Raw genomic sequence first — 116066 nt, forward strand, 5'->3', positions numbered from 1 at the left:
ATAACTGTTATACTGCACTCTAACTGCAATCTTTTTTCATAAGGGACAGTGGGTATAGGGCGTATACCTGCATAAAGCCTCCACTACATCACTGGCCCTTTGTGTTTTACAAAACTGCACTCTCCTACATGAGTGCACTGGTTTTATGGTTGCTGTCCTTTCAGCATCACGAGCCTGTCACACACTGAAGGCCTAGGTGTCCAATAGGTTCGCCACTGCGCAAACATGTCTACTATAGATATAAAGACCATTAGAATTTCCCCGTCTCCACTTACTAATAGTAAGCATGCAACTTTCCAACAATTTACCCCACTCAAGGAAATTCAGACAAACTTTGAGGATATTTTTCAATGAAAGTAAAGGACAGTAATGTTACAAGTAAGGTAGGAATCCCAGGTTTCAATAGGTGACAAGATATTGTTTCAAGAAAGGAGTATATATATTTGGCCTGGCAAAGCGCTTTTATGCGCTGACTGAATGAATGGAAGCTGATAATGATGGGCTTTTTACTCAGCTGGTCTGAAACTACGAGTCCTCACTGTCCAAGACCGAGAAAAAATGTATCTAACACCGAGACAAGACCGAGACACTCAATGTGTTGTACTACAACACTGATATAAACCCTGGATTGATGATTCTATGTGTTGTCCAATGAGAGGCTTTGAAGCCACCGGTCGGCCATATTGGCGCTCCCAGAAGGAGCAGTCCTCCATAGGAATGAATGGAACTCTACAGTATTTCAATTAAATGTTTCAAAGACAAAATTACATGTATACTGAACAAAAATATAAACGCAACATGCAACAATTTTAAAGATTTTACTGAGTTACAGTTCATATGAGGAAATCAATCAATTGAAATAAATTAATTAGGCCCTAATCTATAGATTTCACATGACTAGGAATACAGATATGCATCTGTTGGTCACAGATACCTTGCAATTGTGTTCGTTGTCCGTAGCTTATGCCTGCCCATACCATAACCCCACCACCACCACCACCATGGGACAGTCTGTTCACAACGTTGACATCAGCAAACCCGCTCGTCCACACGACGCCATAAACATGGTCTGTGGTTGTGAATCAGGTTGGAGGTACTGCCAAATTCTCTAAAACAACGTTGGAGGCAGCTTATGGTAGAGAAATTAACAGTACATTCTCTGGCAACAGCTCTGGTGGACATTCCTGCAGTCAGCATGCCAATTGCATGCTCCCTCAAAACTTGAGACATCTGTGGCATTGGGTTGTGTGACAAAACTGCACATTTTAGTGGCCTTTGATTGTCCCCAGCACAAGGTGCACCTGTGTATTTCTGGGATATTTTATTTCAGCTTATGAAACCAACACTTTACATGTTGCGTTTATATTTTTGTTCAGTGTATTTATGTATTTTGTTGTTGTTGTAGTGGGGACATTAACATTAGTAATCTCTTTAAATATTTATGTTTAGCTCACATAATATAATTTAAAATTATGCATTAATGTGTCTGTAATAGAATAAACGTGGCGAAAACAAATGTAGACATTAATAAATGCATTTCTGTAGCTTCCAAAATATGTTTTACAATGGCGAGGAAGTGCCAAGATGGAGGCACGCACGTTGGCTTCAACACAGCGCCCCCAATCAGTCTTCTAGTGTATATATATAAATAATTGGATAAGACTGGTTCTGGCTTCAAGTGGGCTAGTTGTGAAAACGCACTTTCTCCACGTCTTGCAGAGAGAGGGCGGGGTCTTCTAACAACATCCAAATTGCGTGGAATTACGCGGAAAAGTAGTAAAGGTGTAAACACTACTATTATCGCGTGTCTACTTAATTGACTAATATGACAGAAAGCCATAACCGTTGTCTATTTGTCATAATGTCGCTTAGCTAAATGTTTATAAACTGCTAGTAAAATAGTTTATTCTCGACTCACCGCATCGTCAATTGACCTTGTTTTGATCAGCTGGAAGATACCAGTCTGTTGACTTGTTAGTTGCTGGCTAGCTAGATTGCAAAAAAGTCCACAAGAGAGGCATGGACCGTAAACAAAACTGACCAAATCCGCATGACGAAACCTCCTTTCAAAGTTGATTGTTATTGTTTACAGAGAGTGGTTAGCTATCAAATTCCAGCATTTCTGAAGGCATGAACACTCCGGAAACGATACAGTTTCGTGAGTGGACACCACGCAGAGAGGAAGAGGAAGAGAGGCCCAACTCGGCAGAAAATCAGTCTCCCTCCAGCAGGTGTCGATGTTTCACCCACCAAGCTAGGAGTTTTTGTGTGGAGTGTCGAATTTGGTCAACACAAAAAAGTATGTCTTAGGTTTATTTGATCGAATAGAAGTTAGTAATGCTTAAGTTGTTACGAGTGTACTGATATAAATAGGACACGTGACATCCCGGCAACTGAGAAAAAACACTATTTCGGAGTTATCTCGAGATGGCTATGCATATTCATGACATGAGGCTATTAGCGTAGGATCTCTCTCTATTGAATACAGGCGGTTGACGCGAATATTCAAAAAATAGTTTACAATAATGAGATGTATCCACCAATCCTAAGAAAGGATAGGCGGGAGCCAACCCTCTGTGCCCCGTTGTGGACAACGTCTCCCAATGTTAGGGCGGAGAGACATCTTGTCAGTATATCCAGAATCTTTGCTGGACCTTCTTCTTCTTTGGTATCATGGCGTTCGCACATTTTGTTTGCGCATGCCGCCACCTACTATGCGGTTGTGTGTGGTCGATCACATTACATTTTGTGATACAACAATTTAAAAGGAAGGGGGAAAGGTACAAATTTCACCATCAACTAACCCTATGCCTAAATACCACTATATTTAATAAATAATACAAATTAAAAACACCACCCCATTCCACTACATTGACCCTAACTGATCCTACACAAGGACCGGACTCTTTCATTCAAAACACCTTGTAACTCTTCCACAGTAAAACCTAGTAAACTCAGCAAAAAAAAGAAACGTCCCTTTTTCAGGACCCTGTCTTTCAAAGATAATTCGTAAAATTCCAAATAACTTCACAGATCTTCATTGTAAAGGGTTTAAACACTGTTTCCCATGCTTGTTCAATGAACCATAAACAATTAATGAACATGCACCTGTGGTCATTAAGACACTAACATCTTACAGACAGTAGGCAATTAAGGTCACAGTTATGAAAACTTAGGACACTAAAGAGGCCTTTCTACTGACTCTGAAAAACACCAAAAGAAAGATGCCCAGGGTCCCTGCTCATCTGCATGAACGTGCCTTAGGCATGCTGCAAGGAGGCATGAGGACTGCAGATGTGGCCAGGGCAATAAATTGCAATGTCTGTACTGTGAGACGCCTAAGACAGTGTTACAGGGAGACAGGACGGACAGCTGATCGTCCTCGCAGTGGCAGACCACGTGTAACAACACCTGCACAGGATCGGTACATCCGAACATCACACCTGCGGGACAGGTACAGGATGGCAACAACAACTGCCCGAGTTACACCAGGAACGCACAATCCCTCCATCAGTGCTCAGACTGTCCGCAATAGGCTGAGAGAGGCTGGACTGAGGGCTTGTAGGCCTGTTGTAAGGCAGGTCCTCACCAGACATCACCGGCAACAACGTCGCCTATGGGCACAAACCCACCGTCGCTGGACCAGACAGGACTGGCAAAAAGTGCTCTTCACTGACGAGTCACGGTTTTGTCTCACCAGGGGTTATGGTCGAATTCGCGTTTATCGTCGAAGGAATGAGCGTTACACCGAGGCCTGTACTCTGGAGCGGGATCGATTTGGAGGTGGAGGGTCCGTCATGGTCTGGGGCGATGTGTCACAGCATCATCGGACTGAGCTTGTTGTCATTGCAGGCAATCTCAACTCTGTGCGTTATAGGGAAGACATCCTCCTCCCTCATGTGGTACACTTCCTGCAGGCTCATCCTGACATGACCCTCCAGCATGACAATGCCACCAGCCATACTGCTCGTTCTGTGCGTGATTTCCTGCAAGACAGTAATGTCAGTGTTCTGCCATGGCCAGTGAAGAGCCCGGATCTCAATCCCATTGAGCACGTCTGGGACCTGTTGGATCGGAGGGTGAGGGCTAGGGCCATTCCCCCCAGAAATGTCAGGGAACTTGCAGGTGCCTTGGTGGAAGAGTGGGGTAACATCTCACACCAATAACTGGCCAATCTGGTGCAGTCCATGAGGAGGAGATGCACTGCAGTACTTAATGCAGCTGGTGGCCACACCAGATACTGACTGTTACTTTTGATTTTGACCCCCCCCCCCCCCTTTGTTCAGGGACACATTACTCAATTTCTGTTAGTCACGTGTCTGTGGAACTTGTTCAGTTTATGTCTTAGTTGATGAATCTTGTCATGTTCATACAAATATTTACACGTTAAGTTTGCTGAAAATAAACGCAGTTGACAGTGAGAGGACGTTTCTTTTTACATCCAAGTACTTCTCTGCAGCAGCCTCCAGAACCAGTGGCAACCCGTCATTCAGCGGCATTAATATGTGTCACATATCATTTTGCAAACAATCTAAAAAAAACATTGAGTTAATAAAGCCGCATACAAACATGGTCTCTTTTTTGCTTTTTTTGAGTAAGGCAGCTCCAAAATGCAGGTGTTTCAGCCTAGCTCAGTGCTTTCTGTGGTGGTGGGGCAGCCAGCGAAAATATGACGTGTAGGTGTTGGTAATGTTCTCTAGTTGCACCGTGATTGGCTCAGTGTTCTGTCACTCATGGAGACACTACATCACCGCAAAATCTACGGGGAAAGCTCGAAAATTCAAGCCCCTTGGGTGCTGCCGTAGAGTTACATTAGAAGTGCCCATTCAAGAAGGCTCAAGGTCATTGGCCACAGATAAAATGACGTCAAATCACGTTATATATACCGTAGCTTTGATTGGACTGATCATGTCAACATCATACTTCCAAAATCTTAGCTAGCAAGCTAGCAGTCATCATCATGAATCAAGTCGACAATCTCCTGGCAAATCCTTTTCAATCCTTGTGAATGAAGAGAAATTATAGATAAAACATATCGATGCTCATAAACATTACACAACAAGTTGGAAATTGCAAATTCAACAATGAGTGGTTTGGAAGGAATCAGTGGCTAACTGCAAGCATTGCAAAGCAATCACTAGCCTGCTATTCAGTGGAGTGGGTGTGTGGTCCAAGTCTGGGTTTAAGGGTCTCTTTTCCAAGCTTAAAAGGATAAACGTTCAACATTGGCCATGCTGTCAATCCAGCATGACTTCTGCCGTGTTCAAATCAACTGGACTCTCGGAACTGGGAAATCTCAGACTTCAGTGAGTTCAAGACAACTGGGAACTCTGAAAAAAACTAGCCCCGACTGGGAAAATAGATTTTGAACGGTCATCCAACTCGGAATTGCAAGTCGGGAACTCAGGCCTCTTTTTAGAGCTCCGACCTGAAGATCACTGACGTCATGATTCGACCTTGTTTCTTCCCCAGTTGTCTTGAAAGCACCATAAATCCAGAGAATGACAGACTTTGATGACAAGGTTTGATGACAAAATTTGCCCACAAGGACCGCCACGCCACCTTCCTGTTCAGGTGAGCACAACACAACAAGGTGAGTCCAAAAAATGTATTGTATGCTGCTGCATAAATTATGTAATTTGCCAGGGAGATATGTATACTGTAGCTAAGAAAGTAATACTAAGTGTATGTTGTGTAGTAAGCTGTTAGTAGCCCATGTGCCTCACCCTAATAATTTGGTCCCTTTTCCCCTCATAACTTAGCCTACTGTTCTGTCTTGGTGGTGCACATGTAGCCTGTAGCCTGTTTTAGAGAAATGTCATAATCGAATATTGTAAGAGCTTTCATTATCTGCTTATATGCCCCTTTATCCTACGGTTCTGACTTGGTGTACAGGGAGAATACTGTAAGAACGGCCCATGTTCTGAATTCTGTTGCTGTACATTTCAAAAGTGCAGAACAAATAGCGAAATTGACTACTTCTGTTCTAACTCGCTCATTAATGTCTTAATCGAAATTACGGATTGCCTCATCCGCTTGTCGTCCCCTTATGCCATAGTTTGTACATCTCAATTGTCAGTAGAAACCACATTTGTTTAAGCAAGTCAGCCATATCAGCTATGCTTTTGAGGCTGAATGAATGAGGCTGAATGAGGTTGAATGAACTGTTTCGCTGCCAGACAAGGCTCCTCTGATAGCCAGGTGTAGCAGTGGTAAGGTGTTGGGACTGCTGTTGGGACTCTGCTGTTGGGACAGCTTTATGTAGGCCTTAACAGTTTGTGAGCACTGTTTGTCACCGTTATAGTGCAATTAATGTATTGTTTAGTGTAGTGGCTTTGCTGGCCTGCATCTAAAAAAAATTGGGGAGTTTGCCCCACCAAGATTTACATGCTAAAATCGGTACTGACCACAACAACTATTTTCAGTTATTTATGTTCTATTTCTGTGGTACATTTGATAACCATGGCAATGAATTCTAAGAAGCCAACCTACTGAAGCACAAATTCATATCACTACTACTTCTCACCCTTGACCCATCATCCTCAACTCTCTTCACTCCCTCAGCATACCACACCTTCTGTTCTACTCTGACTTTGTTAGGTAAAGACTGCTTCAAAACTCAAAAGGACAGACAGTGTCTTCTCAGTTTCACCATGTTCGCCACCAGGTCTGCGTCACACCAAACGGCGGGCGTTACAGACACAGGGAATCTTCCATTTTAGTTGCTCCACCTCATCTCTTAACGCCACCCCAGTAATCACTCCTTTCAAAAGTGCCCTGCTCTGGAGAGAAAAGCAAGTCACAGGTCTTGTCCCGAGACACGTGACACGAAGCGGTGGAAGAAACACAGAAAATCATCACAAGTCCACTTAGAGATTACCTTCACTGATTTAACAGTACCAAAATTATTTTCTACCCAGCCTGAGACTACATATGGGTCACACTGGGCCAGAATCATCCTTTGCATGACCATCGGTGCAAGGCTCGGACTCGGTCTTCACCACACCTGCCAGGTAATTCATCCTCACTCTCGTCGGGTTCAGTTTCTGAGCCATCAGAGACAGCAGAGGATGGTTTGTACTTGGCGCCATTCTTCCTCAACACACATCTTCCCTCTGCACTCTGCTCTTTTTCTTCCTCTCTGTCCATAACCACGTCTCTCCGTTCCCCACGCTCATGCCACGCCTTCATCCGCTGTATTGTTTACAGAACACGCACTGATGGCCTTTCTCCAATACCCGATATATGTTCCTCAGCCCATTTTACTAGTCTGGCTATCTCTGGCCTTTCCATGCTCGTAAAACCTGTGCTTCCCAAACTTTTCTTGTGCGATGCGAAAGCTGCTGTACCTGAGTTTTCATCTACGCTATATATACAAAAGTATGTGGACACCCCTTCAAATATGTGGATTTGGCTATTTCAGCCACACCTGTTCCCAACAGCTGTATAAAATCGAGCACACATACATGCAATCTCCATAGACAAACATTGGCAGTAGAATGGCCTTACTGAAGAGCACAGTGACTTTGAACGTGGCACTGTCATAAGAGTCACTTCGTCAAATTTCTGCCGTGCTAGAGCTGCCAACTGAGCGGTCAACTGTAAGTGCTGTTATTGTGAAGTGGAAACGTCTAGGAGCAACAACGGCTCAGCCGCAAAGTGGTAGGCCACACAGAACAGGACCGCCGAGTGCTGAAGCGCGTAGCTCGTAAAAATGTGTCTGTCCTCGGTTGCAACACACACTACCGAGTTCCGAACTGTTCTGGAAGCAACATCAGCACAAAAACTGTTCTTCAGGAGCTTCATGAAATTGGTTTCCATAGCCGAGCAGCCGCACATAAGCCTAAGATCACCATGTGCAATGCCAAGTGTCGGCTGGAGTGGTGTAAAGCTCGCTGCCATTGCACTATGGAGCAGTGGAAACGTGTTATCTGGAGTGATGCATCACGCTTCACCATCTGGCAGTCCGACGGACAAATCTGGGTTTGGTGGATGCCAGGAGAACGCTACCAGCCCGAATGCATATTGCCAATTGTAAAGTTTGTTGGAGGAGGAATAATGGTCTGGGGCTGTTTTTCATGGTTCGGGCTAGGCCCCTTAATTCCAGTGAAGAGAAATCTTAACGCTACAGCATACAATGACATTCTAGACGATCTGTGCTTCCAACTTTGTGGCAACAGTTTGGGGAAGGCCCTTTCCTGTTTCAGCATGACAATGCCCCTGTGCACAAAGCGAGGTCCATACAGAAATGGTTTGTCGAGATCGGTGTGGAAGAACTTGACTGGCCTGCACAGAGCCCTGACCTCAACCCCATCAAACACTTTTGGGATAAATTGGAACGCTGACTGCGAGGCAGGCCTAATCGCCCAACATCAGTGCCCGACCTCACTAATGCTCTTTTGGCTGAATGGAAGCAAGTCCCCGCAGCAATATTACAACATCTAGTGGAAAGCCTTCCCAGAAGAGTGGAATCTGTTATAGCAGCAAAAGGGGGACCAACTCCATATTAATGCCCATGATTTTGGAATGCGATGTTCGACGAGCAGGTGTACACATACTTTGGGTCATGTAGTGTATGTTCATATATGTGTGACACATATATGTTTATTACATATACACTACCGTTCAAAAGTTTGGGGTCACTTAGAAATGTCCTTGTTTTCGAAAGAAAATCACTTTTTCTGTCCATTAAAATAACATCAAATTGATCAAAAATACAGTGTAGACATTGTTAATGTTGTAAATGGCTATTGTAGCTGGAAACGGCTGATTTTTTATGGAATATCTACATAGGCGTACAGAGGCCCATTATCAGCAACCTTCAGTCCTGTGTTCCAATGGCACGTTGTGTTTGCTAATCCAAGTTTATCATTTTAAAAGGCTAATTGATCATTAGAAAACTATTTTGCAATTATGTTAGCACAGCTGAAAACTGTTGTGCTGATTAAAGAAGCAATACAACTGGCCTTCTTGAGACTAGTTGAGTATCTGGAGCATCAGCAATTGTGGGTTCGATTACAGGCTCAAAATGTCCAGAAACAAATAACTTTCTTCTAAAACTCATCAGTCTATTCTTGTTCTGAGAAATGTAGGCTATTCCATGCGAGAAATTGCCAAGAAACTGAATATCTCGTACAACACTGTGTAATACTCCCTTCACAGAACAGCGCAAACTGTCTCTAACCAGAATAAAAAGAGGAGTGGGAGGCCCCGGTGCACAACTGAGCAAGAGGACAAATACATTAGAGTGTCTAGTTTGAGAAACAGTCGCCTCACAGGTCCTCAACTGGCAGCTTCATTAAATAGTACCAGCAAAACACCAGTCTCAACGTCAACAGTGAAGAGGCGACTCCGGCATGCTGACCTTCTAGGCAGAGTTGCAAAGAAAAAGCCATATCTCAGACTGGCCAATAAAAAGAAAATATTAAGATGGACAAAAGAACACAGACACTGGACAGAGGAAGATTGGAAAAAAGTGTTATGGACAGACAAATCAAAGTTTGAGGTGTTCGGATCGCAAAGAAGAGCATTTGTGAGACGCAGACCAAATGAAAAGATGCTGGAGGAGTGCTTGATGTCATCTGTCAAGCATGGTGGAGGCAATGTGATGGTCTGGGGGTGCTTGGTGGTGGTAAAGTGGGAGATTTGTACAGGGTAAAAGGGATCTTGAAGAAGGAAGGCTATCACTCCATTTTGCAACGCCATGCCATACCCTGTGGACGGAGCTTGATTGGAGCCAATTTCCTCCTACACTGGACAATGACCCAAAGCACAGCTCCAAACTATGCAATAACTATTTAGGGAAGAAGCAGTCAGCTGGTATTCTGTCTATAATGGAGTGGCCAGCACAGTCACCGGATCTCAACCCTATTGAGCTGTTGTGGGAGCAGCTTGACCGTACGTAAGAAGTGCCCATCAAGCCAATCCAACTTGTGGGAGGTGCTTCAGGAAGCATGGGATGAAATCTCTTCAGATTACCTCAACAAATTGACAACTAGAATGGCAAATGTCTGCAAGGCTGTAATTGCTGCAAATGGAGGATTCTTTTACGAAAGCAAAGTTTGAAGGACACAATTATTATTTATATAAAAAATCATTATTTCTAACCTTGTCAATGACTACATTTCCTATGTATTTAGCTATATTTCCTATTCAAACTAATTTCATGTATGTTTTCATGGGAAACAAGGACATTTCTAAGTGACCCCAGACTTTTGAAAGGTAGTGTATGTCCCTTATATGTCATAATATATGTTACCTTATATGTTTATATATCTGTGAGGATTACTTTATACTATTCCAGGTATTCCTTAAAGAGGTAGGGTTTCAAGTGTCTCCGGAAGGTGGTCAGTGACTCCGCTGTCCTGGCGTCATGGGGGAGCTTGTTCCACCATCGGGGTGCCAGAGCAGCGAATAGCTTTGACTGGGCTGAGCGGGAACTGTGCTTCCGTAGAGGTAGGGGAGCTAGCAGGCCAGAGGTGGATGAACGTAGTGCCCTCGTTTGGGTGTAGGATCACAGCCTGAAGGTAAGGAGGTGCCGTTCCCCTCACAGCTCCGTAGGCAAGCACCATGGTCTTGTAGTAGATGCGAGCCTCAACTGGAAGCCAGTGGAGTGTGCGGAGGAGTGGGGTGACATGAGAGAACTTGGGAAGGTTGAACACCAGACGGGCTGCAGCGTTCTGGATAAGTTGTAGGGGTTTTAATGGCACAGGCAGGGAGCCCAGCCAACAGCGAGTTGCAGTAATCCAGACGGGAGATGACAAGTGCCTGGATTAGGACCTGTGCCGCTTTCTGTGTAAGGTAGGGTCGTACTCTGCGAATGTTGTAGAGCATGAACCTGCAGGATCGGGTCACCACTTTGATGTTAGCGGAGAACAACAGGGTGTTGTCCAGGGTCACACCAAGGTTCTTTGCACTCTGGGAGGAGGACACAATGGAGTTGTCAACCGTGATGGCGAGATCATGGAGCGGGCAGAGAGAATAGGAAAGGGCCTAGAACTGAGCCCTGGGGGACACCAGTGGTGAGAGTACGTGGTGCGGAGACAGATTCTCGCCACGCCACCTGGTAGGAGCGACCTATGAGGTAGGACGCAATCCAAGAGTGAGCAGCACCGGAGATGCCCAACTCGGAGAGGGTGGAGAGGAGGATCTGATGGTTCACAGTATCAAAGGTAGCGGATAGGTCTAGAAGGATAAGAGCAGAGGAGAGAGAGTTAGCTTTAGCAGTGCGGAGTGCCTCCGTGACACAGAGAAGAGCAGTCTCAGTTGAATGACCAGTCTTGAAACCTGACTGGTTTGGATCAAGAAGGTCATTCTGAGAGAGATAGCAGGAGAGATGGCTAGAGACGGCACGCTCAAGAGTTTTGGAGAGAGTTTTGGAGAGAGAAATGCCCTATTTGCAATGATTGAATTTGTAAATTCAATTAAGGGATAGCTCACTTTTTTACACCTTCAAGTCAGTCAATTGGTGCCTTACCCTGAATGTAGTCCATGGGCCAGGAGAAACTGTAATCCATGATTTAAAGTTGTTAAATTACAACTATTAACTTGAGGGGATATGGCCACAAACATTGAACTTTGACTAATTGCCACCATCACCCCCATAGTTTTTTTGTTCGCCATTTGACTATAAGGTGTAAAAAAGTGAACCATCCTTTTAACATCCTTCAATTTATTGGATTGAAATTGACCCCAACCCTGTCATGGTATTACTTTTTAACGGGATACTGCGAGATTTCGAGATTTAGGTCATTTTTTTACTTACCCAGAGTCAGATGAACTCATTTATACTATTTGTACTACTCTGCATGCAGTTTGGAGATTATTGAGTTAGCATATCGTTAGATTAGCACAATTGCTGGAAGTCTCCCGGTATAGTAGCCAGCAGATCACAACATTTTATCTGTCTCAAGGGCGCTGCCCATACGCTCACAGATGCCATAATGAGACAGATACGTAACAGCCTTCTTCTACAATGGATTAAATAAATAAAAATCCCTCATCAATCTACACACAATGCCCTATAATGTCAAAGCAAAAACAGGTTTTTATACATTTTTGCTAATTTAATTTTAAAAAACAGAAATACCTTATCTACATACATATTCATACCCTTTGCTATGAGACTCGAAATTGAGCTCAGGTGCATCCTGTTTCCATTGATCATCCTTGAGATGTTTCTACAAGTTGATTGGAGTCCACCTGTGTTAAATTCAATTGATTGGACATGATTTGGAAAGGCACACACCTGTCTATATAAGGTCCCACAGTTGACAGTGCATGTCAGAGCAAAAACCAAGCCATGAGGTCGAAGGAATTGTCCGTAGAGCGCAGAGACTGGATTGTTTCGAGGCACAGATCTGGGGAAGGGTACCAAAACATTTCTGCAGCATTGAAGGTCCCCAAGAACATTGTGTCCTCCATCATTCTTAAATGGAAGAAGTTTGGAACCACCAAGACTCTTCCTAGAGCTGGCCGCCCGGCCAAACTGAACAATCGTGGGAGAAGGGCCTTGGTCAGGGAGGTGACCAAGAACCCGATCGCCACTCTGTGGAAATGGGAGAACCTTCCAGAAGGACTCATAACTCTTATCCTCCTGATTCCTGCTTATAAGCAAAAACTAAAGCAGGAAGCACCAGTGACTCAGTTAATATAAAAGTGGTCAGATGATGCAGATGCTAAGCTACAAGACTGTTTTGCTAGCACAGACTGGAACATGTTCCGGGATTCTTCAGATAGCATTGAGGAGTACACCACATCAGTCACTGGCTTCATCAATAAGTGCATCGATGACGTCATCCCCACAGTGACCGTACGTACATACCCCAGAACGTACATACATTGCCAGAATCCATGGATTACAGGCAACATCCGCACTGAGCTAAAGGGTAGCGCTGCCGCTTTCAAGGAGCGTGACTCTAACCCGGACGCATATCAAAAATCCCGCTATGCCCTCCAACAAACCATCAAACAGGCAAAGAGTCGATACAGGACTAAGATTGAATCTTACTATACCGGCTCTGACACTCGTCGGATGTGGCAGGGCTTGAAAACTATTACAGACTACAAAGGGAAGCACAGCCGCAAGCTGTCCAGTGACACAAGACTTCCAGACAAGCTAAACCACTTCTATGCTCGCTTCGAGGCAAGCAACATTGAAGCATGCATGAGAGCACCAGCTGTTCCAGATGACTATGTGATCACGCTCTCCGTAGCCAATGTGAGTAAGACTTTTAAGAAGGTCAACATTCAACAACAACAAAAAAAGTGTTGAGAAAAAAAGAGCAGAAGTCAAATAAAATAACAGTAGGGAGGCTATATATACAGGGGGGTACTGGTGCAGAGTCAATGTGCGGGGGCACCGGCTAGTCAAGGTAGTTGAAGTAATATGTACATGTGGGCAGAGTTAAAGTGACTATGCATAAATAATTAACAGAGTAGCAGCAGCGTAAAAGGATGGGGTGGGGGGGCAGTGCAAATAGTCCGGGTAGCCATGATTAGCTGTTCAGGAGTCTTATGGCTTGGGGGTAGAAGCTGTTGAGAAGTCTTTTGGACCTAGACTTGGCACTCCGGTACCGCTTGCCGTGCGGTAGCAGAGAGAACAGTCTATGACTAGGGTGGCTGGATTCTTTGACAATTTTGAGGGCTTTCCTCTGACACCGCCTGGTATAGAGGTCCTGGATGGCCAAATCTTTTCAGTCTCCTGAGGGGGAATAGGCTTTGTCGTGCCCTCTTCACGACTGTCTTGGTGTGTTTGGACCATGATAGTTCGTTGGTGATGTGGACACCAAGGAACTTGAGGTCTCAACCTGTTCCACTACAGCCCCGTCGATGAGAATGGGGGCGTGCTCAGTCCTCTTTTTTTTCCTGTAGTCCACAATCATCTCCTTTGTCTTGGTCACGTTGAGGGAGAGGTTGTTGTCCTGGCACCACACGGCCAGGTCTCTGACCTCCTCCCTATAGGCTGTCTCATCGTTGTCGGTGATCAGGCCTACCACTGTTGTGTCGTCGGCAAACTTAATGATGGTGTTGGAGTCGGTGCCTGGCCATGCAGTCATGGGTGAACAGGGAGTACAGGAGGGGACTGAGCACGCACCCTGAGGGGCCCCCGTGTTGAGGATCAGTGTGGCAGATGTGTTGTTACCTACCCTTACCACTTGGGGGCGGCCCGTCAGGAAGTCCAGGATCCAGTTGCAGAGGGAGGTGTTTAGTCCCAGGATCCTTAGCTTAGTGATGAGCTTTGAGGGCACTATGGTGTTGAATGCTGAGCTGTAGTCAATGAATAGCATTCTCACGTAGGTGTTCCTCTTGTCCAGGTGGGAAAGGGCAGTGTGGAGTGCAATAGAGATTGCATCATCTGTGGATCTGTTGGGGCGGTATGCAAATTGGAGTGGGTCTAGGGTTTCTGGGATAATGCTGTTGATGTGAGCCATGACCAGCCTTTCAAAGCACTTCATGGCTACAGACGTCAGTGCTACAGGTCGGTAGTCATTTAGGCAGGTTATCTTAGAGTCCTTGGGCACGGGGACTATGGTGGTCTGCTTGAAACATGTTGGTATTACAGACTCAGTCAGGGACATGTTGAAAATGTCAGTGAAGACACTTGCCAGTTGGTCAGCACATGCTCGGAGTACACGTCCTGGTAATCCGTCTGGCCCTGCGGCCTTGTGAATGTTGACCGGCTTAAAAGTCTTACTCACATCGGCTACGGAGAGCGTGATCACATAGTCATCCGGAACAGCTGGTGCTCTCATGCATGCTTCAGTGTTGCTTGCCTCGAAGCGAGCATATAAGTGGTTTAGCTTGTCTGGAAGTCTTGTGTCACTGGGCAGCTCGCGGCTGTGCTTTCCTTTGTAGTCTGTAATAGTTTTCAAGCCCTGCCACATCCGACGAGCGTCAGAGCCAGTGTAGTACGATTCAATCTTAGTCCTGTATTGACTCTTTGCCTGTTTGATGGTTCGTCGGAGGGCATAGCAGGATTTCTTATAAGCGTCCGGGTTAGAGTCCCGCTCCTTGAAAGCGGCAGCTCTACCCTTTAGCTCAGTGCGGATGTTTCCTGTAATCCATGGCTTCTGGTTGCGTTATGTACGTACGATCACTGTGGGGACGACATCATCGATGCACTTATTGATGAAGCCAGTGACTGATGTGGTGTACTCCTCAATGCTATCTGAAGAATCCCGGAACATGTTCCAGTCTGTGCTAGCAAAACAGTCCTGTAGCTTAGCATCTGTGTCATCTGACCACTTTTTTATTATCCGAGTCACTGGTGCTTCCTGATTTAGTTTTTGCTTAAAAGCAGGAATCAGGAGGATAGAGTTATGGTCAGATTTGCCAAATGGAGGGCGAGGGAGAGCTTTGTATGCGTCTCTGTGTGTGGAGTAAAGGTGGTCTAGAGTTTTTTTCCCTCTGGTTGCACATTTAACATGCTGGTAGAACGGATTTAAGTTTCCCTGCATTAAAGTCCCCGGCCACTAGGAGCGCTGCATCTGGATGAGTGTTTTCCTGTTGATTTATGGCCTTATACAGCTCATTCAGTGCAATCTTAATGCCAGCATTGGTTTGTGGTGGTAAATAGACAGCTATGAAAAATATAGATGAAAACTCTCTTGGTAAATAGTGTGGTCTACAGCTTATCATAAGATACTCTACCTCAGGCGAGCAAAACCTCGAGACTTCCTTAGTATTTGATTTTGTGCACCAGCTGTTGTTTACAAATATACACAGACCGCCACCCCTTGTCTTACCGGAGTCAGCCGTTCTATCCTGCCGATGTAGCGTATAGCCCGCTAGCTGTATGTTATCCATGTCGAATCGTTCAGCCACGACTCGGTGAAACATAATATATTACAGTTTTTAATGTCCCGTTGGTAGGATAACCGTAATCTTAGGTCATCCAATTTGTTCTCCAATGATTGAAGATTGGCTAATAGTATTGATGGGAGCGGCAGTTTACTCGCTCGCCGTCGGATCCTTACAAGGCACCCTGACCTACGTCCACGATATCTCCGTCTCTTCCTCATGCGAATGACGGGGATTTGGGCCTTGTCGGGTGTCTGTAGGATATCCTTCGCGGCCGCCTCGTTGAATAAAAAATATTCGTCCAATACGAGGTGAGTAATCGCTGTCCTGATATCCAGAAGCTCTTTTTGGTTATAAGAGACAATGGCAGAAACATTATGTACAAAATAAATTACAAATAATGCGGAAAAACACACATAATAGTACAATTGGTTAGAGGGCTGTAAAACGGCAGCCACCTTCTCCGGCGCTGTTCTATCAGGATCAGTCAGGATCAAGGCAAAGATGAACGGAGCAAAGTACAGATATCCTTGATGACAACCTGCTCCAGAGTACTCAGGACCTCAAACTGGGGCGAAGGTTCACCTTCCAACAGGACAACGACTCTAAGCACACAACCAAGACAATGCAGGAGTCACGTCAGGACAAGTCTCTGAATGTCCTTGAGTGGCCCAGCCAGAGCCCGGACTTGAACCCGATCTAACATCTCTTGAGAGACCTGAAAATAGCTGTGCAGCGACGCTCCCCATCCAACCTGACAGGGCTTGAGAGGATCTGCAGAGAAGAATGAGAGAAACTCCCCAAATACAGGTGTACAAAGCTTGTAGCGTAATACCCAAGAAGACTCAAGACTGTAATCGCTGCCAAAGTTACTTCAACAAAGTACTGAGTAAAGGGTCTGAATACTTATGTACATTTGATATTTCAGTTTTTTATTTTTAATACATTTGCAAAAATGTCTAAAAACCTGTTTTTGCTTTGTCATTATGGGTTATTGTGTGTAGATTGATGAGGGGAAAAAACGATTTAATCAATTTTAGAATAAGGCTGTAATGCAACAAAATGTTGAAAAATTCAAGGGGTCTGAATACTTTCCGAATGCACTGTATAAGAGTAACAGGTGTTGGGTTGGAGATACATTGCCTGAGAAAGTGATTGGATCTTCGTCGAACGTAGAGACAAAATTCTATTGAGCCTGAGAAAGCTACTCCCTCAACCCCAAGGCCGAGCCCCTCCTAGCTATGATCTCGACAAAACGGCGCTGCTCTTCCTCCCGGGGAAGGCCTGCCAGCGCCAAGACCTCTCCATCACGGTTAACTCTGCCCTCCAGACATTCTTTGGGACAGTAACATTTGAGCATGTGTGAATTTCGATCTGCAAAACATAAATAATTCACTCAGAAGCTGTAAAAGACTAGAAAGTACTGTAAGTACAGTAACAATGCATCATCTATTTAAAATAGTTATATTAGCTAATACATTGACTTGTATTGAAAATATACCTTCTCATGATTTATCTAAACCTCATATGACATACAAGTTAACAATCATGTACTATGTTTTAATAAAAAGGAATACACATATAAAGAAGCCTGTTTTAACAATTAAGTAACTAAATTATCCATAAACCAATAATGGTAAGCCAGTTAACGGTAGCAGCTAATCTAAGTAATAGCAACCCTATAGGCTTGACAGGCTTGTGTTAGTGCAGTTAGCTTAGTGTTAGCATATAGTTTTTCAAAAAAAATACAACTCTGTAACATATAACGCTTGGGTGGTGTTGGGATTTGTTTTCTAATAATTGGATTGAAGTGATGAATAGCTTAGAAGGAATGCATTAATGAGGAGCATAGGTTTGTACTATACTGATATAAATTGTTTCACATAACAGGCTGTGATTCATGTGTGGAACGTTAGGGGAAGGACAGATAAGACTTGTATTTCTTATAGATACGAACACTGCCTCTTTGTTGTCTGTGAACCGTTGTCTGTGAACCGTCCTTGGATGTAGGAACGTACAGTCTTTTGGGTGCTGACTCTACAGGTTATTATGATAGCAACTTATGCCTGGGAACGGTGGAGCGCCAAGGGGTGGGACTAACCCGTGCACCAACGGATTGGCTGAGTAAAGTCTAAACCACACTCAGTCCTTTACTCTGATTGGCCAACAGAAGAGGTGGGAACTCTCTGTCAGAGTATTTGAGAAAGTACCTGTAAGCAATGGTTTAGTTCTCTGAGTGCCCTGCGAGGTATTTTAGTGGACCCGTATATACGAACCTTCATACTTATCATACATACATTTTACATATAATAAATTAAGCTTGGATTGAAGATCTCTTGATTCTTATTCCAATACCAGATTTGAATTACGCAATTTCTAACAATTGGTGACCTCCGACTGTGATCTGGTAGCGGAACTTCGCTGGAATTCACCCAGCCTATTGGACATCACTGTCGTCGAACTGTGTGTTTCACAATGTGCCCGGGCTTCTAAAAACACAGGTAAGCAGACACCTATTGTTTATATAACTAAAGTTCTGCATATTGGCTTTATCCAAATTAATTTTGTGAAGCACCTGTTTGATGTAAGTGAACCCTATTCTACTATAAATAACAATTACAGTATACTACTTCGGTTTCATAATGTACTATGCAAATGTTTGATAATTGTGATGGTTAAACCCATGGGAAATAGAAGCGGCTGTGTGCCCATAGAAGCGGCTGTGTGCCCATAGAAGCGGCTGTGTGCCCATAGAAGCGGCTGTGTGCCCAAATAGAGGAGGCTGTGTGCCCAAATAGAGGAGGCTGTGTGCCCAAATAGAGGAGGCTGTGTGCCCAAATAGAGGAGTCTGTGTGCCCAAATAGAGGAGGCTGTGTGCCCAAAGAGAGGAGGCTGTGTGCCCAAATAGATTGTGTGTCGATTGTAAGTGTGTCATTTATGACTGTGTGACATATTTGACTGTGTGATAGGATTATGACTGTGTATTGTGAGTGAGTGTGATAACTGTGTACTATTTTTGCTGTGTGATAACTGTATACTACGTTTAACTGTGTAATAACTGTGTACCATTTTGGCTGAGAATACAAACAATATTTTAAAACGGTAAATAATGAGAATTACAATTAGGAAATAAAGTTTAAATTGTGCAAGCGTTAACAAAAGACACCCATAGGAGGTACTTTAAATAAATAGGCAGTGCGACGCTATGGCACATATCAGTTCAGACTAGATATGACTAGGTTCAAAGGAGACACTTAAAATTCTTTAAGACAGGGGTGACGTGTGAATGATAAACCTGTATACCTTGATAGAAAACTAATTGGGAATCAAAGATGTCTGTGCCTGTCCAAACTGTATAATTTGGGGATAACTGTTGGGTTTGTGGTTGCTTAAACCATATAACCCGTTAATAACAATTAGGAACATAAAGCTAAAGTGATGAATTGTGTGACTGAACTGAAACGTTTGAGCTGATATGATTAAACTGTAACGTTTGATGTTTGACCCTGCAAAATACTGGTTAAACAATTAGACTGAAATAATTTGGTTTATCGTTTAAATATAAACATGCACCAACTTTAACTAATTAGGTGGGAATCATTTGATTTAAATAAATAGATTAAAATACTTTAAATAACGACAGAATATTGGAAACACTAAAACGAGAAATAGCTCCTCAAAGCCCACTTTGAGGAGAGAGAGAGTTGCGAGGGGAGGGGCTGGAGAGAGCGAAAGTGTGGCTTTTGGAGCCAGGAAAGACTGGGAGTTGGCTGGGAACACCACGGGGTGATTATTTGAGAGGTGCCTGTGGGTTTCTGACGATGGATATTCTGAACTTGCTCACCCGTTCGTCATGGGTGGGAAAGTGGAGAATATTTACATTTGCATTTTTTGTAATTTGGCAGACACTCTTGTCCAGAGCGACTTGCAGGAGCGATTGGGGTTGAGTGCCTTGTTCGAGGGCACATTGGCAGATTTTTCGCCTGGTCGGCTCGGGGATTGGAAACGGCGACCTCTCGGTTGTTGGCGCGGCGCTATTGATCACTAAGCTGCCTGCCGCCCCATATGAGTTTAAGGTTGTGACGTTGTTTGATCATGTGATAAGGTTTAATGGCTAATCGGACCATAACTAATGTGGTTATGGAAGTAATGTATCAATAGTGGAGAACCAATAGGGGGCTCCATTGAACTATTATGGTTTATTTGGCATTTCGGTGGCATGAGGCGAAGTCAACGGCTGGTGTGGGTGGGGACCAGATGCTACTGAGTATTTAGTTTGGTAATGTTGAATGGACTATTTGTAGCGTGTTTTGGGGTTAAATAGAAAAACTAACTTATTCAATAGGGAATGGGTGAAGGGAGAGAGAGTTTTTTGCTGAGGTGAAAGCTACTGCGATTTTCATTTGGTGATGTCACTTGCTCTATGAACTGGGAGTAGTTACTTTGAGAGCATCGCAGATGGAGTGGAGTGCCTGGCGATGTATGTAAAGGGTTCCTGGTTCGAACACAGGTAGGGACAGTAGACAAAGCTTTCGCAGTGGGGCTATATACCTAGATTACTATGTGGATTGAGAAATGTGAAAGGTTGAATTAGATAGCTTAAATAGAAGTATTCTAGAAAGGTCTATGAAAATATGTTATAAGGTTACCATGCGCTTTCCCCGAAGGAGCAAGGGGAGGGTGAGAGACTGTACAGTTCAGATGGTAGGAACACCATTAAATGTATGCTTATCAACGATAGCAAGTATTTGTTTTATTAATTAGGGCATAATCAGAGAGAACAGTTAAATAAATTGAATAGCGAACTGAAATGGGTTAGCGGGAAAATATAAATTTTTGGTACATTTTAGAACGATAATGTATTTTGGTTACGTGGATGCAAGTGACATTGGCTGTTGTGATGGGGGAATAGCGCCAGCCTGTGGTGGGTTCTGGAATTGTTACATAAAACAAACGTATATTTTAAACTAAAGTGATGGAGTAGGCTACAATTATAACATTATCAGAAAAAGGCACAATTTAATGTGAAATAGTTTGATCCAGCAATGATATAAGGATAGTAGAGGAAGGCAGGGGATTTAATCTAATTTAGGGAAGTTATATTAGGAAGAAAATACCATTAAATGAGGGAACATTGGATGTAACCGTGATTGTATTGGCTAAAAACTCAAATATGACATTTACAGGGGGGACAGGAACAATAGAAGGGGAGACAGATTTTCCTAGGGGGTTGAACAAATAATTGATAATGGATCATTTGAGATGAGATCACATGTAGCAGAGTTAGGGTAATCAATTAAATAATCATTGTATACTCGAGGAATTTTGAGTGGTTTTATGGATTAGTTATGAGGAATTAGATTGATACAAACAATTATTGATGGGTTAAGACTGGGGATATCTGTATCATGTTTTGTGTGTACTACCATCTTTAGATTATAACCAGGAGAAAGAGATTAGCTCATCTCAGTTAGGCAGTATTTAGGTCATAAAAGTGAGCTACCCAATTAACTGAGGCCTGGCTATTTGTGGTTGTTATTTTTCAAATTGGGTTTTTCAAACAAAAAACAACACACCTAGTATGATGTTTATAAAGCCTTGTTGTTTCAATTTTTGGGGGTTTTCAGCAGGTCAAGGGTGATAGGTAGGATTAAATAATAACTATATATGAAGGAGAGGACAAAATACTTTAAAAAAAAGATTAGAAATTGAAAGCTGAACATGTATGTGTGAAGATAATTTATTAACCACACCTGTATGTCAGAGGTTTTGTGCCCCACAGGTGAACTAAAGGAGAAGGTGACCCACTCTATCTAACCAGGAGACTGAAGCAGGCCTGGCGGGAAGGGCCCTACCAAGTACTGCCTTTGCCAGCAGAATAGCTGAGAGATCCATCTGGGTGCATGTCACTCACTGCAAAAAGGTAAACCCAGCTACACCTGACGAACAAACACAGAGTTAGGAGAAAGAACCGATCACCACTAGGGCTCGGGGATGGCTCCTTAACGAAGATTCCCTTACCCTGTCTGATCATCCCTGTGTGAGTTCGATAGAAGGTGAAGCAATGGGTTGGCCTCTGGCGTCTGACATGTTCTCAGGGCGAGGGTGGGGATTCACAGGTCTCCCGACGGTAGGTAGCTGTCTGATTGTGGGGGCCATATTCCTAACACACAGACCCTCCTGATCAGCCAGAAGTAGTAGGGAAAGGGGAAGTACTAGGGACTTTAGGGAAGGACATCACCATATGTATGTCACCATGTACATCCTGGGACTATGTAGTTGCTTATACCAAGCGGGGGGGTATGTCAATCTCCATACACAGTTTAGGGACAGGTGTAGTATTGTGAAAGTAGGGAATTATCAGAAATGGCAGTGCGACCCATATAAGGGTAGGTACTGTATGAAAGTCTGAATTATGCTAAAACAGATTACAGACCTGACAAGTGAGATATCCTCTTCAACTGGGGCACCCTATAGAGTAAACCTCTCTGAGGGAGGTAGTGAGACAGTGCAAACTATAGACCTGAAGAAAGTAGTACAGATGGAGACGGAGTAAATAGATTTTAACCTGTGGTTGGAATGGATTCAGTATACGGTCTATAGAGGACTGTTATGCCTGTAGGACAGCCAAACCAGGGTTGACAACTACTCCGTTCCCCTTGACAGGCTTTAACTCTCTGTCAGGTTTATCCTCCATGCAAGCCACCTGGGAATGTGGTGAAAGAGTCTTATGGTAACTTGCACTATCTGTTTCCCCCGATAACAAAGTCATCCCGACCTGGGTTGCCTCAGTTTGAAGTCACAGGGGATTCTTATTGTTTTTCTAGGACTAATAAGATAGGATACAGGGTAAGGCATCTTAGCTCCTGCTCCCACACAGAGAATGTCACAACTAAAAGAGACCATGACTAATCTCTCCTCTTTGTTGCAGCCAGAGGATTTTAGGAACCAAAACCAGGCCCGTGCTGACATCTGATGGTTGTGTGGTGATAACTGATTGTGAACTCACCTACATACGCAAACAATCAAACGTGTCAGAGACTGGTGAGTTGTCACGTAGAAAGTAGGACCTCCTCCCGGGATCCTTTGATGAAAGGATATATATTGATGGGATCCACAATCAGATCGCAGCTGGGTTTGAATCAAGTATTTTCTGGTGGTCAACAATTAATAAAAATTTAGATTGGATAAATTATATTTAATATAACCAGCAAAAGATTTATAAACCACACTCGTGATGCAATAAAGGGATTAGCTGAGCAGACAGCGGCAACTAGCTTAATGACATGGCAGAATAGAATAGCTTTAGATATGCTTTTGGCTGAGCGGGACGGGGTTTGTGTTCTGTTTGGATATATGTGCTGTACTTTCATCTCCAACAACACAGCACCGGACGGGTCCGTGACCAAAGCGCTTCAGGGACTCACCACGCTGGCGAACGAACTGGCTGAGAACTCTGGTATTGATAGCTCCATAAACGGTTGGTTTGATAACATATTTGGTGAATGGAAAACTATTGTTGTAAATATTCTGGGTGAAGTTATAGCTTCTATGGGTATACTTGTTCTTTGTGGATGTTGTCTTATTTCCTGTGTCTGAGGGTTGGTGAGAAAAGGAGATGGAGAAGGTGGTTTCCAAACAGATGGTGAGATACGGCCCAATCCCGGACTCCGACCTAAGGAATGAAGGATATGACCTACCAGACTTGGAGGAGTGACACCCTAGAGGGTGTCTAAAGGGGGCCAAAATGTACTTCCCTGTTGGTGTTTTATGTTTTAATAATCTTATGTTTTGTGTTCTATTAATCCTGTGTTTTATGCTTTATTAATCAAGTTAACCATTGGGAATGTTTGTCTTTCCTTATGTGAAGGTTTGAAGTGCCTGGGTGACTGGAAGGACTGAAGGCCTTTTATTATCAAATTGTCTATTAATAAAAGTGTGATTCTTTTTGTTTGTATTGTATTTTAATGAGTGACACCCTAGAGGGTGTCAAAAGGGGGATGGTTGGGATTTGTTTTCTAATAATTGGATTGAAGTGATGAATAGCTTAGAAGGAATGCATTAATGAGGAGCATAGGTTTGTACTATACTGATATAAATTGTTTCACATAACAGGCTGTGATTCATGTGTGGAACGTTAGGGGAAGGACAGATAAGACTTGTATTTCTTACAGATACGAACACTGCCTCTTTGTTGTCTGTGAACCGTTGTCTGTGAACCGTCCTTGGATGTAGGAACGCACAGTCTTTTGGGTGCTGACTCTACAGGTTATTATGATAGAAACTTATGCCTGGGAACGGTGGAGCGCCAAGGGGTGGGACTAACCCCGTGCGCCAACGGATTGGCTGAGTAAAGTCTAAACCACACTCAGTCCTTTACTCTGATTGGCCAACAGAAGAGGTGGGAACTCTCTGTCAGAGTATTTGAGAAAGTACCTGTAAACAATGGTTTAGTTCTCCGAGTGCCCTGCGAGGTATTTCAGTGGACCCGTATATACGAACCTTCATACTTATCATACATACATTTTGCATATAATAAATTAAGCTTGGATTGAAGATCTCTTGATTCTTATTCCAATACCAGATTTGAATTACGCAATTTCTAACAGTGGGGAGATGTCAGGGCCTAGACCATGTAAATGGAGTAGAAAAGAAACCACAATATTACCTCAGAGGAGCTATAAATCAACAAATTCAAACCATAATTTTATCTGGCGCCATTATTTCTTATGTTATTCTATGCGCTAGCCTTGCGCTAGCCTTGTATAGCTGCAAACCCAATTATCTCTATATCAAGATCGCTAACTGTTTTCACTCGATCAACATTTAAACTTTACAATTTCAACATAAAAGATAAGTATCACTCAACCATTTCGACTGTAACATTTTATATAGATAATGTGCAAGTGTACATACCTGTTTACGAGAACAAAGAAAAAAGAGACAGGAGAACAAACAGTTATAGTTGTCACAGGCGTCGTCTTCGAGTGTTGTTGAGGGGAGACGCAAACCGCTGTGCTTCTGCGCCCCCTGCTGGTGGCAACAGGCATCAGGAATTCCCAATTGAAATTCTTGGAAGACTCAGCCCAAAATAATAGCGGATTACAACCATATACAATAATTGATTTACAACAACAATATCTAAACCATGTTTTATAAATACAATGTGATTCAATAACCTTATGGGCAGCCACAACTATAGTGTACGAAAATAAACATTCATATTTAGATAGGTTTCTGTGCGTTTTCAAACCTACAATAGTCTACGCCATCTCAATCTAATCTCAAAATGAGATGGCAAGTATCATCTAGAGTAGATACAAGAAACAACAAAATAGACATAAGGTTGCCTAACACTAAATGCAATTAGAAAATATTTAATCCCCATTTGTGAGATGTATGCATTGAACAAAAAAAAACGAATGTTCTGATGAAAATACATATCCATATGATTTTGTTTTGTATGGGGTTGCAAGATTTATATATGTTATTGAAATATATGATCATACATTTTAAAATGTATGTCACGTTTATATATGTGTTTTAAATATATGATAATATATTTTCAAATATATGTCACGGTCTTTGATATATATATATATAAGGCAATATATGGCCATATACAGTTGAAGTCGGAAGTTTACATACACTTTAGCCAAATACATTTAAACTCAGTTTTTCACAATTCCTGACATTTAATCCTAGTAAAACTTCCCTGTTTTAGGTCACTTAGGATCACCACTTTATTTTAAGAATGTGAAATGTCAGAATAATAGTAGAGAGAATTATTTATTTCAGATTTTATTTATTTCATCACATTCCCAGTGAGTCATAAGTTTACATACACTCAATTAGTATTTGGTAGCATTGCCTTTAAATTGTTTAACTTCGGTCAAACATTTTGTGTAGCCTTCCACAAGCTTCCCACAATAAGTTGGGTGAATTTTGGCCCATTCCTCCTGACAGAGCTGGTGTAGCTGAGTCAGGTTTGTAGGCCTCCTTGCTCGCACACACTTTTTCAGTTCTGCCCACATATTTTCTATAGGATTGAGGTCAGGGCTTTGTGATGGCCACTCCAATACTTTTACTTTGTTGTCCTTAAGCCATTTTGCCACAACTTTGGAAGTATGTTTGAGGTCATTGTCCATTTGGAAGACCCATTTGCGACCAAGCTTTAACTTCCTGACTGATGTCTTGAGATGTTGCTTCAATATATCCACATAATTTTCCTTCCTCATGATGCCATCTATTTTGTGAAGTGCACCATTCCCTCCTGCAGCAAAGCACCCCCACAGAATGATGCTGCCAACCCTGTGCTTCACGGATGGGATGGTGTTCTTCGGCTAGCAAGCATCCCCCTTTTTCCTCCAAATATAACGATGGTCATTATGGCCAAACAGTTCTATTTTTGTTTCATCAGACCAGAGGACATTGCTCCAAAAAGTACGATCTTTGTCCCCATGTGCAGTGGCTTTTTTTATGGCGGTTTTGGAGTAGTGGCTTCTTCCTTGCTGAGCGGCCTTTCAGGTTATGTTAATATAGAACTCGTTTTACTGTGGATATAGATACTTTTGTTTCCTCCAGCATCTTCACAAGGTCCTTTGCTGTTGTTCTGGGTTTGATTTGCACTTTTCGCACCAAAGTACATTCATCTCTAGGAGACAGAACGCCTCTCCTTCCTGAGCGGTATGATGGCTGCGTAGTCCCATGGTGTTTATACTTGTGTATTATTGTTTGTACAGATGAACGTGGTACCTTCAGGCATTTGGAAATTGCTCCCAAGGATGAACCAGACTTGTGGAGGTCTACAATATTTTTTCTGAGGTCTTGGCTTATTTCTTTTGATTTTCCCATGATGTCAAGCAAAGAGGCACTGAGTTTGAAGGTAGGCCTTGAAATACATCCACAGGTACACCTCCAATTGACTCAAATGATGTCAATTAGCCTATCAGAAGCTTCTAAAGCCATGTCATCATTTTCTGGAAATTTCCAAGCTGTTTAAAGGCACAGTCAACTTAGTGTATGTAAACTTCTGACCCACTGGAATTGTGATACAGTGAATTATAAGTGAAATAATCTGTCTGTAAACAATTGTTGGAAAAATTACTTGTGTCATGCACAAAGTAGATGTCCTAACCGACTTGCCAAAACTATAGTTTGTTAACAAGACATTTGTGGAGTGGTTGAAAAACGAGTTTTAATGACTCCAACCTAAGTGTATGTAAACTTCTGACTTCGACTGTATTACTTTTCGATATGGGAGGATTGAGGATTTGGAAATGATCTGCAGTGCTCAGCTCTGACTTAATCTCAAAATGTTTTCATTGATATATTTCATGTTTTTTTGTTCCATATTCTCCTATCAGTATGTGTATTTTGATTACCTTTTCATCAACATTGACTAATCTGTACTTATTTTCATGTTATGACCTGTTATATAACTTTTATTCATACAGTGTCATCTTGGTCATGAGAGTCATCGGTCACAATGCAAAGACAACGTTTTGAAATCCAGATTTTCATTTTTATTGAAAAGTTGGCCAGGATTCTGTACAGCAGAGAGGGTGTGCGATACACAGGGTTAGGAAGTGCGGGGTGGATATTGAAACTCCTTTTCCCATGGTGCATCATACCCTGAGCCGAGAATCATGTGTAAAACAGCAAGATATTTCTCGTTCCCTCTTTGGTGCTGCAATGGACTGCAGGTGTAAGGAATGGGGGATGAAAAAGGGTGGTGGGGGGGAGGGGTGTAGGAGGGAAAAGCCAAGGTCAGACCACAGGAGAGAAAGAGAAGAGGAGAGAGAGAGTGATGGAGGGGTTGTCTGATTTTCAGGTGTTCTTTAGCCAGGCGGTCCTTCAATTCACGTTTCAAAGAGTGGGGGATATTTAACGTCACCCCTCTCCCTTGCTGTTTCAGATGGTAAGCTTCAGCCAGGGCGTTCGGCAAGGCCTCAGACATCTCTCCCCCTCTCTCTCTTCCTCCGCCCCTCTCCCTCTCTTCCGCTCTTTCTCTTTCTCTCCTTCTCTGAGCCTCACTTGCTGGCCATGGTGTAGCATCCCTGCTGGTGCCACTGCATGTCGCGGATACGCCTCACGGACTGGAACTGGGGGTGACGGGCGCCAAATTCGTTGAAGTGTTTGAAGTCGCCCTTCTCCAGCAGGTACTGGGAGCCACGGTATCCGGGGAACTGGTAGCCCACCCAGCTGAGGGGAAAAAGGAGAATAACAAATTATGTCACTCGGCAAGTCCCTACGGAGGTCACTAAAATAACAGCTCTCCTACAATCTTTTCATTCTAGCTCTATGTGTTCTTAGTTGTGAGTTTAAACTCTGTCGATTGCTTTTGCCATCTCCATAGCAACACTTACGTTCCGCAGCTGACCATGATGCTGCCGACCCTGTCGGTGAAGCCATAGGAGAACAGAGAAGGAACGTCATCGTCCATGATCTCCATTTTACGGCCCTTGAATTCCCCAACCTCGTACAAGCAGATCTTGTGCTTCTCGGGGTCCTGGGAGAGAGGGGAACGGAGATGTGTGAGAATGAGGGAGGTGTTCAGAAGGAGAGAAATGTACAGGAGAGAGACAAAAATGGAGAGAGAGTAAAGAGAGATGGAGTGAGAGGTCAGGGGGTAGCAAGTCACAAAGAGAGAGGATGTGTATAAGAGAGAAACATGAGAGAACAGAATTGACAGATGAGAGAGAGAGATGGTGAAAGGCGAGAGGAGTGTACCCACCATGCGGACGGGCCTGAAGGACAGCAGGTAGTCGTTCTTCTGGCAGTTACTCCAAGAGTCCCAACGGGGGAATTCTCCCTTCTCCAGGATGTAGTGCTCACCACAGAAGTTCATCTGTTCGAAGCCCACAAATCTATACAGGATAGAAAGACAGTGTTACCTTATTATACAGCTGTGTTGACATATCTTATTATGATTTTTTTTTTTATGTATATACTGCTACGTCTACTATTATCACACAAAGCTACAGGGATAGCAGGCCATTAATAGCAACTAATATACAACATAGTTAAAAAAACTGGAGAGGTTGACTTACGGTCCACACTCAACGCGGAGGGAGCGGACGCGGTCCATGCCCATCTCACACACGTTCATGCACTCATTGCTGATCTCAACCATGCGACCCTGGAAGTTCTCCTGGTCGAACACAAACATCTGAGGGGGAACAGAGAAAGAGAAACAGACATAAGTACATCCTAAACACAGATGATGTCTGGCTGTATCAGTGATCCAATGATATTCCATTAGATTGGAGCCAGGAGAAGTCCTGTTAGTTGGGGACTACTTGCCTTGTAGGACATCATGCCCATCTCAGACTTCTTGCTCTGGGCAGCCTTCCCGTCGGTCTGGGAAGCTGTCTTGGACTTATCACTGGACATGATGACTGGAAGGAGAGAGAGAGGGATGAGCATGAAACAGTCTCAAAACAGTCAAGAAGACACATCCAATGTGCTGGGAATACAACAATGTATGGAATAGGCCATAAGGGATGAAGATGGAGTGAATGGATGGTATCAGGGGAGAGGGATATTTGGGGTTGGGGATGCAGTCTATGTGTTTAATATAGTGATGCATAATATCAATGTAACATGTATTATTATAACGACTTCTAATTACTGATTTCAAAGTGAAACTGCTGCTGAACAGCTGCCACTCCTCTTCCTCCCCCTACTCCCTTTACCCGTGTATGCAGGTGCCAGCATGTGTATCGTGTGTGTCTGCTGCTCTTACCTGTGTGTGTGATCTGCCTCACTCAGAGAGTGTGTGTGGCTCGGAGCGTGCCCCGCCCTTTTATACGCTGGCGCCCAGAGGAGGAGGATTAGACACAGAGAAACAAACCTGCTGAGGTCAGAACCAGGAGACAATAGAACCACCACATCATCAGAGAGGGACAGTCAGAGAGGAGGGGCCACCCACAGGGACCAATGAGATCCATAGTTCATTGAGAAGGATTGGAGGGGGGTTGATAGTGGAATACTGTACATGATGATAGGGTCTAACCACAAACAGATACAGTATCTGAGAGATAGAGACATAACACAGTACCAGTATCTGTGATAAGCAACTGATAACGTTTTTCGCACCCTGGTATAATCTGTGACGAAGACCTGTACATATATTGTGTTCATGATCATAATATAATCAGTCATATTTAATTTTGAGGAGCACATTTCCCACGGTCAATGTGCATAAGGTAGAAAATAAAATAAAAACAGCAACAATACATCAAAAAGTAGAAAAAAATATCACAATACATAAAACCATTACCTACTAATGAAAAATATATAGTTTTTAAGTGATCAAACATTAAAAGCTAACTTGAATAGGTAGGATGATATTTACTGAATAGGCTCACTATTTACAAGATGAGAGGGCGTGAATTGTATCATCTGCTCATAATCAGTACCAACTTCTGTTAGAAACAGAACATTTCTGTTCATGTCTTCTCCCTGAGACTCATCTCATCGCCATTGGTTTTGAAACAGTTAAATGGGAGCTCAAGCCTGAAGTAGTCATTAACACATACTGTTTAATTGATGCATTATTGGACCTCACATTATCAAAATACAGGGTTTTGATTAAGAGAGTGTCAAGTCTATAAGGTGTCAGTATGATTTAGGTGGGGTGTGAGGAGTGAAGACTTGGCTGTGCTTAAGGGGCCATTGTACCATGTATATGACTCAAGGATGGATGTATGGCATGATTCAGGTGTGTGTGTGTGTGTGTGTGTGTGTGTCGTGTTTGTGTGTGTGACCAATGTAATCTGTGTAGCCCCCCCTGAAAAGTGGGCAAAACATCTCTGTGTTTGTGTTTTCCTATGTGTTTGGTGACTGAGGGGATACTATTAAATAGATGTCAAACACTTTCTCATTCTCAAACGTTTCTAACCTGTCCATATTCTATTATATGCATATTTGTATACTGACTTTTTATCTCTACCCAAACGGTGCCTGTGCCCCTTTAATCTCCACATTCTCCACATCTATCCCGGCCTTTGTGACTGCCACACACCAAACTGCTGACCAGCACAAACTGACCGGGCCGCTATTGTTCCTCTCCCATTCAGGGCAAACCCCTATCGCTGTGCACAGAAAGGACTGGCGTTACATAGTATGTGCTGAGCTAGCGTGATCGAATGACCAGAAAGAACAGGAGCGCGCCGTTGGCCAGTGTTCCAGGTGGGGAAAATGTATTGTGCGCGTACCAAAGCCCTGCGCCATGGACGCGCTCCAAGAGGCGCGCTTCTCGTCAGTCCATATAAAACTGAAGCGCCAGGATCGCTCAAAGCTCTACGCGAGATAGCGTTAGGCGCGTGCCACTCCCGAGCTCATCACGAATAAGTGCCAAACTAGGTAAGGTGCCAACTTCGTAACGCATTTAATGCAAATTATAGGTACAGTCAGTCAGATATGTTATAACAGGCTTATTCAAGACGCCATTACACATTCATTTAAAACTCACCAAAAAGCACTAACCCTGTAATAACACGTTAACCTGCAGTGCACATTGCACAGATTGGCTACATAATGTATAGACTCGTTTAACTGATCCCTGCCTCCATATTGCGCTATTCGGGTGTAGCCTAAAAACTTGGATGGACAATAAACGATGTGCTGTTTTACCGTTAGGTCACAATAATCTCGATTTGTTGCGTATTATTTGTTTTATACGATTGGCCATAACAGGGAGCGAGTTTGTTAGATAAAATACCGTGTTGCTTTATCGTAGATTAATTGATCGGCATTAGTATCAATTCAGCTCATCTGAGACTGTGCAGTGACATTTGTTCGAAATAGTGCATAGTGGATAGGAGAAGTGTTAAAGGGGAAACATTTTGGAGATGTTGTTACTTAGGCATGTTCACTTGAATACCAGTGAGGTTGTTACTTAGGCATGTTCCCTTGAATACCAATGTGAAGCCTTGATTATAGAATAACATAGAATAGAATAATACATAATATAATGTTACTCTGTGTGGATTGTTGGCGTTGATGTGACAGATAGTGTGTAGGAGAGTTGGTGAGATTGTGTAACTGAAAGTTTGACCCCTGCCTCAGGTGTAAAGATGTACAGAACCACTAGATCCCCAATGATGCAACCCCTGGTCAACTCGGGAATGGGCGTGGCTCCTTTCTTCAAGGTAACACACCTTAGATGAGACACATACAGGAGCACACACCTTTGCATAAGTGGGATGGGCACTGTCCCTCTCTTTTCTCATCTTCCCTCTCTCCCCCTCCCCTATCTCGCTCTCTGTAGGTGACTGTGTTCGAGCAGGAGCACTTCCAGGGCAAGTGCCAGGAGTTCACCTCTGAGTGCTGCAACATCCACGAATGTGGTCTGGACATTATCCGCTCCATCAGAGTGGAAAGTGGAGCGTGAGTTTCACACTGTGTGTTTACTCCATCTGTTTAGTGTGTATGTTTATTTATAGAAAGAGGAATCCAGGTGTGTAATCTGTCTGTCTGTGTGTGTGTGGACGAGTTAATTATTTTGTTTATAGTGGCTGGTTCAATGTGGGTGTATAAGACGGTAGTGCAATGTGAAACTATCTCTCTCTCCCCCGTAGCTGGGTGGGCTTTGAGCACCATGACTTCCAGGGCCAGCAGTTTATCCTGGAGAGGGGAGAGTACCCCCACTGGGACGCATACAGCGGCTCCCTGTCCTACCATGTGGAGCGCCTCATGTCCCTGCGTCCCATCTACTGTGCTGTGAGTACCACAGTGTGTGAGATAGAGAGAGAAGATGACAAAGAGAAAGATAATCAATGCAGTTTTTTTTATGTCTGCCAAACGGATACATTCTATTAGGGCCTTCCTTGAGAAAACCCCTAATTCTTGGAATATGATCATATTTATGCGTGTGTATGTGTAACCTTCCTCTCTCTCCCTCAGTCCCACATGAGCAGTCGTATGATGATCTTTGAGAGAGAGAACTTCATGGGCCGCAGTGTTGAGCTGTGTGACGACTACCCCTCCCTGCAGGCCATGGGCTGGTCCATGCCCGAGGTCGGCTCCATGCACGTGCAGTGTGGCGCGTAAGTTAACCTCTATTATTCACTACAAACACACATGCTACGTGTTAGCAAACAGCTGTGGAAGCTGTGGTTTAATACTTTGCAGACCTCAGATACACCAAACCTCAGTGAATATCCCCTATCTCTATCCCCCAGCTTTGTGTGCTACCAGTACCCCGGCTACAGGGGTCAGCAGTACATCATGGAGTGTGAAAGACACAGTGGAGACTACCAGCACTGGAAGAACTGGGGCTCCCACTGCCAGACCCCCCAGATCCAGTCTATCCGCCGTATCCAGCATTAAGAGGGGCTAGAAGCTGAGAGGCCCACGGACAGCAACCCCCAGCCCAGACGCTGCTCTACCCCTTACCCCCCTGCCTTACCCTGACGGGAAGACCAGCCGCCCCTAACTACCGACTCACCACATAGCACTGACACACAGCCGCTCCGAGGTACGATAAGAGACTATATCGCACCGGTAAAGCACAGGAACACACATACACACACTGACATGACTGACACTCCTATACTGATATAACAGTTTATTTTTATCAGGTTAGAGCACCCGCACACAGACACACACCTGTGCTGTACTACCTGAACCCCGAACCCCTCTGTCCAGGTCACCTGGGCTGAGCGGGGAGCCAAGCCACACACCCTGCTCGAACCAGCGGAGGTCAACGCATCAGCAGACACCAGTTTCAAGATGGCCGCCACTGTAGTGCAGCTCTAATGTGATGTTGTGTGTAGGAGGTTGAACCAAAGGTTAACTAATAAACTCATGTTCACTTCAGTCGCTCAGGCCTGTCCTATCATTGTGCGTGTGTGTTGGATAATTTAAAATAAATGCCATATGGGATCCAACATTGTAATAATCAGCATCTCATGATGTGCTATTTGGGTCTAATGTAATACTATCCAAGGGCTTGTATACTGCATGTCAAACCCTCTGATAAACATAGATTTAACTGAAAAACTACCTCAAATGAACCTGTTGCTTAAAAAAAAAAAACAACAGCCTTGCTGTATCCACTCAGATTATTGGTACCACCTAGTGACCACTTAAAGACACTACAACACCATGATAACCATCTGAGCTATTTAGGCTGCACTTAAAATAGATTCACACAAGGACACACAGGTGTTAAGAACATCTTTAATCTGGTTATAAAACTGAAAACAGTCAAAAGTCTGGGGAAAACGGTAATAATGACAAACAACATGACGACAAGAACCATGATGTGATTCCATTCTAGAACAATCCGAAGCAGAATCGGAAGATGTAGACCTGTGATGATTGACACTCAACCAATGAAAGTCCTCAATTCCTGTGAAACTGAACTAACAGCAGTGTAAAACCTGATTTGTTGGCAACTCACAATGAAACATTTGCTATATGAATGAACCCAAACTCCTCTCCACAAGAAGCAAATAAAGCTGGTGTTTTTCTACACACGTCATTGAAAACTTTAACACAATGATGTCGTAAAGGTCTGGGCAGTGAGATGTAGACTTAAACAGAGCACAACTGACTCCGAGTGTAAAACACATTCATAATTGACGATCTAAGTGCTGAAAACTAGAACTCAAGCACAAAGCTCTAAAGACAGGGTGAGGTAGAAAAAAGGTACAACAACATAACAAATACTTCCTGATTTTTTAAACATCCATTTGTCCTCTTTTGTTTAACAATTGGTAATTTGGAGGAACTCAACCACCCAACGTTTCCAAACCCCCTCTTACATACACATTCATGCTTCTCCATTAAGCAGAAATCTGTACATTCCTTGTCGTTATGCCACGGCTGTCTATGTGGCAGCCCTCATTGATTCTGTACTGTGAGATGGTCCACACACAGCAGTTTGTCCATACCCCAGTCGCCTAGCAGGGGGAGGCAGACGTTTCCTGTGGAAGGTGTTGGTCACTCTAAGGAAACAGGGATGGAAGGGACATGGTTATAGTTAGTGTAAAAGCAAAGAAAACTCAGATTAGAGTTGAGTGTGATAATTTGACTGTTCAGTCTTGATCATGTAGGCTACCGTGTGTATGCACTCAACTCAGTCAGAGCAGAGATGACAGATATCCAATAAAAGGGGCGTGGTCCAACTCTCCAATGACATTGATCTCTTCTTCCTCAGAACTAAGCCCCCCCAGGAGCCAGGTAGCATGACAGGATGGACAGGGGAGGGGCTAAAGCCCCCCAACACGTCCACTTCCTCCTCCTCCCAGCTTCCTGTTGACCCATCGATGTCCACCTCTCGGATGGAATGTGAAGGATGGGAGACTGGAGGCTTTACTATCCCAGAATGCATCTGAACTGGGACCTTCCATTCTCTGATTTGGATAGGTGGGTTGTGGAGTTCTGTCTGTTTTTCTGCTCTGTCTGTCATCCATTCTTCTCCATCTCCAACTACATCAATACTTCCATCAGAATCCTCTTCTATCGCTCTGATGTCTTCCACATCTATTTCGTCCAGCCGTGTCTCCCTCTCTTCTTTCTGATCGGTCTTTCGTGGTTTGAACTTGGCCCATCCCGTTTCCTCTCTTTCTCCCTCTCGTTCCCCCTCTCCATCCTTCACTCTGCACTGTGTCTGCAGGACCTCCCTGATCTTCTGGGGTGTACCTGCTCTCCACAGGCTGGGGCTTCTGGAACTGAGATGGGAGGGTGAGCTTCTGAGAGCATCTGGGCTGGCAGGACTAGTTCTGCTTCTGGACATGCCCTCTTTGTCTCTCTCTCCTCCTCCACTCTGCTCCTTGCTGGCTCTGATCCTTTCCCAAGTTGAGGCTTCTTCCCTCCTCCTCTTCTTCTGTCTCTCTTTGTCTGTTCCCCCTCTCGGCTGGTCTGTTCTGCAGAGAGGCTGGGCTGTAGTCCCTCTTGGCTGGCCTGTTCTGCAGGGAGGCTGGGCTGTTCTCCCTCTCGGCTGGTCTGTTCTGCAGGGAGGCTGGTCTGTTCCCCTCTCGGCTGGGCTGTTCTGCAGGGAGGCTGGACTGTTCTGCAGGGAGGCTGGTCTGTTCTGCAGGGAGGTTGGTCTGTTCTCCTTCTCGGCTGGGCTGTTCTGCAGGGAGGCTGGTCTGTTCCCCCTCTCGGCTGGTCTGTTCTCCCTCTCGGCTGGGCTGTTCTCCCTCTCGGCTGGGCTGTTCTCCCTCTCGGCTGGGCTGTTCTCCCTCTCGGCTGGGCTGTTCTGCAGGGAGGTTGGTCTGTTCTCCTTCTCGGCTGGGCTGTTCTGCAGGGAGGCTGGTCTGTTCCCCCTCTCGGCTGGTCTGTTCTCCCTCTCGGCTGGTCTGTTCTCCCTCTCGGCTGGGCTGTTCTGCAGGGAGGCTGGTCTGTTCTGCATTGAGGTGGTTCTGTTCAGGTGGAACTGGAGCAGATGTAACCTTTGCACACACACCAATGACTTTTCTCCTCTTTCTGGGTGGTCTGCCTCTCCCTCTCTTCACAATAGCCACTGCCCCGGACACTCCCCTCACACCCTCCTCGCTCTGTCTGATTGGCTGGGCACTCTGACCTCTGAGCTTCTCAGGGGTTCTGAATGGGCTGATTGGGGGATTGGGTAGGGGTGGGGATTTCTGGGTAGTGTCAGACTCTGCTGCTGACCGGGCCTTGGTCTGAGAGATGACAACAACACTGACTATAATTAGATCACTCAGCCATAACACCTCTATACAAATTATACACTGCTAACAACTGACTGAAGAATGAATAAAGTATACTGAGTAAATAGTAGTAGATGTTTCATAACAGCAAATGTTGAGGAAAGTCACTCACCTGAGATTTGATCTTCTCAGCCGACCTGATTGGGCGGTTGACTGGGGGTGGGCATTTCCCTGTGAGAGACTCCGCCCCTGGTAACACAGTCTTCTCCATTCTGACAACACACACTGCAGGCTGGCATGGAATCTTGTTTGTTTGTGCACACACACCTGGCAACGCATCAGCGACCTGATTGACTATAGGTTGGATGTTGATCTCGCCTCGCAACTGTCTTCTGGTCATCACCCTCCCCTCTTCCCCTGGGCTGGGTGGCAAACTGGTAGGAGGTAGAGCTGAGGTGGGTTGGACACTGTTAGTAGGAGTTGAGTGTAGAAGAGGTGATGTGTGATTGAGAGGGAGGTGTGTGTGTGCGGGGTGTGTGACTGTGCTACACTGCTCTACCTGGGCCAGGTGTGTGTTACTCTGCCCAGTGTTAGAGGTGTGTGTATGGGCTGTGTGAGTGTAGCTCTGCTCTTCTCTGACTTGAGTGCTCGGAGTTCTGTGTTCAGCTGTGCTGGTCACCATCTGGGCTCCACTATAGTTCCTGAGGGCAGTGTAAGGCTCCGAGAGGCTGGCTGTGCTCCGAGCCCCCTCTCCCTGTCCCTCTGCCACTGGGTTGGATGCTGCCACCTGCTGCTCAAACGACCTGAGGAAGTGATCCAGGATGTCCCTCAGCTCGCCCTCCGCATGCTTCTGCTGCGGCCCCACTTCTGAGGAAGACTTGGCACTTCCAGAACGGTCACCCGCACCGGTCATCTCAGTAACAGTGTCCATGGCGCTAGGAGCTGCTACGGCAACACCCCTGCCGGCGTCCTGGCGACCACCACAGGCGAAGTCTAGGCCCATCATGATGTCCTCCAGCAGGGGGTCAAACTGCTCGGCAGAGTCCTCCTGGGGAGGGGGGGCCAAAGGGGGGAGGGGGGCAGTGTGGAGGAGGGCTGGGGCAGGGTCCAGGTAACGGGCAGGGGAGGGGCGGGGAGATGAGGACGGAGTTGGGGGGTTGGATGGTGATGATGTTTCGTAGGTCAGAGCCTGGTAGAGTTGCATGGGTAGGGCAGGGAAGGGGAGGGGCTTGACCTGACCTCACTGGGAAGCCATCCTGAGGGAGAGGACTTTACTGTAACAAAATGTAACTTACCAAACAATATACTATCATTACACTTTACAGCATGGGCAAGTGAAGAATGCACAAACACATAGTTATAAAATCCATACAGTGAGGGAAAAAAGTATTTGATCCTCTGCTGATTTTGTACGTTTGCCCACTGACAAAGACATGATCAGTCTATCATTTTAATGGTAGGTTTATTTGAACAGTGAGAGACAGAACAACAAAAAAATCCAGAAAAACGCATGTCAACAATGTTATAAATTGATTTGCATTTTAATGAGGGAAATAAGTATTTGACCCCTCTGCAAAACATGACTTAGTACTTGGTGGCAAAACCCTTGTTGGCAATCACAGAGGTCAGACGTTTCTTGTAGTTGGCCACTAGGTTTGCACACATCTCAGGAGGGATTTTGTCCCACTCCTCTTTGCAGATCTTCTCCAAGTCATTAAGGTTTCGAAGCTGAAGTTTGGCAACTCGAACCTTCAGCTCCCTCCACAGATGTTCTATGGGATTAAGGTATGGAGACTGGCTAGGCCACTCCAGGACCTTAATGTGCTTCTTCTTGAGCCACTCCTTTGTTGCCTTGGCCGTGTGTTTTGGGTCATTGTCATGCTGGAATACCCATCCACGACCCATTTTCAATGCCCTGGCTGAGGGAAGGAGGTTCTCACCCAAGATTTGACGGTACATGGCGCCGTCCATCGTCCCTTTGATGCGGTGAAGTTGTAATGTTTCCACCTCCATGTTTGACGGTGGGGATGGTGTTCTTGGGGTCATAGGCAGCATTCCTCCTCCTCCAAACACGGCGAGTTGAGTTGATGCCATTTTGGTCTCATCTGACCACAACACTTTCACCCAGTTCTCCTCTGAATCATTCAGATGTTCATTGGCAAACTTCAGATGGGCCTGTATATGTGCTTTCGTGAGCAGGGGGACCTTGCGGGCGCTGCAGGATTTCAGTCCTTCACGGCATAGTGTGTTACCAATTGTTTTTTTGGTGACTATGGTCCCAGCTGACTTGAGATCATTGACAAGATACTTCCGTGTAGTTCTCGGCTGATTCCTCACCGTTCTCATGATCAATGCAACTCCACAAGGTGAGATCTTGCATGGAGCCCCAGGCCGAGGGAGATTGACAGTTATTTTGTGTTTCTTCCATTTGCAAATAATCGCACCAACTGTTGTCACCTTCTCACCAAGCTGCTTCGCGATAGTCTTGTAGCCCATTCCAGCCTTGTGTAGGTCTACAATCTTGTCCCTGACATCCTTGGAGAGCTCTTCGGTCTTGGCCATGATGGAGAGTTTGGAATCGGATTAATTGATTGCTTCTGTGGACAGGTGTCTTTTATACAGGTAACAACCTAAGATTAGGAGCACTTCCTTTAAGAGTGTGCTCCTAATCTCAGCTCGTTACCTGTATAAAAGACACCTGGGAGCCAGAAATCTTTCTGATTGAGAGGGGGTCAAATACTTATTTCCCTCATTAAAATGCAAATATATTGATAACATTTTTGACATGCGTTTTTCTGGATTTTTTTGTTGTTATTCTGTCTCTCACTGTTCAAATAAACCTACCATTAAAATTATAGACTGATCATTTCTTTGTCAGTGGGCAAACGTACAAAATAAGCAGGGGATCAAATACTTTTTTCCCTCACTGTCAGAGCATATGAGCGGAGTGGAGCGGGAGCGAGCGTGGAGCGTGAGCGGATGGATTTTGAACAGAGCGCAGAGCGGCATTTTTAAAAGGACGGAGCGTCGCCCTATGTCCCGCTCCAATTTCGCTCGCTCACACCACGAGTCTGAAGCATGCTCAAGCCTGACCCAGAATCCATCTGTTTAATTTAATTTGTGTCGTCCATGAATTTGTATTTTATAGAGCGAGAGGAGCAGCAGCAGCAACAAGAGAAAAGGGTTGAGGAATTCAAAAGTTTATTCACTGAACGCAAAGGCCCAACCATAACAAGGGAGAGAAAAAGAGAGCTGGATGTAGCATTTTTTGAAATGATTTTCATGGACTATGAACCGCTGAGTAAAGGAGAACGCGAAGGGATGCAACACTTCGCCAGCGCAGCTCAACCGGGCTACACCCCCCAAGAAACTATGATAAATCAGTACTTTACTTTGTCAAATTTACATCTGAGATGCCCCATTCACATGCTTCAGCTGGCGATCAAAACGCCCGTTAACAAGCACGACAACATTAATAGGCTGTTAGTGAAAGTCGGGCACCTGGTGAAAAGTGTACGCAAGAGCACAGAGGAAACCGACCAATTAGGTGTCCGCCCCACAAATGCCTGCGCCATTCGATGGAGCAGCCAGCTGTGGATGATTCAGTCGTTCATCCGGTTGTTCCAAAAAGACCCGTTATGGTAAAACAAACTCAAGTCTAATGTTGCTAACATCACCCTGAATCAAGTACGGCAGCTGACGCACCTTGTCAGTGTGCTGACACCACTAGCAGACCTCACAGACAAAATGCAGAAGGAGCTGGGGAACCTGGGGATGATCCTCCCTGCTGTCACAGAAATCAAATCCCTGCTCACCGATTACACTCACGCTGCACTTCCAATGGGCATCGCTGCTTTTGCAGAAACATTGGCAAACAACGTGTCAATTCGCTATGGAATATACTATACGGATTAACATCTCATTTTAGCGTCAGTGTTAGATCCCCGTTTCAAGACAGAATGGATAATCCGAGATGAGTCTGTATGCAACAAATTCGGGGAGATAAAGTAAGGCTGTGGTTTAAGCTAAAAGTGAAATACATGCAGATTTTGTTCCTTTTTTGGAGTGAGCGGGGGCGATTTGGAGTGGAGCGCGATGCAAACTGCGTTGAGCGCTGAGCGATAATAAGCGGACTGGCCTGATGTGGCTTTGAGCGGGGGGAGCGGAAGGGTGAACAGCTCCGTGAGCGAGGAGCTGAGATTCTCACCGCTCCACTCTGCTCATATGCTCTGCTCACTGTATGTCATGACAGAGGTGTGCGTGACTATGTGAAGGCAGACAGATGTCACTCACCGGGACAAGCTGCTGCCCTACATTCTGTTGGCCCCTCCCTCTCTTTCTGCCCCGCCGCGAGGCTCCACCGCTCTCCTCTTCCACACCAGTGATCTCCCAGTCCTTGCTCTGCCCTCGCCTCTTCAGACGGATCTTGATTGGCTGCATCAGCTCCCTGGGCTTCAGGTAGAGTTTACTGCCGACCATGCCCCCACCCCTCCCCATCCTGCAGGCTCGGACCCCCCAACTCCACAGTCTTGTTCTCTGGGACACCTCCATCACTGCCTGCTCAACCTCAGACCCCTTCTTCTTCACTGTTCCTCTCACTCCACCACCACCTCCTCTCGGGCTCCTGGCTCTCCTCTCAGTTCCTCCCCTCTTGGATCCTCCCGTCCGCCTCCTCCGGCCCCGCCTCCCTCTCAGGTTCTCCTCCTGTGGTTGGGCGGGATCCAGGAAGTAACTGATGAATCCAGCGATGTTTCCCTCGAAGCGCTCAAACCCTTCTGCCTCTCCCTCCCCCCTGGTCCAAGTCCTCCTCCTTCTGGTAGCCCCATCCCCCATGTCTGGGGTGGGTCAGAGGTGAAGGGTTGGCGCCCCTCGTTCACATGCTCTCGGCCAGACGCAGACAGGGCCACGGACGAGATGGATAGAGGGATGAGGGAGGAGAGGGATTGGGGGAGGAAATAAATGGGTGCAGATTCCCCAGAAGGCATGAAGATGGTAGGATGGGGATTGTTAGGGGTGTGATTCTCAGTTGGGGGACAGTATAGCAGGTGAGACAGGGGAATGTAGGGGACATTAGTGGGGAGCGGAACGGAGAGGGGAAGAGGGACAACAAAACCAGAGGCCTCTGTTCCCTGGATAGGGATGACATCATCAACATGGGACGCACTGTGAAAAAATGGCCCAGCTGAACCAGTGAGTGAGGTCACGAGGTCAGAGTCCACAGTGGAACAGATGGGCCCAGTGGAAAAGCCACCGTTGGAGTCACCGGTGTCTGTCTCACTCCACTTCAACTCACAGGCCTGAGTCCCTGAGTCTTTTTCACATGGAGTCGGTTTCATCCTCTCTCTGAACCTCATGGTGAGAGCTTCTCCTCCTCTCTTCTCTCTCCTCCGTCTTTCTCCTCCCATCTTTCTCTCTGTCTGAGCTTCACTGCTCTGCAGGGCGTCCGTTTGCACCCCCACGTCCCTTTGTGATACCCATTCCATCCGTCTCTTCTCCTCCGCCAAGCTTGGACCCGCTATACTCCTTGACTGCTGTACCACATCTTCCACCTCCCTTTCTTTCTTGTCATCCCTCTTTCCAACCTCCACCAGTCCTTGGATCCCTAGCCTGGTAGCAGCAGAGATCACCTCCTGCCTCTCTGCCTCCCCCTCTCCCACCATCTCCCTAGAGTACATCAGACCCACCAGCCTCACCAGGTTGCAGGCCCCAAAAGCCTGGAAATCCAGTAGGTGGCTCTGCCCAGAGGGAGGTGCCGGTAAGGTGGACAGGGCACATGACAGCTGGGGGCTTAGGGCGGATAGGATGCAACTGTGGGCCGGTACTGACACCCCTGGTAGAGGGAGAGAGAGATGGATGGATGAGCCGGATGGTGTGCATGTTTACATTATAAGTGTGTGTGTGTCTCTATACCCTGTGCTCGGAGCACCGTGTCACAGAACTGTCTGCACCTCTGCTGCCTCTGAAGCTCTGCCAGGAGTAAGGCCTCGAACCCTGGCCTCTGATACCGCCACATTCCCACATCCACTAACAGAGAGAGAGGACGGAGGGAGGGAGAGAGAGGAGTCGATGGAAGGATGAATGGAAGAAGGGAGGAATATAGGTTGTGAGATGAAAGGATGATGTACTACAATAGGCCTATTCAATTGAATCTGTTAATTAGGCTACATCAGATGACACATTGGCCAATCAGCTGTAAAAAGCATTTCTCTGAGTTTAAACTTAAAACATGAATTAATAAAATTACAAATTTAGGCCACAATCACAATCTGTTATGGGAAAATATTAACCCCATTAATTGTCAGCTGAATTGCAATCTACTTAATTGGTCGCACACCGTCGCAGACATTGCTGACACCTGCGGTGAGTTGACAGATAGCTGGCTAACTAGTTACATAATCACAGCCAAATTAGAACGTAAGCTAGCTGGTTGTGCGACGGGCACCAGCTACCAACACTCTACTCAAGCAATGAGTATATAGATATTATTTCAAGTGGTGAAAATAGTTTGTTGAAGTGCATTCTCTATTAGCATGATAGAAATAACGTATTTGTTTAACCGTGTGATTAGCTAGCTAGTAAACGTAACTTAAAAGACAACATATTGCAACAGCTGCTAACGTTAGCTGGCAGAAATAAAATCATGCATCACTTTACTCACCTTTATCCAGTCATTCGGTATGTCATTTTTCTCAAATGAAAGAAAATGAAATTTCAAAGCATCCATAATGCTAAGTGCATAGAAGTTTAAAACAATGTATTTATATTTTTTATGTATTTAACTCTTAAGTGACCGAAGGCTAGACTCCTTGTCACGCCCAATTTGCAGCGGCCGCCATAGCATTTCTCTTGTTTTATTATCTATTAATTTCACTGTGACCTGCTACTGACTGTGAGGCTGTTGCAGAATGATTGAGTGGAAGGAGCTTCATACAGTCATCGGAAGGGCCGGAGGGAGGGGTATGTGTGTGGTACTGTTGAGAGAGCGCTTCTGCTGCAGCCAGTGATGCCAATTTAGCAATTTTGTTGCTAGATTTAGCAACTTTTCAGACTACCCTGGAAACTTTTTTTTCAAACAGCACCTAGCAACAAATGTAGCTACTTTTAAAAATGTATTTGGCACTTTTAGCAACTTTTGAAAAGTGACTCAAACGCTAAAATGCACGCATTTTCCCTCTAAATGACACAAAAACGATTTTCTGTGAGTGACGTCAGCAGCAGGCGCTCAGCTCGTGCAAAGGCAGCAGCAGGCCAAGCAGCACAACTACCTGGAGAGAGATGCCTAGCGCACACATCATTATTTTAATTAAGTTGCTTGTTCAATAAGATAGCGTATATACCTTGTTATTAGCTTGTACCTATAATTGTTGATGAGTTAGGTAGCATGTTAACTAACTACCAATACACTGTTTAAAACGATAATTGTTCAGAATGTGTAGGTTTACTAGTTAATAAGAAAATAAATAAAATGTAATTGTTCAATAATTCAACATGTTGTGTTTAAAAATAAATAAAAACTTTTAGCAACAAATCGACCTGCCTCTAGCAACTTCCACCGAAAATTAGTTGGCAACACTGGCTGCAGCAACAGCTCAGCGGAGTCTCGAGTCTCAGGAGAACAGCACGCGCGCACATCATGACAAGTGATGTGAGATTCAACAATGAACAGCAGCACTAGCTAGCTAGTTACATACTTCTCCCACAAAATTATAATTTGCTTGGTTCTTTGTATCCTGATCCTACCAATAATTACAGCCAACACAGCAAGGGAGAGAAACTGAGAGAGGATCGAACAGTGTGCTTTCTCTCTGGGTATGTAGCTACCTAGCTAACATTGGCCTGAACGTTGAAGTCAGAGAGAGGGGAGCAACGTGCCGATTTGACACGCTAGTTTACTGGCTAGACACGATTCTGCTGTCAGAATGCCAGGTAAATGGGCAAAATATGGCCGAAAATGTTGCAAAGACTGTGAAAAAGAACGGGGTATACTGGAATGGATTAAGAGCATCGTTGGAGATGACAGAAAATCTTACTGTATGTATTGCAAATCAGAAATGCGAGCCCACCACGCCGATCTTATTTCTCATGCACTAACGGAGAAACACAAGAGAAATGCTGCTCCATTTTCTAATGGAACTACACACGTAAGAGAGAATAACACAGTTAAACGATCAGCGTTACAGATGGCTGCACATATTGCATGCCGCTCCAGCATTGCAACTGTAGATCACCTGGGATGTGTTGTTGAAGACATTGCAAAGAAAGGTATCAATATCCACAGAACAAAATGCACAGCGCTCATAAATGCAGTTAAAGGGCCTACAGTGCATGAGGAACTAATAAAGGACATTGGCAATGAGTCATATTCATTGATTATTGTTGAAAGTACTGACATCACAACCAATAAGCTACTGTGTGTGGCGATAAGATACCACAGCAAGAAACTCTCAAATCACAGGAAAAACACAAAAGCAGGGTGAGTAACTTTTACGTTATTTTTGAGTCTACACACACACTTCCTTCAGTCATCTGTCTGTAAAGTCTCATTCCCCCAGTTTCTCTAACCCATCCCTCATATCTCTGTCTGTTCCTCTACTCTCCATCTCTGTTAGGTGGTGATGGTGAATAACAGCAGCACCAACTTGCATGGGGATCACCAGCATATACCTCTTTTGGCCCCTCACTGGCTGGAACCCTGTTGCTGAGTGTTCCCTAAAGTCCAAGAAATGGCTTCAATCTGGTAGTGGGGCTCCTGGTTGGCCTAACCTAGCACTTTGGGGGTGAGCAGAAAACACACACACACACACTTCCTTCAGTCATCTGTATGCAAAGTCTCATTCCCCCTGTTTATCCAACTATTCCCTCATTATATCTCTGTCCCTCTACTCTGTAGAGCAACATATGGCAGCAGCAGCAGCAGCACCAACTTGTGTGGGGATCACCCCATCCTCTAGATGGAGGGCTACTACCAAACTAGCACTACTGTTTTGGTGAGTACTTATCTCTACACATTAATTGACATTTATTATGAAATAAAAGAAGCCAAAAAGCAAACTTGGGGCTTTTAGGTTTTTATACTCAGTTTAAAGGAATACAATTATTTTAGAGCAATGTTACTTGTATTAACACTATTTCACAATGATTAACATTGTGTTAACACCATTTCACAAGAAGGGTTTCTGAAAAAAAACATACCTCTTAACCATTTACTATCAGTCACTTCTATAGTTCAGATTAAATCATTTAATGTGATGAATCAATAACAAAGGGAGAAATGCAGAGAAGCAATTTGACCATAAGTATTTAGATTGTCATTATATTGGATAAATGTGTGAATATTGGGGTAGTTTTCAGGCCTTTTGGGCAGGTTTTGAGTGGTCATTGCACTACAAATTATAGCTTGACCTGGCAACACGACTAAATGGGTTGCCATGCGTGTACCTGTAGAGAAAATCCATATGGTCTATGAAAATTTGCTATTTGTTTAGTATGTACTGGACTGTAAACTGTACAGACTTACATTTTTTAAAACCAAAACTTTATTCTCCATCAATTTGCATTTTTCTCCCTAATTACGATATTGTATTAATCTAAAACAATTAACTGTGTAGATCTAGGCCAGACCTACTGGAATTTAAATCGTTAAATAAATCCACTGTCACTGACAGGCAGTTATACAGGGCTAATAAATCTAGATTAAGACATTAGAGCATTGTAGTCTAATTATAGCCTAGTAATGGTCCAGACTCCAGGTTCTCATAATCTGCACATTATATATACATAGCCCAACGGGCTGTTGAATAGAACAGACATAGGGACACCATTTTGAGTCAAAGACAGAACCCTCTGGGAGTCACGTGCAGATCTAATCATGATTTGATTAAGAACTTCACCCCAAATTCCACAGGGAGATTATAAAAACCTTTGATCCACCTTCAAATAGAATCCAATGGCACAGGCAGAATTCATCCGAATTTCACGACTCAAGTTCAAAGGGTTCCATTCCCTCTGTATTCCAAAGGGTCAGTGAAAGGGACTGGGGTTGAAGGTACAGGATCCTTGTGCGGGTTGGGCCTAGGCCAACGTTCCTCAAATTTCTCAAAGAAGAGTGGATCGGTGAATGGCCCAGAGTAGATAATGTGCTGGATTAGGTAGATGATTGCCACGACCATTGCACTGATCAGAAAGAACGGTATGAGCGGCCGCAGGTGAGCCCACACGACCCCCACCTCATATACCAACGATCCCAACCCACCTTGGTTACCAGTGTGAGAGGTGCGGCGAGACGAGTCTGGGAACGTGGTGGGAGAACCATCCCGCGTGTTGGAAGACTGGGGAGAGAGGTGATCCATACTGGAGTAGTAGAATGAACAGTGATGCAAAACTTTTTCACTTAGTTATTTTATAGCCTGTGCTGTCTCCAGTTAGGCTAATAATCCATGGAAAAAAATAAATGCAAAGAACATTCTGTACTTCTGTAGTTCCAGTCTCCTGTCACTAATCTCGTGCACTAGACACTTCCTGTGCGCAGTAGCTGTTGCTCTCTCACACAGACACTAGTTACCTCCAGTTCTTGTCAATAGTCCATGGCTGGTAGAGTTATGCCCTCTGCTCCAAGTTTAACCTGAAGACTTGAATCTTCATGGGTCTGGGGTCAACATGTTTAAATCCTCACTAACATGCCATCTGGAGCAGGTGGTGTTCCCTCTTTCTCAATCTGTTCTTTAGTTTTCCTTCTCCTGCCCTGCTGTGTGGATTCTTGAGAAACATGACACTGCGCATGATTGAGAGAGCAAATGAAGGAGAGTGGTATCTTTAAATAGATGTAGTACCAAGTGACATGAGAGAGAGCGCGTGCAACGGGGAGGAAGGAGAGAGAATCTGCTGTATTAGGTGCCCTCAAGTTTAGGGAGAGAGACATAGGCTGGATGCATACCATACACACACTAACACTTACTTATTCTCTCTCATACACCCATACAGGGGCAGACTTAGTGATTTGGAGGCCACGGGCAGAGGAATTTTAGGACCCTTGTAGGTATATACAAAGAATATTTGATAAAACATTGAATTTGGCCTTACTGCTAGTCAATTTGATCAAAAATATAGGACAGACACTTCAAAACATATGAGAGATATAAGCTCAGAAAAAGAAAAACAAAGTTTTACAGTGGAATTACTTGTATACCTTTCGGGGAAATGCCCTATACACTTCCATTCATTTTTCAGCCCGGTACCGGGTTACCTTCAGACGAGTCCTGTGACACTTGTGGGGGTCGTAGAGCAAAACGGAGAACACCATAGTGTTTGTGAGTCTCAATTTATAGGACAAACTGTTCAGACTCTACAGACGTTTTCGTGAAAAGACAGATTTTTGTGATGTCTCCTGGTCTGACAAACATTGCTGTAGCTCTGCCACCTTCCACCGCAGATGCAGAAGGCCGACGTTGGATTGAGACGCAGTCCATGCAAAAAATTATCTAACTTAAAACAGATTGAGAATGTATTTGTTATGCCTCGAGCTGATAAATTATTCATAATTTTTTTAAATGCCCAGCTCATGAGGCCCGTTGATTTGAGGTCTGAGGCAATTGCCTCTTCCGCCTAATGGTAAGTCTGCCAGTGCACTCATACACACCCACTCAAGAGGCCTTGTGATCCATCCTACAGCTGTAGTTTAATTGCATAAGCTATAAGGCAAAGAGATGGCAGAAATACTGATAAGGGTTTACAAGGGGACATTGACATACTTTAAAGCACTCATGTTCATCGGTCACACCCACCCTGGTATCTTCTCACAGGGTGAGACACGAGTCAAAGGCTGAGCACATTCACACTCAAATTTCATCTGTGGTCAAAATGTTCCCCAGGGTCACGTTAGCCTGTTAGAACACTTAACCTTCCTTCAGAGTCCACGCAATAGCAATGTCTATGACTTACTGGCAAAGGTGTGGACTCAAAAGCAAATTCAGAGGGCTATAAACACACCTTTTAGGCATCTCAAATGTAGTAGATGCATACTTTAACTGTGAGTGGGGCACAAGACTGAGCAGACCGCTCAAAGCTTCATGTATATTAAGGTGTGAATGTGTGTTTGAAGAGAGAGGGAGTCTGGTTACCCAGACGAACTAAGCAGTACCCCTTTAATTAGATGTGTTTATCCCCAAGTACACATCTCCAGCTGTCGCACATAAATCTTAACATCAAATCTTGTCTGAGAAACAATCTTTATTTTATAAAACAGTATTGCCAGTTACATATTCTTACTGAAAAAAAGAACTTTTCAGAGCCAAGGCAGGTATGACATGTTCATCATAATTGTACATGAATAGGCAATAATGCTAACGTTAAACGATGCATGTGGAAATGACAAAACACAACGATTGGTCTCTTGCCATTCAAAGAAAGTGGTAAAAGCAGAATAAAAAGTATAACAGTTTGCATATGCTTCACCCACCACTCCCAACAACCATTCCCAAATCAGAAAACAATATTAAAAAACACAGACACAAAATTAAAAAGTCAAAGTACAAAGAAGAAAAAACAAATAGATCTTATATACCAAAATGTGCTTTTAGTGTTTCGCCTTAGTCTATAGTCTGGTCCCTCTGTCTACACCCGAGTCACCTTTGAGGAAACCAATTCTTGCAATACATAACAAGTGTCATTTATAGAGAAGACCAACCCCGTTCTCCTTTTCAACCAATGCCATTGCAATGGGTCCATATGAGCAGCACATTGCTCGGTCTGGTGTAACAGTAAGTACTGACTGAACTATAGTGTGATTAGTGGTGTAAGGGGTTCAGAGCAATGCAGATAGTGTATTTTATTAAAACAGACACTAATAATGTCTAACATGCAAAATAAAGAATCTTGTGAGTTCTATGCAATACATTTCTATCAGCCACCGTAACAACCCATCCTAGTGAATAAGCCCCAGGTCTATAGTGGGGTTCTGTATAGTAGTGTGGGGAATGCGTTCCTAGTGTTGTAGTTTAGTGTTGGAATGTTATCTAGTGTATGAGCAATGTATGACTAACAGTTGTGGTGCTTTTTAACAGTGTGTGAACTGTAGTATTCCAGCTACCTGCACAGCAGAAGCAAATTCCACACTCACATAGATGTAGGAGATCACACAGCCATAGTTAACCACATTTCAGGAGGGTAAGACACAGCAGTCTAACGGTCATATCTTTACATTAGGGGAAACAGACAGGTAAAAAAAAAAAATGGGTATCACTCGACAACATAAGACGCAGTTGGTACATTTGTAAAAGCCACAATTGAAAAGAACAGACAAATAAAATAAATTATATTTGCCACAGGAGTAGAAAAACAAAGCACAAAATGAAATCCTTTCAAATAAACAGGGTCATATGGGTTTTGTTCGTTAACAAAGCTCACACACAGATCTCCTGTATGACACTCACACACCGGCCTCAAACTCTCTCCCAACTAACCCAAAACCAACCAGACGAAGATAACTAGATTAAAATAACTCCTATACAAACATTCTGAATCTATGAGGGCCGAGCCCCATTGGTCCACCAGCCACTCATGACCTTTCCACTCACAAATCCCAATCTGGGCACTATTTAAATTAAAATCAACCTTAAAAAAGGCAGACACCTCCCTCCCCCAATCAAACATGTCCTCTTTTTATATACATACCCTACAGATATTTAAAAATAAATTCTTCTCAGGATGTAGGTGATGGCAGCAATCTGATTCACGACAATGACAAAACAAAATTTTTAAAAATGGATGCGTATGAGGAAGATGAATCTAACGAACGACAAGGAACGCTCATTGAGCCAAATGTTGGATGTAAGTAACCATAGAAACAGAAATAAACAATGATTGTCAAACAAAGATGATTGCCTTGAAAAAGGGAATATCAATAAAATGTAAATGAGAATATATTTCTGATGCTACTATGATCCGTGTGTGTCTCAGTGTGTGTTAGATTTCACCCTCTGATTGCAACAACTGCTTTCTTTGGATGCCAACCCTCATCTTCAAAACCACAGTCTTGTGATGGAAGGAGAGAAAGAGGGGGATGAGAGAGAGCAAGTCTGTGGGTCTCTAGTGTTCTCTCCTCAGTAGCAGTGGTAGGGCAGGGGCAGCTCACTCTGGGTGATGCACACCATCAGTTTTTCTGGAGGAAGAAGAGAAGATGATAGACGATACATTTGATTAGTGCATGTGTTAATACTTCAAAGAATAAAACACAAACAGTACACTCAAGCGGATACTGTGGTGCAAGTATGTCAGGCTATACACAATATGCCAAAATAAAAGTGCCTAAGGTATATGATACAGTGTAATACACCAGTCCACACAGTATACTATACCAGTGTGAAAGCCTCTTGGGTATTCAGTGTTATCCCTGTATTAATTTAGCAGTGGCTCACCGCCGCTGTCAAATTATTGCCGCCATACCAAATACGATACACTGAGTGTACAAAACATTAAGAACACCTTCCTAATATGGAGTTGCACCTCCCCCCTTTTGCCCTCAGAACAGCGTCAATACGTTGGGGCATGGAATCTACAAGGTGTCAAAAGCGGTCCACAAGGATAGTGGCCCATGTTGACTCCAATGCTTCCCACAGTTGTCAAGTTGGCTGGATGTCCTTTGGGTGGTGGACCATTCTTGATACTGTGACGACCCTCCCACTCTGTCTGCCGTATTCTCTCTTTGTTCTTGTTTCCTTGTTAGGATGCCGGTGGGCGGAGTTGGGAGGGTCGTCAGCTACATGGGAAACACCTGGGCCGGGTGTGTCCCAGGATAAATGGACCTCTTCCACATTCATTAGAGAGACTCTCTCCAGGCAGTTACTTTGATCTTGTTTGTGATATTTTTGAGGCCTTTTTGGGTTGTTTGTTTTGGCACTTTTCAACACTTTTCCATATTACATTTATGCATGCAAACACTCACGTACACTACTGATTACTGATTACACACACCATTGTTATTTGATTTAGTTTACTTTAATTAATAAATATATACTTTGAGTACTCCTTGTCTCCACGTGTCTCCCTTTTGTTACGAACTTGAGCCGGTTCGTGACAAGTGGGGGCCTCGTCTGGGATTTTGAACTGGTTGTGTTTGGGAGAACGTGGAGTTAATGTCCAATTCTGTAGGGTTTTTCTTTGTAAATTTTGTTAGTTTGTTTGAGTTTGATAGGGCAGTATTGGTTGCCTTTGGGTTTTGTACTGCGTTGGAGAGAGTACATTGGTTAGTTTCCAGTCCCTGCCCAGCCTGGAAACTCTTGCTCTACTCGCTGTTGGGACATCGGGCTGAGGTGAGTACAATCGGCTGTGTACCTCAGTGGGAGATTGGGTAGGGTAGTGACATTTGCTACCCGGAGCTATAGCTTTTTTCCCCTGATAGGCTTAGTGACGTGTTTTGTTTTGGGATACGTTGGGCATGGTTAAATGTTTGTTATTTTTGTGTGGTGTCAGTGGACTGAGCAGTTGTCTCGGGGGCACATCCGTGGCTTGGGGAAATCTACCAGCGTGCTGGGGGGTTTAATTCCTTGCCAGCGGGCTACAGTGCGTAATTACCCACCGCAAATCTGCACGAAGACTAGGGTTGAGTTATTGTAGGTTTTGGGGAAGCTCCATATCCCAGCTCTTTTCTGTGGTGCTCGGTGTGATTGTATTTCTCTTGTGTCTGGTGTGCTCAGCAGAGGGGTTGAGAAAGATTATTATGATATATATATATTTAATTTTTTTCCCCTGATTATGGCGTCTAATGTAGACGGAGTTCATTCGCTTTCCATCAGAAGAACTGTTAGAATTATGTACTAAAGAACAGCTGTTGAAGGTTGCTGAACACTACAAGGTTGAAATTAGTGATAAACGTCTAAAAAATTCTATTAGGTTAATATTGAAGGCCAATTTGATGGAGAGTGGTATTCTGGATGTTACCACTGGGGCAGCCTCTGCTGAGGACACGTTGTCTCCCGATATGTTACAATGACCGCTCCATCGGTTAGTCATAGTGGTCTTCTTTTTGAACAGCAGAAAGAACTGCTTCTGTTACAGCTAGAGCATGAACAAAATGGACAAAGAGCTAAAATGGAGCATGAACAAGCTAAAATGGAGCATGAACAAGCTAAAATGGAGCATGAACGAAATGGACAAAGAGCTAAAATGGAGCATGATCGTGTAAAATATGAAAGGGAATTGGAATTTAAACAGGATATGGAGCGTGCTAAAATCAAGCTGCAACAAGAGCGACTAGAGTTGGTTAGGGAAGGAAAGCTCTCAGGGGAGAGTTTGCTCTGGGAAGGGGATCCAGAGTTACCTAGGGGTCGTTCCTCTTTTGGTCGTAGTCCAGACACATTTGATATTGTTGGGAATTTACGGTTGTTGCCCCAGTTTAATGAAAAGGACCCGGAGACATTCTTTTCGTTGTTTGAGCGTGTTGCTGACGCTAGGAGTTGGCCTGATTCTGATCGCACTTTGATGTTGCAGTGTGTGCTGACTGGTAAAGCGCAAGAAGCATATTCAGCTCTTAGTGTAGCAGACAGTGTTAGTTATGAGAAGGTTAAAACGGCTGTGTTACAGAGTTATGAATTGGTCCCTGAGGCTTACCGCCAACGATTTAGAACTTTAAAAAGGGATGATCAGCAGACTCATGTTGAGTTTGCGCGAATATTATCTTCACAGTTCAATCGCTGGTGTTCCGCCTCTGCAGTTATGACTTTCCAAGGGCTGTGTGATCTGATTATGTTAGAACAATTTAAGGACACAATCCCTGATCGTATAGCGACGTACATTAACGAACGAAAAATAAAGACTGTCGCTGAAGCTGCGGTTTTGGCAGATGAGTATGTGTTGACTCACACAAATTTTTTTGCAGAACCCCGTATTCGGAGTGAGTGGGGGTGTTTGCAGAGATTTGGGCCTCGCTCGCCGAGATACTTCGGTTCCCGGGCAGAGTTTCATTCAACTGGGGTTGAGCCTGATACCCGTGGTAAAACTGACTTTGGTCAAGAGTGTCACTACTGTCGAGAATTAGGTCATTGGAAAAATGAATGTCCGATTCTTAGGTCTAGGGGGTAAATTCAGTACAGGTGCTTATGGTAAATCGAGGCCTATAGCGTTAGCAGCGCCTGTTCCACATCAGTTCACTCCTGACGCATTGTCTCATGCCCAGAGCCATGTGAAGGGCTATATTGATCCCAGTATTTACCTTTTGTTACGGAGGGTTTTGTGTCTATGGTAGGAAGTAAGAACCTAGTGCCAGTAAAGATCCTAAGAGATACAGGTGCCTCTGAATCATTTGTGTTGGAATCTGTGTTACCCTTCTCTGCGGAGACTGATTCGGGGAATAGTGTTCTAATTAGGGGAATAGGTTTGAACACTCTGTCAGTTCCATTGCATAAACTGATGTTGGATTGTGGACTGGTGAAAGGTGAGGTTGTTGTGGGGGTGCGTCCTTCATTGCCTATTGAGGGTGTTGACATGATCCTTGGAAATAACTTGGCTGGGGAGCGTGTGTGGCCTATCGTGTTTCCATCTTTAGCGGTTTCTACTAAGCCTTCAATTGTAGGGATTCCTGATGAGAGTGCGCAGAATTTCCCAGAGGTGTTTTCTGCGTGTGCAGTGACGCGTTCTATGATCCCTGATGACTTGGTCACGGAACTGGCTAACGAGAATACCATAAAGAAGTCTGTTACTGTTTTCCCTGTTATCCCGTTATCCGTATCCCGCTCCGATTTAATCGAGGCGCAACGGGCTGACCCTACATTAGAAGAGTTGCGGGACCAAATTGTGTCTGTGGAACAGTTGGGAGATGTCGCACAGGGCTATTTTCTCCAAGAGGAGGTCCTGATGAGGAAGTGGATGTCTCATGGTAGTTGTTTTCTGGGGGAGGCGATTAGTCAGGTTGTGGTACCAGTTAGGCTTCGTGAGTTGGTGCTGACAACTTCTCACAACGACGTTGCTGGGCATATGGGTGTGAGAAAAACCTACAATCGCATATTACGACATTTTTTTTGGCCAAGATTAAAGAGGGATGTTTCTGATTTCATCAAAACTTGTCACACCTGTCAATTAACTGGTAAACCTAATCAAGCTATTAAGCCGGTACCACTGTTCCCTATTCCTGTACTCAGTAAACCTTTTGAGTATTTGATTATTGACTGTGTTGGTCCTCTGCCTCGTTCTAGAAAGGGTAGTAATTATTTGTTGACTGTGATGTGTCAGACCACTAGGTTTCCTGTTGCCTACCCTCTCCGGTCTATCACGACTAAGGCTGTGTTAAAAGCTTTGACTCAGTTTTTCTCACTGTTTGGAATCCCTAAGGTCATTCAAAGTGATCAAGGATCTAATTTCACCTCTAATCTCTTTGGACAGGTTCTCCAACAACTCCATATTAAACACAACTTGTCTAGCGCTTATCATGCCCAAAGTCAAGGAGCACTGGAACGTTTCCATCAAACACTTAAGTCTTTGTTGAGAGCTTATTGTACTGAGATGGATAAGGATTGGGAGGAGGGGTTGCCTTGGTTACTGTTAGCTGCTAGGGGAGGTTTCACAGGAGAGCACGGGTTTTAGCCCAAATGACCTAGTGTTTGGACATCGGGTGCGTGGGCTTTTATCTGTTCTCCAGGATGACTGGAAGTCTCCCGAGCCTCCTCAGTCCCTGTTATCATATGTGGGTGATTTTCGGCGACGCTTGTATGCCGCTGGTGAAATGGCTAAAGAGGAGCTATCATCTTCACAGGACAGGATGAAGAGCATATATGATCGCCGAGCTGAGCCTCATCACTTTAGTCCAGGTGATCAGGTTCTGGCTCTGCTGCCAATGGTTGGTTCTCCTTTTCAAGCCAAGTTTCAAGGTTCATATACAGTGGTGCGCCAGTACACTGAGCAAAATTATCTAGTTGCCACTCCAGAACGGAGGAAAGCACACCAACTGTGCCATGTAAATTTGTTAAAACCCTATTATGCACGTTCCTCTGAGACTGAACAGGGGGAGTCTACAGAGGACGGTAAGGCTGTTCTTTTGGCTGATATTGTTTATTCCCTGAGTTCTGGTCATGCTAGGTCTGTGCAGGAGCAGGAGGATGTTTCTGGTCCTGACGATTGCATACTGCAGGGTAGATTGAAAAATTCAGAGACACTGGAGATTGTAGATAGCCTTCTTACTCATCTACCTGTTGATGAGCGGAAAGAGAGGGTTGGTTTGATTCGGAGATTTCCAGGGTTGGTTTCGGATACACCTACACGTACAAACTTAATAGAACATGATATTGACATTGGAGATGCTGACCCCATTCGTCAACGGTTCTATAGAGTTTCTTCAGAGAAACTGCGTTGTCTGGATGCTGAGGTCAGGTACATGCTGGAGAGTAAAATAGCAGATCCTTCTTTCTCCAGTTGGGCTTCTCCCTGTATCTTGGGCAGTAAATCGGATGGAACAAATAGATTTTGTACGGACTACCGTAAGGTAAACGATGTCACTGGGCCGGATTCATTTCCTCTTCCTCGGATGGAGGACTGCGTTGGTCAAGTCGGGCGCAGCTACGTTTGTGAGCAAATTTGACCTGTTAAAGGGGTATTGGCAGGTGCCACTGATGAGTAGGGCACGTGAAATCTCTGCCTTTATTACACCTTTTGGTCTGTACTCGTATTCGGTTATGAGTTTCGGACTGCGTAATGCGCCTGCCACTTTTCAGCGATTTATGAACAGGGTTGTCTCTGGTCTGGCCGGTTGCGCTGTTTATCTGGACGATGTAGTGATATATGCAGATGCTTGGGAGGAGCATCTGTCCCGTATTCAGGCCTTGTTCGGACGTCTGGCTGCGGGTCGCCTCACGATGAATTTGGCTGAATGTGAGTTTGCTCAGGCGACTGTTGTATACCTTGGAAAGGTGGTTGGGCAGGGTGACGTGCGCCCTGTTCATGAATATTGATGTGACCGACCATTGTTTGATTTTGTCATGTTCTATCTTTCCTGTTTGTCCCCTCCTAGTCTTGTGTTCTTCTTTCCTCTTAAAGGTTGCTTCCTGTGTAAAGGTTGCTGAGGTCTGGAGAGGAGGATGATGGGTGGGGCAAGTGGAGGTGTGAACATGTACAATTTGTCGGTTTGGGACGCAGGGGCTGGTACGTTGGTCCGGGGTCCTTGTTGGTCCCCGGTCTTATGGGGGGGGGGTGTGACGACCCTCCCACTCTGTCTGCCGTATTCTCTCTTTGTTCTTGTTTCCTTGTTAGGATGCCGGTGGGCGGAGTTGGGAGGGTCGTCAGCTACATGGGAAACACCTGGGCCGGGTGTGTCCCAGGATAAATGGACCTCTTCCACATTCATTAGAGAGACTCTCTCCAGGCAGTTACTTTGATCTTGTTTGTGATATTTTTGAGGCCTTTTTGGGTTGTTTGTTTTGGCACTTTTCAACACTTTTCCATATTACATTTATGCATGCAAACACTCACGTACACTACTGATTACTGATTACACACACCATTGTTATTTGATTTAGTTTACTTTAATTAATAAATATATACTTTGAGTACTCCTTGTCTCCACGTGTCTCCCTTTTGTTACGAACTTGAGCCGGTTCGTGACAATACACGGGAAACTGTTGAGCATGAAAAACCCAGCTGTGTTGCAGTTCTTGACACTCAAACCAGTGTGCACGAAACCTACTATCATACCCCGTTCAAAGGCACTTAAATCTTTTGTCTTGCCCATTCACCCTCTGAATGGCACTAATACACAATCCATGTCTCAAGGCTTAAATATCCTTCTTTAACCAGTCTCCTCCAATTCATCTACACTGGTTGAAGTGGATTTACAGGTGACATCAAAAGGATCATACCTTTCACCTGGTCAGTCTGTCATGAAAGAGCAGGTTTTCCTAATGTTTTGTACATTCAGTGTGATATATATATATATATATATATATATACACATACACACACACACACATACATAGACACACCAGTCAAAAGTTTGGACACCTACTCATTTAAGGGTTTCTTTATTTTTACTATTTTCTACATTGTATAATAATAGTGAAGACATCAAAACTATGAAATAACACATATGGAATCATGTAGTAAACAAAAAGTGTTAAAACAAATCAAAATAAATAATAATATGCCATTTAGCAGACGCTTTTATCCAAAGCGACTTAGTCATGCGTGCATACATTTTTGTGTATGGGTGGTCCCGGGGATCGAACCCACTACCTTGGCATTACAAGCGCCGTGCTCTACCAGCTGAGCTACAGAGGACCACTTTATGAGATTCTTCAAAGTAGCCACCCTTTGCCTTTGACAGCTTTGCACTCTTGGCATTCTCTCAACCAGCTTCTGGAATGCTTTTCCAACAGTATTGAAGGAGTTCCCACATATGCTGAGCACTTGTTGGCTGCTTTTCCTTCACTCTGCGGTCCAACTCATCCCAAACCATATCAATTGGGTTGAGGTCGGGTCATTGTGGAGGCCAGGTCTCTGATGCAGCACTCAATCACTTTCCTTCTTGGTAAAATAGCCCTTACACAGCCTGGAGGTGTGTTGGGTCATTGTCCTGTTGAAAACAAATGATAGTGGGACTAAGTGCAAACTAGATGGGATGGCGTATCGCTGCAGAATGCTGTGGTAGCCATGCTGTTTAAGTGTACCTTGAATTCTAAATACATCACAGACAGTGTCACCAGCAAAGCACCCCCGCACCATCACACCACCTCCTCCATGCTTCACGGTGGGAACCACACATGCAGAGCTCATCCGTTCACCTACTCTGCGTCTCACAAAGACACGGCGGTTGGAACAAAAAATCTCAAATTTGGACTCATCAGACCAAAGGACACATTTCCACTGGTGTAATGTCCATTGCTTGTGTTTCTTGGCCCAAGCAGGTCTCTTCTTATTATTGGTGTCCTTTAGTAGTGGTTTCTTTGCAGCAATTCGACCATGAAGAACTGATTCAAGCAGTCTCCTCTGAACAGTTGATGTTGAGATGTCTGTTACTTGAACTCTGTGAAGCATTTATTTGGGCTGCAATCTGAGGCTGGTAACTCGAAATGAACCTCTGCAGCAGAGATAACTCTGGGTCTTCCTTTCCTTGCCGGTCCTCATGAGAGCCAGTTGAATCATAGCGCTTGATGGTTTTTGCGACTGCACTTGAAGAAACGCTCAAAGTTCTTGAAGTTTTCCGGATTTACTGACTTTCATGTCTTAAAGTAATGATGGGACTGTCGTTTCTATTTGCTTATTTGAGCTGTTCTTGCCATAATATGGACTTGGTATTTTACCAAACAGGGCTATCTTCTGTATACCACCCATACCTTGTCACAACACAACTGATTGGCTCAAACGCATTAAGAAAACAAATTCCACAAATTAAACTTTTAAGAAGGCACACCTGTTAATTGAAATGCATTCCAGGTAACTACCTCATGAAGCTGGTTGAGAGAATGCCAAGAGTTTGCAAAGCTGTCATCAAGGCAAATGGTGGCTATTTGAATAATCTCAAATAAAATATAATTTTGAGTTGTTTAACACTTTTTTGGTTACGACATGATTCCATATGTGTTATTTCATATTTTTGATGTCTTCACTATTCTTCTACAATGTAGAAAGTATTTTTTTTATTTTTTTAACAACCTTGAATGAGTAGGTGTGACAACTTTTGACTGGTACTGTGTGTGTGTGAATATACAGTCGTGGTCAAAAGGATTTGTCTTCACAAAGTTCGCTGCTTCAGTGTTATGAGATATTTTTCTCAGATGTTACTATGGTATACTGAAGTATAATTACAAGCATTCCATAAGTGTCAAAGGCTTTTATTGACAATTACATTAAGTTTATGCAAAGAGTCAATATTTGCAGTGTTGACCCTTCTTTTTCAAGACCTCTGCAATCCGCCCTGGCACGCTGTCAATTAACTTCTGGGCCACATCCTGACTGATGGCAGCCCATTCTTGCATAATCAATGCTTGGAGTGTCAGAATTTGTGGGTTTTTGTTTGTCCACCTGCCTCTTGAGGATCGACCACAAATTCTCAATGGAATTAAGGTCTGGGGAGTTTCCTGGCCATGGACCCAAAGTGTCGATGTTTTGTTCCCAGAGCCACTTAGTTATCACTTTTGCCTTATGGCAAGGTGCTCCATTATGCTGGAAAAGGCATTGGTCGTCACCAAACTGTTCTTGGATGGTTGGGAGAAGTTGCTCTCGGAGGATGTGTTGGTACCATTCTTTATTCATGGCTGTGTTCTTAGGCAAAATTGTGAGTGAGCCCACTCCCTTGGCTGAGAAGCAACCCCACACATGAATGGTCTCAGGATGCTTTACTGTTGGCATGACACAGGACTGATGGTAGCGCTCACCTTGTCTTCTCCGGACCAGGTGTTTTCCGGATGCCCCAAACAATCGGAAAGGGGATTCATCAGAGAAAATGACTTCACCCCAGTCCTCAGCAGTCCAATCCCTGTACCTTTTGCAGAATATCAGTCTGTCCCTGATGTTTTTCCTGGAGAGAAGTGGCTTCTTTGCTGCCCTTCTTGACACCAGGCCATCCTCCAAAAGTCTTTGCCTCACTGTGCATGCAGATGCACTCACACCTGCCTGCTGCCATTCCTGAGCAAGTTCTGCACTGGTGGTGCCCCGATCCCGCAGCTGAATCAACTTTAGGAGACGGTCCTGGCACTTGCTGGACTTTCTTGGGCACCCTGACTCCTTCTTCACAACAATTGAACCTCTCTCCTTGAAGTTCTTGATGATCCGATAAATGGTTGATTTAGGTGCAATCTTACTAGCAGCAATATCCTTGCCTGTGAAGCCCTTTTTGTGCAAAGCAATGATGACGGCACGTGTTTCCTTGCAGGTAACCATGGTTAACAGAGCAATGATTTCAAGCACCACCCTCCTTTTAAAGCTTCCAGTCTGTTATTCTAACTCAATCAGCATGACAGAGTGATCTCCAGCCTTGTCCTCGTCAACACTCTCACCTGTGTTAACGAGAGAATCACTGACATGATGGCAGCTGGTCCTTTTGTGGCAGGGCTGAAATGCAGTTGAAATGTTTTTTGGGGATTAAGTTCATCTTCATGGCAAAGAGGGACTTTGCAATTAATCTAATCACTCTTCATGACATTCTGGAGTAAAATAATAATAATATGCCATTTAGCAGATGCTTTTATCCAAAGCGACTTAGTCATGCGTGCATACATTTTTTTGTGTATGGGTGGTCCCGGGGATTGAACCCACTACCTTGGCGTTACAAGCGCCGTGCTCTACCAGCTGAGCTACAGAGGACCACAAGTATATGCAAATTGCCATCTTCAAAACTGAGGCAGCAGACTTTGTGAAAATTAGTATGTGTGTTATTCTCAAAACTTTTGACCACGACTGTACACACACTCACACAGTGAGGGAAAAAGTATTTGATCCCCTGCTGATTTTGTACGTTTGCCCACTGACAAAGACATGATCAGTCTAATTTTAATGGTACGTTTATTTGAACAGTGAGAGACAGAATAACAACAAAAAAATCCAGAAAAACGCATGTCAAAAATGTTATCAATAGATTTGCATTTTAATGAGGGAAATAAGTATTTGACCCCCTCTCAATCAGAAAGATTTCTGGCTCCCAGGTGTGTTTTATACAGGTAACGAGCTGAGATTAGGAGCACACTCTTAAAGGGAGTGCTCCTAATCTCAGCTTGTTACCTGTATAAAAGACACCTGTCCACAGAAGCAATCAATCAGATTCCAAACTCTCCACCATGGCCAAGACCAACGAGCTCTCCAAGGATGTCAGGGACAAGATTGTAGACCTACACAAGGCTGGAATGGGCTACAAGACCATCGCCAAGCAGCTTGGTGAGAAGGTGACAACAGTCGGTGCGATTATTTGCGATTTGGAAGAAACACAAAATAACTGTCAATCTCCCTCGGCCTGGGGCTCCATGCAAGATCTCACCTCGTGGAGCTGCAATGATCATGAGAACGGTGAGGAATCAGCCCAGAACTACATGGGAGTATCTTGTCAATGATCTCAAGGCAGCTGGGACCATAGTCACCAAGAAAACAATTGGTAACACACTACGCCGTGAAGGACTGAAATCCTGCAGCGCCCGCAAGGTCCCCCTGCTCAAAAAAGCACATATACATGCCCGTCTGAAGTTTGCCAATGAACATCTGAATGATTCAGTGGAGAACTGGGTGAAAGTGTTGTGGTCAGATGAGACCAAAATGGAGCTCTTTGGCATCAACTCAACTCGCCGTGTTTGGAGGAGGAGGAATGCTGCCTATGACCCCAAGAACACCATCCCCACCGTCAAACATGGAGGTGGAAACAATTATACTTTGGGGGTGTTTTTCTGCTAAGGGGACAGGACAACTTCACTGCATCAAAGGGACGATGGACAGGGCCATGTACCATCAAATCTTGGGTGAGAACCTCCTTCCCTCAGCCAGGGCATTGAAAATGGGTCGTGGATTGATATTCCAGCATGACAATGACCCAAAACACACGGCCAAGGCAACAAAGGAGTGGCTCAAGAAGAAGCACATTAAGGTTCTGGAGTGGCCTAGTCAGTCTCCAGACCTTAATCCCATAGAAAGTCTGTGGAGGGAGCTGAAGGTTCAAGTTGCCAAACGTCAGCCTCGAAACCTTAATGACTTGGAGAAGATCTGCAAAGTGGAGTGGGACAAAATCCCTCCTGAGATGTGTGCAAACCTGGTGGCCAACTACAAGAAGCGTCTGACCTCTGTGATTGCCAACAAGGGTTTTGCCACCAAGTACTAAGTCATGTTTTGCAGAGGGTTCAAATACTTATTTCCCTCATTAAAATGCAAACCAATTTATAAAATGTTTGACATGCGTTTTTCTGGATTTTGTTGTTGTTATTCTGTCTGTCACTGTTCAAATAAACCTACCATTAAAATTTTAGACTGATCATTTATTTGTCAGTTGGCAAACGTACAAAATCAGCAGGGGATCAAATACTTTTTTCCCCATCACTGTATATACAAACATATATACACACATTATATATACAGTGGGGAGAACAAGTATTTGATACACTGCCGATTTTGCAGGTTTTCCTACTTACAAAGCATGTAGAGGTCTGTAATTTTTATCATAGGTACACTTCAACTGTGAGAGACGGAATCTAAAACAAAAATCCAGAAAATCACATTGTATGATTTTTAAGTAATTAATTTGCATTTTATTGCATGACATAAGTATTTGATCACCTACCAACCAGTAAGAATTCCGGCTCTCACAGACCTGTTAGTTTTTCTTTAAGAAGCCCTCCTGTTCTCCACTCATTACCTGTATTAACTGCACCTGTTTGAACTCATTACCTGTATAAGACACCTGTCCACACACTCAAAGACTCTAACCTATCCACAATGGCCAAGACCAGAGAGCTGTGTAAGGACATCAGGGATAAAATTGTAGACCTGCACAAGGCTGGGATGGGCTACAGGACAATAGGCAAGCAGCTTGGTGAGAAGGCAACAACTTTTGCCGCAATAATTAGGAAATGGAAGAAGTTCAAGATGACGGTCAATCACCCTCAGTCTGGGACTCCATGCAAGATCTCACCTCGTGGGGCATCAATGATCATGAGGAAGGTGAGGGATCAGCCCAGAACTACACGGCAGGACCTGGTCAATGACCTGAAGAGAGCTGGGACCACAGTCTCAAAGAAAACCATTAGTAACACACTACGCCGTCATGGATTAAAATCCTGCAGCGCACGCAAGGTCCCCCTGCTCAAGCCAGCGCATGTCCAGGCCCATCTGAAGTTTGCCAATGACCATCTGGATGATCCAGAGGAGGAATGGGAGAAGATCTTTGTGGTCTGATGAGACAAACAGAGCTTTTTGGTCTAAACTCCACTCGCCGTGTTTGGAGGAAGAAGAAGGATGAGTACAACCCCAAGAACACCATCCCAACCGTGAAGTATGGAGGTGGAAACATCATTCTCTGGGGATGCTTTTCTGCAAAGGGGACAGGACGACTGCACCGTATTGAGGGGAGGATGGATGGGGCCATGTATCGCGAGATCTTGGCCAACAACCTCTTTCCCTCAGTAAGAGCATTGAAGATGGGTCGTGGCTGGGTCTTCCAGCATGACAACGACCCGAAACACACAGCCAGGGCAACTAAGGAGTGGCTCCGTAAGAAGCATCTCAAGGTCCTGGAGTGGCCTAGCCAGTCTCCAGACCTGAACCCAATAGAACATCTTTGGAGGGAGCTGAAAGTCCGTATTGCCCAGCGACAGCCCCGAAACCTGAAGGATCTGGAGAAGGTCTGTATGGAGGAGTGGGCCAAAATCCCTGCTGCAGTGTGTGCAAACCTGGTCAAGACCTACAGGAAACGTATGATCTCTGTAATTGCAAACAAAGGTTTCTGTACCAAATATTAAGTTCTGCTTTTCTGATGTATCAAATACTTATGTCATGCAATAAAATGCAAATTAATTACTTAAAAATCATACAATGTGATTTTCTGGATTTTTGTTTTAGATTCCGTCTCTCACAGTTGAAGTGTACCTATGATAAAAATTACAGACCTCTACATGCTTTGTAAGTAGGAAAACCTGCAAAATTGGCAGTGTATCAAATACTTGTTCTCCCCACTGTGTGTGTGTGTGTGTGTGTGTGTGTTATGTATATATATATATATATATATATATATATATATATATATATATATATATATATATATATATCACACACACACATATACATACACACATACATATATATAGCTCTGGTGGACATTCTTGCAGTCAGCATGCCAATTGCATGCTCCCTCAACTTGAGACATTTGTGGCATTGTGTTGTGTGACAACACCACACATTTTAGAGTGGCCTTTTATTGTCCCCAGCACAAGTTGCACCTGTGTAATGATTATGCTGTTTAATCAGCTTCTTGATATGCCATACCTGTCAGGTGGTATGGTCCTCTGTAGCTCAATTGGTAGAGCATGGTGCTTGTAACGCCAGGGTACTGGGTTCGATCCCCGGGACCACCCATATGTAAAAATGTATGCGCACATGACTAAGTTGCTTTGGATAAAAGCGTCTGCTAAATGGCATATTATTATTATATTATTATCATGGCAAAGGAGAAATGCTCACTAACAGGGAAGAAAACAAATTTGTGCACCAATTGAGAGAAATAAGCTTTTTGTGTGTATGGAACATTTCTGGGATCTTGTATTTCAGCTCATGAAACATGGGACCAACACTTAATTATGTTACGTTCATATTTTTGTTCAGTGTGTGTAATATATACATTTATTACACACAACCCATGACCAAAAGTATGTGGACACCTGGTTGTCGAACATCTCATTCCAAAATCATGGCCATTAATATGGAGTTGCTATAACAGCTATAACTTCTGGGAAGGCTTTCCACTAGACGTTGGAACATTGCTGCAGGGACTTGCTTCCATTCAGCCACAAGAGCATTAGTGAGATCAGGGACTGATGTTGGGCGATTAGGCCTGGATTGCAGTCGGCGTTCCAATTCATCCCAAAGGTGTTCATGGGGTTGAGGTCAGGGCTATTTTTTGCCATTGCTGGATTACTGACAGGGCACATGGCCAAGGGCCCCGATTGGGGTGCCCATTGGTTTTGTTATAATGTTTGAACATAAGAACACAAATGGCCATGGCAAACTGCATAGAATTGTAGGAAATTCACTTTTGCTCTTTGCCATGGAAAAATGTATACAATTATAGTCAATAAAAAACTAGTGGAAACACTGACTATTGTATACTACTACAGTATTCGTACCCTGAACTTCAATCAGTTTTCACTGCACACTATACTATGTACAAAATCAAGGTACTGAAATAACACAATATTGACAGTGTTACAGCAGAGATAGGCAATAGGTATCAAAGAGAAAGGATGGAGATATAGAGTCCATGCAGGACAAGAGGTGAAACGTACCATGCTGTTACATGCAGAGGGAGAGAGGGGAGGGGGGCTAACCATCGTAGGAGTCCAACAGAGGCAGTGAACCCTTTCTGCCTCCATACACCCCACGCTGAGACGGAACGAGAAAGAGAGAAAGAGTGAGAGATTGTGAAAGTGAGAAAGATACCGTGAGTAGAGATGGTGGTCGTCAACCAAAAGGCAAAATAGAGAGACGTTTTAAAAAGGTGTGAATGAAAGAGAACGGGTTAAAGGCAAGTGTGTTTAAGTGAAAGAAACAACGTGTACAGGGCAGGGGTGTGTTACCTGTAAAGTGTCTGTGGCGTTGAGGGAGTTGTCCAGAGTGTGTCTCCTCTCCCTCTGGTCCAGTGTAGAGTAGGCTTCTAAGATGTAGGGAGGAAGAGCATGAATCATTGATAGAAAAATAAACTAATAGCTGGGCTTGGCTTTGTCAGTGTTCCTATGGATACGCACCAGGCCCTAGGTCATTCAGTGGAATCATGTCCCTCTTCTCCCCTGTTGAAAAAACAAAAACCATTACATTCTGTTTGCTTCCCTAAAATTCCTACATTTTACGTCTAGCTTTCACTTGCTGTTAAGAAGCAAGTCTGACGCAAATACAACTCTATTCCAAGAGTCACCTCTGTCTAGCAGTGGCATGGTAGTGTCCTCATATGTCCCATTGGTGCGTGTAGAGGGGCCGTTGGCGGGGGGGTTGTGGTTCACCATGAAGTCGGTCTTCTTCCAGCCGTCCTTCTCCAGGGGGCGCCGCAGATCCTTGTGCCCCCAGACCAGCTGTAACACCTGGCCTGCCCCACGTACCTCCCGCTCAGAGCGCTTACTGCAGGACCAATAGACAGACACTCCGTTAGACATGTACTGTATGGACACTGACCTATCCGTCTCAAACAAACGCACACATAAACGCCAAGAATATACACTTGTTAATGAGCGTCAGTTCCACGCACAAACACTCTCTCTCCCTCTCTTACCCGTCCTTGTTGATGAGCACCAGTCTCTCGATGCCTTGGGAGGCCCTGAGGGTCTTGGCGGCCTCCAGGCTGTTGCCCAGCACCTCAGTGAGCGTGCTCAGTACAGACACCACCGTCTCCTCAGACAGAGGTCGTGCCGACTGGCTCTGGCCACCCGGAAGGTCTGCCACCAGGTGGGGCACAGCGTGCTTACCTATGGGAGGACAGGACGGACAGATACAACAATACATACACTAAAGAGTGGATCTGAAACAATCCAGAAAGGAATTACATTTTTTCTATATAATGATGAAAAACGTATTTCCTCATGTGAAGTTGTGATAACTAACATGCGATATCTGATACACACACCAACTTACCGAGTAGCTCGCGGTTGCGGTTGTCGATGGCCAGGTTCCTCAGGGCTCCGGACATGGCTCTGACCACACGATCGTTCCCATGAGCCAGCAGCTCTGCCATCATGGGCAGGCCCTTCTCCAGACGCACCGTGGCCCGGATATAGCGACCATACTGAGGGACAGAGAGGGAGGGAGAGGGAGTAAGCTGCGATCAACATCATTGGGGTGATGCTATGGATCAGAAAAAGATCCGTAAGACAAGGAGGAAAAGGTGCGAGGTCAGAAGCCGTCCACTCACAGTCCAGCGTCCGGCACACAGGTTCTGTATGGCCCCGGCTGCGGCCTCCAGCACTGAGGGGTTCTGGCTCTCTCTCAGCAGGGACGTGTACACACGCACCACCTCTGGCTGGAACAACAGCTCATAGCCTGGTAGGAAGAGGGATTTCAGTAACTGATTCTGTGTTTGCTGTGTTTTCGTATGGTGTTTTGACTCACCTTTGGCAGGCATCGTCCTCTTTGGAATATCAACCTGGTCCGCACTCCCGTCATCCGCATCCTTCTTACCTAGAGAGAGAGAGGATGATGAGTGGGGATGAAGAGAGGACAAAACGATCTAGAGATCATTCCGATCGAAGTAGATGTAAAAATAAATATTAGGTGCATTTGAATCTGTTCCACCTCAGCCCTTTTTAACAGATGCAGATTCTCCTCAGAATGACATCATGGTATCATGCACTAGTTGAACAGCATGCACTCCGTTTGTCAAGTCCCATTTACAAATCTACAGACTAAGTAAAGGCAATGTTAAGACCAGCCAGCGTTAGGAAAAGCCCTTATTCAGCCACAGTACAAAACGCCACCAAGAAGGCTGCGTTTACAGCGGCAGCCCAATTCTGATATATCTTTTCAACTAATTGGTATTTTGACCAATCACATCAGATCTTTTTCAAAGCTAATCTGATTGGTCAAAAGACCAATTAGTGAAAAACAAGATCAGAATTGGGCAGCCTGCATAAACGCAGCTGAAGAGAATCTTACCTTTGGAAAACCACTCATCTAAACAGGACAGGAACACAAGAAGAGGATGGGTGGAGGACAGAGGGAGGGAGAGACAGTGGAGAGTGTGAAAAACTGAAATAGTATCCCAGCTACCAACAAGCACAAACCCATCAGAACCACAGGAGCAAAATCCAGCCCCTGGCACCCAAACATCACACACAGAGTAGGATTATGTTGCCACTAACCACAGCTTTAGTCCCGTTTAATGAGTCAGAACTGGGGAGAGGGTAATCTGATCCTAGATCTGGGGTTAAGGGAAACTTTCTACCTCTAGCCATAGAGAACACAGGCTGAACTATGACCTTTAACCAATAAGAGACTAAGCTGGGGGGTGTGGGGGGGGGGTTCTACTAACTATAAAAATCTGGAAAAATTATTTTATATTCTCTCAACCAGCTTCTTGAGGTAGTCACCTGGAATGCATTTCAATTAACAGGTGTGCCTTGAAACAAAGTTAATTTGTGGAATTTCTTTCCTTCTTAATGCATTTGAGCCAATCAGTTGTGTTGTGACAAGGTAGGGGGGGTATACAGAAGATAGCCCTATTTAGTAAAATACCAAGTCCATATTATGGCAAGAACAGCTCAAATAAGCAAAACAAATTTTCTTATGCTAATTTGATTTAAACGGAGGCGCAGACATCAACCTTTGGGGATTTACACGCCAGTTACTGACCTTTGCCCTTCCGTGAGCCGAAGCAGCCGGCCTTGTTGGAGCCGGGGGTGGGGCCCTGGTTTAGGGGCGCAGCCTCCAGGTAGCGCTCGCAGCCGGGAACCTCTCGGTGAACCTGATAGGACAGATTCCTCAGCAGACAAACACTGTTCTCCACCAACTGCAAAGAGACAGGGAAGGTTTTAAAGGGTCTTTATTCAAGTATGTAATTGTGAAAGAAAATGTGCATAAGCAATGGATTAGAAGCTACGGGTTGGGTTTAACACCTTGTTGTCCACATCTTTGCGGTTGATCTGTGATTGGACAATGTACATCAATGAATCCACCAATCCTGCACACTCTCTCAGCTTTCGCCTGGCCTCACTACGTTCTGAGCTCACGTTTCTGAACAAGAAAAAATATATAGATACAACGTTAATGGTTAATCTTCCCCGGAATTGACCAATACATATTTCCTTGTTCCATTCCCTCCTCCATTAATCTCCTGCCGTCCATTTCCTCTCCCTCCACGCACCTCAGACAGCCAGCTGTGTTGGTGAGGGCTGTCTCCCACTCCAGGTGTCGTGGTTTGAGGCTCTCCTCCCCTCCGTCACTCCCTCTCTCCCAGCCAGAGTGCGGCACCATCACCTCGTCTGAGAGGGCGTGTAACGCGTGGTCCACGATCTCCATCTTCACCGAGTCGTGAGACGAAAGGTTCCACAATGTGCCTGAGGAAGAAGAGGGAGATGCGTTCTTGGTCATCTCCATGACACTATTCTCTGATTGGGTCCAATAATAAGGAATTATAGTAGAGGTTATAAAGCTGAAGTATAGTAGGAATACTACATGGTAATACTGGTGTTTTACTGTCCCATAAATAGTACGGTAATAGTAATGCAAGTATTACAGAGTAGTTAGAACAGTCAGTCCCTCCAGGACTCTGTGATAATTTATTTGGTGGCAAAATCAGCACAATTACCACATATGGTTCAATCAAGCCACACGTCAACAAACTTTCTCCCTCGTCAGTGCATTTCGCGACAAATTGGTCAAAATCATTGCATATTTGCCAGCAAACAGCACAGAAAATCCCTTTGAAATCCTGGAGGGACTGAACAGTAGTATTACCTGTAATGGTGTCAGTGAGGTCTTGGTCTCTGGCCTTCCTCAGTAGCCGGACTAAGGCAGGGATGCCGTCACAGTTCTTGATGGCGATCTTGTTGTCGTGGTCTGGTCCGTACGAGATGTTCTTGAGCGCCCCGCAGGCCGAGTGGTGTACGTCCTTCTTGGGGTTGTCCAGCAACGAGACCAGAGAAGGGATCCCCTTTAGACGACGCACCTCCGATTTCACCTACACAACCAACATGGTCACACACCAAACCTATCCTAAAAACGCTGACAGCAGTACTTTAACACTTGTAATATCCATAATTTCAATACATTTCTGTGTGTTTGCAGGTATAAAAGGTTTGTGTGTGTTACCTTGTCATTCTTGAATGTGAGGTGCTGGAGGAAGGCAGCAGCGTTGGTTTTGACCGGGTCCAGCCTGTAGTTCAACATGGCGATGACCTCCGGAAGCTCCGGCTGTCTCCAGGAAGTGGGCGGGCCCTTCCTCAGGGTGCTGTCCAATGACGCCATACTTCCCCTCTCCATGTTGACGCCCCAGGTGTAGGGGTCGACTCCTCCCACGTCCCCTTCCAAAGTGTCCTCACAACTCCTAAGAGACAATCAGACACGAGTGAATTGGTGTGTGTGTAGCCTATTAGTGAGAGTGTGTGTGTTGTATCGGAGTATGGTGTACATACATATCAGAGTGGTGTGTGTGTACCTGAGCCTGCGTCTGTCCAGTCCTCCAGGGCCTGGGCCTAGTCGTGGCATAGTTCCGTATCCTGGATGCATGGTGGGAGGAGCCATACTGTACTCCACGTCATCATATCCCAGACTCCTCTGGTCATCCTCCATGCCATAGCGGCCCTGGTGGGCGTAGCGCATGCCCCCCAACTCCAGGGCACTGCCCATGCCCCTCACCCCTCGCCCCACCTGAGGCTGGGCTGCGTAGGGGTCCAGCTGCTGTCTGCTGGGGGCGCGGTACCCAGAGTCCAGGGTCCTGTACCCATCCGCAGGTCTGGAGAGAGACAGAAGATCAATTATCCCAAAGATACGGGAATCTTCACAAAGGAATACTAGAATTTATTTCTTTACAGTGCTCTTTAGCGTTTTCAGAAACTTTAACGACAGTGGTCTGACCTGTAGCGGTCGTCCATGTGTATGCCCCTGCTCAGGCTGGTGTAGGCCTCAGAGGGCGGGGCGCTCCTGTAGTCGTCGTACCCCCCCGCGGGGCCGTAGTGGTAGTTCCTAGGGACCGTGGCTGTGGGGTAGTCCCCCCCTCCACCCTGCCTGTAGGAACGGTCCAGAGTGGCACTGTAACCGCCCATGACCGAGACGGACACTCCCCCGTCGATGGACATCGAATCAGAGGGCAGGACGGTACGTGAGGTGATCATCTTCTTCATCTGAAGAAGAGGAAGTACATCACCATGAGACAGGAAGTTGTAGAGAATCGTTTGTCCTCCATGGAGAAAATTATTTTCAGTTACAGTACAAAGTGTGCGTGTTCGTACCGCGTTCCCTGCCTGCCGTCCATTGGTTCCATCGTCTGAGAAGACTGAGTGTACTTCCAGGGAATCACCTTCTGGTGTGTAGCTCTCGTCTAGAGCGCCATGCGCTGGGTCCACCATCCTGTACTGTAAACACAATGTTACACATAGGGCATCACACACGGGTCATCCCACACACACACGGGGCATCCCACACACACACACGCACGGGGCATCCCACACACACACACGCACGGGGCATCCCACACACACACACGGGGCATCCCACACACACACACACACACACACACACACGGGCATCCCACACACACACAGGGCATCCCACACACACACAAGGGCATCCCACACACACACACAGGGCATCCCACACACACACACACCACACACACACACACACACACAGGGCATCCCACACACACACACACACACACACACAGGGCATCCCACACACACACACAGGGCATCCCACACACACACAGGGCATCCCACACACACACAGGGCATCCCACACACACACACAGGGCATCCCACACACACACACACACACAGGGCATCCCACACACACACACACACAGGGCATCCCACACACACACAGGGCATCCCACACACACACAGGGCATCACACACACTACCAGCACACACCTGTGTCCCGTTAATGTATCCCTCACTCAGTTTCAGTCGTTCTATGTCTGCATCCCCCAGACGCCCGTTCTGAGGAGGAGAGAAACCGTCAACCAAGAGAACACACTGATATCCACAGACGTCTTTAGAGACATTACAGAGGATCCAACTGGGTTGTATCCTAGGCTACAACATCTCCCTACAACCACCCGAACACTGCTGGCGTCATGACACATTAAGCAAGCTGACCTTGTTCTCTCAATACCTCAGTCATCGGCCACATTTTAATACTTTGAAAATGCATCCTTCCTTTCCTTCTCCCTTTGAGGTAATCAATGACCCAACCATTGCTTTTCTTTCACCACTCATTTCATGTTAGATCACTTCAATGAAGGATGGATGGAAGTAGGACACATTAAAAAAAGGTGGCTCCATGGCTGCAGTGCAGACTCACAATTTTTTTATAACTGACCCCAGTCTGTTGTTTCCAATGGGAGCAAATGAATCAGTGTCCAAACGTGGAATTATACTTAAGTCAAAATAGACAAACAAGAACACCTGAACCGGGAGAGGCAACACCCACCCAGTGACAGTCATGAAACATTGCTTAACACGCTGACACTAAGCATGGTAGAGGAGAATGACTGGACAACCTTAAACCAATTAGCCCTGCTAACATGATGACAACAAAGGCAACCCCTTCACCTTCCCCATCCGCCGATGTTTACTCAGTAAAACAGAGGAATTCTCCATGTCTCTTCACGGCTCTAACTGCATGGTAAAGCATAGTGACTTCACTGCTGTGGAGAAACACATGATCACATAACATAGGAGGCCATAATCATATTAGTAGTTCCTCTTAGTTGACATTGTGCATCGTTTAAAATTATGATCTTAGTGGTAGAATGAGGCTGCATGCGTGAAAACTGACTGCAGCATTCCAGGTGCAGTTTTAACCACAACATGCTGGGGCAAAGATGAGAATAGCTGTAATTACATGACAGAGGCCTGCAAAGGTATGTAAGGGTGGTATGAAGGTTTTGTGTGCATGGTGTATGGGAGTGCAGTAAGTGTGGTGGTGCGAGATGGAGTTATGCAGAGGTACGTGACGTATAACGCATGGCATGTTAAAGCTGTAGAGATATGTAAACACACACAGTAGTGTGTTAAAGGATAAGGGTTGAAATACAACGCACAGGTACCACACACAATCCAGGGCGCCAGTGGAGGAACGGAGGGATGGATTATGGGGTTGGATGCGATGGATGGAGGGTGATAACAGTAATCACTGGATGATGGAGGGATGGATAGAAGGAAAGATTAGGTTATGACTGGTCTTTTCGCCTGCATCTAGAAACGACCCTAGGAAATCTCCCCTGGGGAGACGTGGGGCTGGGGTGTTACCTGTGTGTGGGGGAGGGGGCGGGACGGGGGGCTGGGGAGGCCCACTCTCCTCCTCTCCTCCTCCAGCGCTCTGGTCAGCTGTTCAAACTGCACCTCCTGCTCCCTTACCGACTCCAGGAGAGTCGCAGCGCTCTCACACTGCTCCATACACTCTACAGAGAGAGCCGTTACACACACACACTCTACAGAGAGAGCCGTTACACACACACACTCTACAGAGAGAGCAGTCACACACACACACTCTACAGAGAGAGCAGTCACACACACACACAGCTCCATACACTCTATTAGGCTTGGGCGGTATACCGGGGTATTTGGCAATAGCCACGGGATGGTTTTTCAATACCGTCAAAACTATTTCTTTAAAGTTTTTCAATAAATGTTTATATTTGTAGCTACTTAAGTAAATACCTGCAGTCAACTTGTGCAATACGTTAGGAGATAAAGCAGAATGCGTTCTTCATTTCACCGGTCACATTATGAAGCTCACTGTAGTTCCCCAGAACAGTTGAGACAGTCACGTTTGTTTGTAAATAGCAAAGGAAGAAAGCGGGAGCAGGTGAGTCCAGCTGTGTATTGACAGGGGTCACGTTTTATATTGAAAGTCAGTGTTTTGCTTCAAGAGTGATCAGGGACGTGCAACACATTCATTTTTCAATATAAAACGTGAACAGAAGTGCAACGCTATTTGGTTGGCAGCCACACAAGTAAATGAGCTTACAATGAAAAAGCAAGGTATTTTTAGTCAAAAACAATGCATGGCCATCATATTTCTAATGTTTATCATAGAAAGAATGTAGCCAGCTACATTTCCTAAATGTTTTGCTTAAAGTTAATCTTGCATTTTACTGGAGAAAAGTACTGGAGAAAAGTAGCTAAACATCAGTCAGAGAATGTCTGCTGACAGAAGTGCAACTGAAGGGCAAAATGAGTGATGCTGAGCTGAAATTACAAAAAGGAGTATTTTAGCTCTGCGTTTACAAGATATTTCTTATGCGAAAAACGCAAAATTCTGCGTTAACTAGCAAGTTAAACTTAGGAGTCAGGTTATCTAATTAAGTGGATGAATTAATAAGGTGACGTGTCATCATATTGTGCTAGCTTTCTGACATGTTTGAGAAGTCAAAGCCCTTTGGATGAGTTATTTGTATATCTGCCACTGACATCTTGATTTTCTTTAGTTTTTTCTTATTTCCATTCTCAGCCCATCTGCTCCTCCCCCCTCTTCTCTGAGCAGAGCAGGCAGGCCCGTTGCCCTAGCGACTCCAGACAGACACAGTGTGTACATATGCTGCTCAAGAGCCGGTACTGTTGGTACTGTTCTGCCTTCAGATAAGCATGCTTCAAAACTTTTTTATTTGCACAATGTCTCTCGTTCACATTCGCTTGTAACTGTCCAAACTCCCCAAAAATGACATTTGGTAGCGCCTACCTATATATGTATAACTTTAGTCAGCTGGCTTAACTATCTGCAATTAGTTTATTTTCACTTGCACTCATAAGCATATTTAGCTAGTAGCCTCCATGGAAATTCGCTATTACCTGTGGTAATTTTGTTAGCATTCTGGTAATAGACGCCCAATGGCATTGTGTTTTTTGGCGCCCCCTTGAGTACTAAGCCAGTAATACCGTAAATCCCGGGATGAGAGGACGGTATGACGATAGGAAAATCTGGATACCGCCCAAACCTACACTCTACAGAGAGCGAGCCACGTTACACACACACACGGCATACACTATAAAGAGAACCACACACACCTCCATAGCAGTATGAACCGCACTAAAGCAAAGAGCAGGAAGCCTCAAATCTCATCATGAAATCCCTAAGAGGTTTGACCAGCTGTCAAAGATAGAAGTACACTACCGGTCAAAAGTTTTAGAACACCTACTCATTCAAGGGTCTTTTTCTTTTTTACTATTTTCTACATTTTGAATTCGACATCAGGTTTATTATCACTATACGCGATACAATCACTATCCTTAATACCAAAGCAATAACACACAAAAAAGAATGCGTGTGAGCCAGTCACAGAATGGCTCGATCCAGACAGATAAACTCAGCTACTGCTCTGTTAAATCGTTGAGCACCTTTTGAGTTAAATATCATTACATTTGAAAAACGTTATGTCAATAGTTTAGAGACAGCCATGTATGCATTAATGATCAATTATACAATCATAATGACTGTTTTTACCAATCTAACTACAAAACAACAAAAGGTAATAATTTATTTGAATGGTAAATCTCTGATAAACTGGGTAAATCAAGATGTAGCCTAGGTCTATTCACAACACAGTTGATTGCATATTATTCAACAGGAGTGTGTGCATGCATCGAGTTGAACTTGTTTTAGCTGATTTCATGGGGCTACAGATGAAACAATTTTATATGCATCTGATCAACAACATTTGCATAGAATACACAATTATTTTATAAAAGTGTGCGCTGTTTCTTTAAGAAAGTAATGATGTAATTTGTGAGGCAGAATCTGACTGTGAATCTGGTGGAACCCAGACAGGAAGCGAGGGAGACCAAGTGAAGTAATGTTTTTGGTGACAATCAGCTTTTAAAAAATCTCCATATGTTGCATTATTGTTTGCATATTATCACAAACAAAGTATTAGGGTAGTGAATTGACGTTTGCGTCAGCAGTAAGCTAGCAAGGCAAGTTAGTCTAGTACAATTAAAGAAGGAAGCTACCGGTATCATCTTATAATAATATAATATGCTATTTAGCAGACGCTTTTATCCAAAGCGACTTACAGTCATGTGTGCACACATTTTTACGTATGGGTGGTCCCGGGGATCGAACCCACTACCCTGGCGTTACAAGCGCCATGCTCTACCAATTGAGCTACAGAGGACCACAATCTTGCATTGTAAAAGTGTTCTAGCCTGTGTGGACATGGTATTGCGAACAGTTAGGAACATTTTCAACATTTCGTGTTGCATTATTCAAGTGTGTTAACTTCTGTGCAGCATACAATGCTAACAATGCAGCCCAGACAGAATGAGTAAGTGGAGAAGGTACTTTGCTCTTCGTGCTATAAAGAGGCTGCGCTGATAAACAGACTCACATGAAACACATGACAGAAGTACCGAACTAAACAAATTCTAGTACCGAACAGGGGTTTTTTTGTATCGGAAAAGTACAGAAGTTTCGGTATAGAGCAAAAGAGCAGAGATATACAGACCTTCACCAAGGGGCGTGGCTTTGGAGAAGAGGTGAGAGGTCAGGCCAAGGTCAAAGGCTGAGCCCTAGTTGCAGGGGCTCATGGGTAGAGTAGATATAGGCCCAAAGAGGAGGAGGATGGACAGGGCAAAATAAACTACAGAGGGGGACAGAGAGAAACAAAGAGAAGGAAAGAGTGAAAATACATATTTAGAAGTTTAAGAATGCAGTAAGATGATCGCTAAACAACACTTGAGTATGTAGAGCTGAACAAGTGCTGCTGAGAAAACCCCCCGAATGTAACCATGTATAGATGCATCTGTTCATATGGCGAAACAGCCCAGTGGCTATCCCGCCAGACACAATACAATGGACACACCTATATTACACTAGCTTTATCAGTACAGTAGCTGTGGCTCAGCTGAGACTGCAGCTCTTTTCTGGGCCAGACGAAACACACCATTAGCAGAGAGACAAGAACACCAACTCCTAGGAACAATCTCTCCTCTCTTTCTTTAAAGCCCTCCAGTACTGTCCGTCCATCTCTCCCCCAGACTATTTCTCGCTCACACTCTCCCCCTCAGCCCTTTCGCACCTTTTTTCTCTATACCAATCTCTCCCCCTCTGTCAAAGTCCCCTCTTTCATCCCGCTCCCTCACGGTTTCTTTCAGTTCCAGCCTCTTCAGAGCACACAATAGAACGCACTAGATACCATACAGTATAATTGGAGCCAGACAAATAAAGGCTCAGGCAGACAGTAGTAATTACTTGCTTATCTGCTGATAAACCAGGAACCAGGGGTGCATGAGATGTTTTAAAAGGTTACTATAACAAGGTGCCACACACGAACAAGCATGGACACATACACCTGTCAAACCGGTTTGGCTAGGGAGGGGCATGGGGAGAGACCGAAGAGACACACACACAGGACTCGCACAACTGCTTCTGAAAATCAACTCGTACTCTCTGATTGGCTCAAAGTCAAGTTCTCGGCCACTGACGAGCACTGCGATTCTACAAGTAGAAACGGCAGGGGTGTAATCATTATGCCGATTCTGTTGCAAAACATTTGACAACAAACAATTTATTCCAAACAGAAAACACAAACAAGAGTTTGTATTGGACGAATTCAGCTAGGTCCCTCCCTATTTTGTTCCATTTGCTTCTGTTTGGTTCTTAAACTGTTTCCCTAATGAATACACCACAGGTTTGTCGGTATCAGGTCGGTACAAAGCAGGGAAATGTTTTGTCCTTGCAAGAGAAGGTAATGGCCTCCTACTGTGATAAGTACCTATCGGCAGTCAGATTTCTTGGTGGGCCTGTTACCATTAGGACTTTTACCATTAGGCAACAAACAAGGAGCTGCACTCACACTTCTTGCAGTAGGTGTGTGTGTGAGAGAAAGAGCGAGAGGTGTTGACAAGGGGTAATAAGGTGAAAGGAGGAACAGAGGTGTATTGTGAAATGGGAAGGGGGGGCTGACTCACAGTTTCACCTGTGGGGGACTGAGTGTGAGAGAACGAGAAAGCAGAACAAGAGAGAGAGTGTGAGAGAACGTGTCAGAGACCAAGCTACAGCGAGGATAGAGATGGCCAGGATGGAATGACATCACTGAGTAGTACCTCTAGCTGCCTCGTCTGCTCCTGTATGTCTGGTGACTCACCACACACGCGTCCCGTTTCATGTCTAGTGCAGGCCGATTCCCGCTCCCTTGTTGCTTTTTGCTCTGCTACTCCAGAAGAGCAGTGGATGTGGGTGTGAGAAAAAAGGAGGTAGGAAGGATGAGACACAGGAGCAGAAGAGGCAGCTAGAGATACAATTTCTATTGTTTAAAAAGGGAGAAATATTTCTCAAGAGGGTTGCTTTATTTAGGAATAGAGGGGATCAGGAATCAGATGAGTGTGAAGTAGTGATGAGGATGGATGACATTTTAACACACACACACACACACACACACACACACAGCCAAAGGCCACTGCCCACCTGCACAAACTCCTGTCTAGTAACACATGCCCTTATATGGGCAGACTCAGGACAGCAGCACAGAACTGTTATCTACCCTACAGGCAGGAGCGAAAGAGAGGGGAGGAGTAGGGAGAAGATAAGGAGTGTTGAATAAAAGAAAAGCGGAGCTTACATTCCTCAGACTGTGTCAGGTCAAATCGCTACAAAAGTCCCTAGTTGAGACACAACAAACCGTAGTAGAGAACTGTGGGTCCAGTATGGAGACAACAACATCTCAAGGCAAGCCTCGGTCACAGTGACCCCATTCACAAAGCCAGCTAAACCCAGTCTGCCATTCCACACATTCATTTAGTGAAACCCATCATTACCACAACTCCAAACACATTTTTGTTATCATTTACAAATAAGGAATCTGCGTGTGATTGAGCAAGTTTTTTTGGTCATTGGTGTGTGGGTCTGATTGTAAACCACAGAGAGTGGGGAATTCGCAGCTGTTAGTTTGGGAGGCCACTGGAACAATGAGAAGTTTGTGTGAGTGAGCACAAGCGTGAAGGCATTGGAGTGCGGTTGAGACTGTGTGTGTTTAAGGGGGGCTGAAATTACTGATTTTGCTTCAGCGTCAATCATCCATCATGTTTCACACCTTTTAGTTCTCATTAAATGCTTTCAATATTTGTATATGAATTTCTACAATTTATGGTTGGTTTGAAGTTGTCATTGACATTTTGTGCTATTGAAATTTGTCAATATTGTCCCTTGTAGAGATGCCAGATTTAGATATAGCTACATAAACTTGGTGTTGAAGAAGATTGGGAGCGTGAAGAAACGCACCCAGTAAGCTACGAGCTGAGAGGGGAGCTGCGCAGCACAGTGGAGAAAGTTTGCGTGTCACTTTCGCAAGTCAGAGGTCAGTGATGAAAAACTACAGGGGTAGGCTACGTAAAGTAAGAGTTCGGGAAGGAGCTCAAGATGAAATTGGACTGCAGCACACGGTGGAACAGTCTGGCAGATAGTGTGTAGCACAATGCTGTTTGCAATGGTATGGTAGGAGAACCCATCAATCGCAGCCATTTCTGCTAGAATTTCATCCAGTGCTTGTGTCGGCTTGAGGTAAGACTATCGTTCCAGGAGGTTTGCTGCTAAAGCCCCCCCCACTTGCTGAAGCCCCTTCTCTGCATTTGCCTCGCAAGTGTTGGGGGTGTAGGCTTGCCTGTTCGATCAATCTACTTGTTGAACCCCCTGTAGGCTACATTTTATTCTGCCCTTGCAGATTTTGCATTCTGCCTCTGTGGCATTACAATAAAAGCCTACCCTACCGGTAGCTCAAACATTGGAGCCAATTTTGTTACTGTATGCCTACTAACTGCATTTCAAGGTCGCGTGTACAGTTTCAGCATAAGCAATAGGATAGGCTATTACAGACACACTGAGCGTTGATGATTGATCATAGAGAAGGCCATGAGAAGACAGATTTAGACATTGCATATAACAGTTCCATTTCCCATCCTGCTGTTCATAGTAATACATGTATTACAATATACTGGTTTCTCTGTTATTTATCACGGGAAACGTGGAGTGAGTTTAGGCGAGAAATCACAGTACATTTCGGCAACCTGGTTCACGCTATTAAACCCTAGTGTGTTGGGCATTACAATCGGATCGCGTGCAGCTTCCCTCCAAATTGATGATTGAGTGGGTGCTGCCAGCTGTGGGCAGGATTGAAATAAACCCAAACTCAAGGAAAACTGTTACGTACCCTTCATTTCAGTGACATACCTTTTTACCCCTAATAATCTCCCAAATCTCTGTTTTGGACGAGACCGACTTTGACCAAAATGATCCTATTTACACTTTGTAGTCGTTTCAACCAGATATATATATATATTTTTTAAAATCAGTCGCTTTAAGCAGATTCCTAGTTGACCTATTGCTGCAGCTCACCCTTTTCAAGTAAGTTGTAAGATATTTTATCCTTGAAGCCTATCGGAAGTCAGCTGTGAGTATCGTTGAACAATGCAAACATAGCTGCCTCCCTCCCCCCACCCTTCCTTTCACAGGCCCTTCCTAAGAAACAGGATGTTATGGATTCTCCTTTGGGGATGAGTGAAGACACGACTACACCACCACACTATGGTAAACCACTAGAAACCATTTCCTCTACAGCAGAGGTCTTTACTGAAGATAAGCAGCAGGGTGTGCACAAGCCCTTTGTTCCACACCCGATTCAGCGCTTCAAGCTCAGTTCTCTTAGTTCATGGACCTTGGTTGGACTATGGGGTACAGCAACAGTTCAAAGTTGCCACTAATCTCGCTGCCACTTCCTGCGGTCACTGTTCTTCCGCTTCCATCTATGACTGAGGCTTCTACCTTCACCCCTAACCTCCCTCCCACTCTTGTGTTGAGGAAGTAAACTAATCAATAAAACCTGTAAGAGGAAGAAGAAGCGGATGCTACCGCAACAACCAACCATTACTTAAACCGCGCTGTGACGTCAATTTCTCCAGGTCACCATGTCAGCAGATAAAAGCAGAGTGCCTTAGGGTCAATGATACAGAATACATGAGCACTCATACATGCACGCATGACTGATGCAGCACTGACACACCACGAGTCATATCGTCCTGTCTGATTCTGCAGCAGTCAGTTTGACTCACCCTAGCCTGGAGATATCTGAATACAGCGTCGCTTTCATGCATTATAGTGCTGAGCGATGGGGTTTTAAACAACTAATTGACCGACGTCTGTTTAATTATTTGAATCCATTTTGTTCATGTTTTTTCTGTGAGCTCAATGCACGGTTTCTGTAGAGATAAATCAGATCAAGCCTGAAATGTGAGATGTATTAAGAAGAGGACCGAGCATGACCCCATTCTCATCAACGGAGCTGTAGTGGAGCAGATTGAGAGCTTCAAGTTCCTTGGTGTCCACATCACCAACAAACTAACATGGTCCAAGCACACCAAGACAGTCGTGAAGAGGGCACGACAAAACCCATTCCCCCTAAGGAGACTGAAAAGACTTGGCATGGGTCCTCAGATCCTCAAAAAGGTTATATATTTGCACCATCGAGAGCATCCTGACTGGTTGAATCACAGCCTGGTATGGCAACTGCTGGGCCTCCGACCGCAAGGCACTACAGAGGGTAGTGGGTACGGCCCAGTACATCACTGGGGCCAAGCTTCCTGCCATCCAGGACCTCTATACCAGGCGATGTCAGAGGAAGGCCCTAAAAATTCCACATTGTTTAGTGCAGAAAACGTGGTAATTAACTACAATGACCATAATCCATTGCGTGCCTGCCTACTTGTCCTATCTGTGTTGAGCACGGAGCTATAATAATAGGTGTGTAATAGAGACGAGAGAACGTGCGATCGAGAGGGCTAGAAAGCAGTTGCTTCGCGAGGTATCTCTACCTGAAAAAAACATGGCCTACATTGCCTTCAGAAAGTACTCATACCCCTTGACTTACTCCACATTTTGTTGTGTTACAGCCCGAATTCAAAATTTATTAAATAAATTTTTTCCCCCTCACCCATCTACACACAATACCCAATAATGACAAAGTGAAAACATGTTTAGACATTTTCGCAAATTTATCGAAATACAGAAATCTCATTTACATAAGTATTCACACCCGAGTCAATACTTTGTAGAAGCACCTTTGGCAGTGATTACAGCTGTGAGTCTTTCTGGGTAAGTCTAAGATTTCCACAACTGGATTGTGCAACATTTGCCCATTATTCTTTTCAAAATTCTTAAAGCACTGTCAAATTTGTTTTTGATCATTGCTAGACAACCATTTTCAGGTCTTTCCATAGATTTTCAAGTAGATTAAAGTCAAAACTAACTTGGCCACTCAGGAACATTCACTGTCTTGGTAAGCAACTACAGTGTAGATTTGGCCTTGTGTTTTAGGTTATTGTCCTACTGAAAGGTGAATACATCTCCCAGTGTATGGTGGAAAGCAGACAACCAGGTTTTCCTCTAGGGTTTTGCCTGGGCTTAGCTCCATTCCGTTTCTTTTTTTATCCTAAAGAATTCCTAAGTCTAACGATTACAAGCATACCCGTAACTTCATGCAGCCACCACTACAGTGCATTCGGAAAGTATTCAGACACCTTCCCTTTTCCCAAATGTTGTTACATTACAGCCTTATTCTCAAATGAATTAAAACATTTCTCAATCTACACACAATACCCCATATTGAGAAAGCAAAAACAGGGCTAGAAATTTTTGCAGATGTATTACAAATAAAAACAGAAATACTTAAGTATTCATACCCTTTGCTAAGAGACTCGAAATTGAGCTAAGGTGCATCCTGTTTCCATTGATCATCCTGGAGATGTTTCTACAAATTGGAGTCCACCTGTGGTAAATTAAATTGATTGGACATTACTTGGAAAGACACACACCTGTCTATTTAAGGTCCCACAAAACCAAGCCATGAGGTCGAAGGAATTGTCCGTAAAGCTCCGAGACAGGATTGTGTCGAGGTACAGATCTGGGGAAGGGTACCAAAACATTTCTGCAGCATTGAAGGTCCCCAAGAACACAGTGGCCTCCGTCATTCTTCAATGGAAGAAGTTTGGAACTACAAAAACTCCTCTTAGCGCTGGCCGCCCGGCCAAACTGAGCAATCGGGGAGAGGGGTCTTGGTCAGGGATGTGACAAAGAACCTGATGGTCACTCTGACAGAGCTCCTCTATGGAGATGGGAGAACCTTCCAGAAGGACAACCATCACTGCAGCACTCCACCAATCAGGTCTTTATGATAGAGTGGCCAGACGGAAGCCACTCCTCAGTAAAAGGCACATGACAGCCCGCTTGGAGTTTGCCAAAAGGCACCTAAAGGACTCTCAGACCATGAGAAACAAGATTCTCTGGTCTGATGAAACCAAGATTGAACTCTTTGGCCTGAATGCCAAGCGTCACGCCTGGAGGAATACTGGCACCATCCCGATGATGAAGCATGGTGGTGGCAGCATCATGCTGTGGGGATGTTTTCCAGGGACTGGGAGACTAGTCAGGATCGAGGGAAAGAGATCCTTGATGAAAACCTGCTCCAGAGCACTCAGGACCTCAGACTGGGGTGAAGGTTAATCTTCCAACAGGACAACGACCCTCAGCACACAGCCAAGACAATGCAGGAGTTGCTTCGGGACAAGTCTCTGAATGTCCTTGACTGGCCCAGCCAGAGCCCGAACTTGAACCCGATTGAACATCTCTGGAGAGACCTGAAAATAGCTGTGTAGCAACGCTCCCCATCCAACCGGACAGCTTGAGAGGATCTGCAGAGTAGGGGATTAACTCCACAAATACAGGTGTGCCAAGCTTGTAGCATCATACCCAAGAAGACTCAAGGCTGTAATCGCTGCCAAAGGTGCTTCAAAGTACTGAGTAAAAGGTCTGAATACTTATGTATCCATCCAGGCTCTGTTGTAGCCGGCCGCGACCGGGAGACCCATGGGGCGGCGCACAATTGGCCCAGCGTCGTCCAGGGTAGGGGAGGGAATGGCCGGCAGGGATGGCGTTTGCAATGCCAGGGTTGTGGGTTCGATTCCCATGGGGGGCCAGTATTAAAAAAAAAAATTATGTATGCACTCACTAACTGTAAGTCGCTCTGGATAAGTGCGTCTACTAAATTACTAAAATGTAAAATGTAATGTAAATATGATCCGTTTTTAATTTTTTATGATTTTGCAAACATTTCTAATAGCCTGTTTTTGCTTTGTCATTATGGGGTATTGCGTGTACATTGAGGTGGAAAAACGATTTAATACATTTTAGAATAAGGCTGTAACGTAACAATATGAGGAAAAAGTCAAGTGGTCTGAATCCTTTCCGAATGCACTGTATGCTTGGAAATATGGAGTTGTAATCAGTAATGTGTTGTATTAGATTTGCCCCAAACATAAGACTTTGTATTCAGGTCAAAAAGTTAATTCCTTTGCCACATGTTTTGCAGTTTTACTTTAGTGCTTAGTTGCAAACAGGGCGCATGTTGTTGAATATTTTTTTCCCTGTACCGGCTTCCTTCTTTTCACTGTAAATTAGGTTAGTATTGTAGAGTAACTACAATATAGTTGATCCATGCTCAGTTTTCTACTATCACAGCCATTAAACTCTGTAACTGTTTTAAAATCACCATTGTCCTCATGGTGAAATCCCTGAGCGGTTTCCTTCCTGTCCGGCAACTGAGTTAAGAAGGAAGGACGCCTGTATCTTTACAGTGACTGGGTGTATTGATACACCATCCAAAGTGTAATTAACTTCACCATGCTCAAAGGGATATTCAATCTCTGCTTTTTTTTTTACCCATCTAATCAATTAGATGCCCTTCTTTTCAAATAACATAATTTCACCTTGACATTATGGGGTAGTGTGTGTGTAATAGGCCAGTGACCAAGAAAATCTCAATTTAATCCATTCTAATTTCAGGATGGAACAAAATGTGGAAAAAGTCAAGGGGTGTGAATACTTTGAGGGCACTGTAAGTGATTGTTGGTATTCAGCAAACAAAAGTATGCCTTATTTACTTTGAAGAACTACTAAAACAGTGATTTTGTCAGACAGCATAGGCAGCAGCTCTATAGCAGCGAAGTGGTAGGCCACAGAAGCTCACAGAACTGGACCGCCAAGTGCTGAAGCGCAGAGCGCGTAAAAATTGTCTGTCCTCGGTTGCAACACTCACTACCGAGTTCCAAACTGCCTCTGGAATCAACGTCAGCACAAGACCTGTTTGTCGTGAGCTTCATGAAATGGGTTTCCATGGCCGAGCAGCCGCACACAAGCCTAGGATCACCATGCGCAATGCCAAGTGTCGGCTGGAGTGGTGGGCTGGAGCCACCATTGGACACTGGAGCAGTGGAAAAGTGTTCTCTGGAGTGATGAACTCTTCACCATCTGGCAGTCCGACGGACGAATCTGGGTTTGGCGGATGCCAGGAGAATGCTGCCTGCCCCAATGCATAGTACCAACTGTAAAGTTTGGTGGAGGAGGAATAATGGTCTGGGGCAGTTTTTCATGGTTCGGGCTAGGCCCCTTAGTTCCAGTGAAGGGAAATCTTAATGCTACAGCATTCAATGACATTCTAGACGATTCTGTGCTTCCAACTTTGTGGCAAGAGTTTAGGGAAGGCCCTTTCCTGTTTCAGCATGACAATGCCCCCATGCACAAAGCGAGGTCCATACAGAAATGGTTTGTCGAGATCGGTGTGTAAGAACTTGATTTGCATGCAGAGCCCTGACCTCAACCCCATCGAATACCTTTGGGATTAATTGGAACGCCGACTGCAAGCCAGGCCTAATCGCCCAACATCAGTGCCTGACCTCACTAATGCTCTTGTGGCTGAATGGAAGCAAGTCCCTGCAGCAATGTTCCAACATCTAGTGGAAAGCCTTCCCAGAAGAGTAGAGGCTGTTATAGCAGCAAAGGGGGGCCAAACTCCATATTAATGCCCATGATTTTGGAACAAGAGCAGTTGTCCACATAATTTTAGCAATGTAGTGGATATCTCTGCTGCACCTGCAACAGCAGCAAGTGACCAGGAAGAAAGTGATTGAGTAGTAGGACATTATGGGAAAACAAAGTCTGAAAGTCCGTCATTTGCGCTAGTGTTTGACGATAAATTAGATTACGGTCACTTGTGTCAATTTAATTGTGCGTGGCTGGTAATAAGATTGAAGCATTAGACTGCTAATCCACTTACCTCCCCTAACACACACACCAACAAAGATGCACCCGCTGAACCTCCCAAACACTGTGCAGTGTACACACACAAACTTAGCCTATGACTCATGAGGAGAATAGTGATGGCACTGCAGTGGATAGCTGCAGTCTTACAGGCTCCTGACCAATTCTGCTATTTTGTGTCGGTTCTTAAGCTGATCTTAATTTGTTTTGTGCATAATGTTTCTGCCACATCCTATGACCGAAATCAGCTTCTGGACATCAGAACAGCGATCACTAACCTCGATTTGGATGAAGATTTCTACTTCAAAGAGTCAGCATCTCAAAGTTATGCTTACCCCGGACCAGTCCTGATCGCTGGGACTTGAAAGAGAAGGCGGCGAAAAAGGCAAGCAAGGTGGCGTTATTATTAGAGTAGGTCAGCGAGCATCTAGACCGCCATTGCCCTCTGTTTTGTTGGCGAATGTAACTGAACTGTAATAGCCTATGTTTCTCGGAGTCGTTGCTGAACAAGGACAATATACACCTCATTGTCTTTTCCATGCATCGTTACGATCGGACGGCAGCCTCGGGTAAGATGAGAGGGGTCTCTCTTTGTTAACAACAGCTGGTGCACAATCTCTAATGTTAAGGAAGTCTCAAGTTCTTGCTCGCCTCAGAATACCTCATGATAAGCTGCAGACCAGACTATTTAACAAAAGAGTTATCTATATTTTTCGTAGCCGTCTATTTACCACCACAAACCGATGCTGGCACTAAGACCACACTCAACGAGCTGTATAGGGCTGTCTGTATAGGGCCATAAGCAAACAAGAAAATGCACATCCAGAGGCAGCGTTTCTCGTGGCCAGTGATTTTAATGTAAGGAAACAAATCAGTTTGACCTCGTTTTTACCAGCATGTCACCTTTGCAACTAGAAGCAAAGAAACTCTACATCACCTTTACTCCACACACAAAAACCCATACAAGGCTCTCCCTCGCCCTCCCTTTGGCAAATCTGACCATAATTCTATCCTCGTGATTCCTGTTTACAAGCAAAATAACTAAAAACAGGAAGTACCAGTGACACGCTCAATACAGAAGTGGTCCAATGAAGTGGATGCTAAGATACAGGACTGTTTCGCTAGCAGACTGGAATATGTTTACATGATTCACCCGATAACACTGAGGAGTTTACAACATCAGTCACCGGATTCATTAATAAGTGCATCAACAACATCATCCCCACAGTGAATGTATGCACATATCCCAACCAGAAGCTATGGAGGCAACATCCACACTGAGCTAAAGGCTAGAGCTGCCACTTTCAAGGAGCAGGACACTAATCCTGACGCGTATAAGAAACCCCGCTATGACCTCTGAAGAGCAATCAAACAGACAAAGCGTCAATACAGGACTAAGATCGAATCCTACCATGCTGGCTCTGACGCTCGAAAGTGGCAGGGCTTGCAAACTACCACAGATTACAAAAGGGAAACCCAGCCTCGAGCTGCCCTGTGACTCAAGCCTACCAGACGAGCTAAATGGCTTCTATGCTCGCTTCGAGGCAAGCGACACTGAACCACGCATGAGAGCACCAGCAGTTCTTGACGACTGATCTCGCTCTCCGTAGCCAATGTGAATAAGACCTTTAACCTTTTCACGCGTGAGTACCCAAATATCTTTAACGGTCGCCCCAGCGTGAGGTTTCTTTATGCGCGTGATGTGAGAATGCACTCACTGTTCCAAAATGTGATTGTTACACAACAAGACCGTTAACCCACGCTTCCCTCAAACCAAGGCACACTGTCTGCTAATTATCTATAGGCTGTTTCAACATGTCGATGTCAAATTATTTTCTAACCAGTTTTATTTTCTACCAACAGTTTGAATTGAGGTGTGTTCCGCCTCATTAATTCACAGAAGTTACCGATTTCACTGTTGCAGACAATTTACGTTTGAGGCATTCCTGAGTCTGACAAAGTTCTCTCTTCGACGAGAGCCCAAAAACTAAATTTTCCTCCCTGGCACATTTTTCGGCTGGCGCCCGCATTGCCTTCACTACTGATAACTTTGGACATGTGTGAGTTCCTATCAAAGTGCCTTATTACGTTATCATTATAGTTTCTGTATATGTGTTGTAATTTCTACTGTAGCACACCGTATGCATGTATCCGTGTTTTATTCACGTTTTCAAGTACTGGTGACAAATCATGCATTCCGATTCTTGCATAGATTGTAATGGACACATATGATGTGTGTAAAATACTTTTTTGAAGGTTGTACTGATTATGATGAGCTAATGCTAAGCTAATTGCAGCTATGTGTGGCGCCATGTTTGTTGATATCATACAATGCATTCTGGTTGTCACGTAAACGTCTGTCAGACCAAAGATGGAATTATGGTAGATCACAGACCCCCTTGCGTGTCAAAACAGATACATGTCAAATAACACCAAGCGCCACCATTACTGTCAAAGCTGTACAATACTGCGTTGGTAATAAGGCACTATTTGTTCGACCGAATGGGAAAACATCTGTGAGCATTTGAAATTAGATCAGGATCAAACAAGCAGGATCCAAAATGTTGGCAATTATCTTTGATACAGATGTTATCAGCAACCTCTGGGGTAGCTAGCTAGCTTTAGTTTGGTACCTAGCTAGCACCAATGCAACCAGCCTGAAAACAATGACCAGTAGAAACTGCAGTCATTTTCTATATTCTTAGCAATGATTTAGGAATCCATGTGAATAAGTATTAGCTAGGTAGCCACTTGTTGTTCTCCTATTGAAATAACTAGCTAGCCAGCTACTTAACCCCGTTGCCCAAAACTAACGTTATAAGCAGCCAGCTAGCTTCATCTGGCTAGTATGGCTTGACCGGACCAGGTTGTGTTGTGAAGCTAGTCACAATAAGGATTAGCCAGCCACAATAGTGGAATTTGCATTTCACCTTCAAAATAAAAGTCCCTCTGAAAGTGATGCCGATGGTTACAATTGTTGTTATAAATAAATATCACCTGGGAGCATGAGCAGCGTTTTCCTTTCTGTTTTCCATGAGTTTGCCTACAACTCCAACACCTGCAGAAACTACCTGGATGTGCGTATGTTCTTCAGCTTTTGCAATTGGAATCATGCCATATTTAGACTAGATAATGTTAAACAAGGTTGGAATGTGGAGCAATGAAATGGGGTATCAGTCTACTAGGTGACACCCACAGAACACAACTGTGAAGAGTTTACGCAAATACTAGCATCGTAGCTCCTATTGCGGGACTTTGACTGTGGGAAATCACCTCCCCAGTCAGCCTATTGTGCGTATTAACATTCATATTGCACTGTACAGCCTTACCTAAGGAGTGGGGATCAATGAAATGGGGTATAAGTCTACTCAGTACCCAAGTGTTTTTTTCCCAACGTCGTCCTCAGAGTTATCAGGTTACAAAACATCCACGTTGTATTGTTTCCCCTCTGGAATAGTGTTCAATACACATAGTAGGTTAGCTAGCTAACTATAGCTACTGAAACAGATTGTCATTTTGCTATGTTTTTGGGGAAGAACATTGTTTGCATACATCAGCTAGCTAGCTTTTTTATGACCAGTCCAGCGCTTGGGGAAGTTTGCCTGCGATCGTGCAGCAGCGGCAGGTCTGCGAGACAAAACTTTACCAGCATCATAGCATACGTATCGGTGAATCGTTGTGACATATGAAATACGAGTGACTGTAATCAATGTGTAATAACGTACAAAAATGCATTAACGTTCATTGTGTATTCATTCTTTGTGTTATTATTTTTCTATATTTCTCTCTGCATTTTTGAGAAGGGCTCGGAAGTAACCATTTCACTGTTAGTCTACACCTGTTGTTTACGAAGCATGTGACAAATAAAATGTGATTTATCCTCTTAAGGATCGGACCCTTTTTTTCCATTTTCACCCTAAAATGACATACCCAAATCTAACTGCCTGTAGCAAGGATATGCATATTCTTGATACCATTCGAAACACTTTGAAGTTTGTGGAAATGTGAAATTAATGTAGGAGATAACACATTAGATCTGGTAATAGATCATACAAACAAAAAAACATGCGTTTTCAAATTTAATTTTTTGTTCCATCATCTTTGAAATGCAAGAGAAAGGCCACAATATAATATTGCAGTTTAGGCACAATTTAGGTTTTGCCCACTAGATGGCAGCAGTGTGTGTGCTAAGTTTCAGATTGATCCAGTGAAGCATTGCAATACTGGACTATTTTGTATCAAGTCTGCCCAAATGTGCCGAATTGGTCCATTGATACATTTTCAAGTACATAACTATAGAGAACATACAAAAGTTTACACACTCCCAGGAATGTCATACATGATGGATCATTAGCTTATACACTAACTTTCACACATCTAGATGGCCGGGCAGGGTGGGTGTGGAGTCAGAGACAGCAGGGGTTCAAACTGTACAACCAGGTTCCTACATTTGAATATAAAAATGGATTTTATCAAACAAACCTATGCTACATTTTATCTCTGGGACCCTTAGGATGACAAATCAGAGCAAGATCACTGAATTTAAGTACATTATTTACCTTCAGAGGTGAATGTATCAAACCAGTTGCCGTGATACGTTTTTTTTGTTGTGCACTCTCAAACAATAGCATGGTGTTTTTTCACTGTAATAGCTACTGTAAATTGGACAGTGCAGTTAGATTAACAAGAATTTAAGCTTTCTGCCCATATAAGACATGTCTATGTCCTGGAAAGTTTGCTGTTACTTACAACAGTCATGCTAATCACATTGCGCACATTAGCTCAACCGTCCCATATACGGGACACCGATAGGTTAACAACTATAACCTCCAGACAACTCATCTGGTCACACAAACATCGCCTGTAGCATCTCAACAATCTCAGCTACTTCACACCAACTAAAACATGGTCTGTTAGTGTACACAGACACACTCACGTGCCATCCACACATACAGTGGGGGAAAAAAGTATTTAGTCAGCCACCAATTGTGCAAGTTCTCCCACTTAAAAAGATGAGAGAGGCCTGTAATTTTCATCATAGGTACACGTCAACTATGACAGACAAATTGAGGAAAAAAATCCAGAAAATCACATTGTAGGATTTTTAATGAATTTATTTGCAAATTATGGTGGAAAATAAGTATTTGGTCACCTACAAACAAGCAAGATTTCTGGCTCTCACAGACCTGTAACTTCTTCTTTAAGAGGCTCCTCTGTCCTCCACTCGTTACCTGTATTAATGGCACCTGTTTGAACTTGTTATCAGTATAAAAGACACCTGTCCACAACCTCAAACAGTCACACTCCAAACTCCACTATGGCCAAGACCAAAGAGCTGTCAAAGGACACCAGAAACAAAATTTTAGACCTGCACCAGGCTGGGAAGACTGAATCTGCAATAGGTAAGCAGCTTGGTTTGAAGAAATCAACTGTGGGAGCAATTATTAGGAAATGGAAGACATACAAGACCACTGATAATCTCCCTCGATCTGGGGCTCCACGCAAGATCTCACCCCGTGGGGTCAAAATGATCACAAGAACGGTGAGCAAAAATCCCAGAACCACACGGGGGGACCTAGTGAATGACCTGCAGAGAGCTGGGACCAAAGTAACAAAGCCTACCATCAGTAACACACTACGTCGCCAGGCACTCAAATCCTGCAGTGCCAGACGTGTCCCCCTGCTTAAGCCAGTACATGTCCAGGCCCGTCTGAAGTTTGCTAGAGTGCATTTGGATGATCCAGAAGAGGATTGGGAGAATGTCATATGGTCATTGTAAAGTGGTTATCCCACTGGCTATAAGGTGAATGCACCAATTTGTAAGTCGCTCTGGATAAGAGCGTCTGCTAAATGACGTAAATGTAATGTAAAATGTAAAAACTCAACTCGTCGTGTTTGGAGGACAAAGAATGCTGAGTTGCATCCAAAGAACACCATACCTACTGTGAAGCATGGGGGTGGAAACATCATGCTTTGGGGCTGTTTTTCTGCAAATGGACCAGGACGACTGATCCGTGTAAAGGAAATAATGAATGGGGCCATGTATCGTGAGATTTTGAGTGAAAACCTCCTTCCATCAGCAAGGGCATTGAAGATGAAACGTGGCTGGGTCTTTCAGCATGACAATGATCCCAAACACACCGCCCTGGAAACGAAGGAGTGGCTTCGTAAGAAGCATTTCAAGGTCCTGGAGTGGCCTAGCCAGTCTCCAGATCTCAACCCCATAGAAAATCTTTGGAGGGAGTTGAAAGTCCGTGTTGCCCAGCGACAGCCCCAAAACATCACTGCTCTAGAGGAGATCTGCATGGAGGAATGGGCCAAAATACCAGCAACAGTGTGTGAAAACCTTGTGAAGACTTACAGAAAACATTTGACCTGTATCATTGCCAACAAAGGGTATATAACAAAGTATTGAGAAACTTTTGTTATTGACCAAATACTTATTTTCCACCATAATTTGCAAATAAATTCATTAAAAATCCTACAATGTGATTTTCTGGAATTTATTTTCTCATTTTGTCTGTCATAGTTGACGAGTACCTATGATGAAAATTACAGGCCTCTCATCTTTTTAAGTGGGAGAACTTGAACAATTGGTGGCTGACTAAATACTTTTTTCCCCCACTGTAAGCTGTGTTTATCACAGGGTTAGAGGCAGCACCTGTTCCACCTGCAATGCATCACAGTGAAGGTCTCAGGGAGATCCCTTGTTGACTGTTATCATCAGACTAAGGAACACCTGCACAGGCACCACACACACGACTGATATACCCAAATGAATTCCAACATCCCCTCACATGAACAAGCAACAAACAGTGACTTAACTGGCTTCCTCAGCTAGACATTAAATACAAATGCCAATAATTACAACCCAAAATAGCAGGTTCAAAGCACATGGTGACAGTTAATCCCGCCCAACCTTTTCCCTAATGAAACAAGTTCCCTCAGGAACCACCAGAACAGGTTAGCTGACAGGGGAAAAACACCCGTGGGGGGAATTCAACTTGAAGACCACCCCACCCACTACCACAGTCACATGCAACCATACACTCATTGTGTAACTGGTAAGGACAAAAACAACAAAAGGTAATAGCAAACACCTCTAATTACATATGGTGGAGGGAGAACTTGTTCTTAGTTCAGGCCTTGGTTTATTTTATAGTCCTTCACATGGGTAGAAAACATAGGACAACTCAACCACCCTTACCTGTGTCGGGTGTGGTCAGCACTGTATGCTTGCTTGACCCTCGTTTGAAGTGGGGCTGTTGTCACCACACTTCAGATACTATAACAACAAGAACATAGAAGTTACCAGTCAATACGAAGGTGTAACATTGAAAAATGTAATTGAAACACTTCAGTCTTGCATAGTGACTAGTCAAATTAATGAGTTGCCCGGGAAGCAGACACCAAAAAGTTAGGTTAATTTGATCAACCAGCCGTACTAACACGAAAAACACTTAGCTAACTAGCTAGCTATTATTTTTAGTCAGCAAGGACATTCACATGGCAATCGGGCCAAAATAAGTGTTAAGATTTTTTTGTATCTATAAAATGTTATTTTGCTTAAATTGTTAGGTTGAAGTTGAATGAGGTCAATTGAGGCCAGGATAATGTAAAATTCAAACAAAAGATCAGTCGGTGCATGTGGTTATTCAGGGAACGATGGCTAGTTAGTTACGCCATCTGGATTTTCTAATGGGTTTTCATCCAAACATATCTAGCTAACAGTGACTAGCTACGTTTAGCTAACAAAACAATGGAAAAACGTCAGCTAGCTAGTTATGAATGACAAGAATGCAGCAAGTTCCTATTTCTAAAACGCTCGGGCTAGTTCGGTTGGTTGACCAGTTAGCTACTGTTAGCTAACAAGAGGATTAGTTAACCAAGTTATCGTTAGCTAGCTAGCTTGTTTGTTTGACTAGTTAACCAGTGAACTAACCATCCATGGCTAGATTAGAACAAGTTAGCTGGCACGCTAACGTTAGTTGCTAACACAGCGAGCAGCCTTGTTTAAATTTAAACTAACCTTCCGTGCTGGTTAAAATGTTTGGTAGCTAGATATCAGGTCCTCCGCCTCCACTTGTGGTGGACACAATGGCCTACTAGACAGGCTTCAAGCTGGCTATCCGTGCTGAGCGGAATTTGGGCGTTTTAACCCCAATCACCGTCATTGGAAAAGTCGTGCTGATCTGTGCCCAGTGACCACTCCTTGACGACGCTGCGGTTTGCGAACTAAGTAAAACACTACCAACCGATCCATTCAATCCACTTGTATCTTTTATTTTACTTACATATCCGTCTCGTATTCTCGCTCTTCCCAACGCAACGTATGTCTTTTATTCACTTATCCCCTTTTCTTCTTTCCTGCTTTCTCCGTCGGAGCAAAGCAACGGGACGAATAGATGGGCAGGGGTAGGGGGCGGGCATAACATATATTTTTAATTTATTTTTTACCGTAAATACAGATAACAGTTGGCCGAACAAGATTCCGCCCTAGTAATGGTGTCACCAGTTGCAGAATGAACAGTCAGGAGCACACAGCACACTAGAAAATTAACTTATCCACAAATATCCAACTGAATGGACATAAACTAAAATAAAGATTTATTCAATTAGGTTGGGTTCAATGGTTGATGTTGAAGTTGTAGAATGTCCCGCTTGGATAGTTCCATCTGAGCCACTGGCTTAATCACATTCTTTAACTTTTATTTTTGGTTGAGTTGGAGAAACTGTCTGACTATGTGGTCAAAATTGTCCGTTATATCCTTCTGACGTTTTATGATGATCATTTACATCAAACAGCTGGAAATGTTTGCCTCATGCTCTGCTAGCTATTTGCCTTAAAAGCACTGTGGAAGCTTTAGTAAAGTAAACTGTCCAGAAAAACTATAGAAAATGGCGGGATGTGTGTGTGTGTGTGTGTGTGTGGTGGGGTTTGTGTGTGTGTGTGTGTGTGTGTGTGTGTGTGGTGGGGGTGTGTGTGTGGGGGGGTGGAACAATGTAAGGAATGTCCCAATTTCCTGAAGATTCCTGAAGAGACCCCCATGATGGTGAAGAATCTCTAGGTTAAAAACCACTGTACAAGATTTCTAAGAGGAGGCAATGCTGCACTCTAGAGGTAAAAACTATAAACAACTGTACTATTATATACAGTACCTTCGGAAAGTATTCAGACCCCTTGACTTTTTCCACATTTTGTTACGTTACAGCCTTTTTCTAAAATGGATTAAAAAAAAGAAAAAATCCTCAGCAATCTACAAACAGTGCCCCATAATGACAAAGCGAAAATACGTTTTTAGAATGTTTTGCAAATGTATTAAAAATAAAAAACAGAAATACCTTATTTACATAAGTATTCAGACCCTTTGCTACAAGACTCAAAATTGAGCTCAGGTGCATCCTGTTTCCATTGATCATCCTTGAGATGTTTCTATAACTTGATTGGAGTCCACCTGTGGTAAATTCAATTGATTGGACATGATTTGGAAAGGCACACACCTGTCTATATAAGGTCCCACAGTTGACAGTGCATGTCAGATCAAAAACCAAGCCATGAGGTCGAAGGAATTGTCGGTAGAGCTCCGAGAAGATTGTGTCGAGGCACAGTTCTGGGGAAGGGTACCAAAAAATTTATGCAGCATTGTAGATCCCCAAGAGCACAGTGGCCTCCATCATTCTTAAATGGAAGAAGTTTGGAACTACCAAGACTCTTCCCTAGAGCTGGCCGCCCAGTCAAACTGAGCAATCGGGGGAGAAGGGCCTTGGTCAGGGAGGTGATCAAGAACCTGATGGTCACTCTGACAGAGCTCTAGAGTTCCCCTGTGGAGATGGGAGAACCTTCCAGAAGGACAACCATCTCTGCAGCACTCCACCAATCAGGCCTTTATTGTAGAGTGTCCAGACGGAAGTCACTCCTCAGTAAAAGGCACATGACAGCCCGCTTGGAGTTTGCCAAAAGGCACCTAAAGACTCTCAGACCATGAGAAACAAGATTCTCTGGTCTGATGAAACCAAGATTGAACTCTTTGGCCTGAATGTCAAGCGTCACGTCTGGAGGAATTCTGGCACCATCCCTACGGTTAAGCATGGTGGTGGCAGCATCATGCTGTGGGGATGTTTTTCAGTGGCAGGGAGACGAGTCAGGATCGAGGGAAAGATGAACGGAGCAAAGTACAGAGATCCTTGATGAAAGCCTGCTCCAGAGTGCTCAGGACCTCCGACTGGGGTGAAGGTTCACCTTCCAACAGGACAACGACCCTAAGCACACAGCCAAGACAACACAGGAGTGACTCCGGGACAAGTCTCTGAATGTCTTTGAGTGGCCCAGCCAGAGCCTGGACTTGAACCCGATCGAACATCTCTGAAGAGACCTGAAAATAGCTGTGCAGCTGTCCCTCCCCATCCAACCTGACAGAGCTTGAGGATCTGCAGAGCAGAATGGGAGAAACTCCCCAAATACAGGTATGCCAAGTGTCATACCCAAGAAGACTCAATCCTGTAATCGCTACCCACGGTGCTTCAAGAAAGTACTGAGTATAAGGTCTGAATACTTATGTAAATGTGATATTTCCGGGGGTTTTTTTTTGTTATACATTTGCAAACATTTCTAAACCTGTTTTTGCTTCATCATTATGGGGTATTGTGTGTAGATTGATGAGGGGGGGGGGAACTATTTAATCAATTTTAGAATAAGGCTGCAACATAATGTGGAAAAAGTCAAGGGGTCTGAATACTTTCCGAAGGCACTGTATATATGAGTTTTGGCTTAGTGGTGCAGCCACTGAGTCAGAAAAAAAAAACATTTGTTAATTAATTCCTTCATATCAAAACAAATGTTTATTCATTTGGGCCAGAGTAGGCTACATACTAAAACTAGTCATACAGTAACTTTATGTAGTATGTGCATCTAGACAACAGAGAGAGGGTAAATCGGGGAGAGAAAGAGAGAAGAGACAGGGACAGAGGTGGGTTCCAGTCTGGGGCTGGAAGTGCGAGAGAAAGACAGACTGAGAGAGAATGTATAATAATGTATAATTGTTTTTGTTGATATACACAGAATAAAAATATAAACACAACATGTAAAGTGTTGGTCCCATGTTTCATGAGCTGAAATAAAAGATCCCAGAAACTTTCCATATGCACAAAATGCTTATTTGTCTCAAATTTTGTACACAAATTTGTTTGCATCCCCATTAGTCAGCATTTCTCCTTTGCCAAAGTAATCCATCCACCTGACAGGTGTGGCATATCAAGAAGCTGATTAAACAGCAAGATCTGGGGACAATAAAAGGCCACTCTAAAATGTGCAGTTTTGTCACACAACACATTTCTCTACCATAAGCTGCCTCCAACGTCGTTTTAGAGAATTTGGCAGTACGTCCAACCGGCCTCACAACCACAGACCACATGTAACCACGCCAGCACAGGACCTCCACATCCGGCTTCTTCACCTGTGGCATGGTCTGAGAACAGCCACCCGGACAGCTGATGAAACTGTGGGTTTGCACAACCGAATAATTTCTGCACAAACTGTCAGTAACAGTCTCAGGGAAGCTCGTCGTCCTCACCAGAGTCTTGACCTGACTGCAATTCGGTGTTGTAACCGACTTCAGTGGGCAAATGCTCACCTTCGCTGGCCACTGGCACACTGGAGAAGTGTGCTCTTCCCGGATGAATCCTGGTTTCAACTGTACCGGGCAGATGGCAGACAGCGTGTATGGCGTCGTGTGGGCGAGCGGTTTGCTGATGTCAATGTTGTGAACAGAGTGCCCCATGGTGCCGGTGGGGTTATGGTATGGGCAGGCATAAGCTACGGACAAAGAACACAATTGCATTTTATCGATGGCAATTTGAATGCACAGAGATATCGTGACGAGATCCTGGAGGCCCATTGTCGTGCCATTCATCCACCGTCATCACTTTATGTTTCAGCATGATAATGCACGGCCCCATGTCGCAAGGATCTGAACACAATTCCTGGAAGCCGAAAATGTCCCAGTTCTTCCATGGCCTGCATAATCACCAGACATGTCACCCATTGAGCATGTTTGGGATGCTCTGGATCAACGTGTACGACAGCGTGTTCCAGTTTCCACCAATATGCAGCAACTTCGCACAGAAGAGGAGTGGGACAACATTCCACAGGCCACAATCAACAGCCTGATCAACTCTATGCGAAGGAGATGTGTCGCGCTGCATGAGGCAAATGGTGGTCACACCAGATACTGACTGGTTTTCTGATCCATGCCCCTACTTTTTTTTAAAGGTATCTGTGACCAACAGATGCATATCTGTATTCCCAGTCATGTGAAATCCATACATTAGGGCCTAATTAATTTATTTCAATTGACTGATTTACTTATATGAACTGTAACTCAGTAAATTCGTTGAAATTGTTGCATGTTGCGTTTATATTTTTGTTCAGTGTATATGATTATTGTTGCTCAAACATATTGTTCATTTATGTAATACTTCATATACATTGCTTTGGCCACAGTGGCAACAACCCATTTATGCCAATAAAGCATATATTGAATTGAATTGAGAGAGAGAGAGCGAGCGAGAGAGAACAAGAATGAGAGAATGCTGAAGAAAAATAAAGAGCCTAAAGCTCCACTGGCCACCGGTGAGGTTGTGTGTGTCAGAGTGTCAGTGTCCCTGCCTGCTCTGGGTGTGTGACCATGTGTCTGCGCAGGTTGCTGGGGTTGTTGAACGAGGCTCCACAGTGGGAGCAGCTGTAGGGTTTCTCCCCAGAGTGGGTCCTCAGGTGGATGGTCAGGCTGCCATTCTGGGTGAAGCCCTTCCCACACAAGGAGCACATGTACGGTTTCTCCCCCGTGTGGATACGCATGTGGACCCTCAGTGTCGTCTTGTTGACAAACGAATTCCCGCACAGGTTGCATATGACAGGCTTCTCTCCTGTGTGGACCACCCGGTGGCGGATCAAGTCAAGCCGGCGAGAGAAGCGCTTCCCACAGTCGCTACAGAACAATGGCTTGGTACCGTGGGGGACGTGGTGGCGCTGGAACTGGTTTACATGACTAGGGCGCCTCACAGTCACACCCCCTGTTGCCAAGGTTGTTGTTGGGGTGGTTTCTAGGGAAGCTAGCTGTACGATTTTCAGACCCCGTCCTCCTGTATCCCCTCTCGGCAGACCCCCTCTGTCACTTTGCACGCCCCTCATTGGGGGGTTGCCTGGCAGAGGTTCCCCAATAGAATTAGTATTCAGCTGCATCTGATGGTTGACTGTGTGGTCAGGCAGCAGACCAGAGTGTGAGGGCAAACTCTGGGGCAGTTCTGGGGCTCTGAAGAAAGGGTAGTTCTCAGTACTGGTCACGCTGCACAGCGCTCCTTCACCTCGACCATGAGCATGAGGGTTGTTCATGCTGTACAGTCCCTCATCGTGACCTAGTCTCTGGGTGGCATGTTCCGGCTGTGGCGTCACCATGGCAACATTCTCACCACAAATACCATCATGACCTACGGGAAACAAAACGATAATATTATCTGGTAGTTATCTGGCTGTCAATTGTCTATATACCATCCCATCATCCTCTTCCTTCTATTCTTCTTCTTCCTCTACACACCTGCATCTGGCCCACATCCTCCAAAGTCATCCTCAGGCCCCTCCTCATCTTTTATCAAGATGACATCTGGACTCTCCACATCTGCACACTGAACCATAAAACAAACACATGTAGTTTGTAGAGTAGTAGTAGCCTATGTCAGCAATGTGTGATGAGCTGTTATTATTGCCACTCACCTCTGTTTTGACTGTGGATGGTATCTCCTCTTCCCCTATTGTAATAGGAGCATCATCCCTGCTGTAAACGGCTGTCTGGTGCTCGGGTGTCTTATCTATGAGGGAGAGCAAAGGTCAAAAACCATTCCACTTCCAACATATTATGTTGAATTGACTGGCTTGTATTCATTAGTCGGATTCAGTTGCAAAACGTTTTGTCCTAGAGAAAACCGTTTACTCTAGGAACCAAATGGAAGCAAACAGAGCAAACAGAACAACGAGGAGGTTTGGCCAATAGAAACTCTTGTTTATGTTGCAAAATGTTTTTCGTTTTGATTAAACCGAATCCAACGGAATCCACCCAGAGATGATGAGGTGAAGCAAGAGGGATAACTGGGCCCAAAATCTGTATTTTCCAGCAGGTTGCGATTTCGTTTTTTTTTTCTCACAGCAAGCTAAGTCTTTGTATGGAGGTCAATGAGGGTGTCGAATTTGGTTAACAAAAGATGTAATGGCTTATTTGCTATGTGTAGCTTATTTGATCGAATAGAAGTGTCTTAATGGTTAGGTTGTTAGGAGTGTACTGATAGAAGTAGGACACGTGACATCCCGGCAACTTTGAGAAAAAACACTTTATATCAGAGTTGTGCCTGGTCGTCACTAGTTACCTCAGACACAGTCATAAACCCCGCCCATTTCTACCATTTATCTTATTAAAATGTGATTTTAAACCAAACCCTAACCACACTGCTAAACTTATGCCTAACCCTAACCTTAAATTAAGACCAAAAAGCAAATGTTTGTTTTCATTATTTTTTACGATATAGATTTTGTGACTGTAGAAACTAATGGAAACCGTTGTGCCTGTTGTTCACAAACGTATCTGCCCTCTCATTGGCTAGAAAGGTCCCACCTGATAGTGCCTCCTCCCAGCTGTCTTCCATTTTTAAAGACATTTTGTTCGAGCGGCCACTAGAGTATCTGGTCAATATAATGGATAATCTGTGATACCCCGATGTCTCCCAGATAGCAGTTTGAGAACCTCAACCAACCTGTGAGTTTCCCCCGAGGCCTGCATAAAGTTCTGCTGAAAGAAAAGCGACTGCCGCGCGGTGTACTCGCCCTTTGTAGCCGCAGGGAGAAAAGCTCGCTCTTCATCACCTTCATCCTCATTTTCAGAGCGTCGTTTTCTTTGTAGCTGCGAGAAATCTCCAAGTGCAAATCAGCCGAGCTCTCGGAAAAGAGTTGACTGATCTCGTCAACGGCCGCTCTAGCAAGCACGTCCATTATCGAAGCAAGTTGTGTCTGTAAAGACAGATGAGCCTGCATGTTTGTTGACATCGATAGCTGGCGACATAAAAGATAGAGGGAGAAATTGGAAAACAGATCAGACAAGCTGTGACGCGTCTGTCTGTGTACAATTCTTCTTCTTCGATAAGGTTTAACGGCTGTTGGCATCCAATAAATGTTGCATTACTGCCACCTACTAGACTGGAGTATAACTCCCTTATACTTTGCTTTACAAAATACAACCAATACCCTACCATCTAACACTACACTCACAAAAAATATAAAAATAATAATAACTACCATACTCCACTATTTAAATATATTTATTCCTACTTCAGGCCAACAGCCTGAAAGGATGGGACATCACCACTTAACACACCCTGTAACTCTTCTGATGTCAAGTCTCGCACACCCAAATACCTCTCTGCAGCTGCCACCACAACCTCTATTTTCTGCAACTTATGTTCCATCCCTGCAGTACAGTTGATAACCATTGCTATAAATGCCAAAAATCCAATCTTACTGAAACATATATCACTTGTTGGTTTATCCATCTGTATTGGTACAGATCTACTACTCACACCATTCCTCTCAGGATCCCTCCCCCTTGACCCATCTTCCTCTACATTCCTTTGTCTCATGCCCTTCTGCACACTTCTCACATCTAGGAACCTCCCTCCTACACACTGCTGCCACATGCCCATAAGCTTGACACCTGTAACAACGTAATGTATTTGGCACAAACGCTCATACCGGATAAGTTATATATCCTAACAAAGACTCAACATCAAAACTCAGAAGAACAGACAATGACTCTTCTGTTTCTCCCTCACGCCACCCTGTCTGCGTCGCACCAATCGACGAGCATCACAAACACCGGGAATCTTCCCCTTCAGTTGGTCAGCTTTCACATTTACTGCTACCCCAGTAATCACACCTTTCAATGGTGCCCTTTTCTTGAGAGCAAACACTTCACATCTCTTGCCACCATTCGTTTAACACGGAGCGCCTGCTCCCTCTGACCAGCAGAAACACAAACAATTATCACTAGACCACTTCTGGTTACCCTCACCGATTCCACAGCACCCAACTCTGTTTTCACCCACCCTGAAACCACAAATGGATCAGCCAAAAGGCAAGGATCCACTTCTTTCAAAAACGTCACTCCTACTGTCACAGACTCATTATTATCCTGACCCTCGGTGCAAACCTCGGGCTCCGAGAACTTCACCACACCTACCACCTCCGATACTTCGCCCTCATTCACTTCCATTTCTCCTCCTGTCTTCAACTCACTCTGCTTACACTTTCTTCCATTCTTCTCTAACAAACTATCTCCATTTTTCCTGCCATTTTTAACTGACTCAAGCTCACCCTCTTCCTCCCTCTCTCTCTTAGACCTCCTCTGCCTCTCTTTTTCCCTCCATTCCTCCTCCGTATTCCAAGTATAACTCTCCTTACGATAGTACTGCACTTCTCCTGACATACATCTAGTTCTTGCCTTGTCTAGGGACACCATTTAACCGTCTGTCACAATCTCAGTACATTCAGCATGAACCCAAAGGATGTAGCGCTCATCAATGCATCCCACTTGTAAAGCAGCCCCTGGCCAAGGCCCAAGTTTCTGTCTGTGTACACAAAACGACTTCCGGTGAATAATGCAGCTGACCGTAATTATACGAAGACGTCCGCTGACTTTTTTGGGAGTAGCAAATATGGTGTACTAAGTCGCCACAGAATCTTTGGAATGAATTATCATTGATTAGTGACAGTGGTGGAAAAAGTGCTCAGTTGTCATATTTGAGTAAAAGTAAAGATAACTTAATAGAAAATGACTCGAGTAAAAGTGAGTCACCCAGTAAAATACTACTTGAGCCTAAAAGTATCTGGTTTTAAATGTACTCTGGTGGAAAAAGTACTCAATTGACATACTTGAGTAAAAGTAAAAAGTAAATGCTATACAACAAATTCCTTATCTTAAGCAAACCAGACGGCACGATTTGCTTGTTTTTTAAATTTACGGACAGCCAGGGGCACACTCCAACAATCAGACATAATTTACAAACACAGCATTTGTGTTTAGTGAGTCCGCCAGATCAGAGGCAGTAGGGATGACAACGTATTATATTGACAGGTGTGATTTTAAACCAAACCCTAACCACACTGCTAACCTTATGCCTAACCCTAACCTTAAATGAAGACCAAAAAGCTAATTTTTGTTTTCATGAATTTTTTCGATATATCCATTTTGACCTTTTGCCGTGACAACTGTACATGAGTGGTCTGGATAACAGAACAGCTAGTTGGTTAGATATTAATAAGACTTCTTCTTTGGGTTTTATGGCGAACTACACGCAAAAGGTGTATTGTTGCCACCAACTGGACAGGGGTGAAAAAAAAGAAAAGTAAATTCCATATGGGAAGGGAAAATTAACATTAATCCTCACAAACTGTACTAGGGCCTCCTGTAGCTCAGTTGGTAGAGCATGGCGCTTGCAACGCCAGGGTTGTGGGTTCGATTCCCATGGGGCCAATATGAAAAATGGATGCACTCACTAACTGTAAGTCGCTCTGGATAAGTGCGTCTGCTAAATGACAAAAAATGTAGACTACATTTTTAAAAATAATAATTAACAAAAATATATACATTCCCACTCCTTCAGTCATTCGAAAACTCAAATGAGACAACACGAGACAGTATTCCATGTAGTTCCTTGGATGTGAAATCTTTTAGACCCAGAAATAGTTTAGTTGCATAAACAATGATGTTGATCTTTCTTGACTTCTTTTCAACTTGTGATGTGCCATTTACCACCATCACTATAAAAGACACAAAGTCCACTTTCTTTACATTAATAATTTATATGTCCTGCTGGTGATACGCAGGCTAAAGTAAATGTATGTTGCAGTGTAGATCTACTGGCATTCACTACCATCGGACCTTCTGGACTTTCTACGCTTTTTACCACCTCGGCATAGGAAACAGACTGAACTTCCCTGATTTTGGCAACCTCCATTTCTTTCACCGTATTTGGGCATCCAAGGATGTCGCCTCATGTTCTAAATCAAATCAAATCAAATCAAAATGTATTTGTCACATTCGCCGAATACAACCTTACAGTGAAATGCTTACTTACAAGCCCTTAACCAACAATGCAGTTCTAAGAAATAATTAAAAAAATACACAAAAAAATACAATATAAAATAATATAAAATAAAGTAACAAATAATTAAAGAGCAGCAGTAAAAATAACAATAGCGAGGCTATATACAGGGGGTGCCGGTACCGAGTCAATGTGTGGGGGCACCGGTTAGTCGAGGTAATTGGGGTAATATGTACATGTAGGTAGAGTTATTAAAGTGACTATGCATACAGTGAGGGAAAAAAGTATTTGATCCCCTGCTCATTTTGTACGTTTGCCCACTGACAAAGAAATGATCAGTCTATATTTTTAATGGTAGGTTTATTTGAACAGTGAGAGACAGAATAACAACAAAAAAATCCAGAAAAACGCATGGCAAAAATGTTATAAATTGATTTGCATTTTAATGAGGGAAATAAGTATTTGACCCCCTCTCAATCAGAAAGATTTCTGGCTCCAAGGTGTCTTTTATACAGGTAACTAGCTGAGATTAGGAGCACACTCTTAAAGGGAGTGCTCCTAATCTCAGCTTGTTACCTGTATAAAAGACACCTGTCCACAGAAGCAATCAATCAATCAGATTCCAAACTCTCCACCATGGCCAAGACCAAAGAGCTCTCCAAGGATGTCAGGGACAAGATTGTAGACCTACACAAGGCTGGAATGGGCTACAAGACCATCGCCAAGCAGCTTGGTGAGAAGGTGACAACAGTTGGTGCGATTATTCGCAAATGGAAGAAACACAAAATAACTGTCAATCTCCCTCGGCCTGGGGCTCCATGTAAGATCTCACCTCGTGGAGTTGCAATGATTATGAGAACGGTGAGGAATCAGCCCAGAACTACACGGGAGGATCTTGTCAATGATCTCAAGGCAGCTGGGACCATAGTCACCAAGAAAACAATTGGTAACACACTACGCCGTGAAGGACTGAAATCCTGCAGCGCCCGCAAGGTCCCCCTGCTCAAGAAAGCACATATACAAGCCCGTCTGAAGTTTGCCAATGAACATCTGAATGATTTGGAGGAGAACTGGGTGAAAGTGTTGTGGTCAGATGAGACCACAATTGAGGTCTTTGGCATCAACTCAACTCGCCGTGTTTGGAGGAGGAGGAATGCTGCCTATGACCCCAAGAACACCATCCCCACCGTCAAACATGGAGGTGGAAACATTATGCTTTGGGGGTGTTTTTCTGCTAAGGGGACAGGACAACTTCACTGCATCAAAGGGACGATGGACAGGGCCATGTACCGTCAAATCTTTGGTGAGAACCTCCTTCCCTCAGTCAGGGCATTGAAAATGGGTCGTGGATGGGTATTCCAGCATGACAATGACACAAAACACACGGCCAAGGCAACAAAGGAGTGGCTCAAGAAGAAGCACATTAAGGTCCTGGAGTGGCCTAGCCAGTCTCCAGACCTTAATCCCATAGAAAATATGTGGAGGGAGCTGAAGGTTCGAGTTGCCAAACGTCAGGCTCGAAACCTTAATGACTTGGAGAAGATCTGCAAAGAGGAGTGGGACAAAATCCCTCCTGAGATGTGTGCAAACCTGGTGGCCAACTACAAGAAACGTCTGACCTCTGTGATTGCCAACAAGGGTTTTGCCACCAAGTACTAAGTCATGTTTTGCAGAGGGGTCAAATACTTATTTCCCTCATTAAAATGCAAATCAATTAATAACATTTTTGACATGCGTTTTTCTGGATTTTGTTGTTGTTATTCTGTCTCTCACTGTTCAAATAAACCTACCATTAAAATTATAGACTGATCATTTCTTTGTCAGTGGGCAAACGTACAAAATCAGCAGGGGATCAAATACTTTTTTCCCTCACTGTAGATCATAAACAGAGAGTAGCAGCAGCGTAAAAGAGGGGTGGGGGCAATGCAAATAGTCTGGGTAGCCATTTGATTAGATGTTCAGGAGTCTTATGGCTTGGGGGTAGAAGCTGTTTAGAAGCCTCTTGGACCTAGACTTGGCGCTCCTGTACCGCTTGCCGTGCGGTAGCAGAGAGAACAGTCTATGACTAGGGTGGCTGGAGTCTTTGACAATTCTTAGGGCCTTCCTCTGACACCGCCTGGTATAGAGGTCCTTGATGGCAGGAAGCTTGGCCCCAGTGATGTACTGGGCCGTACGCACTACCTTCTGTAGTGCCTTGCGGTCGGAGGTCGAGCAGTTGCCATACCAGGCAGTGATGCAACCAGTCAGGATGCTCTCGATGGTGCAGCTGTAGAACCTTTTGAGGATCTGAGGACCCATGCCAAATCTTTTCAGTCTCCTTAGGGGGAATAGGTTTTATCGTGCCCTCCTCACGACTGTCTTGGTGTGCTTGGACCATGTAAGTTTGTTGTTGATGTGGACACCAAGGAAGTTGAAGCTCTCAACCTGCTCCACTACAGCCCTGTCAATGAGAATGGGGGTGTGCTCGGTCCTCTTCTTTTTCCTGTAGTCCACAATCATCTCCTTTGTCTTGATCACTTTGAGGGAGAGGTTTTTGTCCTGGCACCACAAGGCCAGGTCTCTGACCTCCTCCCTATAGGCTGTCTCGTCGTTGTCTGTGATCAGGCCTACCACTGTTGTGTCATCGGCAAACTTAATGATGGTGTTGGAGTCGTGCCTGGCCAGGCAGTCATGAGTGAACAGGGAGTTCAGGAGGGGACTGAGCACGCACCCCTGAGGGGCCCCCGTGTTGAGGATCAGTGTGGCGGATGTGTTGATACCTACCCTTACCACCTGGGGGCGGCCCGTCAGGAAGTCCAGGATCCAGTTGCAGAGGGAGGTGTTTAGTCCCAGGGTCCTTAGCTTAGTGATGAGGTTTGACGGCACTATGGTGTTGAACGCTGAGCTGTGCCGTGGACACCATATGTGAATTGATTGCCCCCCAGTTATCCTCAGAGTTTGTACTGCTTGGTGACCTAAATTGGGATATGCTTAATACCCCAGCCATCCTACAATCCAAGCTAGATGCCCTCAACCTCACGCAAATTATCAACGAACCTACCAGGTACAACCCTAAATCCGTAAACATGGGTACCCTCATAGATATCATCCTGACTAACATACCCTCTAAATACACCTCAGCTGTCTTCAACCAGGATCTCAGCGATCACTGCCTTATTGCCTGCGTCCGTAACGGGTCCGCGGTCAAACGACCACCCCTCATCACTGTCAAACGCTCCCTAAAACACTTTAGCGAGGAGGCCTTCCTAATTGACCTGGCCCAGGTATCCTGGATGGATATAGATCTCATTCCGTCAGTAGAGGATGCCTGGTTGTTCCTTAAAAGTAATTTCCTCTCAATCTTAAATAAACATGCCCCATTCAAAAAATACAGAACTAAGAACCGATATAGCCCCTGGTTCTCCTCAGACTTGACTGCCCTTGACCAGCACAAAAACATCCTGTGGCGTACAGCATTAGCATCAAATAGCCCCCGCGATATGCAACTTTTCAGGGAAGTTAGGAACCAATATACACAAGCAGTCAGGAAAGCAAAGGCTAACTTTTTCAAACAGAAATTTGCATCCTGTAGCACTAACTCCAAAAAGTTTTGGGACACTGTAAAGTCCATGGAGAATAAGAGCACTTCCTCCCAGCTGCCCACTGCACTGAGGCTAGGAAACACTATCACCACCGATAAATCTACAATACTCGAGAATTTCAACAAGCATTTTGCTACAGCTGGCCATGCTTTCCATCTGGCTACCACTAACCCGGCCACCAACTCTGCACCCTCTGCTGCAACTTGCCCATGCCCCCCCCGCTTCTCCTTCACACAAATTCAGACAGCTGATGTTTTGAAAGCGCTGCAAAATCTGGACCCCTACAAATCAGCTGGGCTAGACAATCTGGACCCTTTCTTTCTAAAACTAGCTGCCGAAATTGTCGCTACCCCTATTACTAGTCTGTTCAACCTCTCTTTCGTATCGGCTGAGATCCCCAGAGATTGGAAAGCTGCCGCGGTCATCCCCCTCTTCAAAGGGGGTGACACTCTAGATCCAAATTGCTACAGACCTATATCCATCCTGCCCTGCCTTTCGAAAGTATTCGAAAGCCAAGTTAACAAAAAGATCATCGACCATTTCGAATACCACCGTACCTTCTCCGCTATGCAATCCGGTTTCCGAGCTGGTCACGGGTGCACTTCAGCCACGCTCAAGGTCCTAAACGATATTATAACCGCGATTGATAATAGACAGTACTGTGCAGCCGTCTTCATCGACCTGGCCAAGGCTTTCGACTCTGTCAACCACCGCATTCTTATTGGCAGACTAAATAGCCTTGGTTTCTCAAATGACTGCCTCGCCTGGTTCACCAACTACTTCTCAGATAGAGTTCAGTGTGTCAAATCGGAGGGCCTGTTGTCTGGACCTATGGCAGTCTCTATGGGGGTGCCACAGGGTTCAATTCTTGGGCCGACACTTTTCTCCGTGTATATCAATGATGTCGCTCTTGCTGCTGGTGACTCTCAGATCCACCTCTACGCAGACGACACCATTTTGTATACATCTGGCCCTTCATTGGACACTGTGTTAACAAACCTCCAAACGAGCTTCAATGCCATACAACAATCCTTCAGTAGCCTCCAACTGCTCTTAAACACTAGTAAAACTAAATGCATGCTTTTCAATCGAACGCTGCTGGCACCCGCCCACCCGACTAGAATCACCACTCTCGACGGGTCTGACCTAGAGTATGTGGACAACTACAAATACCTAGGTGTCTGGTTAGACTGTAAACTCAACTTCCAGACTCACATAAAGAATCTCCAATCCAAAGTTAAATCTAGAATCGGCTTCCTATTTCGCAACAAAGCCTCCTTCACTCATGCTGCCAAACATGCCCTCGTAAAACTGACTATCCTACCGATCCTTGACTTCGGCGATGTCATTTACAAAATAGCCTCCAACACTCTACTCAGCAAATTGGATGTAGTCTATCACAGTGCCATCCGTTTTGTCTCCAAAGCCCCATACACTACCCACCACTGTGACCTGTACGCTCTTGTTGGCTGGTCCTCACTACATGTTCGTCGTCAAACCCACTGGCTCCAGGCCATCTATAAATCACTGCTAGGCAAATCCCCGCCTTATCTTAGCTCATTGGTCACCATAGCAGCACCCACCCGTAGTCTGCGCTCCAGCAGGTATATCTCACTGGTCATTCCCAAAGCCAACACCTCCTTTGGCCGCCATTCCTTCCAGTTCTCTGCTGCCAATGACTGGAACGAATTGCAAAAATCTCTGAAGCTGGAGACTCTTATCTCCCTCAATAACTTTAAGCATCAGTTGTCAGAGCACCTTACCGATCACTGCACCTGTACACAGCCCATCTGAAATTAGCCCACCCAACTACCTCATCCCTATATTGTTATTTATTTTGCTCTTTTGCACCCCAGTATCTCTATTTGCACATAATCTCTTGCACATCTAGCATTCCAGTGTTAATACTATTGTAATTATTCTGCACTATAGCCTATTTATTGCCATACCTCCATAACTTGCTACATTTGCACACACTGTATATATATTTTCTGTTGTATTTCTGACTTTATGTTTTTTACCCCATATGTAACTCTGTGTTGTTTTTTATTGCACTACTTTGCTTGATCTTGGCCAGGTCGCAGTTGTAAATGAGAACCTGTTCTCAACTGGCTTACCTGGTTAAATAAAGGTGAAATAAAAAAATTAAAAAAAGTAGTCAATGAATAGCATTCTCACATACACTACCGTTCAAAAGTTTGGGGTCAGTTAGAAATGTCCTTGTTTTTGAAAGAAAGGCCATTGTTTTGTCCATTAAAATAACATCAAATTGATCAGAAATACAGTGTAGACATTGTTAATGTTGTAAATGGCTATTGTAGCTGGAAACGGCTGATTTTAATGGAATATCTACATAGGCGTACAGAGGCCCATTATCAGCAACCATCAGTCCTGTGTTCCAATGGCACGTTGTGTTTGCTAATCCAAGTTTATAATTTTAAAAGGCTAATTGATCAGCAACTGTGGGTTCGATTACAGGCTCAAAATGGCCAGAAACAAATAACTTTCTTCTGAAACTCGTCAGTCACACTTTGGAAATGTACAGGGAGAATACTGTAAGAACAGCCCATGTTCTGAATTCTGTCGCTGTACATTTCCAAAGTGCTGAACAAATATTTATATAAACTACTTGCTCATTAATGTCTTAATCGAAATTACGGCTTGCCTCTTATCCGCGCATTGTTCCCTTAAGCCATAGTTTGTACATCTCAATTGTTATATTGCTTATATAGATATATCTCATTAGTATCTTATAATTTTAGGCAATGTTGGAATGATTTCATTGTTCTGCTTACTTTGTGTATTATACATTTCTAGGGTCTTTATCATCACTAATGTAATATGGAACATGATATATGTCTGGGAGATTGACATCCCCCGCTCCTGTTCCCTCCAGCTGTTGCTGGTCCTTGTAGTCATGACAAGCCCATCCTCCTCCTGCCACTACCCCATATAGACATTCTGGGTTTTCATAAGGGCAGTCAAGTGGTCCTCCTTTGATGTTGCAGGGCTTCCCACTAGCATTTGTATAATGTCCTGGTTTCCCTGGGACTGGGTTCACCTCTGTCAAGTTCATGTCCCATTCGGTTCTGGTCCTTATGGTCGTTCTCCTCACAGTCATCTGTTTAACCGTGGTTTGGACCAGGAATGATTTCACCAAAGGCATTATGCAGCAAAAGAATATTCCCATTACCACCAGTGCTATGCCTATCATGATTGCCATTTTTGTGCACATTGCTCCCCATTTTCCCAGAGTTAAGTCCAGACAGTCCCAGGCATGTGCGTCCTGCCCAGCATTGTTCTTGACTTCTTGTCTTAATCCATTATGCTTGATCATTGCCTCAGTGAATGTTCCACCTGGGGCAGTATTGTTTGGAATAAAAGTGCAGCACTCGCTTCCAAACATAACACAGACTCCACTTTTTTCTACTTGGAGCCAATCTAAAGCCTGCCTATTCTGCCAGGTCATCCTACTTGTTACCTGTACTTGTTCTCCCAGAGCTGTCAATGCTGAGTCAGTATAATTTATGAACCTTTGCTGATTGCAATTGATCCATTCTACGTTTTTATTGGGAGTTATCCAGACGAATATTGATTCAAATCCTGATTTAACTTCACTTCTAGCTTTAAATTCATCAGGAATTACCCGGGGTTGGCCTATAGCATCTATCTTCACCTTGGGATTGGCTTGATATGCCCTTTTTGATCTTTTTAATTTGGTATCTTTCGGATCAACCTTTAAAGCTTCCCAGTCAGCTATTACAACTTGTTGTATTAGCTGTACTCTGGCACAGAGCCCTTTCCATCCTTTTGGTAATGTTTCCCTGAGTTGTCCTTGACAGACCCAGAAGAAATCTGCCACGGCCAACGACTGATCCTCATAAAGAGCAGTCCGCGGTAATGCCAGTGTCTGATTCTCACATACTTCAGGGGTAATTATTACTCCAGTACTTGACCCTGCAGCATGATAGATTTTCCTTTGAGGGGTGTCTGCATTCCAAAGGATATTCTTATCTAGGTGCCATGTAGTTCCACATTTCCCTTGAATTCTCCCAAATTATATACCGCATTTGTTTTGTTGTAGCATTCATACTTCTGCTCATAGTCTATTTGATATTTCTCAAGTGCTTCCATTTTCCCGAGATCTATTCTAACATCTAATTGCTTACACTTCTCCCCCCACCCTGTTCGATTATAAAATTGTTTATATTTCGGGTTTCCTAAATATGACAAACATTCTGCTGGGCAATACGGTCTCTCCCCGTCTTTTAGATGACAGAAGTTGTGGTTAAACTTAGCACAGTCCTGGTAGCTGTGGGGATTTGGTACTACTATCAATTATTTTAAGGGAGAGGAAGTGCACACTAGACAATTTCCTTATAATAATCCTGTCTGTTTCTCTTCTTTGTCTTGTTCCTGTGCTTTTCATCATTGCCAGTATGCCATTTTCCTTATTCAACTGTTCTGGTTTCCAATTTCTGTTAGGGGGACCAGGCAAGGGTAGAGAAATCAATGGTGGGGAAGTCTGGTGAGTCTTGGAGGTCTGGAAGGTCTTGGAGGTCTGGAAGGTCTCGGAGGTCTGTAGGATCTTGGAGGTCTGTAGGATCTTGAAGGTCTGGGATGACTTGGAGGTCTGGAAGGTATTGGAGGTCTGTCCCTCTGCTGAGGGAATCAGCCAGAGTACGTAGCTCATCAACAGCATTCCCACTGCCATCCTCCCCCATCTCCTGATTCTGGCCAGCTCCAGCAGAGAGTGGTTATTCCGCTCGAGCCTCCATCCCTTCTCCTCCTTCTTCTGTTTCTGTGTCCTCTTCTTGTTAATTTCCATGTGGTACTCTGGTGCAGTGGTTTAGGTGATACCAGGTCGAGCTCCCCTCTATCCGTATGGCCGTTGGTGTAGCCTGGGTGACAATGTATGGTCCCTCACATCTCGGTTCGTTCCACTTCCTTCTGAAGACCCGGACATAGACCTTGTCCCCTGGCTCTACTGGTCGTGGTGGATTCGCTTCTTGTTCTGGAACTCTGCTTTTCTCCTGTAGGTAGATAACTTCATGTATATCAGTCAGTTACCTGATATACTCTTCTAATTCTTTTTCCAACTGTTCTAGAAGTGGACCATCATATGGTCCTCTAAGAACTGGCACTGGCATGGGTCAACCCATAAGTATTTAATGCAGTGTTGGGTGCGTTATTCTGTTAGCTTGCATGCAATAACTCATTAGTGCCAAAGGTAAGGCATCTACCCAGTTCAACCTCGTGCTTTCACAGATCTTTCTAATCTTCGCTTTTATAGTTCCATTTACCCTTTCCACCATTCCCTGAGATTAGGGGTGGTAAACACATCCCAATCTTAGTTTTATGCGCAACTGCTGCATCACTAGTTTTACCGTTTTCTGTATAAATGCTGAACCATTGTCTGAACTGATTTCTGTCGGAATTCCAAATCATGGAATCGCTTCTCTTGTTAAGAATTGTACTACTGTTCTTGCCCCTAGAGTTTTAGATGGAACTGCTTCCGCCCATCTGCTAAATCTGTCAATTATTACTAGCATGTACCTTTTCCCATTAACTGGTCTTATCATATCCACATAATCTATTACCAAATGTTTAAATGGTCCCTCTGGTACTGGGATATGTCCAGTTGGTGCCGTTATTCCTTTTCTAATATTATTTTGCGCACATGTTTCGCATTCTGCTAATCTTGAATCTAATGTTGCTTGCATATATGGAGACCAGAAACCTTGTTTTCTAATTTTCCTTATTACCTCCCCGCTTGCACAATGGTCAAAACCATGTACATTTGTAATACATAAGTTCAGAAGTGTTGTAGGAGCCACTATTTGTCCATCATGTGTTCTCCGTAATCTATTCATGTCCCTTGTTGCTCCTCTTTTTTCCCACATAGTATGCTCAGTTATGTTGGCTTTGTCTTGTATTCTTATTGTATCATCTATTTCTGGGGCCGCTTCTATCAAAATAAGTGGGGCCTGTATGGCCACTTTACATTTAGATGCTATTTTGGCCGCCTCATCTGCCGCATTATTTCCTCTGGTAACGTATTCCTTTCCTTTCTTGTGTGCTTGACATTTAACAATTGCTATTTGTTTTGGCCTCATTAATGCAATCAGTAGTTCTTGTATTTGTTCAAAATGTAGAATTGGGCTTCCATCTGTTATCCTAAATCCTCTCTGTTTCCAGACAGCTCCAAACAGGTGACATACTCTATGCGCATAAGCTGAATCAGTGTAAATATTTACTATTTGATCCCTTCCTTGGTTACATGCTGCTGTCAGTGTTCTTAGTTCTGCTAGTTGGGCAGAACATGGTTGGTCACAACTTTCACTTTCTATAGTGTAGAATTGGTTGTCTAATCCTTTCCTTACTACTGCATAACCAGCATAATTGCCTTCATAATCTCTAAAGCAAGATCCATCTACAAACAGTTATTCCGTAGCTCCTAGGATTGGAATTGACAATAAATCGGGTCTCAATTTAGTGAACACCAAGGACTCTGCTACACAGTCATGTGGGTCACCTTCAGTTTCTATTGGTATCCTCTCCGCTGGGTTAACTGTAGTACATCGTTTTATGGTTACGTCTAGTTAGGTCAGTAATGTCAAATGCTCCAATACCCTGCCATTGGTCCATACAAATTTTCCTTGCTCAATTAATTCAGTTATTTTATGATGAGTATAGATCACCACTGGGTACCCCATTGTAAATGTGGATGCTTTATCATATGCATACTGTACAGCTGCCAATCCCTGGTAGCATGATGGATACCCTTGTGCTAGTGAATCTAATTTAGCGCTGTAAAATGCTATTGGCCGATTTCTTCTTCCTGCACATGTTTCTAGCATCAAAACTTCTGTTGCAAATCACTGACAGTGGTTTGCTAATACATTAAAAAGGGTTTTGTGTAGTCTGGAGTTCCTAGTGCTGGAGCTGTTTGCATATCCTGTTTTATTGTTTCAAATGTTGCTACAGCATTGTTATTCCGTTTTATCTTTGCTCTTAACTCCGTTACTCCTGCATTATTCATTATTTCTCTTAGAGGGGCTGTTTTTACTGCATTTTCCTCTACCCAATCTGAACTAAATCCTGTCATTCCTAAAAATGTCAGCATTTGTGCCACTATTTGTGGTATTGGGGCCTTACTCAACCCTTCCAATTGTGAGGGTACAATTGCTTTAGTCTGTTGAGCTATAGTTCTTCCTAGGTACTCAACCTGTGTCTGGCAATATTGAAGCTTTTTCTTTGACACTTTATGTCCTCCTTCTGCTAGCTTTTCCAATATGTTTACAGTGTCCTGATGGCATTGTTCTATTGTGGTTGCACACACCAGTAGGTCATCTACATACTGTATTAATGTTCCTTCCAGTGTTAGGTCTTCTAAATCAGCTCTTAATACTTGATTAAACACAGGAGGAGAATGCTTAAATCCCTGTGGCATCCTTGTATACGTATATTGCTGATTTTTGTTAGCAGTGTGTGTGGATTTGGTACCTTTGCTTGTTAGTCTTGAACCACTTAATTCACTGCTCTCAGGTCATGAACTAGCCTCCACTTCTGTTTATTCGCTTTTAGTACTGGTAGCAGTGGCGTGTTACAGTCACTCTGAGTTTTAACCAGTACTCCTGCTTCTATCAATCCCTCTATTGTAGCTTGAATTCCTGCCTCTGCTTCAGGCTTCATTGGATATTGCTGTTTCCATGGAGGTCTTGTATCTGCCTTTACTTTAATGCAGATTGGATTGGCTGATTTTACCAGACCCACATCTGTATCATGTTTTGACCAAAGTTGTTCTGTAATCATACTTTCCATTTCTTTCTTTAACTTGTTTTGTTTCTTCTTTAGCTATTGGCATCTGTTTTTCCTCAGTTATTTCCACTTCTTGTGGTTCCCCCATCAGTTCTGCAAAGCAGAGGACTTTAATCAGGTTTTTGTCAGCAGACTGGAAAATCAATGGATTTTCTGTTTTTTACCATTGCATACTGTTGGGATTTGTTTTCTAATAATTGGATTTGTATGTGATGAATAGCTTAGAAGGAATGCATTAATGATGAGCATAGGTTTGTACTATACTGATATAAATTGTTTCACATAACAGGCTGTGATTCATGTGTGGAACGTTAGGGACAGATAAGAACTTATGTCTCACAATACCCGAACACTCTCTCTTTGTCATCTGTGAACCGTCCAAGGACGTGTACTGCAAAAGTGCTGACTTTCTGGATAAGTTGCAAAACAGCTAGACACCTGGCAGCAGGGATGCGCCAAGGGTCTGGGACTAGCCCGTGCGCCAACGGATTGGCTGAGTAAGTCTAAACCACGCTCAGTCTCTACTCTGATTGGCCAGCAGAGAGGTGGGAACTCTCTCTCTGTCAGAGTATTTGAGGAAGAACCTGTAACAATGGATTAGTTCTCTGTCTGCCCTGCGTGGTATTTCAGTGAGCCCGTATACGAACCATCATACTTA

The 116066-nt window shown here is 44.3% G+C and overlaps 6 protein-coding genes across 13 annotated transcripts in view; 1 reads left to right on the forward strand and 5 right to left on the reverse strand.

The window, feature by feature from the left end:
* LOC121542141 (zinc finger and SCAN domain-containing protein 21) overlaps positions 1-2189 on the reverse strand; it is a 5285-nt gene extending 3096 nt beyond the window's left edge. The window contains exon 1 of the mRNA XM_041851635.1: positions 1919-2189. The gene's annotated coding sequence lies outside the window, so the exon portion shown is untranslated. The remainder of the gene's footprint in view (positions 1-1918) is intronic.
* Positions 2190-27215: 25026 nt separating this feature from the next.
* Positions 27216-29653, reverse strand: crybb1l1 (crystallin, beta B1, like 1). The gene is made up of 6 exons (XM_041857668.2): positions 29549-29653; positions 29107-29201; positions 28854-28972; positions 28538-28670; positions 28170-28312; positions 27216-28005 (listed from the first exon to the last, which is right to left on the reverse strand). Exons 2-6 carry the CDS (start codon positions 29194-29196, stop codon positions 27834-27836), a joined length of 657 nt encoding a protein of 218 aa, XP_041713602.1. The 5' UTR covers positions 29197-29201; positions 29549-29653; the 3' UTR covers positions 27216-27833.
* Positions 29654-31066: 1413 nt separating this feature from the next.
* On the forward strand, positions 31067-33627 carry LOC121542151 (beta-crystallin A1-2-like). The gene is made up of 6 exons (XM_041851645.1): positions 31067-31170; positions 31876-31958; positions 32078-32196; positions 32388-32529; positions 32713-32855; positions 32991-33627. Exons 2-6 carry the CDS (start codon positions 31884-31886, stop codon positions 33136-33138), a joined length of 627 nt encoding a protein of 208 aa, XP_041707579.1. The 5' UTR covers positions 31067-31170; positions 31876-31883; the 3' UTR covers positions 33139-33627.
* Positions 33628-33976: 349 nt separating this feature from the next.
* LOC121538241 (flocculation protein FLO11) lies at positions 33977-46777 on the reverse strand. Its single transcript, XM_041846090.2, has 7 exons — positions 46681-46777; positions 42339-42452; positions 41857-42258; positions 40722-41263; positions 36601-37617; positions 34892-36440; positions 33977-34760 (listed from the first exon to the last, which is right to left on the reverse strand). The coding sequence occupies exons 1-6, from the start codon at positions 46775-46777 to the stop codon at positions 35532-35534; spliced, it is 3081 nt and encodes a 1026-aa protein (XP_041702024.2). The 3' UTR covers positions 33977-34760; positions 34892-35531.
* A 1858-nt stretch (positions 46778-48635) lies between these two features.
* LOC121542158 (catenin delta-1-like) lies at positions 48636-94293 on the reverse strand. 8 transcript variants are annotated; one of them, XM_045207610.1, is made up of 23 exons: positions 94163-94293; positions 93076-93153; positions 76234-76368; positions 73040-73191; positions 71657-71725; positions 71018-71140; positions 70644-70909; positions 70225-70521; positions 69879-70113; positions 69525-69747; positions 68932-69124; positions 68684-68801; positions 68421-68577; positions 67725-67742; positions 67182-67250; positions 66985-67112; positions 66708-66858; positions 66349-66541; positions 65998-66197; positions 65831-65872; positions 65663-65739; positions 65414-65468; positions 48636-50583 (listed from the first exon to the last, which is right to left on the reverse strand). In XM_045207610.1, exons 4-23 carry the CDS (start codon positions 73184-73186, stop codon positions 50525-50527), a joined length of 2820 nt encoding a protein of 939 aa, XP_045063545.1. In that variant the 5' UTR covers positions 73187-73191; positions 76234-76368; positions 93076-93153; positions 94163-94293; the 3' UTR covers positions 48636-50524. The 8 variants fall into 8 exon arrangements, with proteins under 8 accessions (XP_045063545.1, XP_045063544.1, XP_045063548.1 ...); XM_045207609.1 differs by having other exon boundaries at positions 93898-94293; XM_045207613.1 differs by having other exon boundaries at positions 65372-65468; positions 93898-94293.
* A 3933-nt stretch (positions 94294-98226) lies between these two features.
* On the reverse strand, positions 98227-101033 carry LOC121542168 (zinc finger protein 3). Its single transcript, XM_041851659.1, has 4 exons — positions 100665-101033; positions 99634-99728; positions 99458-99545; positions 98227-99350 (listed from the first exon to the last, which is right to left on the reverse strand). The coding sequence occupies exons 1-4, from the start codon at positions 100951-100953 to the stop codon at positions 98512-98514; spliced, it is 1311 nt and encodes a 436-aa protein (XP_041707593.1). The 5' UTR covers positions 100954-101033; the 3' UTR covers positions 98227-98511.
* Between the last annotated feature and the right edge of the window lie 15033 nt (positions 101034-116066).

This window comes from Coregonus clupeaformis, chromosome 3, assembly GCF_020615455.1.
Source record: "Coregonus clupeaformis isolate EN_2021a chromosome 3, ASM2061545v1, whole genome shotgun sequence".
NCBI lineage: Eukaryota > Metazoa > Chordata > Actinopteri > Salmoniformes > Salmonidae > Coregonus > Coregonus clupeaformis.

Coding starts and splice junctions, on each gene's coding strand:
- crybb1l1 (XM_041857668.2), bottom strand. CDS start 29,196: ATGTCCAGTGATAAGTCCAAGACAGCTTCCCAGACCGACGGGAAGGCT. Junction 28,313..28,537: donor CCTTCAGGCCCGTCCGCATG/GTGGGTACACTC, acceptor CCTCTCTCCCAG/GACCCCGAGAAGCACAAGAT. Junction 28,006..28,169: donor ATCATGGTCAGCTGCGGAAC/GTAAGTGTTGCT, acceptor TTTTCCCCTCAG/CTGGGTGGGCTACCAGTTCC.
- LOC121542168 (XM_041851659.1), bottom strand. CDS start 100,953: ATGTCAACAAACATGCAGGCTCATCTGTCTTTACAGACACAACTTGCT. Junction 99,546..99,633: donor CATCCACAGTCAAAACAGAG/GTGAGTGGCAAT, acceptor TTTATGGTTCAG/TGTGCAGATGTGGAGAGTCC. Junction 99,351..99,457: donor AGGATGTGGGCCAGATGCAG/GTGTGTAGAGGA, acceptor TGTTTCCCGTAG/GTCATGATGGTATTTGTGGT.
- LOC121538241 (XM_041846090.2), bottom strand. CDS start 46,777: ATGGATCACCTCTCTCCCCAGTCTTCCAACACGCGGGATGGTTCTCCC. Junction 42,259..42,338: donor CACGGTGCTCCGAGCACAGG/GTATAGAGACAC, acceptor TCCCTCTACCAG/GGGTGTCAGTACCGGCCCAC. Junction 36,441..36,600: donor CTGAGAAGATCAAATCTCAG/GTGAGTGACTTT, acceptor GTCATCTCTCAG/ACCAAGGCCCGGTCAGCAGC.
- LOC121542151 (XM_041851645.1), top strand. CDS start 31,884: ATGTACAGAACCACTAGATCCCCAATGATGCAACCCCTGGTCAACTCG. Junction 32,197..32,387: donor ATCAGAGTGGAAAGTGGAGC/GTGAGTTTCACA, acceptor TCTCCCCCGTAG/CTGGGTGGGCTTTGAGCACC. Junction 32,856..32,990: donor ATGCACGTGCAGTGTGGCGC/GTAAGTTAACCT, acceptor TCTATCCCCCAG/CTTTGTGTGCTACCAGTACC.
- LOC121542158 (XM_045207610.1), bottom strand. CDS start 73,186: ATGGAGCAGTGTGAGAGCGCTGCGACTCTCCTGGAGTCGGTAAGGGAG. Junction 71,726..73,039: donor GCCCCCTCCCCCACACACAG/GTAACACCCCAG, acceptor TCTCCTCCTCAG/AACGGGCGTCTGGGGGATGC. Junction 70,522..70,643: donor CACATGGACGACCGCTACAG/GTCAGACCACTG, acceptor GTCTCTCTCCAG/ACCTGCGGATGGGTACAGGA.